Raw genomic sequence first — 144,179 nt, 5'->3', positions numbered from 1 at the left:
TTCCTTGGTTAGAATGAAACAAAAAAAAAGATAATTTGCTGTGTAATTCAGGTAAGTATATTACAATTTTCTGTTTTTTCAGAATTGTCATTACCTTTGAATTTAGAAATGGATAAGGGAAATTTAAAAATTAACAAACATTTATTCCTTCAATACAATAAAATTACATCAGATGCACATTATTTAAAAAGAGTTGCTGATCCGCTCCCACTCAGCTGTGTTTGGGTGTTTTTGTTTGTTTGTTTATGGGTGTCTTGTGCATTATTTTTGCTGTAGCTAAAGGTTTTTCTTCACATGATATAGACATATCTTAGCAGTATTTGGATACCCATCTGACAGAAAAGTATGTGTAATAGGAGGATTATGTATGTATTTATTTAAAATCATCATCAACAACAACAAATCTTCAGGGAAATGTAGTTTCCACAGGGCATTAACCTTGCTCATGGTGTCATATTGCATGGTACATTTTGTCCCTTTGCTGAACTGATTGCTATTGAGATACCATTTTCATGATTCTCAGTTTTTCAAATTTATGCAGGTGTTGTACTGCATGAGAAAACCTGCATTTAGTATGCGAACTGGAATTGCCAAAGGGGGATGACTGCTCTCCTGCTAACTTTAAATAAGTCATGTCACAAATCTCATGTAAGCCTTGTAAAATATTAACACTGGGAGACATTGAAAAAAATCAGGATTACTATGAACCTGGGAAAAGATCTTCCAAATATATATCCAAACTTAATAAAACAAAACCTGAAAAAAGTTTTAGTTTTAAAACCAGGTTTATGAAATATTTTCCTGAAGTTTGTATGATAATTAGGAAGGTGACTCAAACAGTAGAGAAAAGCAGGAAGCTTTTGTGTTTTCCAGGAACTTATGCTACACTTTACTTCCCTGTAACCAGAGACTGGCAAATGTTGACATGAAAATGCTCCTAAATTAAAAAAAGGAATGTTGTAGATCATAACACATAAACTTTTATTTCAGGCTTCCTTCTTCCTTTCTCTTTTTTTGAATATTAAAGCTTATTTTCAAACATATTAATTAATGGGACCTACACAAAAACTCTTGTATTTATGTTAGTGTAGCTGTCTTTTTGAAGAAGGTGCTGGCTATAGTTTAAGAAATATTAGTTTAGGGAAGAAAACATACAGTGGAAATAAGTTGTTTTTATTTTTGTTTGTTTATTTTCTATAATAAAAAAGATAAATTGCCAAGAAAATATGGATAGAACCATAACTCAGTAACTAGACCTCATCTGTTCCCTTTGTTAATTAGTAGAAAAAGGGGGAAAAGAGTGAAGATATAGGAAATTCTGTTCTATTGACTAAACATGATATGCAGGAGAGAGAGAGAAAGAGAGAGACTGTAAGTGTCAGCTTTATAATTTAAACTATATTTAAGCTAGCTTATTAACAGTCTAGGTTTTGTAAAAATAGGTACATAGATGATAGATAAGTAGATACATACATACACAGATAAACAGGTGTAGATAGATGGATAGAATGAGTGAGCAATAAAAACCCCTTTTATCTAAAATAGATTTAGTGATAACCTACTATATTATTATATATTATATATTACTATATATTACTATAATATACACTAGATAATATAATATAAAAGTAAGATATAGTCTCTGTCTTCAAGGAAAATATAGTCTTGTTGGGGACATAAGCCATATTTATAAATAGTAAATTGGGTAGACAGATTATGGGAGAATGTCAAAAGTTAGGCCTAGAATTTTGAACTTGATTCTAAGTGCAAAGGAGAGCCACCAACTCTTATGAACAGGATTTGGCTACTGAAATGATTTGTTTTCAAAAAAAGGAATCTATAAACATTTATTTCCAAATGTGAGGACCATTTTGCATTCATATTTTACTGAAATATTATAATACAATTGACATTGTCAGTCATTTTCTCTTTGAAATGCTCTTATCTCTTAATTTTGGTACCCAGGGTTCTACTTTCTCCTCAAATTTCTTTCACCAATATTTCTTATTTACCTTTATGGGCTCTTCTTTTTCTTTGCAATGTTGATATTTCATTGCAATATTTCTTTCCCATGTTAATATTTCATAGCATTCTTCCCTCAGTTAAAGGCTCCTGTTCATCCTGTTCTCCATGGGTGACCAAATAAAATTACCTGAACTCAAATACTAAGTTTTGATGCCTCTCAACTAAGTCTCTGACTTCTCTCATTCAAGCTTCAGATTCACTTATTAAACTGCATGCACATCTTCACTTGGATATCATAAAAATTTTACTATGCTCAATACTGAATTTCTCTTTTCTCAGACAGTGGACATTCATTGTATCTTGACTACCCAACATCAATTTTCCCTTCTTGACAGCATATCAGTTTTATTTTGGAGAAATACCTCATTCTCATTTGAGTGAGTTCTTGTCAGTCCAGGGATTCTGCTCTCTCACTACAGAAGTCAAAGGCATTTTTGGAGAATATAAAAGGTTCTCTGCTAGATCCTTTCTTTTACCATCCTGTGTGGTCTAAGGGTGAGCACACGGCTGAAATAATAGACAACTGGATTCTCTCTCTTTGATTTTGAAAGTTGTGATACTGGGACTGAAAACCCAGAGTCTGTTTACATAAATGGTGTCATCTTTCTTGCATGATTGAGTAGTTCTGTCAGCCCCAGTTCTTTCCCTGGTTTCTATCCAATTTGCACATCTCCTATTCCAAATAATACTCTTGGAGGTGGGGCGGTCATAGTCATCACCAGGCTCAACTAGGACAGGTAAATCCAGATCATGTACGTGGCGGTTGATGGACCTCAGAATGTCTGTTTCCAAGCTTGCTCCATAGGAGTCTCCACAGGGTTTTCTCATAACATAGCAATTAGTTTTCACCAGGGAGAAACTGATCATCATCCAAGAGGGAGCAAGATAGAGTATCTAGGGTGGAAGCCACAGTCTTTACAGCCTAACTGCTGAGATGACCTTTCACCATTTCTGCCTTATTCTATTTATTACAAGTGAATCAACAAATCCAGCCCACACTCAAGGGGAGGAGATTATGTAAAGATGTTAACCACAGGGGAGAGAGATCATCTCATGGGGGCAGCTTAGACGCTATCTACCACACCTTTCAATACATTTCCTTTCTGCTTAAGATAACCAGGATTGCCTTCTATTGCGTATAGCGCTGTGTCTCTAACTGGAAAACTACATCAGTATTACCCTTCTCCTGTATTGCTATACCTTCTGGTGCCTCTGTGAGCCACCAAGGGATCCAATGGGCAAATCTTGGGTTAATGTTTGCCACTTCACTCTCCCATATTCCTATATTCCTAGATCCCAGTTCATGTCCTTCCTTCAGTTTCCCAAACAACATTAGTTGAGAGGAATCTCCATGACCTGGACTTTTCCTCTTTTATTATCTTAATCTTCTGCCTCTAGAATTTATTCTTCTATTTCTACTTTTGATTCATTGAACACCCTACACTGTGCTAGCTTTCCTTTTTGTTCATGTGGTTTTCCCCATTTTCCCAGCTCAACACTAGATTATCCTCCCTGTTCCTGCATTTAGACCCCAGCTTGTTGGACACCCTACCTAGAAAACCACTTCTTATTTCCCAAGTCTGAGTAAAGTATTTTCATTGTGAACCCACAATGCTATATGAATATCTCTATTATTGTACTTTACACATGTTATTAAAAGGATCTGATAAGTGTTTGTCTTCCCCAGAAGACTGTGAATAGTAACTCTAGTTTTTATGTTAATTTTGGAATCTTCATGTCTTGCACATGTCTCTCTTATATGAGTCTCAAAAGATGATAAATTATATAAACAAATTCTACATCAACCTTCTAGATGATTCAATAAAGATAGTTACATTGAACCATAACTAAAATTAAGTAAAATGAGGATCCGAGGAGAATAAATCATTGAAAATGTCACCACTCTATGTTAGGTTTAGAGCACACATTGAACTGGCAATTTATGAATTCAGAAGTCCACTAGGAAATAAAAATGGAGAATTAGAGCAATTACAGATATTTTTGTCATAATTGGAAACTTTTCACATTATTACCTATGCAACTTATTAATGAAGTAGTTTTATATGACTTACCATAAGTGTTTAGAGCTAGTGAAGACCTAAATATTAGCAGAGGCTCACAAGTAGTTGTGAGTTTTGATGATTAGAGATTGTTGACATTCGATGTGTAAAGCCCAATAGGAATGTTTTATATCAACACAACACAGACACAAAACAGAGACATATAAGTTTGTGATATAAAAAGGGATATGTGATTATACTCCAATAAAAAATTTTAAAAAACTTTTCAAAAAGTGATATGTGTCATTACTAGGGATTATGTGATACGTAGAGTATGATTTCTGAGTGACGCAGTGGCCATGAGACTTGACTTTGCCTTTTCTTTTTCACTTAAAACACTGACCTTTCTCTATCCACTTTTGTTAATTTCTACCAAGAAACAATGTTCTTAATCTCAACTGAAGTATAAGACACTGGGAAATCATACTTCAGTGGTAACGTTTCTGTAAGAGCTAGCTTTCTGTCAACTTTTTGAGAATTGATTTTTATGTTTTGTAGTCGTTGCCTCTACATGTCTTCCTCCTAAGTAAAAAAGGTTTTTATATTAAAATCTGAAAATCAAAAGTATTTAATCATAGTAGGAGATTTTATCAATATACATATTTAGATTAATTCACCTTTCCTGAAATACTTATCTGCAAATTAAAATTTCTTACCTTTTACCTAACCCCTAATGAACCCTGATCATTTTCCTGCCAATAGACTGGTTTTAGCATCCTTTCTGGAAGTAACATTGAAGCCCACAAAATATTTTTTAGCTTAATATTTTAAATATTTATACATATATAATGTTTATTTAATTAAGAATGAAAGCAGCTTTCTAAAATGTCCACAAATGGCAATAAGCTTTTCTCATCTGAGAACATGTATCATTAAAATGAATCACATTTATGCTTAGTCTATTCAGATTTCAAAATTTGAGTCATTAAGGAGATTCCATTTCATGTTTATACATATTTCTCCATTTTCTTTGAATATGTATTCTTGGTTTTGAAAATGTAATATAGTTTATTTACGGAATAAAGTTGGACTTCCCAGCCTCTACTTATTGTCATCAGTTGAAACACTGGCTATTTTTACGGGAGTTTGCAGCATAAAAATGGACAACATTTTTATTCTTAGAATTTCCTATTTTACCTTTGAAACTGATAATTTTATTCAACCATGCATCCAGATTTTTATACTATTTGGCATATTCTTTCCAGAGCTATAAAAATCTGCTTTTTACATAATGAGACTTCCTTTAATATCCATTAAAAAACCCACGTAGATCATATTATTTTGATAGGTGAGTAACTCAGGGTAATTTATAGCTTCAGGAACACCCAGTACACTTACATATGTGTGTGTGTGTGTGTGTGTGTGTGTGTGTGTGTGTGTGTGTGTAACTGATTTCCAGCAGTGTAACATCAACTGCTGTTGTTAAGCCATTGTTAATATATTCCTGAGTAAGTATTTGTTTCACTGGTCTAGTTTTCAAGAGTTTCCCACAGAGCTGTAAAATAAACTGCATTCAACACCTTTATTCAGATTCTGGTGCTAACATTTAAAAAAAAAAAATATATATATATATATATCATGTTAAGAATGTTTTCTGTGTAAAGTAACATTTTCTAAAAAGTAAGAAAAAAATATTTTTACATATTTTATACCCTTTATGCATATGAAGCTCATTGGATCCTCTGGATAAAGACAAAGGACTTGATTTTGGTAGAATTTGTTTAAATAAAAATATTTTAAGATATTTATTGTGAAAATTTCTATATATCATCAGAGTATGTTTTAATCAAGCAAATTTAAAACATAGATATTCTTTAACATTTTCAATATTCATGTAAGACACTTCCTTATCTGTTTCCCAGTCCCCTTTCTCTCTTCATCTTCTTCCATCTTTCTTTACTCCTTACATTCCAAAATTCTGAGCATTTAGTGTTGTTCAACATGAAATGTCCATTAATGTCTCTGTATATTTTGCTATACTGATTCCTGTGACTCGAATGCTCTGTTTCCAGTTGGCCTCTCCTCTCTGATAATTCAACTTTTAATAACTATGAAATGTAATCTTGAAGGTACCTTTTACAGTTGCTTTAGATTTGGCAACTAGGATTCAAGGATAGAAAAAGAGACATTAAATACTCCATCTTCCAAGGAAAGGGTCATCAAATCATTATAACAATTAGTCATAAATATTTCTGAGAAGTTATTGAAAGATGATCATACTAGGTCTGTTACTCCAAAACCATCACCCCAGCTTCCCACTCATCTTTCTTTGTCTGCATAGACTGCAGGAAAGAAGAAATGGAGAATCATGTTACGTAAGGATTTCTGAGATAGTTCCTTTCCCACACCCCAGCCAAATCTTGAGATAACCATCCCTTCATACTGAGGTGTCTACAAACAGGGGAAATAAAACCTTGATCCCTGGCAAGAAGTTTGATAAACTGGGGAATTAGCAGTTTAACCAAGCCGGGGAGAGTATGGAGAGAGTGTCCTTAGGAGAGCTTGATATGTATCACCTGTTTCGGTCATGACTATGACCACAGAGCCTGGTGTCTGCTTTTTGCTGGAGTTATTCGTGCATGAAATGTTGGTTTAAGCAGCCCAAACCATCAGTATGAGAAGGGATCATCATCAAACTTTGAATTGTTAACAGTCTATAAGAGGAAGAAGTAGAGGATCTTGGGAAGTCTCTGCGAATTTTCTTATTTAAGAAAATACTCAAGAATACTTTCCTTGTGGATGTATTGTTGTTCATAAACATTTTCTTATAGAAAATATGCAAGAATATTTCAAAGTATTTTTGTGAATGTATTCTTCACATACATCTTTTTCTGAGCTTATTAAAAATTATTTGGTTAATATATTCTAAGTATATTGTCAACAAATACAGTCAAAATATATTCCTATATTCCAATAATGCATTTATTAAATATACTTCTTGAATTTTTATTGAATAATATATTTTTTGAGTTTTATACCTATGATGGATATATTATTTGTATATATTCTTTGTCTCTGGACGAAGAAGCAGAGATCTAAGATAGAGACTAATTAACAATACTTAAAATGCTATTATTAAAAAAGAGAGAAAACTGGATATTAGAAATTAAGAGAGGAGAGGTTTTCCTAGAATCAAATCCTGCCCCTATCTCCCATTCAAAGAGTTTGGAGTTACACGCCTGGTGAAAATCTGACTACATTTTCTTATCCACTCCACACTCCAAGTACAAGCATGCATAGCCCTGGGGGGAGGGCAGGAGATGGAATTTGAGTCAAGGTTGAGATTGGTATTTTCATGCAAGCTTTAATCACCACCTTGGGAAGAGGGACAAGGGGGAAACTTGGTCTCATCTAGTGAAGGGCCTGAGCTTCAGAAAGTGAAAAAACTCAATACTTATCTATCTCTTCCCTAATTTTGTGACTTAGTCATATTATTTTTCTTTCTTAGAGTTTTACTTATGTAAGAAAATTGTATCATTAATTCTGTACTAGCTAGACACATTTGACAGATGGTTGGTCCTCAAATTCTTTTTCTTAATCTCTTTTTTGGTACAGATTTTCTTGACATACTTCCTTTCTGGCAATTAATTTTTTGTCTTTATGAACCGCCATTTCTCTTTCCTTATTATCACAACTTGCATCATTATCGTATTGTAGTCTAATAATTACTAATTACAAAATTTTTGCTCTCACGATGTTATCTATTTGACTGAAGTTACAGCACCTTTGTTATCATGGTCTCCCCACTTCCCAGCACAGTTGCTGGCATATATTAATTCAATTCAAATCCCCAAATAATATTGTCTGCTTGCTGTGTTCTAGGCTTTTGGTGATACAGAAGTCAAAAGCGAAAGTGTCTCTTACAAAGCAGAGTGAAGAAGACAAGCAAATCTATAGAAAACTTTAATAGATAGACATATGCTAAAGGAATATGGTTGTTCAGAAGAAAGCCTTGCTCAGACTAGTGACAATAACCCAATTTCAACATACAGCATGCACATTTCTCATATTTCTTATAAAACTAATACACATCTGAATCTTGAATATAAGTAGGGATTAGACAGTTGAAAAAGTAAAGGGATATTTTAGGTCAAGGATTGGCCGAAATTTTCTATAAAGGAAGGGATGGATAGTAAATATCTTAGAATCTGAAGGTCATACAGCCTCTATTGCAGCCACTCAACTCTGCCATAGTAGTGCAAAAGCAGACATAGATGATGCATAGGGAATGTGTTTGGCTATGTTCCAATAAAACTGCAAAAACAGATAAAACTCTGAGTCCTGTTTTAGGCAAAGATACTAGTATATATGAGTAGATAAATATGGTTTGCAGAGGGATCTAAAAATAGTTGGCTATTAATGGTAATTATTGTGGAAGTTTAAGAAATAATGAGTTGAATTTCACAGAGAAGGAAGAACAGGATAAGTTTTATTTGTTGTGTTACTTCAAGCAGTTTGGACTTTTGCCAATCAATCAGAGTGAGGAAGGATAGGTAAAAAGTAAGTGACGATGTTTGAAGCACAATCACCTAGGAGAATTTTGAAATAAATAATTTTTAATACTATGCCATATAATAATGGGAAAAGGAATGGGGTAGACTGAGAGGGCAATTGTTAAAATTTTTCTCTTGCTAAGCTTTTCCATTTGAGAACCACCACAATGTGTGCCAGGCTGACAGTGAGGAGTTTAATTCAGGGTTATGGCATAGCCACACTTTCTTTCAGGTGTATCATTCTTGAGACCTTATGGAAATTTATTTAAGGGGGTCACATGGAGAAAGAAAAATTATGTGATGGTCCAAGAGAAAGATGATGAGAAATTTTATAGGATACTGATGGTGATGAAGGTGAGGACAAGCAAAAATTAATGCTTTGGAGACAAATTTTGCTGAATGGGTAATTCATAATCAGCAGGGAAGATTGAAACAATACTGCAAGGTCTCTGTATTTTAACTGGACCTAAGTATTAGATATTCAAGAGATAAAAATTCAGGAATAAAGAAATTGGGTATATATGTATGCAGGAAACTCACTTCATTGTTGAAAATGTTGATTATTTTCATTTTTAGACAAGTTAAAAATAAATATATAACCATAAAATTAAAGCCCCTCAATAGGAAAAAAGTGGGTTTTTCCACCATTTTCTGGAGGAATTGCATGCTTGATTTTTCTGTGAACTCTTGATCTTTGAAGTAAGAATTAAGGCTGGTGATATACTGTGCTTACATGAAATCTGTATTTTTTTGAAGAAATTATAGACTTCACTTGGGGCAATATCAGTGTTGAATTATCAGTCGCTTCCCATGCAAAGATAATTGTTGCATCGCGTCTAAATTCTGACATGTTTTTCTCTGCAGGAGAGAGAGTGTGAGAGAGAGAGGGGAGAGAGAGAGAGAGAAGAGAGAGAAGAGAAAGAGCACTATGGGGTAATGAGTCAAAGGGGTTTGAAGAATGACTTTAGCTATATTCGCATGTGACTAATTGTACGTTTTCAGGGGCAGAAACTTGACAGTAACTTAAATAAATCTTGTGATTTTGTACATAACTATTTTGACATATGCCTCTAGGTCGATGCCACTAAAACATTTGGTTTCTTCCTTCCTTGGCAGCACACAGCTCTTCAATGCTAGGTATGACAAGAGTGATTGGTAGGGGGTCTTTCAAAGGATTTAGAGCCATCACTGAGGGAAGAGTGAGAAGGAAATGCCATTTATAAGATCCAAAGAAGAACAACAAAATCCCCATTAGGAATTGAGAGTTGAACATCATTTTATCGGTGTCTCCTCTCTAGTCTCATATATCACTTGAAATTTATTGAGACTTCAAGCACAAGGTGGGAGAGGGTGAGATTAAGGGTCTAACAACCTTACGTATCCTTTCTAGGAAGCTTCCAGGGAGGATAACTAAGGTCCCGATTCATCTGGATTTTTCCCTGTAGTTATTATTCTGGGAGTATGCAAATCATACAAGTGTTTACACTGTACTTATTATTTACATTATAAATGTAAATTATATTTACATTTTACAAAGTTGCTTAAAAGCATGATCTATACTGGGAATGTCTCAAAAGTCACAGGATAGTGTCAGAGACAAGTATGGGTAAACTTTTCTATATCAGTCTATACATCACCAGTCATTGAAAGCAGAAGAAAAGTTGGGTACTCTCTGCACACTGTATTATCATTGTTTTTGCATTTTTCAGGATTTAGATAATAGGGCATTTATCACTTCCTTTTTTCCTTTAATGTGTTTATCTTGAAGATTTAAAAAAAAAGTTTTATCCATATCTACAGTAGTGAGGTCATTTGAATTATAAGTCTGTTTCTATCCATTTTACATATTTATTAACACTCTAATTTAGAAGTAACATAAAATTACACATGATTTTAAAAACTTCTCTTTTTGTAATTTAATATCATATTAACTGAAAATTCAGGGAATTAGTTTAATATAGATTTAAGTCTATAAATCTAGGGATACATGATCAGTTATAAGAAAAGTAAAGAAAGTATATAAAGGTAAAGCGTATGATTAATTTAGCTGGGATGTCAGGGTTCAAATGCCTGGCATTCCAAGCACAGAACTTGAGTAAGCTATAAACTCAAGTAAGTTATTTTACCTCTCTCTGCCCTGGGTTACTCATTTATATAATCAGCTACTTCTCGTTAATGTAATGTAGATTTAATGAGTTATTAAATATAAATCACTGAGAAAACTATACAGTACATATTAAGTAATGAATAAATGTTAGTTAGGTATTTTCAACTATTACCTATTAATATCCTTTTCTCATAAAAAGTAATTTTGAGAAAAACCCATTTTCTATATTTCTTCTATTGTTTTCCATGGCATAAAAATGTAATAGAGCTTATAAAAGTGACTAGGGTATGCACAGGTATTAATGCTCTAATATAGAAAACATTCTGTTTCAGAAAGAAATTAATCTAACTGTTTTCATGCAAACTTTCATACAATGATTAATGTTGCTATTCAAAATAAAGAGTTGACATATTTTCTTGGCTAACAGAGCCTCAAGTCTACACTGGATGTGAGATCTTTATATTGCTTCTAGTTTTTGTTCTTGCTAGAGGTTATCTAGATTTATAGTAATAATTATGTTTTAAAAAATAGAAACATCTATTAAATATCCAGCCAGATAAGTATTTAGGCACATAGATATCTGTACTTATGTGCATGCACATTCTCTCTGTCTCTCTCTCTACATATACATATATATGTATATATACACATATATACATATAAAACTAAGTATATATATAAAGCTAAGTACATATATATGTAAACCTAAGTGTATGTATCTCTATATACTTTATATATGTATATATACTCTATATGTATTCAATAGATCGCTATCCTAACTATGCCTCAGTATTCAGGGATAATACAACAGAAAATTGCTGAAAATATCTTTTATTTTTAAGACCAAGAAATAATCTATAAGTTCCCAAATTGAAATGAGAGTACCTGTTTGTTTATTTGTTGTTTTGTTTTAACAATGAGGTAACAATGGCTTCTGTGTTGTTCTTGCTACATTCCAAATTTTATAGATAAGGTGACATCAATGTAGTTTATTGCATTCTTTTCTATGTTGACTTTATTTCTTTGATTCTTTGCAGTGTGACTGGGAATATCTCCTGGAATATAAGTCAGCCTAAACAGAACTCTCAACAGCTAAGGCTTAATAATGATAGAGTTGGAGCCATAATTCTGTACAGATTGGGGAATCATCTCTATCTGTGGATGCGAATGAAGGGCATTACTTTGATATTAAATTATTTTTAAATCTCTCTCAGATTTACCAACCTTCCTAGAAGAAGCTCTCATCTTTCTCGCTCAACCAGAAGATTGACATATAACTGTTCTCTCAATGACTTTGCATTGCCGTCACTACCCAGGTAATATGAGGGGTAGGGACCCAGATATTGAAATGTACAGTGTGACCCTTCCTGTAGTTCATTTAAATAGGCTCCTCTCTGAAATATTTCCCATCTTATTAGAAATACTCAGAGAGAACGTTTTCCATCGTTTTTTTTTATTTTTATTTTTTTTAGGGATGAAAGGAACCTGGTCCAACAAGGACCTACACCAGGTGAAGTCTTCTGTACCAGTGTACAATTTAGGAAAGCTCCTGAGAAAGGGATTAGACTAGACATCTAGAAAGTTAGGATGACAGATTTATAATAGAATAAATGACAATATTTTTGGTTTCTCTTCAGTAAAGATCACAAAAAATATTGTTAAATCATTAAAACACCTTTGCAATAACTTGAGTGCTTATAGCTTTATACCAGTGTAGCTCAGTTACTACTCTGGTGTAAAAGCATTTCTCTCATGTAGAAAATTGGATGACTGTGGATTTATAGGAGATTTGAAATTATTAATATTTATGCCATAATAGTTTGATAATGCATCTATTAATATACATATGGAAAGAAAATGCATACAGACAGATGTGTAAAATTAGAAAATAAACATATAACAAAAGATACATATATTGAACAGACAGTACATACATGCACGTCAAACAAGCAACAGTTTTAGTGACCATAATATTTATTTCTCACTTTAAAATTGGCAACATTAGTGACAACTGAAAATGGTAATGAACAATGCAGCTAATAGGCAAACAGTTTCCATAAAAGTCTAAAAATAAAGACTATGTACAAAGTGTGTTTCTTTCTGCTTTTAATCTTAAATGGCAGAAATTAACACACTTAAGTAACCATCTGTTTTCCTCAAGTAGAAATCATTCTAATTTCTCACTTTTCTTATTCTGAGAACAGCTGTCAGCCCGGAGGGCAGAGCTGAAATTTATTGCTCACATCACATGATGCATGAAACAAACTCCACTACTCCATAAGACTCAAAACTTTGCCTCTTACAAAGTGGCCTTTGTTTCATCTGTTTCATCATCACCCCTTTCCTTTCTTCTCTGCTGTGCTTTTTCTTTTTTCATTTATTATATTTCTTTGCTGATAATAATCAAATCTGTGAATGACTATGTTCTGTCTTAGTTATGATAATTCTCTCAAGAAATATTTCAATGCTAAGTCATTGACTTTTAAAAAAATTCTTGCAGGCCATTTTTAATATTTTATTGATGTATTTATATAGATATGTTATACATATAATATGCACAGCTCAATTAACTTTCGTAAATTGAACATACCTACAGAACCAGAATCCATATCAAGAATACAAATATTCCCAGCATTCCAGAAGCTTCTATAATGTTCCATTTAGGTCACTATCTGCCTGTTTGAAATGTAACCATTATTTTGAATTTTAGAAGCATAGGTTTCATTTTCACGCTAGTGTTTTGCTGCATTTTTGGTTTTGCTGATTTTGGTTTTGGGGTTTCTTTGTTATCTGTGATTTAGCTTTTTTCTTATCCCTGGATAATATATTTTTTAAATTGAGTTCAAACCTACACACAGTTAAATGTACAAATGTGCAAATATTAAGTGTACAATTTGATAAGTTTTGACAAGTGTAATCAATAGAGATAGAATCATCTAAGGAAATTTTTTGTGCCCTCTTCCAGCCCACACACACCACAGACAAAAGCTGTTCTGATTTCTGTCACTTTAAATTGATTTTGCCTGGCGTTAGCATTTCCTATAAATGGGATGATACAGTATGCATGTAGTTTTTTTTGTCTGGCTTCTTTCTCAATCAACATATCATAATTAAAATTCATCTACATGGCTTCATAAGTCATAGGTGCCAACCAGTTAGCTGATTGAGTAAGATGGTTTGTAGAGCACCAGCCTTAGCAAAATAAGCCTGAATATAGAAAGCAAAGTATGAAGCAGAGACACAGTAGCTTAATTAATAGCACAGGAAAAGAGGTGACTATGAAGGCTGCTGTATTAATTGATAGTGCATGATCAAGAGTGGAGAGAATGGAAGAGAAAATCAAGTATGGATTAAACAAATACAAAGTAATTTATGATTTCAAAATAGTTAGACCCAGACCAGAAACTAGCTGAAAATAAATAAGTAAACAAGTGAATGAATGAAAGAAATGAGATAAAATAAAATACAAAATCAGCAGAGTGAAACCCTGAGATAATTGATACTAAGGTTTGGAAGTATTTCCACTAACTACAGGGATAATTGAACCTGATTGAGAAAGGTAATTATAGACTGACTTACACTTTACTCAAGAAATTGAGCTTACTCATGAATAGAAACATAGACACTTCATTTATTTCTAACTTTAAAATATGACCCAGAGACCCATGTCTCTACTAACTGGAAAACTGGCTAGTTACCATTATGCTTGACAGTTGATACATTCTGAAGTGGTTTTTGTACTCTTGCCCACAGTTTTATAGTCATTTGGGAATTGCAATTCTAGGAAATCAATGCAGCAGGGAGTCAGAAATATGGAAAGGGGTATAGAAGCATACAGCATGGCAACCTAGAAGCATTTTCATCTTAAATAAAGCACTTTCAGCAGGGTGGATATGAGAATATTCTTGGAAATAATGCATTCTCAGCATTCTGTTGTCCTTTATTTTAGATTATCAGAAAACCAAGCAATGGTCTTATTTGGAGCTCAGTATAGGAAACCTGTGTTCTATGAATGCAGTTGGCTTATAGGAATAGGACAGAACACTGCATTCTATAAACCAACTTTCAAGTCCAGATATGAAGAGGAGATATAGCCAATGCTTATGCAAAATGTGTGCCCAGGTAAGGGACATTCCCACACTTTGATTAATGAAAAATAATGAGTCTGAATAATTTTTTCTTGCTTAATCTGTAATAAAAAAAATTGAAGAAAAAAGCAAAAATTCTTATGAAATTTTATAGAAAGTGAAGTAAAGGCAGTATTACCACAAAAATGCACGAGGAAAGCAAATGTCTGAAAATTATCCACTGCAGAAACCCAAAGAAAATTATGAATATCTTTTTCATAGACAAAAGTAGCCTTTATGAAAAAAGAACATAACTGAGTAAGCAGATAGAGCTTACTGTACGATGGAGCCATGTATTCTTTATATTGGGACATGAAGCCATATAAAGGTCTTTGATTCAATATGTATACTGCCTCCTGGGGGATGGCATCCCATTTTCAAGGAATGTTACATCCAGACTGCTGACTCAGGTATGCATTAGCCATTGCTTCAGTGGTACATCAGGTCATCAGATCCTGAGTGACATACTGTGTGATCTGACCAGTGGATCCCATGGTCATGGGCCTACTTATATGCTGGAAAGTGGATCCCTTGGTCCCAGGTGACATTCAGTAGGATTCAGGCCATTGGAATAAACAATCTGCAAACATTCAAATAGTGGTGCTTGTTGAGGGTCTGAGGTCAAGAAAGACAAACTCATATCCAGAATATGCACCTGTTTTTGTGAGATCAAACTGCTGACCTTTCCAATATGGAAAGAGATTAATGCAGAAATTTTGCCAGTGAGTGGCTGGCAAAATTTTGCCAGTGAGTGGCTGGATTGTCTCCTAGAGGAATAGTGCCATACTGGGACCTCAGCATTGTTCTTTATTTCTAGCAGGCTGGACATTTCACAATAACAGTAGCCATGAGGGTCCATTCTGCTGGGTCCATGCATAGTCTCTACCATTTCCATAGTGAACAGTACTTTTCTGTGCCTATTGTACTGGTGCTGGGATGGTCAATGGCAGAGGCTGGTAGATGTCATCCTACCCAGTAATTTTGTTCTCTTGGCTGTGTAATTCAACATCTGTGATGGAATGTCCTTTGGTGTTTGCTAACATGTGATGGAAAGATCCTCCCTTTGTGCCACTCCAATATGTCCATCCTCCTGCCTCTCCCCCTGAATTCCTTGATTCTTCCACTAATTTTCTTTCCAGGCCAGGACCAACTGGCCAGGCCATTTGCAACTGCCTGTAAGACCATATATTTGATATCCCTGGGCTCCGTGTGTTCCACATAAGGTAGATAATTTTCCTGAAACTCTGCCCATTGAGAGCATTTTTACTAAGCTCTATCTTTCAAGATCACCCCTGAAAGAAGCATAATGCAGCCACTATCCATTTTTCACCTAGCAAGCCAGACCATCTATAAACCAAATGGGCATTTTTTTTCTTTTCTGTTTTCTTAAAGTGGTTCAATGAGAATGACCTGTTTCTGGGCATAAGTTGAAGAAAGAACACTAGTGCAACAACTTTGGAAACCATGGAATTGTGGTTTACCTGCTTGTACATCTTGCTTCTGCCTTATGGTCATGCTCAAGCTCAATCCCAAATGTACTATTTCCTTGTTTAAAAATGGATGGGGATTGATCCACCTGGCTTTATGACTTGGTGAATCTGATAGGATCTGTTTAAGAATGGGCTGCTCTGGTCTCATGATAACATGGTATTCCATGGTATTCTTTCTTTACCTGAGTCTAGTACAAGTCTAGGATTTGTTTTTCACAAGATTTATAATGTCTGCTTCTGTTAACATTATTTTTTTTCCAGAATTCCTAGAACCTGCATTATGATTTCCTCACTGAGTCTTAACACAAACTCCACATTTCCATGGATATCTCCTAAATTATAGAATCTGTTGGATCATACGGGCCACATGGCAGTACTGCTTCCTCTGAAGCCTAGATAACCTGCAGACCCTTTTCCCTCTCTGAACCCCACTTAAAGTTGGCAACCTTTCACATCAAAAGTATATGAACCACTGGGGCTTCCCTGGTGGCGCAGTGGTTGAGAGTCTGCCTGCTGATGCAGGGGACACGGGTTCGAGCCCTGGTCTGGGAGGATCCCACATGCCGCGGAGCGACTGGGCCCCTGAGCCACAACTACTGAGCCTGCGCGTCTGGAGCCTGTGCTCCGCAACAAGAGAGGCTGCGATAGTGAGAGGCCCGCGCACTGCGATGAAGAGTGGCCCCCACTTGCCGCAACTAGAGAAAGCCCTCGCACAGAAACGAAGACCCAACACAGCCAAAAATAAATACTAAAAAAAAAAATTAAAAAAAAAAAAAAAAGTATATGAACCATAAAAGTATTCACAGGTGTGGAATGTGTTGCCTCTAGTACCCAAAAGCCATAACAGTCATCATACTTCCTTCTTGATGGTAGGAATTACAAGACGTAATTATTTATCTTTTACACTGGAGGGGATGCCCTTGACCACTATACTTTTAAAAGTTTTACTGACATGGTAGGTCTCTGAATATTCACATATGTCCTACCAAGCCCACCAGTGTATTAGCTCACTCAGCCCAATAAGCATGATCTTATCAATATAATGGATCAATGTGATATTCTGCAAGACTTTCTAATGGTCTAGGTTTCCTCAGACAATAGTATGACAGAGGTGACAGGGGTGTGAAAGTTAATATAACCCTGGGGCCAAACTCTAAATGTATATTGTTTGTGTGGCAGGATGATTCTTCTGGATCACACACACTGATATACAACTCAGAGTGCAAGATATTCATTAGGGATCAATATTTTTGAAAGGAAAGGAGATGAAGCAGAATTGTGAAAAGGGATAAATTGAACAGAAATGCAGACTCACCAAAGCTCTGGCAAATTTGAGCAAATATTGTTCATGAAATTTGTCTGCCTTTGGGCTGATCTGGCCAGGCATTTACACTCCAGCTACACTCTGTCACCAGAGGTGGCTTGTCCCAGAAAAATCATGACCTGAAACAAGACAGCCGAGGTTGACCCTGGAGTTGACAGCTGGCGGCTGAATGATAACTCTCTTCCCTGAAAGTGAACAGTATGTTCTTCTTGCAGTATGATCTAATCGGTGTCTACCACAGAGGCCTATAATTTTAGGAAAGAAGGTATTTGAAAATTGGGCAGGTACCTAAAAATGTATTTGAAACAGGAGTAAAACAAAAATCAGACAAGATAAAAAGGAAGATGGGTAAAATAAGATAGAATGGCAAAAATTTTCTAAGTAAATCAATTTAAAAAGAGAATTGGCCAAGAACATTAAATTATAGGACACACTGATGCCCTCTGACCAAATTTAAGGGAAGTCAAAAGACATGAAGGAAAGATAGACATTCATAAATATTAAGTCAAAAAAAACCCGAGAGCCAAAGTAAGAATTATAGCTATTTTAGTTAGAAAAAAGAAAAATTAGAACAAAGTAATAATTCAAGAGATACTGTACTTAAATTCTAATATCCTATTTTTCTACATGTTAATGTTTTTAAAATAAGGAAGAGGCTTATAGCAAATCTCACAGTTTAATTGACAGGACTTTTACTTTCATAGTAAAATATAAAATAATGGTATGTTGCACCCCTGATGGGGATATCGAATTGATAAAACTGGTTAAGAGAAGAAAAAAAGTGTATAAAAAAAGAAGGAAGGAAAAAAAAAAAAAGAAGGAAAGAAGTAAAATCAAAAAGACTGTATTTTCAATCTGGAGACAGATTGAAAGGAATCCTCACAGTAAGAAAAGACCAGTGCCTAGAATTTAAGCTCCATGAAGCCAGTGACTTTGTTTACTGCAGTATTCACAGCTCCAAGAACATTGCCAGGCACTTAGTAGATACAAATAAAAATTTTCAATTAATTGAATAAATCCTGATACAGGTTAAATTATAAAAATAAATAAAAATTACACATGCTGCCAAGCAGTTTAACTTATGGGTTGAGAGTACTATGGAGCTAGACCGTCCGGGCTTGAAATGCTGTTCTGCCATTGTGGAAGCCACTTGTAAAGACGACTTACAACTAATGATAATTAATTATCATCCCTTCCAGATCACGTGACAGGATTATCTCCTATCACCATATTTGCAGTTAGACAGGGCCTTGTGACTGGTTCTGGCATATAGGTCTGGCCAGTGTATGTCACTTTGAGTCATTTAATTGCCAGTGAAGACTGTTCTGTGCTTTCTTCCTCGACAGTTTTGGGTATAGAAACACAAGTTGGGCCATCAGATCAAGCAGCTGAATTCTGAGCCAACACAAGGAGCACAGATGCCTTGAAAAGTTGCCTGATTCTGCACCAGACTTTTATTAAAAAATTACCTTTTGTGGACTCCTGGAGTTGTTAACTACAACATAATGTAGCCATCTTGAATAATAAGGCACTTAAATGCTGAGTGACATTATGTAAGAAAGTTATTCTGTTACAACGCAGTTTTTTTTAATCTTAAAAATGGCTAATGATTTCACACAGTTCTGGATTTTTGCAAGGATTAAATATGCTCATGTAAAGTAGTTCTGAAAGTTCCTGGCTGATAGAGTTTAAGATAAAAGAAAATTAAAAAGTAAAGGAAAGTTTACACATGGGAGAAAAATTATATTGACCATATAATTTTTCAGAATATGATGAAGTAATGTATTCAGAATTAAGAAGGAAATGATCTGCTCCATTGATAATTTTACAACTAGTGAAATTGTCTTTCATATGTGAAGGCTACAAAATTTTTCTCATATATAAGAATACAGAAATTACAGACACTGAAAAATTACTTGAAGGTAGATACTAGACAAAAGCAAAGAGATGATCAAGATTAGTAGTTCAAGATTGAGAGAATTACGATAAAAAATGTCTTATCTAGACTTCTCTTACCTGATTTGAATCCCAGTCTAATAAATCTGGTTAGATGGAATCTTGTAAGTATTGTAGCGGGACTCCACATCTGGGGTAAACCTAAGCCCTACCTGACTTTGCATACAATTTCTTGTTCTCCTTCTCTTCCTGTTCCTCCTCCTTCTTCTTCAAGAAATTAATAGTATGAAGAGAGTAAAGATATTTTTGAGTGGGTATCAGTACTAAGTGAAACCTTTTTTGACTAGAAAGAGCTTAGGAAGCTAAAAATGTTTTATATGTGTGGTAAGTTGAATAATGGCTTCCTGAGATGTCCAGGTCCTAATCCACAGAATCTGTCACTGTTACCTTAAGTAGGAAAAGAGACTTTGCAGATGTGATCAGGTTGAAGATTCTGAGATGGGAAAATTATCCTGGATTTTATAAGTGGTCCCACTGTAATCACAACGGTCCGTATAGAAGGGCCATGGGAGGAGTTCGAGTCTGATAGAAGGCAATACAACTACTGAAGCAGAGGGGCAGAAAATGAGATTTGCAGATGCTACACTTCCAGCTTTGAAATCGGGGGAAGAGGGCCATGAGCCAAAGACTGTAGGTGGCCTCTGGAAGCTGGAAAGGGCAAGGAAATGGAATCTCCCCTAGAGCTTCAGAGAACACAGTCCTGCTGACCCTCTTTAGACTTGTAACTTCCAGAATGAATATGTGTTGTTTAAAGCCACTAAATTTATGGTAATTTGTTACAGTGGCAATAAGACACAAACACATATTATTCTGAAATATGATTTTTTGCAGAGTCATTGAGTTTGTTTTAAACAATTGGTTTTTGAGCTTGTTGGTTGTTATCAATATCTTGTGTCATTGAAATATTTTTGAATATTCAATTGTCAGTAATATAAGTCGTGTGATATTTTTTGCCTTTTTTACTCTAGGCATAAAATGAAGAATAACCTAGTGATTTGCGTAAAAGAGGAATATATTATCCCTTTTGTTCTTAAATTTATTTGTTTTCTCATCTGCATGAGCAAAAGTAATTACACACAGTTAACATATTTATATTTCTTTAAATTATATATGCATGTGTGACTATATAACTTATATTCATGTAGTGCTAATAAGCAAACATAATTAAAAGATCCAAAATGCAAATAAAGTGAAAGAGATAGAATAAGTGTGAATGGAATGTCAAACACCTTCCTTGAGCACCTCACTGGACCAAATTGTAGACCCCCTCCAACCTTGCTCCCCACATTAGAAACTGCTGTATTAGATACACAAGACAGATCACCTCCCACTGTTAAATGATTCTCTTCTTTTTCTACTGTGGGCTGTTAATGCCAAATATAGTACAGATTTAGTTAGATGCTACGGAGTATGATACTGAATAAGCAATGTGACTAATCTTGATTGTGTATTCCCAAGCTGACTCTTAGTACTCTATTTTCACGTCTCTTGAGCACTATTGCTTATTAAAACTGTCTATTTTTGCAATGTTTCAGTGAAAGGTATTATGATACAATGTATTTTCTTTCTCAACTTGCAAAGGTGATGAACTAAAATTATATGATCATTTGGCTAATGACATTAATTTATCCGTGTGAATATATATATTTTTAAAAATCACATGCTGTTATGGCAGGAAATAAGATTATGCTTCTCACATTTTGAAAAATCAGATAATATACATGTCACAACTAAAAAAGACATTTTTTTGAATGAGTCTATTTTAATCTCAGTATGATGGTGCCAATCTCATATTTTTTCATATTAGAGTGAAATGGAGAGGAGAGCTTTTCCATTTTTAAAATATCCTGGGTTTCTTTCAAAGTTTCTGGCCTCCAGACACCTAAAGTGACCTAAACCATCATTACAATGGCCATAATTTACATGAAAGAGGGAAAACAACTCACAGATATGCCATTAGTGAGATGGCTCCAACTATCTGCCCACATTGAATAATTTAAGTGCAAAATGACTTAAAAAGCACTGTGGTGTTTTGAAATTTAAAACATCTGCTAGAACTTTTTTTTCACAAAGGACCCGAGGAGTAACCTCTCATAGAATGACCAAATTCCTGTCAGGAATGTTTAAGGTCAGTAAGATCAAAGACAGAAATAACAGGCAATCCCCATTAATGCATCTCTGTCTTCAACCTTAAACTTAATTTTTTTTTCTTAAAATGAGTTATTTTACTACTCTGGGATCAAATTACGTCTACAGAATATACAAGTTCCATCTTGCAATCAAACCAATACCCAGAAATCATTCCTCTTGCATAAGAATCAGACGGATGTTGATTATCACAAAGTACTATATCTGTTACAAAAAGTAGGATTTTCTGAAAAGGACCCTGAATCTTTACCATGGGCCACATGGGCAATGATCCAAGGGCATCTGGAGGAGAATGGCGCTACTGTGGTGCCCTGACAACGTTATACGTATCTCCATAGGCCATGGGGGCAAAGATTGAAACACTGTTGTTTGAGTCTTAGAAGACTGTTTCCTGATCCCCTCTGAACAAGAGATGACGGGAGGCTTATGAGACTCTACCTCAGGGTCATCTCTCACTCTCCTGTGGAACTGAGAGAGATTCAATTTCAAAGATGTCTCTATTTTAAGACAACTCTTGAAAGCAGCCAGAAGCCAATCCAGGCAGCATGGCACCCAAATCTGTAACTTGTGTGTGTTTCCCCAAGGATCAGATTGCTTACTCTAAGAAGGTCTCTTTACTGGATTGCAAACCCATCTTGTGTGCCCAAAACTGTCCCTCACATGTCCTCTGAGGGATGATAAATTGGGCAAAGCATACCTTTTCTTCCTTTGCTGAATCTTGGCTTCTAAAATTCTCCTTTTTCTGAGTCCATTACATGGAAGTTAGGGAAATTTTGCTGACAACTAACACATGAGAGGTAGTAACCCTGATGAGATGGACATTTTAGAACACTAATATTTAAGGAAACATGCTGTTATAGGTTGAATCACATCCTTCCAAAATTCAAAAGCCCTACCCTTAAGTACCCCAGGATATGACTGTATTTGGAGATAAGGGTTTCAAAGAGGTAATTAAGGTGAAATGAAGTCATGTAGGTGGGCCCTAATCCAATCTGACTAGGGTTCATCTAAGAAGAGGAAATTTGGACACACAAGGACACACCAAAGGGGCATGTGCACAGAGGACTAACATTTGAAGAGACAGCAAGAAGGCAGCCATCTGCAAACCAAGGAGAGAGGCCTCAGAAGAAATTAAACCTGGAGGCACCTTGATCTTGAATCTCTAGCCTTTAGAACTGTGGGAAAGTAAATTTCTGTTGTTTAAGCCATCCAGTCTGTGGTATTGTGTTACAGGGCCCTAGCAAATTAACATGCATGCTAAATAGGAAAAGAACATGATGGAGGCTGAAATTATGAATGTACTAGAATGAGAGAAGTCAAGTTCATGGGAGTTCTTTATGTAATAGCTGCCAGCCTCCATTTGCCTTTATACTTGGAAGACCCAACTCACATAGTGTAGGAGACCCCAGGAGCTAGAAATGTCATGTATTACTGCTGTTGACCCTTTTTTAGGTTAGAGGGCTGCTGCTCTAGTCCAATCTGCTGACTCTGCCATACCAACTCAGCCCTTGAAAATAATATGTGCCATGTTTTCAGTCTCTGGACCATTTGAAATCTGATAATGGTAAGCTTTTGTCACAAAAACCACTTAACAATAAATGAGTTTCAAGATATTCAATGGATCTTCCATACTCTTTACAATTTACAGACAACTGGTATGTTTGCATATTAGAAACATCTCTTCCAAAATTGATGTAAAACGTTTTCTGACTACCATGTTAGCTCCTTTTTGTTCACGTATCTTAGTAAGGAAGTTTTGTCACTGAATGAGACTGTAATCAGAATGGGATAATCTACTCTCAGTTGCTTCCTGGGTAACGATCAGTATGAACAAGTTGGGGATATATGCACCCATTTTCAGGTTCCTGTCCTTACCATTCTTGTGTGTGGTGTTTCATTCTTTCCCCTAAAGGCAACCTCAGGTCAGCCTCTGGTATATACTCTGAAGGACAGCCCAGACAAAAGGGAGCCTAGGGAATTCACACTTATTTCCAGGTAAATTACCTAGATTTTCATGTTAAGTCAGCATAGTCCTAGATCATAAAAGATAATGACCACTTGGTTGAATATACTACCATGGACCACTCAAAGTGGGGAACACTGTAGATCTTTGCAAGTTCAATAAAAATGTCCTTGTCTTTCATGTACTAACCCAATTATTCAGACTCAACTAGGGACTTCTAACTATAGTTCTTGAGTGGAAACCAGGTATTTACCTGCCTCCTTTTCAAAAACATTGTGACTTGCTCATTAGATATGGTTATAAGTGACCTTCAAGTGTTTAAGAAAATACTCCTCTGGCCCTGGAAGACTTTCAGGTCATCCTCAACTCACTGGTCTGTTTTGAATTTAGATATGCCCTAGAATTCTTTTTTGTATGCAAGGATGGAGTCTGTGTAATAGGTAATAAATCCTGGGGTACTGGAGCCATGTCTCAGGCCATGTGGAATGGCAAATTTAGAAACCTAAGAATAGCACATGGCTTTCTAACGTAGACACTGATGGTTTACGGGATTTGTTCAGCCAGTCGAGACCAGGATGCCAGGGCATCTTTGAAATCCACAGGCAGGCCTCGTCCTGCTGCTTGGAGTCATGTTGATAACAGCCTAAGTTAAATGGGGAAGGAGAAAAATGGAACAGATTTTGTCCCAGCCACTGACTGTCAAGTTAACCAAAAGAGTCAATGGAGAGGTGTTCTTATGAGAAAATTTCCCAGAAGTCAAGATTGTAAAAAATGAGGGGCAGGTATTTTTGGGAGACAATCCTCTATGGATCTCTTATTTTCCTGCATATCTTGGGCATGATTACTTTCAATGGTGTTCACACAACAAAGAGCCTTGAAAGATACAAATAATATCTCCCTTCAACACAAACAGCAGATGTGTTAATTGTCCAATACAGTAAAATAGTGTCTATGTCTAGAACAAAGAGAAATCATGCTTAATACCTATGATAAAAGATTAGGTTTCCTGAGCTCAGAGTTTCTCTCCTATTAAAAAATTCACTCATGTGCAGGCTTCACCTGGCCGTCTTTGCCATACCCTGTGGGAACTGCAGCTTGAGGAACTTGCTCAAGAAAAATGCTGATATTCTGGCCACTGGAATTGTGATTAATAAAATTATTTGACCCAGGAGTGTCATGCCTTCCGCTAGCATCCATAAAACAGCGGCAGCCTCACTTGTTAGCTTGCAAGTAGGATAAAATCTGACTCCTTACTACTTGACACTCTGAGACATGCTGTGAGTACAGATATCCCAGCTCTTATTCTTAAAAATGGAAGAAAAAGAAAAGAAGTTATTAAGCCAAAATAGATGATATCTAGTCTAATGATTAACCCAAGTAGAAAATTAAAAGAAACTTGCTTAAAACTCCCTATGAATAAGTCTGTCTTTGGGGGGGTTTTGTTATTATTCTTTCTTTGACACTTTTATATAAAAGAACCATTTAATTAATTTAGTGCAAGGCATGGAGAAAGGAATATCTCCTGTTCTTTGGGAAATAAGCCTGTGAGAAATTGAGTAAAAGCATTATTGAATAATACAATAGAAAGAGTAGAAATTCTATTCATATAAAGGACTTTGGTCACTAGTGCAAAGGGAAAAGGCTCCCGAACATCTGCCTCTAATACAGATTGTTCTCCTAATCTGCAAGTCCACATATCCGGGACTGATATTCATCCTGGTGCGCTGGTATGGCTGCAGACATGTGAAATACACTATATGAGCTACTTAAAGCTGCTGTCCCATACCCTTAATTATCATTTGTTTGGACTGGGGATACTTGATCCAACCTGGGTATGATAGACCTTCTTACCATCCACAGTTAAGCCCCTTTTCCCTTCCCCAGTGTCCAGCATGTCAGGGAGCCTCTAGGACCCTACTCCAGGGAATTCGCCAACATCTACCCTGATTAACCGTAGCCTTTGCTGTGTCGGTTATTAAATATTTTGAATACCACAACTGATTAATTATCAATTTATGGAACCATACTGAAATCTCAATTAATTTATCTAAAACCAGTATCCTTATCTTCCGTCCAAAATGTAGTCCTCCTCCTTTGTATTCTGTCTCAGAGAGATTCAGCTAAACCCAGTGAGCTTATCTGCACAAGAAATCTTTTATATTTCTCTTTCTTCTCCACATCCAAATCCTTTCTATTCTACTTGTTATCCCTATAATATACTTCTTACTTTCTCCTGATCCCCTTTATCACTGCCTCATTTCTCTCTACCTGTTGTTTCTCCCTCCTCGATTCATCCATGCTTACGACAGCTGCTGGAATAATTTTTCTAAAATACAATCTTGGGAATTCCTTGGCGGTCCAGTGGTTAAGGCTCTGTGCTTGCACTGCTGGGGGGCAACGGGTTCCCTCCCTGGTGGGGGACTAAGATCCTGCATGCCACGTGTTGCAGCCAAAAAACAAACAAAAAAACAAAAACAAAACACTCTTATTTGGTTACTCTCATTTAAATTATTCAATAGCTTCTGTATACAGCTTTTCACCTGGTATTTCGAGATCTGGTCTCAGATGACCTGGTTAACCCATATCCCAGCAATCCACCTCCCACACCCTTGCTCCAGCCATAGCAGTTGATTTGGTATTCTCTAAGGTTGCTCCATTCTCCTAATGCCTCTGTATCTTTATCTCCAGGAACAGTCCCTCCACCTCTTTCCCATGTTAATTTCTGCTCAACTGTAAAAAATGAGGTGAATGAATACTACTTCTTACCTGTATCACACCAATTGTATATTTAGTTTTTGTATTTGTTGTTTGATTACTTTTCTAGCTCTTCCAGTTCTTTTTACCGTTGTTCATGACACATTATAAGATCTCAATAAATGTTGGTTGAATGAATACATTTATTCCTACTAAAATGTCTTAAAAGTCAACTGTGGGCATGTGTAGATTTTCAAAGCTATACATGATAAAGCATTAAGTACCAAAAAATCTTGAAATGTTGATTAAAAGAGCAGCCATCAAATTTCATCATGTCAAGGGATAATAATGTTAGTATGATACAAATAGAATGTTGATTAAAGACTAGAAGGGAAGACACTATGGGAAACTCCAGAAAAATATTATAATAAGGCGTCCTTGCACTATTGTAGACATATTCCCCCAGGCTCCACATCCTTTTCCCAACATGTTCATATGTCAAAGGCCCAAAAAAAATTAATGAAAACTTCTCATATGAAAATGAAGTTGTATCCCAATAAATTATTTTCCTTAGAGTTAGGTTAGAGGAATACTTACTCATTTTGCAATTGCCTTTAGTATTTGTATTCCTTCAGTATTTGTCTTCCTGTTTTTAGATTTGTTTAACAATAACAAAACTAAAAACAGGAAGACCTAAAGAATAATTGTCCTAGAATGAGAATGTGCTTGAGTATGACAGTAGAAACTGTTTGATGAGTTCTCTTAAATGCTTAAAATTATGTCATTTGCCTTTATTTGGTATTAGTTTTAAAATTCTGTCTATATTGAATTTAATGGGCTCTAAATAAAGCTATAAAGTAGATCTTGGATAACTAGCCATCCTAGGCTTCAACCAGAACTATTTCTTTTTCTAGATGGGGGGGGATTCAAATTATATATTTAAGTTTCAAGGCCATCTGTGTATGCTTTCATAGTATTTCTTCACAGGGAATAATTTGGAAGTTCAAGGTAGGTGAAGAATAAGATGCAGGCATCTGTGGAAACCTTCAATAGTTCATCCAGAGAATCTTTGGGTGAGCAAATACAGTCCTGGTAAATCATAAAAACTTTTCCTATGTATATATATTGGTGAATTATATGAAATCAAGGTGGAAGAAACTATGTATTCCAGTGAATTTTTAAGCTACATGAGTACTGTTATCCAAAGATCACTATAGTGTTGTTCAAAAGTTGTGGTACTAGGCATTTTTTATTCTTTTCTTTCCTGGCAGATAAATTTAATCACATTGGTTTAGGAAAGATATTTACCCATAAGGACCAAAAAAAGAAACCCTCTTCTGTGTTTCAGCTTTCTGTCTAGTTATCTAAACTTTACACTCTTTTCAATTGTTTCTTTCCATCTTATATTTAAACCATGACTTGGTCTCTTAGTGGAAGAGAGAGCTGCTGGTATTTAAAATATTGCTACTCGATTTTGTTCAGACAAAGCACATCCCAGAATGTACATGGATTCAGAGAAATCAGGCAACTAATTTTCTTTCAGTTTTAGTATACATTCAAATTCAATTGTCCTAGATGTGTCTCTGTACCTAAAGAAACAAATAGCTTCCACAGTGAATTATTTCTCACCTTAAAAATGAATGTCAATAGCTATTTAATCTGCCATAGCTGCTGGGAAGCTTAACCCCTTCCTCTCTGAAAATACATCCCTATCTTAAACAATTGGATTAACAATATTTCCAGGCAGAATGATGTCATAACCTCTGATTTCACATGGCTTAGAAACTTATGATCAAGTCAGTTTTCCTTCAGGTTCCCTCTAAACCAATATTCTGATTCCAGAAAATGGCACTTTTTTTATGATTGTCATTATTCCAGAAACTACCATTAAGTTCTGTTAACATTAAATGGCGTTATGTGGCATAGACCCTGGATTTTGAGCACTGAACTTCCTGGTCACTGTGGGTAACTCACATAACATGTACATATATTGCTCATTGTGGGGAATTCTCTCTTGTTCCTCTGCTTCAAAGATCTGGAGATTGGAGACAAGAGGAAGACTCCTTAAAGGCAATAATTAGATCCCAGTCTCTCTGTCTAGGTTTGTTGTCTATCGCTACTACTATTTCTGATGCCATGTCACCACTACTAGGGTTGTGTTATTCATCTGTATTTAATATTCTTTTAATTAAAAACTCTCAGATACAACTTTAGCCTAATTAAAATTTCAGTAAACAACTTTGTTAGAATAACCTCCAAGCATCTGATTTTACAAATCTGATGCATATTCCTTTGCATGTTATTTGCCAATTGCTCTCCACAACTTCTATTATATTGGATTGGCTAAAAAGTTCATTCGGGTTTTCCCGTAAGATGTTATGAAAAATCCGAACGAACTTTTTGGCCAACCCCATAAATTGACTTACAATATTCACCACCCAGTCAGCACCCCCAAACACACTTCAGTTGACAAGATGTGGACTGAATGATGATTATTAGGATGCTTAAGATCACAGAATATTATTTATGGCAGGACTCACAAATATCCCTCTACATTTTCCAGGCAGGAAACTTAAGAGGGTGAAGCTACTAGGATAAAGACGCTTGTTCCAAAACTGGAGGCTGTAGGGTGCTGAGAAAATTATGGCATTGATTTTGTCAAATTTCTAAAATTTCAAAAGAATTAACATTACCATTTTTATATAACATCTCTCAATTTAAAAATATTGACGTTTAAAAAAATTCCATGGATCAAACAAAAAATGTCTAAGGGCTAAATTTTGCCCTTAGGCTACCAGATTCCCCTGTTTAATTTAGGGATTACATTTTTTAAAAGAATTTGTTCTCTCCTTTTTTGACGAGTTGCTAACCCCAAATATAATCTAAGAATATTTGGTTAGGAAAATAATTAAAAATAAGAAAATCATCCTGTGAGTCATAGGATAACTAGCAAGAAAGAATATTTAAAGGGTTTTTTCAAAATGTTGAAATATAAAGATAGATCTTATCAAAATATCATACTCCCTTACCACTTAAGCATATACAGCTACAAAATGCTATAGTGTTAGATTAAAAAATATTATTTATCTATGAAAGAAACGTGTTTTCACTTGATTGCATTTATTGGAAACACTTTATTATTTTTAAAAAAAAGGATTAATGGGGTATTCTGGAAAGCTGCCCAATATGTGTGTTTAGTATAAACTTATGCTATAAATGGATTACTGTCATCCATTCAAGGATTACTTCAATGACCAAAACATAGATCGCTCAACTGAATCCTCCCAAAGATGGATACAATTTAGAATAACGTGAAACAATATTAAAAATTCATTTAAATGATATCTATCTGGAATTTTTTGACTTCAATTATCTGGAGTATCTTTTCACAATTGATAGAAAATCATTCAAAAATAAGGAAAGACAAAAAAGTTTCTGAACCTCACAATTAACACATGAACTAACTGACATATATATGTAGAACCCTCACCCAACAACAATAGAATTTATTTTCTTCTCAAGTGCATAAGTAAGGTTCATCAAAATCAACCACGTGGTGAACTATAACAAAGCTTCAACAAAATTTAAAATACTGACATATGTTGAAATTTTAAAATATTTGAAATAATTCAAAGTATGTTCTCTAATTATGGGATTAAGATGGAAATCAGCAATAAAACTATACTAGAAAAAGGTGTACTACCTGAAAATTAACTAATACATTCCTAAACAACTCATGGATCAAGGAATGAATCAGCATAGAAATCAGAAAATTATTGAATTGAATTATAATAAAATGTAACAGATCAAAACTTGTGAGACATAAAATAATATTTAAAGAAAAACTTATAGCCTAACATGCATATCTGAGAAGGAAGAATGGGTGAAAATCAACAATTTAACTTTGTATCTCAAGAAGGAGGAGCATGGAAAAAAGAAAATAATAATAAAAATGAAAACAGAAATGAAGGAAATTCGAAAAATACTGTAGAATAGAAAAAATAAAGTGAAAAGTTAGAACTTTGAAAAGATTGAACATATTAACCAATTTGTTAATCCTTAACAAGATTGATCAAGGCAAAAAAGAGAAAAAAACCAGAATAACAAAAATAAAAATGGAAAAGATGGCATAAATATAGATCTATAGTATAAATAACAAAAGAACACTATGAACAACTTCTAGCAAAGGAATTTATTATTTAGTTAAAATGAATAAGTGCCTCCACAAATTACAATTTACTGAAGAGGTGAAATATAAAATCTTAGTAGTGAAGCACCTGCTAAAGAAATTAAATTTGTTATTTTAAAAAGTTCCCACAGGAAACTCTAGAACCAGATGGCTTTAATAGTAAATTTATCCAAATATTTAAAAATAAATAACTCTAATCTTGCACAAAGTCTCTGAAAAACAGAAAAACATTGAAGGTGACCTTTCCTATCTACTTTTATGAGGCTGACCAAACCATGAATTCTATATCCTGTCAATAACACTCGAGAAAGAAAAAATTATATATATATATATATCTCAACAGAAGTCAAAAAGAAGCATTTGACTAAAATTCAACACTCTTTCATGAAAAATCTTTTAGTAAACTGGGACAAAAAGAGAAATTTTTAAAACGACAAGAAATGTCTACAGAAAACATAGAGGGTATATATATTCAGTGATCTTTTTTAAAAAGTTGAAAACTTGTAGAGGGGGAAGAGGAAAAGAACACTCACTATTTCTACTTTTATATTTTAATAAGGAGTCTGAACATAAGCATGGAAAAAAGAGAGAGGCATACGATGATAAAACCTGAAAATAAAGAACTAAAACTTTTTTCTTGAAGATAACATGACAACTAAAAACTCTAAAATATTCTATGAATTGTTACACTAAATTAATGAATGTGCTATCGGATCCAAGATCAATATCAAAAAATTGTATTTCTACAGAAAAAGAACAACACAATTGGAAATTTAAGAAGTGATATCACTTACAAGACAACAAAAAAATCACATATCTAAGAATAAATCAAACAGAAGTTTGTAAGGACTTCATACTAAAATCTATAAAATATTTTAAAAATTACTGATGCCTAAAATAAACGTTTGTTTATGAAGTCTCAATATTGTAAATATGTCAAATTTATTTATATATTGGCAATACCAATCAAAATATTCATAGGCTTTTTCTCAGAAGTTAGTAAACATATTACAAATTCATACGGATATGCAAAGTGCCAAAAAAGACAAAGTAATCTTCTAGTAGAAGAACAACCTAGGGATATTATAGTAGCAAATGTAATTCTACAATAAGCTATAAAGCTATAGTTAACACATTGTGTTCAGATGAAAGAATAAAAGAAAAACCAATATGGATAGGATATAGGTTCTGGAAGTACAACAAATCATATGATGTCTCCTAATTTATAACAGTGGTGATACTTCAGTGAAGTGTGAAAATGACTGTGATCTGAATACATGTCAACAACTTTTTGATCTTGGAGCAGACAATAATTTTTTAAAAAGGATGTAAAACTTGCAAAAAAGACAAATCAAGCTACATTAAAATTAAGAACTCTGGTTTATCAAAAGGCACCAATAAGAGTGAAAATTAAACTACAAGGTAGAAAATGATATTCATAATTCATATAGCTAGTAAAGATCTCATTGCCAAAATAATAATTTCTGCAAATCACAGAAAACCAGGTAACCAAATTATTTTAATGGGCAAAAGACTTAAACACTTTGCAAAAGAGAAGATTCAAAAGGCCAATGAACATTAGAAGTATGGTTCAAACTTATTAGTCATCAGGGAAGTATACATTCAAGCCACAAGTTGATACTACTATTCAACTAAATGGCTAAATTGAAAACTATAGATAGTATCAAGTATCAGTGAGAATGTGGAGCAACAAGAACTCAAATACAATACTAAGAGGGGGTATATTTTAGATAACTTTATGGCAATATGATTATCATCTGTCTCTATCTATTCATCTATCTATCTACCTATCTATTTAACATATATGTTTTACATGTCCCACATGGTTATGATATATGTATGGAACCCAGACCCACAGGCTAAGGGCTCAGTCCTAAAAGACTGCCCCCACTTCAGACACCAGGTGTAAATGAGTGTCCCAGGCGACTCATACTACTATCTGACCAACCATAGATTTGAGGATTTCCATGACCTGTTCCTCAGGTTTGACAATTCTCTAGAACAACTTACAGAACTCAGGAAGGTGCTCTATTTACAATTATTGTTTAATATAAAGGATACAACTCAGGAACAGCCAAATGGAAGAGTTCCATAGGACAAAGTATGGAGTATGGGGGGTGCAGAGTTTCACCTAGTAATACACCTTCCCGGCACATTGATGTGTTCACCAACTCAGAAGCTCTCCAAATCTCATTGGTCAAAAGTTTTTATAATCCAGTATCTAGTCCCCCTACGCTCTGCAGAGGTCAGAGGGTGGGGCTGAAAGTTCCAACCCTCCAATCATGTGATTGGTCTTCCTGGTGACCAACCCAATTCCTGGAGTTATCTAAGGGTTCCACAATGAGTTAATCCATATGGCATAAACTCAGGTGTTGTAAAGGGCTCTTTATCAATAACATTAGATGCTCCTATCACTCAGGGAATTCTGAGGGTTTTAGGAGCTCTGTGTCAGGAAACAAGGAGAAAGACCAAATACGTAGGTTTTTATACCATGGTGCCCTAGAAAGAACATTCTCTAGGTATGAAAGGCTGTAAAACTCTCCTGAGATTTGCATTTTTTTTAAATGTCCTCTGCAGCTTATGTGTTCCCTAAATCAGATTTCAGTATTAATCCTTTGTTTGGAATGCATTAGAATAGAGAATCCAATACTAGAACACATCTTTTTTCTCCACTGTCCACAGTCTTCATTCACAGCCTTCATCATGAAATATCCATGAGGCTATAGTTCCCTGCCTTAGGGCATTGTACTAACTTAATGAATCTATTAATTCATGAAAATTATGCCATTCCAAGACCAGGGTGATCAGAATATAAAAGTTTATAAGGAATGGAATTTTTCTTGCCTGTCTTTTTTATGTTGCAACTTTCAACCTCCTCACTGTGTTCTGGGCCAATTTTCTACATGCATCTGTGATGATTGTAGAAGGTGAAGTTAGCAGTGTTCCAATTTCTACTTGCTTTAATGTGGTCACCAACATAACAATCTGCTTTGCTCTGTGGCTGTCTGCTTTACCCAGTTTAATGAGACACCATCTTAAACTCATGCTACAAACAGGTGTGTGTGTGTGTGTGTGTGTGTGTGTGTAGGTAGGTAGGTAGGGTAGGTGTTTGTGTGTTAAGACTTTCTCCTTTTCCACCTGAATTATTCTAACAATGATGGAGAATCTTGGTTGGAGGGAAGCTGTCAGGCTCCTTGAAAGTCCTGGGTTGAGGCTAAAATAGCCCAGATTTATTCACCAAGTAAGGTGAGTCCCAACTACATGTCCTTGTTTATTGCCTGGCTTTCTGAGTCTCCTTCCTTGGTCTCCCTCTGCACTGACTTTTGAAAATAATATTTTCATATTATTACAAAACTAAAATTCTTTTCAACTTCTTATGCCAGATGGTCTCACACTCCACATATGTCTCACTGGCAATTTCTCTCCTGTCAAACTCTTCATCGAATGCCAGTTACCAGTCAAGTTCCAGTAATGTTGCAGTCTTGGCTTTCACTGCAGGCATCTTCTCAAGGGTAGCCCCCAAAAATCTACATTAACTGTCAGTGTTCCTCAAGCTCTCAGAAATTTGATGCTGCAATGTTTCTTTCATATATTCAGTGCCCCATTCAAAGCTTCATCTTTCAACATTTACTTTTCTTCCTCTGTAGAATTCCTTAGTTTTCTCTACCTGGTGCAACCCAGATTGGGCTACATGCAGAAAAGAGTTAACATAGCAGGCTTGAGACTGCTATTCTTCAAAATACCCATTTGCTAGATCAGCTCTTGGCTGGCATCTGAGATTTAGGGCGGGTTCCTACCATTCTCAAAACTAAATAGAATGGCTTAGTATGACTAGACTATTTGTACAGACAATATGGTTTATACTGAACACCTGCTTTTCTTCTGGGAATCTGGAATTTTGGAACATGCAAGGCAGAGCGTGCCTACAGGACCAGCTTCCATAAAATCCTGGATACTGAGACCCTAATGAGTTTCTCTAGTAGGTAGCATTTTACACATGTTGTCACAGTTCGTTGCTGGAGGAAATAAGCACATACTATGTGACTCAATTGGAAGAGGACTCTTTGAAGCTTGTACCTAGTTTCCTCTGAAAAGGCACTTCATTGGTTAGCTTGTGCTGCCATGACAAAGTACCATAGACAGAGTAGCTTAAACAACAGAAAATTACTACAGTTCTGGAGGTTGGAAGTCTCAGAGATGGGTGCCAGCATCGTTGGGTGCCGGTGAGAACTCTCTTCCTGACTTGTAGTTGGCCACCTTCTCATTATACCCTCACATGGGGGAGAGATATATAAATATAGAGAGAGATAGAGATGGAGAGAGGTATATAGATATATAGATATAGATATAGATAGATATAGATACAGATAGATAGAGACATAGAGAGCTGTCTGGTATTTCTTCTTATAAGGGCGCTAATTCCATCAGACCAGGATTCTACTCTCATGACCTCATCTAATCTTAATCACCTCCCGAAACCCCTAATTCCAGACACCATCACATTGGGAGTTAGGGCATCAACATATAATTTGGGGAGAATACAAATATTCAGTCTATAGCATGTCCCATACACTTTTTCCTTTGCTAATTTTGCTTTATCCTTTCACTATAATAAATTATAGCCTTGAGTAGGACTATATGCTGAGTCTTTCTAGTAAATAACAACCAAACTTGGGGTGTATATATATGTATATAAAAACTATACATGACTGATACCAAAACACTATATATATATTCGACCCTTGAACAACCTGGGTTTGAACTGCACAGGTCCACTTATACATTATTTTTTTCAATAAATACACAGTTGGCCTTCCGTATCAATGAGTTCCACATCCGCAAATTCAACCAACTATGGATCATGTACTATTTTTAGGATCTGTGGTTGGTTGAATCTGTGGATGTGGAGTCTGTACATATGAAAAGCCTACTATGGGACTTGAGCATCTTTTGATTTTAGTATTGGTCCTGGAAAACCAATCCTTCCCACACACGGATGCACTGATGACTCTCTCTCTCTCTCTCTCTCTCTCTCTCTCTATATATATATATACACCTATCATATATGTATATATATATGTACCTAACAGGTATATTATAGGTATATTTATAATATAAAACATCCCATATGTATGAATGTTATGAGGTAAATGAGTTGAGTCTTATCTGTAGACTCTGTACTCACTTCAGTCATGATCCTTACTTTAGGGGTTCAATAAGAATTTTGTGCATAAATCAATGAAAAGATTGGTTTGTTTCCTTTGACTTATGGTGCCTGCCTTCCTCTGTTAGTTTTCAATTATAATGTCTTTGATGGAAAAGATTGTACCTAACCTCTCTGTTTTTCCTGAATTGTGAGTTATAAATCTTTCTGAATAGGTTCATTTGCAAACCTCCTCGTACGTTTTCTAAAACGAATTCCTTTTTAAAGAGATTTAGTCCTTCTCTAAAGCAAAACAAAATGCCAAACTTTTTAATAACAGTGCAAAATATTGGCTGAAGCCCCAAAGTGAGGGAGTGTCCGTGACATTCTAAAGGGAGGTTCTAAAAGCATATTAGCAGGACTTGCTCAGCAATGATCGACAACAGGTTCTCTGATTCTTATCCAGCAACCACATTTAGCCAATATACGCGAGCAGAAAAGAGATTTGTGAGAGGGGGATGATTTCTTTAAAGATAGTACTAGCCATTGCTGTGCATTTATCCTTTCTGTAACTTCAAGCCACAAGTGTATAGTGGGACTGAATTATGAGACTTGTGAAGTATTAATGTATCTCAGGAAAAAGGATGCCGGATATTCATTGACAAGGGTAGGTCTAGTGTTTCTATGAAACAAGAGCAGACCATAATAAGAATTTGGGGAGGGGACAACTTGAACTCTTGGAACGGAGCCAGACTCCTGGATAAATCTAAAGATGAGAGGCAGCTTGGAGCTGTCTGTGATGATAGTAAAATCTCTTTTCTAGGCTGCAGTGAGAGCCACCCTTCTTTCCAAAGTTTGATTCAGCCAAAATGAGCACTTTTCTGAGTGAAGTGGCCATGGTAGAACTCATCTAGACATATTTTGACCTTTTCCAAGTAGACAAGTTGTCAAAGTGAGGGGACCTCAACAGGAAAAAAAAAAAAAAAAAAAAAACTTGTATATAGTTAACTTTTGTTATGGGAAATCTCAAGATGGTCTGGTGTGTGTATTACACTGAAGTCTAGGATGATCCTTTGGGCAGGAGGGAGAGGCATGAGAAGAACACACGAGAGACAGAGACTTCTGACTCAGAGGGACACCAATGGTGTTATCAGTGGTTTCAGTGAAGCAAGATCTTTTGTTCAATACCAGTACCTTTCCCCATCCAAATTTGTCTAGTATATTTAAAATTGCTAGATGTTAAGTGCACTGAAATTTAGTCTAATCCCTTTTGCTTTTCCCATGGAATCTAACACGGTCAACGTGGGTACTTTCTTCCTTATACTCACGAATATTTTTGTTCCAGTTAATATATTCTATCCTGATTCTAGACAAGCCCACTGCCACAGTAAATATGAATAAATTCTGTTCTATGAAAATAATTAGTTGTGAGAAAAGGTTTATTTTTTCAAACAATGATTAACTCTCATTTTACTGATATGGCTGTTTGTATTATTTCTATAATGACTTAAATGAAAAAAATACTTTGAATATAAAAAAAAGGAATACACAAGAGCTATTAAAATCCCTTAGAATTAATTAATGTCATTAAATTCTTAGTCCAATGTGATTCCATTATGTATAACACATCAGGATAAAAAGATAGCAATGTTTAGAATATCTTCTTTGGAGGTAAAATTCTTGGACTGAAACACAGTAGTTCAGGAAAGAGTAAGAGTAGTATTAAGCTGCTGTATATGCTTTTTTCCCCCGGTTTTCATCTCGTGTAATTGCCTGAAACAATTGTTTGTTTTTTCTGTAAAAATAAGCACAAGGCAGTTAGTGTTTTTACCTGAGGCTTTATTTGAAAGCAAATTATGCCATTTATTTTTCTTTTCCTCCCTCGTTTTCACCACCGCTGTATCTCTTGGTGTTGTCTGAAGGAGCAACTAGACTCTCGTTTAGGCCAATAGGAGAATCGCCTGAGGAGATTAAACAAGGGCAGCTTCTCTCCAGAACAAGGGAGGTCACTCAGCTGTTACAGGAGTGTTGAGAAATCTCAGTTTATCAAACAGAAAGCAAATTTCCCTTGGGCCAGGATGTACAGCCCCACCATCATGGTGAATTACCAGTGATGATTTGAAGTCAGGGAAGTTAGCCTCTCACATAACAAAGTCAGCAAAGGTGAGGCAACCTTAATATCCATCAGTGGCTGGCAAAATATGAATGTTAGAACTTTCATTGATTGTGGCTCTTCTCAAATAAAATTGTATAAAAATGAATCCACAGACAAGTCAACTTTCTCATTTTTATGTTATTTTTCTGACTTAGAGTGATGAGGGCTTCCCTGGTGGCGCAGTGGTTGACAGTCTGCCTGCCAATGCAGGGGACACGGGTTCGAGCCCTGGTCTGGGAAGATCCCACATGCCGCGGAGCAACTAGGCCTGTGAGCCACAACTACTGAGCCTGCGCGTCTGGAGCCCGTGCTCCGCAACAAGAGAGGCCACGATAGTGAGAGGCCCGCGCACCACGATGAAGAGTGGCCCCCGCTTGCCGCAAGTAGAGAAAGCCCTCGCACAGAAACGAAGACGCAACACAGCCAAAAATAAATAAATAAATAAAATTAAAAAAAAAAAAATTTAACTCGGGAGTAGGATTTAAAAAAAAAAAGAAGAGTAATGACAGTGCAATCTTACATTAGTAGCTTCCTCTCTCATACCACGATAAAGCAGCTGTCTGTTCATTTATGAATTCTCAGAGGGAAGACATAGTGTGATCACTTGTAGACTTAGCTGATTCTCCAAGGCCAAACCATTCACCACATTTGGTTGTCAGGAATTGGGAGACAGCCTGGTATATAAAGAAGGAATTGACAGCAGCTCTACAGCCAGAGCAGAGACCTGTGGTGTATGATGGAATGTAAGTGCCTTTCCTTTTGACTACCAAGGTGCTCCCTGGACCTGGGCAAGGCAGTGACCCTGGAAAAAGAATGGGATCTAAACTTTGATTCTGTTGCTAACTTGTAGGTGACCCTGGGAATTCTTGCAATGACACCTGTCTTAATTTGTTTTACTTTAAAACTGGGCTAATTAAATTTAACTTTTGTTGCACTTGCGACCAATAGAAATACTGTTCCCAGCACATAGAAAACAATGAGTCGTAGTCATACATATGCTAGTTTACAAAGGCTTAATTGTCATGATGGGTATCAAAAAGGTAATCTTACCAAGTGAAAAGGCCAAGGTAATAATAGAATTATGATATTAGAAAGTGATAAAGTTAGTGAATGTACTTGGTGAGTACCTAAATGTGGAAATTAAGACCCTGGAAGATGACTGATTCCTCTCATTAAGATTTTTTTAAAAGTATAAGCAATCTGGTATGTCTTTCTTCTTAAACATTCTATATACTTCTCCCAGAGACTCTGAGTTGGACAATATTTTTCCTATAAATAGTTAATAGTACCTAGTGAAAAAGCCTTTTCAAAACTATTCAGATGTCACCTTTGAATTTCTAAGACTTTTTAATGTTCTTAAATAATATAGTTATATAATATATAAAATAGTTATATATATACAGTTATAGTAATATAATAGTTATATAGTTATATATATAGTTATATATAACTATATATATAACTATATAACTATATAACTATAGTTATATATATTGTTTAATATATAATATATAATATAATATATAGTTATCTAAAATAATTAGAAACTGTAGACCATCGATAAAATTGAAAGTCACCTGTAATCCCTCTACTCAGAGATAACCAGTTATATTTTCCTTTTTTTGTAATTAGACATACAAAATGCATATAAGGATCAATTACATATTAAAATAACAATGAAAACTTTATGGTGAACTTAAGAATACAAAAATATGGTATCATTAATATATTTATATATATTTATATAAAGATAAAGTTTTATCTTTATATTCAGTTATAGTTCTCTGTTCTTTCTACTTCAGGTAATATTCTTTGTTTCAGAAATTAGGATATAATATAGAAAATATGATGTCTATAACAGAAAAACACCAAGGCAGTAAAATGTATACTTTTACACAATCAAGTTATTATTATAGTAATGGTAATAATGATACAACTTTGAATTTATATATGTATTTTTAAATAAAGGAAGCATCTTTTTGGGTGGAAATGGTGGCATAAATTTTTATAAACAGAATTAGTAAAAAATATTTATCAATGAGTCCTTAAATAGCCCAATGAAAAATAAGAGAATGCTATAAGATTTGAAGTAGAAATTTTTCAAAAACAGCTGGAAGTTCTGCTTAAGTTAAAATAATTATTTCAGGTTAATTAAGCCTGTGTTATAGAAGATCTAGGGAAACAAAAGAAATTGGTAGCTTAAAGAGAAATGAGGAGTTATGCTAGTTTTTATAATACTGGTTAGAAGGTGAGAGACATAATGCTTAGTGCAAATTGCTTCTGAGTCACTCATTCTGTGCCTGGATGTTTATCTGATTAGTTAGTTAGGGCTCAGAAGAGTTTGCAAAGTATTGTGCTGTGCAAAGTGGGCTTCTTCTGGGTCTCTAACCTTTCCTCTATGGAGATTCTGCTGCAAAGTCCTATTTGCAAGGCCAGGTCAGCAAGCGAAGAGAAAGCTGAGGTTCCCCCGCAGAGAGAATTTTATCAGGGCCTGGGTGCTTGGGCATACAGGGTGTTTATGTTCTAGTGGAGGGACACTGACTTCCCTTATTCTTCATTAATTGGAGCAAGTGTGAGAAAGTAGCTTGTGAATTGGAAGAACAAAGGGAGCTTGGTCTCATGCAGTCTGGAATTTTGATGCCAGCTACTGACAGAAGTGGTCTGGGAATACCAGCTGCACAGCACCTGGAGAGCTTGGTGCCCATGGGATGTTACATCCTCTCTTGTCAAGGAACAGCAACAACTTGTGCCACAGGGAGCTGCAATTGGGCATAACCCCATCTGGCGAGAGAAGGTGGGGCTGGGATGGCGGAACTCCCAACTATCTCAACCGGTTCATTGACCAGGAAATTCAGAGTGAACTTCCATGGATATTTTTGGACAATTCTATTCATATCACCACAAAATGACTGGAAGAAGGCATTTAAACCAAGCCAACTTTTTCAGTGAAAAAATTCACAATAGGATAGCCTCCTTCCTTGGAAGTTTATTCAGAACAACTAGAGTAAGCCGGTCCTTTAAAGACATGACTCTTTCCTTGGGAAGTTAAGGACCGAGATGATATTTTAAGCTCTTATGTTGCTTCTATGGTTTGAAAACTCAGAGGCAATGAATATCCAATAAATAAACAGAAGGATTAGGGTGAATATTTTGAATATTCAAAATATTTGAATTGAAGCAAATGTGAAACAATGTCAGAGATAAATAGTCAAAAGGCTGTTAAAAGTAGACAAAAACAGCAAGGGCTTAGTTCTGGCCAAGTCTGGCAAGCCATGGCTGCACACTGCAGATTACTTCAAATAGACCACAATGAGAGAGGGAACATATAATGCAGTTTATTTACATCTGGGTGAGTGAAATATGTGAAACGGCTTTGGCCATCTTTGGTTTGAGGAATCAGATTAATAGGGATACATGTAGCCTTCTTACACCACAGCTGGCTACCAGAAGTAAGTAAATGACCTCACTTATGACTTGTTTTCTTAAAGGTAATGATGGAAATGATGTAAAGGAAGACCACAAAGTTGAATTCTTGAACTTGTCAGTTATGGTTTAACTTGAGTCCTGGTTTCTTATTTGTAAAACCATTATAACTTTTGTCCTAACTTAAAGAATCAAGTGAAAATCTACGGTGGGATAACATATGTTAATGTACACTGAAAAGCATACATTTCTCTTGTTTTAATTATTGTTAGACAGAATTTTTATCTGTTGTCAGACCTTGAAAAAAATAATTGTACAGTCTTATAATACCTCTAGAAAAACTTTTGCTTTTTTTTTTTTTTTTTTTGGTAAAACTTTTAGGAGTGTTAATTGATTTGGGTAAGACCAATATATTGGGAATCACCATTTTTCTGCAGTTCATCTACATGATCTGTTATATGATCTACAATATCCTTGAATGACATACTCTTTTATGTCTTTAGAAATCTTTTTTTGCTCTCATTTCTACTAGGTAGTCATTCACACTTCACCATCATTTTCATCCTCTCCAATCTACTAAGCCCTTTCTGTCCTATGAGAAAATATTCTTTAGTAAAAATAAAAGTGACAGTTGATTTCCAATTTTACTCTGGTGTAACTGGATCAGCAGGAATTATTCATTGAAAAGCATACACTTTCAATATACTTTCAGTATGACTTCTCAGGAGGGGTTGTTCCATCAAGAATAAAAATTTCATATTTTATTCAAGATAAGTGAACATAAAATCCATTCACTTATTCATACATTCCATAAGTATTGTGCACCTGCAATGTATAATTCTTTGTTCTGGCTTTTAGGATGAAATAATCTTGGAAACCATGGCTTGAAGATTTCTTCCATCAACTTGTGACCCCTGAAGACTTACCTAAACTCTCAATTAAAATTAGTATATACAACTCTTTTTGAAACAATTTTATTTTGGGGGCTTATTTGTTACAGTAGCAATCAATATCCTAACTAATACATTTGTGCACAAAGAAAGAATTTGTGGACTGAAGAATAGATGAGTAGTTTGACACAGCTGGAATAGTTAGGTGCTGTATAGCTAAAGGTAATAGGATAGCAGTTTTAGAGAAGTACATCAGAAATTAATCTGGGAAATTAAGTAGATTACAGCAATTTTATTTGAAATTTCTATTTTCCATCCATAATATTTAATATGCAAATACATATGTGAAATAGGTCTAATTAAAAGTCTTTAACAGTGTATGTTCTTGTGTCTAAAGGCCTTTATTTGAATCCTGGCTTGACCATTTACTAGCTGTGTATCTTTGGGCATGGTATGCGTTTGCACTCAGTTTAACATCTTTGCTGTCACTATGCATCTTATAATTGACATTGTCTTAAAATTGATGTCAACTGGAGAATAGTCATGGTCTAATTGTCACTGCCTGTAAAAAAATATCCAACTTGAAAATTTGTAGAATGGATGGCAGCGGCACGGATGATAATCTGAATGACACCCTTGGGACGTTCTTTTTATCCTCAGGATTGACTTAGTCTGGGGCAGGTTTCAGGGAGTTGGCAAATCAAACATGTAGAGCAATAATCTCAGAGTGGTGTTTTTTATAAAGTTAGCTTAACAGCACACTGGCAGTGGCTTCTGGATAGTTTATAAAATTTTCAAAGAAATGTTGCAAACTCTTACTGACACAAAGGATAATGTTATCAATGATAAATCTGGGTGAAGAAGTGATTAATAATTGGATTCTCAATGTTAATACATTTTAGGAATACCTGAACTAATTAATTTATATTTTTACTTACATATGTACAGTGGTAATGGCTGATTAATAAAATCTGTGTCTAATTTGTCTAAACAGCTCTAAGTGATAAGAAGGAATTGTGTCAGATGAATCAGCATTTTCTCTTTTTTTCTTAATTTTTCTTAGTATCTTATTTTTTCATGAAAAATAGTAATACTACTTACTCAAGAAAAAGATTAAATTAATTAATCCATGAAAAATGGCCTAACAGAGTTTCCTAAAATATGTTATTATTTAGTGTCAATAGAAAACTATGGACATAGACCATACATAATAATGTGATGCAATACATTATTTTAAAGTATTCCTTGTTTTATCCAGTGCTTAGGCTTAAAGAAACTTTAGGATTTCTTGCTGTGTCATGCAGCATTCGGTATCATAGGTCCCTGACCAGGGATCGAACCCATGCCCCCTGCGGTGGAAGCGCAGAGTCTTAACCACTGGACCGCCAGGGAAGTCCCAACTTTAGGGTTTTTAAAAATCTGTCAATGACCCAAATTGCAAGTGCTCTACTCTGAGGGAGCATTTGGAAAAATTAAATGTATGACTAAAGCAATGTGAAGGAAGAAAATGATGCAGTCTTGATTATCTGAAGGAAAAGAAAGATCAACATGGTCTAGAGTAAGTTTATTTATTCTACCTGCTGAAAAAGTTCTGATTTTTTTTTTTTAAACATATCTCCTGGACTAGGCATGAGTGGTAATAACCTCCAGCTGCAACGTTCTTCCCCTGAGATCCTATTAGTTCTTTTGTGCTTGACCTTCCCTGATCTTTCAGTTTTGTTGCCCAGTTCTTCTGGGAAACTTGGTGTATTTTTGAAGCAAAAGGTATCCTCAAGTCCCACAACTATTTTGTTCAAAGACAGTGCTTTGCAGACATGGTACTACCCATTAGCCATTAGCCATCATGGGTTTGTGAGAACAAGTCATACGCAGCTCCAGTTCAATTTATAAGTGCAGGCTGATCTCTATCGAAATGGGATGAGGAAGGAGAGGCAGGGAAGGCTTGTCACATCCCTATAGGACTCCTATTTAAATTTTATTTTTGAATGACCAAGATAAGTCTCACAAACACCACTATTTTCAGTTTACTACATTTTTCTTCCCATTAGGTAAGAGTGCCTATTGTTTTAAGACCAATCAATTTTATTCTATTTACAGGCTTACATAATAAATCAAATAAGCTTACAGATTGAGGAAATATGGATACTACTAAATATTCATCGGGAGTGAATGCAGCAGTCTGTCTCTGTTAATGTGGTCTTCTGGGTTTAGTTTTGTGACTTATTTAGCTAAATTCAATTGAACCTAATTGATTTAGCAAAGTGAGGCATAAAATATAGAGAAATGGAGTGCCTATGAGAGAACAAGGCAGTTATGAATTTATAAGTAGAGGCAGATATAAGAAGTATAAATAAGACCCAGGATGTAGAACATAAAACTTAAGGAGATAAACATGGAAGAGTTTATGACAGTTTTGCCTCAATCAATCTATTCTCATTTCTCTAAAGATATTTAACTTGTGCATCTCAGCAGCAGATTAATTTTGACCCCTTCTCCCATACTCTGCCCTTAATTGCATTGTTTTGCTTCTAAAAGCAGAGCTAATGTTTCATGTTGCTTATCTGGAGGCACAGGCTTCCTTAGTATCATTCAAATATTGATTTTATTCCCAGGAGCAGAATTCTTTAATTTATTCATTCATTCAAAAATATATTTTGCATTTCTACTATCTGCTAGATACAGATTGCATCTGGCCAAATGTAGCGAAAGGGAGAAAAAGGAAATAAGCATAGTGTCAGGAATTCTGGCTTGAATAATTGACCCTACTACCTGAGATAAGAAACAAAAAATGAAAAGCAAGTTTGAGGCAGAGATGACAGAGATTATGACTTGTTTTAAATATGATGAGTTTGAATCACTTGAACATATCAGTGAAAATAACAATTATGTAATTGAATACGTGGGTGAGAGTCTCAAAAACACCATCTGACCTGGAGATAAATTTTGAAAGCCTTCCAATTTGAAAAAGCATATCTTACCTGTACAGAATGTGAGCACAAAACAAAGACCTATTGTTTTTTGCAGGTGATATTAATTATTCATTGGTACTTATTTTTAGTCAGCTTTATTGAGGCACAATTTATATACAATAAGATTTACTCCGTTTAGGTATATAGTTCTGTTAATTTTGAAAAATGTATATAGTTGTGTAACTACCACTGTAGTCAATGTATAGAGGATTTCCATCATTTCAAAAAGATTCTTTGTGTTTCTTTGTGGTCAGTTTTCTCCCCCCAACTCCATTCTCTGACAACCTCTAAACTTTTTCCTGTCTCTTGAATTTTATATTTTACAGATGTTACATAAATAGAATCATGAACTATACAACACATTGAATGCTTTCTTTTACTCAGTGTACTGCATTGATTCATTAATGTGTGTATCAATCATTCACTCCTTCTTAGTGCTGAGTAAGATTGTGTAGATGAACAATATTTTGTTTACTCATTCAAAATTTGGCGGACATTTGTGCTGTTTTCAGTGTTGGGTGATCATGAATACAACTGCTCTGAACATTCAACTATAGATTTTTGTGTGGATATGTGTATTTAGTTCTCTTGAATGAATACCTAAGAATGGGACTGTTGGGTCATATAGTTAGTATATGTTTTAACCATTTAAGAAACTGCCAATGTTTTCCAAACTGGATGTGCCATTTTGCATTCCTATCAGTAATGTATGAGCATTCTAGTTGTTCTGAATTCTTGTCAGCACTTGATGCTGTCAGTATTTTTTAAATTAATTGTAATAGTTCTGTAGTGGTATCCTATTGGGACTTTAATTTGCATCTCACTAATTACATTGTACATTTAATCATGTGTTTACTTGCCATTAGGATATTTCTTTACTAAAATATATTCTATAGCTCTCAGTGTATAAGTCTTACAATTTTGATTAAATTTACTCTTAAGTATTTTATGTTCTTTGATGGCATTGTAAATGGAATTGTTCTCTCAATTTCATTTTCACATTGTTCATTGCTAGGGTATAGAAATACAACTGATTCTGTATGTTGACCCTGTATTCTTCAACTTTGCTGAAATAATTTATTAGCTCTAATAGTTCTGTGTGTGTGTGTCATGTCAACTGCAAAGAGAAATAGTTTTGCTTCTTCCGATTCCAATCTCTTTTTAATTTCATTTTCTTGCCTAATTGCCCTGGCTAGAATCTCTAGTACAATACTGAACAGAAGTGGCAAATGCAGACATCTTTATCTTGTTCCTGATCTTAAGTGGAAAGCCTTCAATATTTCACCATTAGCTAAAATGTCAGCCATGTGTTTTTTGCTGATGCCCTTCCTCAGATTGAAGAAGTTTTCTTCTAATCCTTGTTTGTTGAGTGTTTTTATCATGAATACATGTTGAATTTTGTCAAATGCTTTTTCTACATCTATCAAAATGATTATTTTCTCTTTATTCTATTAATATGGTGTATTACATGGATTGATTTTCATATATTGAAATACCTTGCATTCCTGCCATAAATCCAATATGGCTACAGTATGTAATCCCTCTGTGTGCTCCCTGTTTTGGTTTGCCAGATGAATGAGCAATATTAATATTATCAATCAAACTTAGGAAGTTTTTGACCATTTCTTCAAATATTCCTTCAGAATTCCCTTTTTGCTGTCTCCTTTCCTTCTGGGACTCTCATTATGCATATGTTGATATGCTCCATAGTGTCTCACAGGTCTCAGGTTCTATTCATTTTTCTTCATTATATTTTCTGTCTAAGACTGGATAATCTCATATCTTCAGTTGCTGATTCTTTCTGCTCAAATCTACTATTGAACCCCTTACTGAATTTTTCATTTCAATTATTATACTTGTCAACTTCAAAATTTCAATTTGGTTCCATTTATAATTTCTGTATCTTTATTGATATTCTGTACTTGGTGAAATACTATTCTCATACTCTAGCTTTTTAGACATGGTATTCATTCATTGTTGAAAATATTTAGAATAGCTGGTTTTAAAGTATCTCTCTAGAAATTCAAATGTTTGTGCTTCTTCAAGTACAGTTTTTATTAATGGCATTTTTTCTGTGTATGGGTCATACCTTTTTGTTACTTTGTACTCCTCAATTTTTTTTTTTTGTTGAAAACTGGACATTTTACATATTATATTGTGACAGCTTTGGAAACTGGATACACTTCTTTGTCATGTTGTTTTGTTGCTGTTCTCAATGTAATTTTGGGTTTTTTTGTGGTTTTTTTTTTTTGGTTTATTTAAAGACTCGTAAACTAATTCTGTAAAGTCTGTATTTTTTGTTGTGTTTGGCTATTGGCATCTCTGTTCCATTAGCTTAGTAGTCAGCTAATGATTGGAGACAATTTCCTTAAATATCTGGAACCAAAAAACCCTTCCAGTGTTTGCTGAATGGCTCTGTGTATATTTGGGTGCCCTTTCAGCACTCAGTCAGGTAGTTTACAACTTTGCCTTGGCCTTCACTTCCTGCTTCCACATGGGCTCAAGGTTAGACAGTTGAGCACTGAGGACCTGTTCAGGTCATTCCTGAGCACGTGCACAGCTCTGGGCATGAGTGTGGACTTCTGGCTTCCCAGGAATATGTTGGAGCTTTTCAAAGCCCTTATGAACATCTCATTGACCATTCAGTTCTCCCATGTCTTTTAGCTAGTTGTTTGTTTGCCCCAGTTGTTATCTATCACCACTGGCAGCTGTGTCTAAAACATTGTGCTGTAAATGTTTTTGACAAACGACCCGTGCAAGCAGATTTAGCACTGGGTCAGTTCTGAGTCAGGTGAAATAAAGGCAAAACTTTTGAGCTGGTCTTCCAGGGAATGACTGGGCAGATTTTAAAAAGTAATGAGTACAATAATTTGCAAATGAGGTCTGTAGTGTCCACTTCAGTACTGGGAATGCAAGCTGTTATTTTCAGGGACTATGACTAAACTAGAGAAGGAGGATCAAACTGGCCTAAGTTAAAATACCACACAGCTCACTGTGCTTACTGGCAGTGTAGCTGCTTTTCTTGAATAAGCACTCTCTGCTTTGCTGCAAGTCTTTAGTTAATATTTGTACTTCAAAAAAATTGATTCTGATCCCTTTTGTTCAGTTTTTTCATTGCTTTTATGGAGGGGTGGAGTTTTGAGTTTATTTTTCTATTTTGGGGCATGTCGCCCCCTGTACTCTAATGTGGGGTTTTTTAATTATGTGGCATATATTTGGGGTATGCTTTTTAATCCAGTGTGGCTAATACTGCTTTTTAAATAGAAGGTTAAACCATTACATTTAATGTGATTGTTAATACTATAGTATTTAAATTTATTGTATTTTATTTGTTTACTTATAGTCTTATTTGTTCTTTGTTCCCTTTCTCTTCTTTTTAGCAGTGCTGTCAGAACTTCTGTATCTTCACTAATTTTCTGTCCAATTGTTCTATCAATAATTCTCTTCTCCTTTTCGGGCTCTAATTATATTATGTTAGACTGTTTGATATTGTCCCATAGATTTTTAAAATAATTTTTCCAATATTTTTTCGCTTTGTGTTTCAGTTTAGATAATTTCCACTGACATATTTTCCAGCCTACTTTAGAGATGGTTGAAGAAATTCTTCACTGCTGCTATCAAGATTTTACTTCTAAAATTTCAATTTGATCCTTTCTTATAAATTTCGCTTTTTGCTTAAATATTCATCTCTTATATATGTTATCTACCTTTTCTAGTGAGTCTTTTAACATATTAATCATGGTAAGTTAATCTCCCAGACAGGTTTTCCTTGACCATGTGACTTTATTGAATCATCTAGTTGGTTATTTCAGAGTCTTTATTTATTTTGTTTATTTATCTAATTTTGTTTATTATACTAACTAGACAATTTCCTTCAGGGTAATGCCTCTATTTTACTCAAAACACTGTTTACACTATACCTTTCACCTTGCTGGCACAAAATATAATTCATTAACGAAAAAATACATATATATATTTAACTAATGACTAAATCTATTAACAATGACTTTTCTATACTCCCTCAAAATGTGTTCAGTTGCTTTCAAAGGTGTGACAACCTTCTTTGATCAGATCTTTGTGAGACTCCATGGTATAAGGAAGTTTCACATAATGAAGGCCTCACAAAACACAGCTCATTCTTTTGAAATGGTTTGGTGGGTTGAAGGGGGCAGTGTTAAGACTGAGATATCTATATTTACCTCAAGATTTCTCTTTAAGCAGAGCATGGTTTGGTATTTCAACCTTCTCTTTGATATTCTTTCACAATTCCAGGAAGATCCTAAAGATTCCTGCCATTATGTAGCTTAGAAGTACATAACAACAATTTAGAAGTTTTGAGAAGTTTTTCTCTTCTGTCTGGAAGAAATTTTCTGCCTATTTAGTGGGAGACAGAATAGCACATAGACAAGGGCATCTTATGACTGCTCAACTAATGGCTTCACAAACTATATGACGTTGAGAAGATTATTTAATCTCGCTAATATATCACTTATAAAATGAAAGAAAAACTAATAATACATACCTCACTGAATTCAATAACAGATGATCTACATTATGCACAGTACATGAAACATTCTTAAAATGTTTGCAATTGTTGCTGTGGCTAACATTAGTGTAAATACTATCTTTCTTAGAATTTTGGTTTACTTGCTAAAAATCCTCCCCAAGGGTTAATTACAGGACCTCTTCAAATCTGCATCAAAAAAGTATCTTTTTTTTTTTTTTTTGCAAAGGAAATTTGGCCATGAATTAGTTCTGTTAATTGGTCTTTTCCTGTAGAATTTATTGGTCTGTGACCTTTCCATAAGTATTCTTGTAATACTTATTCAATCCTTGTTTATGTTTATACAGCAGTTTTTTATATATATAGGAAGCTCTATTAAATATGTCTTGAATAACTAGAAATTGGATTTTCCAATAAGGTACTTGTTTCGAAATGTAATTTGGAAAGAGAAAAATAGATATTTTTTTTCCTCCTATTCCTTAGAGCTCTCAAATTGTAGTATGCATAACAGTCACTGAGGAGTTTTCAAAAAGGAGATTCCTGGGCTCCATCTGAAACCAGCCGAGCCTGAACCTCTTGAATGGATCCTGATCCACAGAGCAAGTGGCTCCAAATCTGCTCTTTTATGAATACTGCACTAGATTGCCATCTTGCTATTTTTCAATCAAACACAAGGAGGAGAATGAAGCACATTCTAACTTAAGAGAAAGCACAGACAGTCATTTCATTAATCTCTTTTCATAAGCTTAACAACAGCATGAGTAGCAAGCCATGTAATGACTGAATCTGGAAGAAAAACATATGTACCTAACGACACAATGGTAATTGAAATACGTGCTTACATGTTTTTAGTTAAAGATGCAGCCTTAAATTTACTTATGAGGAAGTCTAAAGAATGATCTATAAAGATCCTCAAAGGTTAGAAAAATCTATTCTTAGTGGAAGTAGCAGATAATTTGCATCTGAAAATATGTTTACAAGTACCCTGTGTCTTTTTTGAGTATTTTAGATGCATTAATTCAGAACTTTAAAAAGTAATTTTAACCACACACTGAAATGGACAAAAAGAGGAGACATTTATACTTAACTTGTGATCTGCATATGTATTGATCTTGATGCAAATTATAAACATGTATAAGTCAGTCTTATAATTGAGTATTGTTCCTTTTTATACTGAATCTCAACTATTATTTTTAGGACAAATAAATGATTTAAAAGCAGATAATACGGGCTTCCCTGGTGGCGCAGTGGTTGAGAATCTGCCTGCCAATGTGGGCGACACGGGTTCGAGCCCTGGTCTGGGAAGATCCCACATGCCGCGGAGCAACTGGGCCCGTGAGCCATAATTACTGAGCCTGCGCGTCTGGAGCCTGTGCTCCTCAACAAGAGAGGCTGCAATAGTGAGAGGCCCGCGCACCGCGATGAAGAGTGGCCCCCGATTGCCACAACTGGAGAAAGCCATCGCACAGAGACGAAGACCCAACACAGCCATAAATAAATTAATTAAAAAAAATAAATAAATAAATAAAAAAAAATAAAAGCAGATAATACAATTCAATTAATAATAAAGAAAAATATAACTGTTCACACTACCAAAGTAGTTTTCTAGTAACAAATAATAGGCTTTTATTTCTTTACATTTCTAGTAATTACAGTTTTGATAACACATTTCAACATATTTAAAATTTTTTCAAAGCCCCATATTGTTAAAACTATTACTTCTTCATTCACTGCTCAAATTGGAAAATTATCTCTCTCTTTCATACACACACACACACACACACACATTTCAAAACAACCAGCCCTGGTAACAAAAGCACTGTCTTTGTACTCCTTTGAAAAGAAGAATTTACTATTTATGTTTCAGTAAACTAATCTTGCTGCTCCCAAGCTATAAACATTCCATTAGTCAAATAAAATTGCAATAAACAATAACATAGCTAGATCAAGAAACAGACTATTTATATAACTAATCATGTCTTATAGTTTGAAAAATTGAAGGCTGAAGAATTTTTGATGAAAGTCCTAAAGTCACACTCATCTAATTGGTGGAAGAAAGGCTCAAATCCATGGCTCCTTCTTAGTTCAGTGTTTGTTTTGAGAGAATCTTTTGCCTCTATCAAGGAATCTGGCAGCTAAAGAAGTGATTGATGGGGCCCTGGAAACATATTTGTCCTTCTGTGTTTTTTTTTTTTTTTTTGGCCTTTAATTAATGGACTTTGTTTCTTAAAGCAGTTTAAGTTTACAGAAAAATGGAACAGCAAGTTCAGAGGGCTCCCATGTACTCCCTCTCCCCAAGCCTACAGTTTCTTCAATTATTAAGATCTTTCATTGGTGTGGTACATTTGTTACAACTGATGAACCAATATTGATACATTATTATTAACTAAAGTCCATAGTTTACATAAGGGTTCCCTGTTTTATATAGTTCTATGGTTTTTAACAAATGCATGTCATGTGTTCACCATAACAGTATCATACATAATTTCACTTCCCTAAAAATCCCCTCTGCTCCACCTTTTCATCCTTCCCCCACCTCTAAACCCTGGTAACCACTGATCTTTTCTCTGTCTTCATAGTTTTGCCAGAATTTCAGTTTATGACCATAGATTAGCTTATATAAATAAAATCACACGTTAAGGTCCCTTTTCTTACTGGCTTTTTCACTCATTATGTTTGTGAAGGAACAATGTGTTCCTTCATTGTCTATAGTTTGTTCATTTCGTTGTTGTAATGCAATCCATTGTGTAATACTATTTATACCACTGCTTATACATTTTGCTATTGATGGAAATGAATCTGCACAATTTGGCTATTATGAGTTATGCTGCTATTAGTATTTAAGCTCATGATTTTGTACACATTTCTGTTGGGCATACTCCTAGGAATAATATTACTATATGATCTGGTGTATCTATGTTCAGGTTTCGCAGTTAATGCCAAGGAGGTTTCCAAAGTGTTTGTACTAATGTGTGATCCTGCTGGCAGGTATGAGAGTTTCAACTGCTGTTCATCTTCAGCAACATTCAGTATTAATCAGGTTTTTAAATTTTCAGATGTGCAGGTAGGTGTGTAGTGCTATCTCATAGTTTTAATTTGATTTTCTCAAGAAACTAGTAAGATTTTGGACTTGTTCATCCATTTATGGGATACATAAATATCCTCTTTGGTGAAATGCCTGTTCAAGGGCTTTTGTCCCTTTTTAAGTTTGACTCGTATATTTTTATTATTTATGGAATAATTCTATATATTCCAAGATTAGATTTTTGATGATTAAATAGGCAGACAATGTATCCTAACTCCGTGTTCTGCACTTCACATGTTAATGCGAGCTACTGATTAATACGATTTCCTAATTTAAATATTGTTTAATTTCTTCACGGTTAGAACTTTTTACCATGTTCAAGAAACCATACTTTATCCCAAGGTCGTAAAAATTTTCCATTAAATTATCCGCTAGGAGCTTTATGGTTTTCTCTTGTGGAGTTACATCCTCCACTTCCTTCCTCCACATGGGTTGATTTTAAGGTAAGAGCACAGCTCTTCCCAGTTGGAAATGTGCTGGATAAAGCTACACAGCAGGATTATATGCACTGGGAATTTATTAGATGAGTCATTAATACTGTTGGTCAATCTATCTGTTTCTTTTAAAATTTGCTTGCTTTCTTTTCAAGGCAGTTTTTAAACTATTTTCACCTTCCTAAAGTATACTACTAACATGCCCCTTGTAGTTTATAAATAACTTAATATCTACTAATCTAGTAATTGGAAATCAACAGATAATATCTCGTATTCTTAAATAGAAGTTTACCACTAAGACCTTCTTCTTGTTCATTTGTTTACTTTATTTTATTTTATTTTTTTGGATTAACTTCTTAGCTTTTCCTCTTAATCTTATGACTCAACTCTTCCCCTCTCCCTCTCTGGGGGACATTGTTCTATCTTTACTATCTTTATATCTTATACCTTTAAAATTAGGTATTGCCTTTTTCTTTCCTTCACTACCAAACTTCAGCCAAAAGCATTCTCCTCTTGTCTCTAGCTGTTTTTGTTAAAATCCACATATAACTCATTGAAACCGGTTACTTATTTCTTATGCTATCCCATCTGAACACTTGAACATTTGATATTGAATAAAAATATTTTTGAGTTCCACATTCACATTTTGAAATATTTACCTGATATCTCTCTATGGATGGTCAAAAGTCACACTGAATTGGTAAAATATAAAACTGAACTTATTTTCTCTCATCCAGAAATTATTCATCATTTTACTGTCCCTATATTTCCAACTGGTGTAGTCACTCAAATATCAAAACTAAAAAGCTTAAAGTTGAGATTGCTACTCCTTATCTATCATTCTCCATAACACTTTCTGTGATTCTGCACCTGAACTACTGTTGAGAGCAACTGTCTATTTTCTATTCCCAAAGCAACTAGTCTCTTCAGATTATACATATCTCTCAGTTTTTAAAGTAATTATTATTAATATTAAATCTCAAATTTTATTTCATATGCTTCAAGGTATCAGTCTGTTGTGTACTTGGTTTCAATTATTTGGCCTTAAAACATTGGAAGATTTTTATTTTATCGACAGACACCTAACATATTCTTCTTTACTACTTCCTTTCCTCTAAGAAAACCAAAAACAGAATCATAGTAATATCTCTATGAAGTCACTTGAAAGAAGCAATCATATACCATTTTGTAATTAAATTATCTAATATAATTTTAGAAATGAGCCATAAAAATGGGATATTCCTGGAAACATAGTTTTTAATCACAAGAAAGATAATAAAATGCAAGCTAAGAATTACATGTCACCATAAATGTTTCATGTTTATGATTCTCCAAAAGAAATGGAAAAGAAAGCTCATAAGAATATAAAAATCACTCTGCCATTTAAAGACATTAAAATACTAAAAAAATGGGTAGCATATTTAGTTACACATTTCTCTTAGAAAAAGAAAAGCTCTAAAGAACCATTGTTTTATTGCTTCTAAGTGCACTGATAAGTTTAAGCAACATAGTTTATATTTATAGAGTCAAATTTCAGTAACTGGTGCCTTCTATACCTTGACTACATCAAATATGTAAAAATTCCTCCTATAAAATCCAAACAATGTTCAATTAAAGTACATATGGAGAAAAAACTCTTGGTTTTAATATATTGTACTAATATGCCTGATTGAATTGTCATAGAAATCATTGCATTGTTTTCTATAATAAATGACTAGAAAATTTTGTTCAAGAAGTATAAACTTGCTTTAGTACATCATATTGCAACTGTAAACAGGTAGAATTTCTTATGAGATATACAAGGTATATAAGGCTTTTGAAGTTAAACTTGTTCTTTTAGCTACCTGTAATTAATCGTATCCTGTGCTAGTGAAGTCACAGAAGTTTTTGCTAATTAAATAATAATATTGCCTTTTGAAATTTAGTGCATAGTTACTTTACTCAAATATTCTTGATAAGGAAATTTCAAAGTAAGAAGAGTCAGAAAGTAGGAGTAATGAGTATAAAAGCTGAAATATTTTAGACAGGGGTATTTCTTTCTCATTCTCTTTGAATTACATTACTTAGAATATAGTATTGTGATTATGAGCAGAAAAACTGGAATAAGGCATCAGTTCGTCCTTGCTCATTTACTTATTGTCTGATGTATTATTAAATTCTCTAAAGCTCAGCTTTTTTTCCAGCTGTAAAATGAGGAAAAGTGGTAGAGCCAACCTCATGGTGGTGTTGTGAATATTAAAATAAATAATAAATATAAATTACCTATCATTAAAAAAGGGCTCAATAAATGTTAGTCATCATACTATTATTAGATGTTATCATTACATATACTATGGTATCTCCATCCCAGATATTTTCAAGATTGAATATCTCAAAGAGCTAGAGGCATACCTTAATCAAAGTATTATGAATATTTAAAGTACCACAATCTTATTTTAGATGTTCAATTCAGTCTTTCTTAGAGGAGGTATCAAGAAAGACCTAAATTCACTTCCATTGTCCTTCCTTCCCACCTTTGAGTTATATTCTTTTCCCGAATACAGATGCAGGGACATGCATTCATCTGCATGACATGTATTCATTTCATCATCCTAAGAGGATGGAAGGAAAACATGTGCAGCCTTAGTGTCTAAGGGCCAGACAAAGGCCTAGATGGTGACACTGAAGTCCCCAGGATAAGGCCTAGATATTGGTAGGTCCAGCCAGCAGAGAGTTTGATCATAAGAGATATTTGAAGGTAGGGAAGTTGTATTAGAGTAATCCAATGAAACAGAACCAATAGGATATAAGAATATATTAACAAACAAACAAACATATACACATAAGTATACTTATTATGCTTATACGTGATATGCTTATTATAAGGAATTAACTCACATAATTGATTATGGATGCTTAGAAATCCCGAGATCTGTTGTTGAAAGCTGGAGAATGGCATAAGTTCAGTTTGAGCCTGAACACAGGAGAAGACAAGTGTCCCATCTAAAAGATAATTAGGCAGAGAAAACAAATTCTCCCTTATTCTACCTTTTGTTCTACTCAAGCTGTCAAGTGATTGCATGAAGTCCACCCTAATTGGAGAGGGCTATTTGCTTTACTCAGCCTGCTGATTTGAATGTTAATCTTATTCAGAAACACCCTCACAGCCACAGCCAGAATAATGTTTAATCAGATGTCTGGGCAACTCACTGACCAGTCAAAGTGATATAAACTTAACTATCACAGTGTTATTTCCTCTACTGTAAAAGTTGCTGAAGACTTGGCCATGTTCTACTTGCACAGGAAGATCTGGAAATAGAAACATGGTGAGTAAGGCTCCTTCTTTTATATTCCTCTTCAAGGAGCAGAATGACCTGGTTTCCTGTTCTACCATGGTTATGGAGTTGAAAACATGACCACCACCTAGCTGTGTGTGAAGTTGAAGGCAATTCATTGACAAGACATGAACCTAGTGGCCATGTATATATATATATATATATATGTGTGTGTGTATATATATATATATATATATATATATAAATTGACTACCCATCTCAGAGGACCTTGTATTAGACACAGTTCAACCTGCAGAAACAAATAATATACACAGCAAAATGGAGCTTCTTAGAAAAAGTGGATCATGACATGAACAAAATAGCAATGCAGTTACTTAATTGCAACATTAAATGACTTGATGAAATAATAACTTGCCTATACAGAAAAACTTATCAAAAAGGAGAAAAAAAGTTCAGGGAACAGAATTCACATTTACTTCATTGGAAGCTAGAAATCAGTGGGAATAGCTTCTAAAGAGTACTGAGTGAAAAGGACTATACTCCAAGGTCTGTATGTCCACCAAAATAGCAGTTAACTATCAGAGCTAACTCATGAGTTAAGTCAAGATATTTGAAGTTAAGCGAGGATTTAAACAGCATAGCTTCTGTAATCTATGTCAAAAAACACATGAAAAATTATTCAAATACTCCAGCAAAGAACAAGAACACTCAAAATTAAGAAAAATGAAGAATCAGTGGTGAGAAGTGTACTAAATGAATATTAACTTAAGTGTTAAATTTCTAGAGTCTTGAAACCAAAAGGACATTCTTTGGGTAATTATAATAATAATTACAAATAAAAACATTAAATGACTTCAACAAAACCCAGAAAATAGGGGTTGAGTTGGAGATAGGGAGTGAGAGTAAATAAAGCTTTTTTTTTCTTAACATCTTTATTGGAGTATAATTGCTTTACAATGTTGTTTTAGTTTCTGCTGTATAACAGTGAATCAGCTATATGTATACATATATCCCCATATGCCCTCCCTCCTGCGCCTCCCTCCCACCCTCCCTATCCCACCCCTCTAGGTGGTCCCAAAGCACCAAGCAGATCTCCCTGTGCTATGCAGCTGCTTCCCACTAGCTATCTAGTTTACATTTGGTAGTGTATATATGTCAATGCTACTCTCTCACTTCGTCCCAGCTTACCCTTCCCTGTCTCCATGTCCTCAAGTCCTTTCTCTACATCTGCGTCTTTATTCCTGTCCAAGTTCTCATAGTGGTATGAGGGAAGAGCAATGGATGAAAATATAAGGAAGAGTAAGGCAAACCATGCATTTTAAATTTTGGATTGAAGTTTATGTAAGGAGGAATTAGGGGAATTGGGTTGGGAAAATTTTTATTGGGTTATCTTATTTACTTTACTTTTTATTTTCTTTTCATACAAAAAAAAGAAATCTCTGAAGAGGAGAGCAGGGTAAGGAAAAATAGTAACTATTAATAAAATAAAAACAACACATTTTCTTAATGATCAAAGGGAAATAACAAAGTTTTTTTCTTAAACCAGAAAACACATGCGCTAAACGAAAAAAGAAGAGGAGCAATGTGAAATAACTCCTAGCTTATGACAAGAATCAGGTATATTAATTAATTACAAATGATTGAAAATGGAATAAATTATCTTTTTAAAAGACAGAGGTTTAATATACAAGTTCAAAAATAAAAATGTTACATTTTTTCAATAAATACACTTAAAATATCTAAAAAAATGATAGAATAGATATAGTAAAAGAGATATTAGGTTAATGCAAGTTAAAAAGAAAAAACAATGGCAGTATTAATATGTCAAATTGGAATTTAAAGTAAGACTTACTAATTAAAATAAAATGAAACATTTTATATAAAAAAGGCACACTGTGGAAAAATATGATCATCATAAATGCATAAAATAATAAGAAATCAGCTAAATACTTAATGTAATTATTAAAAATCCAAGAAGAACTTGACAAAATCAATCTGATTATGAGATTTTTATAAACCACTCTGAAAATTAAGCAATGCTACCATTAAAAAAAGAAGTTAATTAATCTTAATCATGATTTAATGAATATCTATAAAAAGTACATCTTTCAAATATCTCTCTATGTCCTTGAAACTTGTATTTACCACACAAAAAGCTTCATAAATTCAGAAAGGTAAAAGTTTTATAGGTAATAATCTTTGAATATAATCCAATAAAGTTAAAAATAAATTTTAAAAGGTCACAAAACTATCTTAACCACTTGGAAATTAAGACTGAGGTAAGAGTGAATTAAAGATAAGACCTGAAATTAATGAAATGGAAAAAATTTTTGAATAAAGATAAAAAATAAAATCTAGTTCTGGGGAAAAAGTAAATTCAAAAAGTCTTTCATAAGCTTAATGAAAAACATGTGTGTGCATGTATGGTGGGGGAATAGGAAATACACAAGGTAATAAATGAGACAGGAGATATTATCATAAACAGAGGGAATATTGCACATATTTGCGTATCCCAAATAGCACATGCATCTCTGCTGCAATGGATTTGAAAACCAATAAAAAATGGAAAGCTTTCTAACAAATTATAAAGTTTACATCTTGATAATTAGAATAAATAAATCAAAACAACAGAGTAGGATGGATTGACATATTTTTTCTACTTTTCATATAACCTATTATTTCAAGTTCATTTATATTATTTTTATGCCATGGGATAAAATAGCAAGAATTCCCATTTTTTTTGCAAAACCCAAAACTTTTAAAACCAAAGTCTGAAAAACCTTAGTTTAAAACTGTAATTCTAAGTCAATATGATATATGAATACAGTTGCAAGTATTTAACATGCATTTCCTATTTCAGACACAGTTCTCAGTGAATGTCCTGTGTTTTGATAAACTATCTATTTAGGTTTTGTGCCTTCAGGGTTTCATACATGCCTAATGTGCTCTTTGCTCAGCTAGAGGGTCAGCTAACTACTGCCCATCGGCCAACAGTGCGCCATTTTACTGGAAAGCAGGTGTGCTCATTTGGTTATTGTGTATTGTCTGTGGCTGCATTCCTTCTGCAAAGGCAGACTTAAGCAATTGCAAGGGGGGCCATATGGCCTGCAAAGCTGAAAATATTTACTATATGGCTCTTTACAGAAAAGTGTGCCCTTGGCCTAGATTGGTCTACCTCCAATTTTCTTAGCAAACTCTTATATTCTTTAGGCATCACCTTTTATGTCACTTCCTCAGTCAGACTTTATATTGCTAACTAATTATGGTCTCTTTCCATATCAAATGTGTAGTTCTTTATGGAGTTGTGTAATGTGTTCTCTTCTAATTTACTGTATACTTTATAAGGGTTAGGAATATTGTTCATTGCAATATTTAGTTTCTGACATAGCCCTTAAAATATAATAGTCATTCAATAAACATTTATTGAATTAATCATTGAGTAAAAGAATGTGTGAATTAGTAAACTAAAGTAGAAAATTCTCTATATTTTCTTTGATAGTTTAATCCAATTATTTGTTTTTAATAAATACAAATACAGACAAACTGAAAACAAGCAAATAAACTCATTCATGGCCCTTTAATCAGAATTAATCAGTTACCATATGTATAGATATAGAGATATCAAAAACAAAGATGATATCATACTCTACAATATTGTAGTGAATTTTGCTATTTTCTTACTGCCTTTAAACTCACTTTCTACTGTAGCAGTATTTCCTGTATGAGTCTCCTTGAGAGTATGGGTCTTGCCTTTCTACTATAGAATCCCAAAGGGCCAGACCGTGCCCAGATGACTTGGGAGTGTGGCCAATAGTCTATATATTGGATGCTTATATCAGAGATGGGCGCACCATGAGGTCATTGATGGTAAAACCAGCTGATCTACAGCTACATCACATAACATCTCAGCCAGTTGTTTCCATGATGTGTCCTTAGATTTGCTTCTTACTGCTGAGTGCTGAGTCACTCTCCCCATTAGCTTTCATCTCTTAGTTTCACTAAGATTTCCAACCATCCTGTGATCTTTCTATTATCTTTCCAATGATTTTGTTTTCCACTTAAGTTAGCTGGAGTCCATTAATCTTATTTGCAGCAAAATATTTTGACTGATATAGCGTTTATTCATTCATTTATTTATCTATCCATTCATATATCCATTATTTTTAAAGGGCATGAGCTGTGTGCCACACACCGTAGCACATCCCTGACAACTGTTCTATGTAATTATATAAAACACTAATGAATTTGATTTTGCTCCATTTGCTTGGGGAAGATTTCAGTTTGTGAATGTGTTTCCACCAGTCAGAAGAACTATTTCTGAGAGTGTCACAGAAAATTTCATTGTAGATTTCTGGATGCTTGACATTTCTGTGACACTACCTGATTTCATTATTGCTAATTTTACAAAATAACTAGGTTTTTAAGCCAACTTTTCACTCATTATCTGAGCTTCTGACTTTCATCTTTGGCATATTTAAAGAAAGCAAGAGTAACATGTTTTAAGGGAGGAGGTTTGCTCCTGTCATGGTTGGTATTTTTGAGGAAAAATGTGCTTGGATTGAAAGCTAATGGTTCCTGAAAGTAATTAGGGGACAAAGTTAATAATCAAGATTTCTTGGCAATAATAAAAAGTACCAAATGGCTTCATTGCTACATGTCACCTGCATTACCACTCATTAAAAACATCAAGTTATCAACCACTTGGTCTAGAAGGTTTATACCGTAGGAATAGATTGTATCAAAAGAGAACACCAATATGAGGAGATAAAGAATTATCTTCTAAGGCCTTAAAATATTGTTTTTTAACAGAGAACTTTTTGATTTGCTGAACATGTTTAGCTGTCAATGATTAGTACACTGCTTTAAAATTGAGATGGTTAGAAATACAGCCTAAATTGCTCAAATTAAAAGAGCAATGTCAAAATGCACACTTCTTAGCATTCCTAGTGGTACCCTTACATGTATTCACGTTAGAATTCTGACCTTGCTAAAAGACACTATTCCAGTACCTCTTTCATTGGGAATCTTCCATCTCTTACTGGGCATCTTCTTTGGACAACAGGCCAAGCATGTGTCCAACCTGCATCTGGTATTATCCGCTAAACAGCATGGTCTCCACCACTGTTCTGCTGCTGTCTGCTGCCGTATCACTCTTAGAGCTACAGAATTCCAGCGTATCCTGTTTTTCTGGAAAGAGGTGAATGAATGCTCAAGCCCTGCCAATCTGGGTCTTGGCAGTTTGTGCTGAAACTAATATCTCTGTAGGGTCTATCACTCACACTTTGGGCTTGGTGTTGGGTAGATTCAACAAATCTTCCCCATTTTCATGCCTCTGTACTGCCCCTTCACCTGCTAAAACCAAAATTAAACAGCCACTTGCAAATCAGCTTCCCTTCATGCTACCCTACCAGGATTTCAAATGTACCCAGGTATAATAAAACCCTATCAGGGACAGAGTCCAGCAGGGCACTGTTGTTACCTGCCTTAATGTAAGTGAAGCACAGAAAGATACAGTGACTTGTTGAAAGTCACAGGGATAATATAAATTGTAGCTGGATTTCAAACAATTATATCCAATCCAAAGGCTAAGCTCTACATATCCCCAGATGGTTATCTTGACTTTTATTAGTAGAAGCATTTTTTTATAGGTAAGTTGGGTCTTAAGAACTCTGTTTTGGAGGAGAGGTATGTGCTTTGGTTTAGGGATAGACTAATGTGATTCAGCATAGGGGGAAATAAAAGTAATTTTTATCTGTTCATTCCAAGAGGGAAATATAGTCCTTTCCTTGTGTTCCAAGAAATGTGTTCTTGCAAACTACAAAATGCAGACAGAACGTGAACTATGGGTGTATTTCCACTTTCCTAGTCTCTTTATTGGCACCAGAGTCTCATAGAGGAAGGAATTAGGGACTAGTTGGGAGTAGAGGTCAGGGATATCTGCTGAAATTGTGTTTGCATGACTATTCCACTGCCTTTATGCTTTTGTGGCATTTATATTTTTTTCCTCAGTTGCACAGAACTGAATTAATCGTAAATTAGTTTCATAGTATTCTCAATCACTTGTCCATGTTTTATCTACTTTAGCTTTTAGTTTTTTTAAAAAATTAGTTATTAAAAAAGCAGTGTATAAGTTAAATCTGAATCAACCATCCCAACAAAATTGACATCACAGTATATGGTCCCCATTTCCCCTCTCCACGAATTCTCTCCTTGCCTCCTTCTCAGACCACGGAAACTCTTTTTTCAATTATGGTGAATGTAACCATAAAAATGGCAAGTTTTTCAGTATTTTTCACTTAAATCTAATTGTATTAGTTTTTAATAGCCTCTAAAATCTTTCCAAAATTTAAACCAGTTTTGAAACTGTAGTATCTTTCAAAATGTTCCTATAAAATAGTTGGCATATATATATATATATATATATATATATATATATATATATATATTTAAAATTAGAGGTGGTTTTACTGGCAGAGTTAAAGACTGTGGGAGACAAATGTCACCACACATGACTAAGCTACCCCTTGGTAGCAACACCGTACCCTCAGTGCTTAAACAGCATTTATACTGCCCACCACTACCACCTAGTGCTGCTATAAAACTTACCCACTTCTCTTTCTAAGACTGCTTTCTGATTTAAAGTTCCCACTTGTTGGGATAAAGGGTTTGGACATAGCAGAATCTCACTTGTGGATTTCTGTGTTTGAAGTAGTGTTTTTACAAAATTGAATTAGTCATCTAATTTTAAAATAGGGAGAATTCACATTGAAATTGGAATTTCTAGCTTTGGAAGAAATTCAGAAGATCTTGAAATCCCATTAGGGTATCAGCCCAGCATTTGATCTTGGGAGCAGCTGACCCCTTTAGAAGGGCAAGCACCCTTCAACTCCTCACTCACTCAACCCAACACAAGCTTCTGCTGGTGACACTTGTTTGACCCCTGTTGGAAGCGGCATTTTCAAACCGTGAAGCCCATAATATTAACAAATATCTCTATAATCAGACTGCCTGGCTATCCAGCCTGAGACTGGTGGTTTTAGCATTGCTACTCTATTATTTTTAAGACGAGTAGGATTGGAAATGACTTTGCAGAGGAGATATGTGACTTTGTACCTTCCTCTTAATACTATTTTTTACATTATGATTATTTAATAAAGATATTTGCCCCTTCTTTTTATAGGGAATTACTGAGACAATATCTTGGAAAAAAATGTTTTGTAAACATCAAAAGACAACACGAAGTTGTTATAAGAATAAAAATGTAGCATGGCTTCAGTTTCCTCTCTTCCATCACTTATAACTTAAGGCATTTGTAAGCTTGGACTCGAGTCCTGAAGCCAGCTTGTGTCCAGATGTCAGGAATGACACAGCTGAGTAATGGTGTTCTGTGGGGCCATCCTCACATCCCCAGGATCTCCCCTCCATTGTCTGGGCTGCCCATTGGTTGGAACTTTGCCTGCTTCATACCAATAATGCTGTCAAGCACAGGTCAAATCTAAATCAAGATCCTTTGAGTGTTTCTGGGGGTTAGACCTCCTTGACTTTGCAATCATGTGGTGCTGCATTATCTTCTAGGAGCATTGCTTTTGTGGCCAGCATCGCTCCAGGAAGTGCAGAGCACCTGGCTGAAAGTGAGTCCTGGAGTGTTTCCATTTCTTCTAAAAGGGCAGTTGATGCTTTAGTCATAGCTGGCGTTTCAAGCTTTGCAATGCAAGGCAAAAAAATCAATCTTTTGAAAACAGGGGTCATAATAAGAGCAAACACTTCTAAGCACATTCTATGTGCTGAACACCATCATAAAGTATTTCTATGTCATACCTATTTAGTTAATTTATACTGCAACCCTTTGAGGTAGGTACTTTTAATTGTTGCAACTCTAGAAATTCACTTACCCTCTTTGAATCTTGGTATACTAATCTGAAAAACGACAATGTTGAAATGTTATTGTTGAGGACATAGAAATGCCAGCATTCAAGATGAAAAAATTCCACTTTGTGTGTTTGTGGATTTGCAAGTTTTAAGCACTTGACATTGACTTTATGAACTACAACAATAATTTAATGCTATGGATCTGATAAATGTACTTAGGCTTAACCTCTAAGGGTTTGGATTTCATTCTTTCATTGTTCCAACCCACAAAGCAGATTATAAACAAGCCTACTATGGACACCTTAAGTGGTGACGGATGGGTAGGTATCCGTTGTCTATACAAGTGTCAACTTTAATAATATAATAGCCCGTTATTTTACCAGTAAAAGTGAGTTTATGCAGGAATAGCCAAAGGAATTGCAATTTGGGAGACGCAAGCTATGGCAGACCAAAGGCAAATCCAGAGATCAAGAAGGGGGAACCTGCTTTTATAGGGTAAAGAGGGGAGTTGAGAGGGGCTGTGATAAACAGAGTTCATTGGAGGAAGCTGGGAGTCCAAAAATATGGAGACTTCTCATTGGTTGGGCTGCTAGTCTCTAACTGGGCCGTCATGGGGTGGAAAGAAGTTTCTTTCTTTCTGCTTGGTAGTAGAGTAGAGGCACCTTCCTGTCAGAGATGCAGGCTTAAGTCTCTTCCTATTTGGAGCAACTGACGATGCGTGGTGGGGTGTGAGAGCTCCCCCTACAGGCCTGTTGCCACTCCACTTTCAGCTGAGACTTCTTTAGTTCATTTTAGGCACGTGGTAGAGAAAAATGACGTTGGGGAAACTAATTCTCGTGCATTTTCTTTTACTTTTTTTTTTAATGCCCTCAACCCCTAATTGGTAGACCAGGTAGAAAATGACACAATAGCCAAAACAACAGATATCAAGGGCTGTAGATCACAAGTTTGTTGCTTTGCCATATACAATGTTAACAGAGATTTTTGTCTGTTGGATTTTATGGCTTTTGTCCAGGGTTAAATACAGGATAAGCTGAGGTTCCACAGTGGATACTGTGTTAAAATGTTTGCCCACATGATTGGGTTGATTTTTCGCTGCGTGTTGGCAACTACTGCTGATTCTTTCCTTAGCAGCAGCTGCTTCACTTTGTTCTTAGAGCCCTCAGATAATTGAGCACAGCTCTTGAATAGTCCCATTTTCTCTTGCTGTTATTGCCCAATTTAATTTTTAACAGACTCATATCATTGTTGCCAAAAAAGATGTGCTATACTCTAGTAGTGAAATCTCCCTGACAGAAACATACATACAAGGAAAAAGTAAACCATCAAAACTTTCTTGTTAATTGGTCTTAAAGGATTATATGTTCGCCCCATTGCTCCCTGACACTCTTATTAAACAGTGTAATAATATTATCAAGGATGCTCATAAAGACAAAAAATTCCCCAGCATTGAATCATAGCACCTCTTACACAATTATTAGTCTCAAAGATTCCTCAAGATTTTTCTTCCAGGCTCAGTTACAGAAAAATTCAACATTTTCCAGATAATGCTACAGAAAGAGATCATGCATAGTACATATAACGATATATTAAAATTACATGGCAGAAAAAAAGGTAAGTAAATGCGACATTTAAAGTCCTTGTTATTATGGCTTTTAGAAACTCAGTTATTTATGAACATTCATTTTCAGTTCTCAGAGGAATAATGACTCAGTTATTATTATGTTAGTCGAAGAAACTCTAGGGGTATGACAAGAAAATGATTTGCTTTTAAAACTGCATGTATCTGTCATATTTTTTAGTTCTAACAGAACAAATATTTCATAAAGTTTAAAAAATATGAGGATGGAATGCCTTTGGATTTTATTCTAAGAAAAAAATTATAAGAGTAAGGAACAGAGTTGAGTAGGTGAGTAGATTCAGAATTGTAGCATATTTTCTTGATCAACTGCCAGTTCTTATTTAGGTATCATGTATTGACTATTCATATTACTAGAATTCATTCATAAAGGAATTTATTAATTCAAAAATTCTCCCTTTTTTTTTTTTGCTCTTTTGTTTTACTGGGACTTTAATCCACATGCAATGAATGGACTTTACATTCCCATTCTCATTTAATTTAGTGAGCACTGGTGTAATCAATTTACAGATGTAGAAAATAAGGCACAAAGGACTTAATAACTTACCAAGGTGACAAAACTATTGATTCTGTAACAAACTGGAGAATCAGCATTGGAAGGCTGGCCACACTCAAAATATATAGCTTGGAGCTTTGGAAATTTTGTTATAGAATAATATTCTATAGTCTACATAATATTCTATATTCTACAGTTATTTTAAGAGTTATAGTCTATATGTAACTTTGGAGTAATTATCTACTCATTTGCTACATTTTGAGTGAGAAAATAGAAGCCCTGGCTGCTTATTCTAGGTTTTTCTGTGTTGACAAAACTCATATCATATGTAATCCATAAAAACACTACCAGTTTTAGATATAGAATTATTACAGTTTTCAGGTGTTTAAATACTAACAGATGCCATTCTTATTTTGTTGTATGTATAAATATGCCACTTAGAACAAACAATAAATGTAACAGCCAGATTCAGGCTTTTATTCAAAGAAGAACCTCTAAATATTGACTTCTAACCTCACAGGATGACTATAAGTGATTTTATAGAATTGTGCTTTGAAATTTCAAGACATAGTTTGAGCATCTCTGGTGCCTATCTAAAATGTTCTTTATGATGATAATATTGAATTTTACCTGAGCCCTGTGTTTCTGAAAAACAGCAAAGGTTAAGAAACCCCCCACCCTTTTGTGTTCCACGAAAAGGTCTACTCTGATCACCCGCCCTTCCTAACATGACTTAGATAAGAATCATGGATGTTCCCCTCGTTTTCCTATAACAAAACCAGATCCATACCTTCCAAATTCTCATTCTTTGCTTCATAAATTAGAAGCCGAACTGCTTGTCCCCACTGATCAATCAGAACAAAATGCTTGTTAAAACAAAACAAAACAAAACAACTTTGGTTAAGCTTCTCACCTTCCCCAGGTCCCTACCTTTGGGCAGCATGCAACTTTTCTTTAACAGCCCTTCCTGAGAATAGGCTGGCCTCAGAGTAAAACATTCTCTGATCTCCTATCCGATCAGGCCACCTTTTCATCTCACTCCCTGTCAGGCATTTCCTTTTAACCTTGTTCATTTCTCTCTATAAAAGAAAACTCTTTTTGCCTAACCCTTGAGATGCTCGAAAACCTTATGATCAGAGTGTTCTTCCTATTATAATACTTCCCGTCCCCTATTACAATAGTCCTTTTCACCCTTGCAATAATCCTTCCAAATACAATTTCTCCTTAGTAAATCCAGATTTGTTTTGGTTTGACAATGATGAAGAAAAAAATGAAAATGCACCACCTTCTTTCCATTTAGTATGTAACCTCTATGATAAAGTGTATGAAGAGAGGTATTATGTTAGTGCTAAAAAAGAAAATGAATGAAATGAGATGATTTTATTCAGATCAAAATTAGCAGATGTTATCTAAGCCTGGCTGTAACGGTGGGTGCCAGAACCAGGCAGGATGCTTCTTTCTTCTGTGAATATAGCTAACAATCTTTACAAACCTAAAGAGAGGACAAAGCTGGTAATAAAAGGTCATTTTAGTAAGATTTTCTTTACCTGCTCAAAGACAGAATTGTGGTTCCTGCCCCACAATAACAATATAGCTAGCTTGTGTCATTGGTGATGAGCACTTGACAAGTGGTACTTATTTTTCTGAATAACCACTTTGAAGGAACATGCATACCTTTCCTAGTAAAATGGATTAGTTTTGATAGCACCCTTTTCAAGGGACTTTACATCCAGATGTAGAAATAAAAGGTATGGAACAATGGATCTTGTGGTAACGGGCAACATGGATGTTGTTAGGAAAACATTATTAAAATTAACTCAGATCACTCCACCAAACTACTCAGAAAAAAATCTTTAACTGGATAAAGATTCCATCAAAAAAGTTAGAAAAAGTTTCCAGACAAGTGATCTGCCATCAGTCTACTTTGTACACTCATAGGAGAGAGAATTCCAGACAATGGAAGAACTTATACATGCCAGGATATATAGGCTTTTATATCCTAAAATTTTCTGGTCACTCAGACATGGAGAGCATCCCAGTACTCATGGCCTCAAGGAAATGTTGAAGAAGAGACTTCTGTCCTGGACTGGACCATCTTTGATACAAGATATTGCACATTGCATAAGTAAGGGACATTTCCTAGAACTGTCAGAGACTATGATTTCAGGGGCATCTCAGCAGTTCAACTATTTTTTTTGCTTTTACAAATAGCAAAACATTGCTTGGTGAAGCATAAATGTTTTGGGTTTTTCTTTTAAACACCTTTATTGGAGTATAATTGCTTTACAATGTTGTGCTAGTTTCTGCTGTATAACAAAGTGAATCGGCTATATGTATACATATATCCCCATATCCCCTCCCTCTTGCATCTCCCTCCCACACTCCCTATCCCACCTTCTAGGTGGTCACAAACCACTGACCTGATCTCCCTGTGCTATGCAGCTGCTTCCCACGAACTATCTGTTTTACATTTGGTAGTGTATATATGTCCATGCCACTCTCTCACTTCGTCCCAGCTTACCCTTCCCTGTCCACATGTCCTCAAGTCCATTCTCTATGTCTGCGTCTTTATTCCTGTCCTGCTGCTAGGTTCATCAAAACCTTTTTTTTTTTTTCAGATTCCATATATATGTGTTATCATATGGCATTTGTTTTTCTCTTTCTGACTTACTTCATTCTGTATGACAGGCTCTAGGTCCATCCACCTCACTACAAATAACTGAATTTCTTTTCTTTCTATGGCTGAGTAATATTCCATTGTATATATGTGCCACATCTTCTTTATCCATTCATCTATCGTTGGACATTTAGGTTGGTTCCATGTCCTGGCTACTGTAAATAGTGCTGCAATGAACACTGTGGTACATGATCCTTTTTAAATTATGGTTTGCTCAGGGTATATGCCCAGTAGGGGGTTTCCTGGGTTGTATGGTAGTTCTATTTGTAGTTTTTTAAGGAACCTCCATAGTGGCTGTATCAATTTACATTCCCACCAACAGTGCAAGAGGGTTCCCTTTTCTCCACACTCTCTCCAGAATTTATTGTTTGTAGATTTTTTGATGATGACTATTCTGACCGGTTTGAGTTGATACCTCACTGTGGTTTTGATTTGCATTTCTCTAATGATTAGTGATGTTGAGCATCCTTTCATGTGTTTATTGGCAATCTGTATATCTTCTTTGGAGAAAAGTCTATTTAGATTTTTGGCCTATTTTTGGATTAGATTGTTTTGTTGATATTTAGCTGCATGAGTTGCTTGTATAGTTTGGAGATTAATCCTTTGTCAGTTGCTTTGTTTGCAAATATTTTCTCCCATTCAGAGGGTTGTCCTTTTGTCTTGTTTATGGTTTCCTTTGCTGTGCAAAAGTTTTTGTTTCATTAGGTCCCATTTGTTTATTTTTGTTTTTATTTCAATTTCTCTAGGAGGTGGGACAAAAAGGATCTTGCTGTGATTTATGTCATAGAGTGTTCTGCCTACATTTTCCTCTCTGAGATTTATAGTGTCTGGCCTTACATTTAGGTCTTTAATCCATTTTGAGTTTATTTTTGTGTATGGTGTTAGGAAGTGTTCTAATTTCATTCTTTTATATGTAGCTGTCCAGTTTTCCCAGCACCACTTATTGAAGAGGCTGTCTTTTCTCCATTGTATATTCTTGCCTCCTTTATAAAAGATAAGGTGACCATATGTGCGTGGGTTGATCTCTGGGCTTTCTATCCTGTTCCATTGATCTATATTACTGTTTTTGTGCCAGTACCATAGTGTCTTCATTACTGTAGCTTTGCAGTATAGACTGAAGTCAGGGAGCCTGATTCGTCCAGCTCTGTTTTTTTTCCCCAAGATTGCTTTGGCTATTTGGGGTCTTTTGTTTTTCCATACAAATTGTGAAATTTTTTGTTCTGTTTCTGTGAAAAATGCCAGTGGTAGTTTGATAGGGATTGCATTGAATCTGTAGATTGCTTTGGGTAGTATAGTCATTTTCACAATGTTGATTCTTCCAATCCAAGAACATGGTGTATCTCTCCAATTGTTTGTATCATCTTTAATTTCTTTCATCAGTGTCTTGTAGTTTTCTGCATACAGGTCCTTTGTCTCCTTAGGTAGGTTTATTCCTAGGTATTTTATTCTTTATCTTGCAATGGTAAACAAGAGTGTTTCCTTAATTTCTTTTTCAGATTTTTCATCGTTGTTGTATCGGAATGCAAGAGATTTCTGTGCATTCATTTTGTATCCTGCTACTTTACCAAATTAATTGATTAGCTCTAGTAGTTTTCTGGTAGCATCTTTAGGATTCTCTATGTATAGTATCATGTCATCTGCAAACAGTGACAGTTTTACTTCTTCTTTTCTGATTTAGATTCCTTTTATTTGTTTTTCTTCTCTGATTGCTATGGCTAAAACTTCCAAAACTATACTGAATAATAGTGATGAGAGTGGGCAAGCTTGTCTTATTCCTGATCTTAGAGGAAATGGTTTCAGTTTTTCACCATTGAGACCTGTGGCGGTGGGTTTGTCATATATGGTCTTTATTATGTTGAGGTAGGTTCCCTCTATGCCTACTTTCTGGAAAGATTTTATCATAAATGGGTGTTGAATTTTGTCTGAAGCTTTTTCTGCATCTGAGATTATCATAGGGTTTTTATCCTTTAATTTGTTAATATGGTGTATCACATTGATTGATTTGCATATATTGAAGAATCCTTGCATTCCTGGAATAAACCCCACTTGATCATGGTGTATGATCCAACCTTAAGTGCTGTTGGATTCTATTTGCTAATATTTTGTTGAGGATTTTTGCATCTATATTCATCAGTGATATTGGCCTGTAGTTTTCTTTTTTTGTGACATCTTTGGCTGGTTTTGGTATCAGGGTGATGGTGGCCTTGTAGAATGAGTTTGGGAGCATTCCTCCCTATGCTATATTTTGGAAGACTTTGAGAAGGGAAGGTGTTAGCTCTTCTCTAAATGTTTGATAGAATTCTCCTTTGAAGCCATCTGGTCCTGGCTTTTGTTTGTTGGAAGATTTTTAATCACAGTTTCAGTTTCAGTGCTTGTGATTGTTCTGTTTATATTTTGTATTTCTTCCTGGTTCAGTCTCAGAAGGTTGTGCTTTTCTAAGAATTTGTTCGTTTCTTCTAGGTTGTCTATTTTATTGGCATATAGTTGCTTGTAGTAATCTCTCATGATCCCTTGTATTTCTGCAGTGTCAGTTGTTATTTCTTTTTCATTTCTAATTCTGTTGATTTGAGTTTTCTCCCTTTTTTTTTGATGACTCTGGCTAATGGTTTATCAATTTTGTTTATCTTCTCAAAGAACCAGCTTTTGATTTTATGGATGTTTGTTATTATTTCCTTCATTTCGTTTTCATTTATTTCTGATCTGATCTTTATGATTTCTTTTCTTCTGCTAACTTTGGGGGTTTTTTGTTCTTCTTTCTCTAATTGCTTTAGGTGTAAGGTTAGGTTGTTTATTTGAGATGTTTCTTGTTTCTTGAGGTAGGATTGTATTGCTATATACTTCCCTCTTAGAACTGCTTTTGCTGCATCCCATAGGTTTTGGGTCGCCGTGTTTTCATTGTCATTTTTTTCTAGGTATTTTTTAATTTCCTCATTGATTTCTTCAGTGATCTCTTGGTTATTTAGTAGTTTATTGTTTAGCCTCAATGTGTTTGCATTTTTTACAGTTTTTTCCTGTAATTGATATCTAGTCTCATAGCATTGTGGTCAGAAAAGATACTTGATATGATTTCAATTTTCATAAATTTACCAAGGCTTGATTTGTGACACAAGATATAATCTATCCTGGAGAATGTTACATGAGCACTTGAGAAGAAAGTTTATTCTGCTGTTTTTGGATGGAATGTCCTATAATTATCAATTAAGTCCATCTTGTTTAATGTATTATTTAAAGCTTGTGTTTCCTTATTTATTTTCATTTTGGATGATCTGTCCATTGGTGAAAGTGGGGTGTTAAAGTCCCCTACTCTGACTGTGTTACTGTTGATTTCCCCTTTTATGGCTGTTAGCATTTGCCTTATGGATTGAGGTGCCCCCTGCTGGGTGCATAAATATTTACAATTGTTATATCTTCTTCTTGGATTGATCCCTTGATCATTATGAAGTGTCCTTCTTTGTCTCTTGTCATAGTCTTTATTTTAAAGCCTATTTTGTCTGATATGAGAATTGCTACTCCAGCTTTCTTTTGATTTCCATTTGCATGGAATATCTTTTTCCATCCCCTCACTTTCAGTCTGTATGTGTCCCTAGGTCTGAAGTGGGTCTGTTGTAGATAAAATATGTATGGGTCTTGTTTTTGCATCCATTCAGCCAGTCTATGTCTTTTGGATGGAACATTTTTTACATTTAAGGTAATTATTGATGTGTATGTTCTATTACCATTTTCTTAATTATTTTGAGTTTGTTATTGTAGGTCTTTTCTTTGTCTTGTATTTCCTGCCTAGAGAAGTTCCTTTAGCATTTGTTGTAAAGCTGGTTTGGTGGTGCTGAATTCTCTTAGCTTTTGTCTAAGCCTTTTTGTCTGTAAAGGTTTTACTTTCTCCGTCAAATCTGAATGAGATCCTTGCTGGGTAGAGTAATCTTGGTTTTAGGTTTTTCCCTTTCATCACTTTGAATATGTCTTGCCAGTCCCTTCTGTCTTGCAGAGTTTCTGCTGAAAGATCAGCTGTTAACCTTATGGGGATTCCCTTGTATGTTATTTTTTCTTTTCCCTTGCTGCTTTTAATATTTTTTCTTTGTATTTAATTTTTGAAAGTTTGATTAATATGTGTCTTGGCATGTTTCTCCTTGAATTTATCCTGTATGGGACTCTCTGTGCTTCCTGGACTTTATTGATTGTTTCCTTTCCCACGTTAGGGATGTTTTCAAGTATAATCTCTTGAAATATTTTCTCAGACCCTTTCTTTTTCTCTTCTTCTTCTGGGACCCCTATAATTTGAATGTTGGTGCATTTAATGTTGTCCCAGAGGTCTCTGAGACCATCCTCAATCCTTTTCATTCTTTTTTCTTTATTCTACTCTGCAGTAGTTATTTCCAATATTTTATCTTCCAGGTCACGTATCCATTCTTCTGCCTCAATTATTCTGCTATTGATTAATTCTAGAGAATTTTTTATTTTATTTATTGTGTTGTTCATCATTGTTTGTTTGCTCTTTAAGTCTTCTTGGTCCTTGTTAAACGTTTCTTGTGTTTTCTCCATTCTAGTTCCAAGATTTTGGATCATTTTTGCTATCATTACTTTAAATTCTTTTTCAGGTAGACTGCTTATTTCCCCTTCATTTGTTTGGTCTGGTGGGTTTTTAGCTTGCTCCTTCATCTGCTGCATATTTCTCGGTCTTCTTATTTTGTTTAACTTACTGTGTTTTGGGTCTCCTTTTTGCAGGCTACATGTTCGTAGTGCCTGTTGTTTTTGGTGTCTGCCCCCAGTGTTTGATGTTGGTTCAGTAGCTTGTGTAGGCTTCCTGGTGGAGGGGACTGGTGCCTGTGTTTTGGTAGGTGGGGCTGGGTCTTGTCTTTCTGGTTGGCAGGGCCACATCTGGTGGTGTGTTTTGGGGTGTCTGTGAACTTATTATGATTTTAAGCAGCCTCTTTGCTAATGGGTAGGGTTGTGTTCCTGTCTTGCTAGTTGTTTGGCTTGGGGCATCCAGCACTGGAGCTTGCTGACCGTTGAGTGGAGCTGGGTCTTAACATTGAGGCGGAGGTCTCTGGGAGAGCTCTCACTGATTGATATTACCCAGTCCCTGGAGGTCTTTGGTAGTCCAATGTCCTGAACTTTGCTCTCCCACCTCAGAGGCTCAGGCCTGACACCAGGCCGAAGCACTAAGACCCTGTCAGCCCCACAGCTCAGAAGAGAAGGGAGAAAAAAAAGAAAGGAAAAAGATTTTTTAAGTAAAATAAAATTATTAAAAAATAATTTAAAAAAAGGAAGAGAGCAATCAAACCAATAAACAAATCCACCAATGATAACAAATGCTAAAAACTAAACTAAGATAAACATGAAAATCACAAACAAATCAGTCGCAGACAGCAAACCCCAAGTCTACTGTTGCTCCCAAAGTCCACCACCTGAATTTTGGGGTGACTCGTTGTCTATTCAATATTCCACAGGTGCAGGGTACTTCAAGTTGATTGTGGGGATTTAATCTGCTGCTCCTGAGGCTGCATGGTGAAATTTCTCTTTCTCTTCTTTGTTCGCACAGCTCTTGGGGTTCAGCTTTGGTTTTGGTCCCACCCCTGTGTGTAGGTCACCCTCAAGCGTCTGTTCCCTGCTCAGACAGGTGGGGGTTAAAGCAGAAGCTGGTTAGGGCACTCTTGCTCACTCAGGCCAGGGTGAGGGAAGGGTACAGTAGTCAAAATTGGGATGGGGCAAGCCTGCAGCGGCAGAGGCCACCGTGATGTTGCAACAGGCTGAGGCGTGCAGTGTGTTCTCCTGGTAAGTTGTCCCTGGATCTTGGGACCCTGGCAGTGGCAGGCTGCACAGGCTCTCTGGTAAGGTGTGGATAGTGACCTGTGCTTGCACACAGGATTCTTGGTGGTGGCAGCAGCAGCATTAGCATTTCATGCCCGTCTCTGTGGTTCGAGCTGATAGCAGTGCCTTGCACCCATCTCTGGAGTTGGCTTAGGCGGTGTTCTGCCATCTGTGGGCAGACAAGGAAGGAATCCCGTCCCCTCACACACCCTGAAACAATGGTTTCCTGCCTCTTAGGCAGGTCCAGACATTATCCCAGACTCCCTCCTGGCTAGCTGTGGTGCACTAGCCCCCTCAGCCTTTCTTCACACAGCCAACCCCAGTCCTCTCCCTGGGATCTGACTCCAAAGCCCAAGCCTCAGCTCCCAGCCTCCACCCGTCCTGGTGGGTGAGCAGACAAGCATCTCAGGCTGGTGAGTCCTGGTCAGCATGGATCCTCTGTGTGGGAATCTCTCCACCTTGCCCTCTGCAACCCTGTTGCTGCGCTCTCCTCCATGGCTGTGAAGCTTCCCCCGACCCACCCCCAGTCTCTGCCAGTGAAGGAGCTTCCTAGTATGTGGAAACTTTTCCTCCTTCACAGCTCCTTCCCAGAGGTGCAGGTCCCATCCCTACTCTTTTGTCTCTGTTTTTTCTTTTTTCTTTTGCCCTACCCAGGTACATGGGGAGTTTCTTGCCTTTTGGGAAGTCTGAGTTCTTCTGCCAGCGTTCAATAGTTGTTCTGTAGAAGTTGTTCCACATGTAGATGTATTTTTAGTGTATTTATGTGAAGGAAGGTGATCTCCACGTCTTACTCTTCCACCATCTTGAAGGTCCCCCCCATAAATGTTTTTTATTCGAGGTTAAAAACAAAATAGTTGGTTAGGATAAAAATGCATAATTAAGTCTGTTTTAAAACATCCTCAGGTGAACCCCATTTTAAAATTTTTATTTGTATTTTATTTGAAATATGTAGACGTATAGCATTGTATACAATTAAGGTGTACAATAGTTTGATTTGACACATCTGTATGTTGTAATATGATAGCCATTGTAACAATACTTAACATCCCTTTCACATCACATAATCTTCATTTCTTTTTTGAGGAGTGCATAATTAAGATCTAGTCTTATCAAGTTTGATGATTTTAATACAATATCGTTGTCTATATTCACCATACTGAGCATTAGAAACTGATTTTTGAATCATTGATTCCTCAGTATTCTCTTGGTTTTCTTTTTCTGGCATTCCAGCTTTTTGGATGTTGGAACTTAATATGATTTTCCCAAGTCTCTTACATCTTTTTTCATACTTCACAATCCCTTTTCCCTTTGGAAGCAATCCTCACTTAAATACACCTACTTGTTAGTTTACTTTTCAGCCATATCCATCTTGCTATTTAGCCTACATACTGAAGTTTCTTTTAATTTCAAAAAAAACGCTATTTTTATTCTCTGGTGTTACTCTATTTGTATGTGTATGTTTAAAGCCATACTTCCTTTAAGATCCAATCATATCATTTTGTTTTTCTTTGTGCTTAAATGTTGCTCTTCATTGAGTCTGCTATTTCTCTGCTCTGGAGTCTGCTTTCCTGTCTTGCTTCATCAGTCTTGATATTGTTCTGTGGAAATTCCCTGCTGAGAGCTGAGACTCCATCGCACAGTTTACTGTCTACATTAACATGCCTTTACTCCTCCACTGACTTCATCAACTTCACATTAGTATTACAGACAACTCTTGCCCAACTCTTGCCCAACTCTTGCCTTTACTCCTCCACTGACGTCATCAACTTCACATTAGTATCACAGACAACTCTTGCCTGAGATGATAAAATTACAAATAATTTTATTTTTCATTCCAGTAACTTACTGAAAGGTACCTGTCAAGACCCTTTGTCCTACTTGCCTCAAAATTCTCTCCTTACTGTGTCCACAATCCTAAACAATTTTATTATGTTTCTTACCCAATCCTAACCAAGTCTTCACATTAAAGGACCCACCTTAAACCAGGCTTTAAAATCTCAATGAATATCTCTTCCCCCTCTCCTGAGGTAGTGTTCTCTGTTACCATGGCAAGAAATGAATTCAGGTTTATCTCATCAACTTGTTTTGGTAATACATAGCAAATCAACATTCAGTATTGCTTATGATTGAACAAAATCTTGGGGAACAAGGAAATATTGAATACATTCTGCTATTTTCATTGAAAGTATAGTCAAGTGAGCCCAGCTGCTGGGTGAGATGTCCGGTCATTGGGAAATCTCCATTCTTCGAGATACCAGCCCAAGGGCTTGGCTTCCTCTCTCCTCTATGATACCCCATTCTCACTGCTTTCCAATGGAAGTAAGGTAGCATTGTAAAGGCTCACTCTCTAATTAGAAGACCACTCATAAACCAGAAATATTAAAGCTATGTTAGTTTATACCTAATTGTGACTCAATTCTGAGCTTAGACTATTTTTTTAAAGTGCAAATAATTGAATATCAGATCATTCTTTGACTTATAGACTGGGGACTGTGAGGAAGTAGAAAAGCCCCAGACAATAATTGCTAACAGAAAAGTAAATGATTCTGTCAGAAGATAAGCCTCAAGGAAGTTATAACCTTGATTAAGATGGTCCCAATTTATTTTAACCTCTTTGGGGGAAAAGGTTCTGGAGCCTTTCCATAAAAAATTACTCATATTGCTGTTTTCATTATGAAGCTTCTTTCTATGCTTGAATAAAATAATTTGGTTTTAAAAGGATCTGTTCTTTGAGGATTCATCGTATTTTATACATTGATTTTTTTTCTGACCGAAACATTTTCTATAAATACTATATACTATATTATATAAAATACTTGAGGTTTCACTTTGGAATATGCATTGTAAAAAAGCAAAACAAAACCAAAAACATGTTTTTTCTTTCCCTTTTCCATTCTAAAATTTCGAGTTTGCAATTATTTATTTCATTTATTGATTTACTGATAACTGCCATGTCCTGAAGATTTAAGGTGACTTATACAACTATCTTTAACAGAGCAGGAAGATTTGTGTTTAGCCTTAATTTTCCAAATCATCATTCTTTCTTAAAATAAAACCATTAGTATATGCTTAGCTTAATACAGGTAATATTCTGCATGTCTACCTCCATATAACTGAGTTAAATCTTGAAAAGTGACAATTTTATATGGTGTCTCCAAAGCTGAAAGACTTCTTTGTTTAGATCTAATTCTAAGAAGGTCAGAACAACCTGAAACCATCAGTCTTCATCATAGGTAATTCTTATACTTGAAAGCAGTATTTGATCTTGAACTTGTACTCTATTACAGAATTTTATTCCATATAATAGCATCATTTAAATACATTTAGAATGCTTTAATGGAAATGAGGAGACTTTTTAAAAAACTGTCATTCACCCACTTTTACAACTTCCTTCCCAACACATTCCAATAATTTTCTTATTCTATTTTTTCATATCGATGGTCATTTTAATATTTGAAACAATGATTAAATGGATGAAAGATATAGAATGGCGCCTTAAGTTTTCAAATCACTGATGGAGCTAACAAGTAGCTCATATTCCTCTACAGTTTCTTAAGTAACTTTAAAATAGTATGGCTTCTTTTTTGTTGAGTAGAATCAATGGTGTTATTGATTTACTTTTCAGATGAGTAAATTAAGGTTGAAAAGATTATGTGATTTTTTTTAAGGTCAAATGGATAGTTGTTAAAGTTGTAAAGTTGTAAATGAATTTAGATGTTACCATTTATCTTAAAATTGTTCAATTATTACCATAATACACACACACACACACACACACACACACACACAGAGACATATATATGTATGGATATATATGTATGTGTGTGTGAGTGTAAAAAGTATGTCTTTACTCTTGATGTTCTGAAAGTGAAGATTGCTTTACTTTTCCTACTCAGATTTCACTGTACTATTTCAATGTGAGAACACATTTTCTATATTTCTAGATAAAAATTTCTATATTTCTAGATAAAAATGAAATCACATTCTACTTAAATATAGATTCTCTTCCCTATCACTTTTCTTCACCCTCTGGTGTTCCTTTAGACATATATCCAGGTTCTTATTCTGTCTGCTTGGCTCAATCATCATCTTTTTCTTCTTTTTCTTTCAATCATCATCTTTAAACTCACTGTGATGTGTCCTTAGTGTTTTCCTAAGATCTGTTGGCCAAATAATTAACTAATAACAATAATGAGTAACTAATTATCTCTCTATCACTTTTAAATTTAAATGCAGCTATGATTTATTTCTGGGATTTATATATTAAAAATGTTCTAGGCCCATTATGAACTCTATTTCATCTTTTATCTCTTTGAATAATTTAACTATGTTTATTGTAAAATAAATTTTCAGATCATTTTGAATCTCTAGATTCTGGATCTGAATTTTCACTTTAATTCTGCAAATTCAATTTCAGAGAAAAAGATTCATGTACATGCTTTTCAGTTTTCTGTGTGAGCCTTTCTCCAAAGGAATTGTCTTCAGAAGGAGTGTCAGGTGTTCTCTGGGCTGTAGAAGTCTTCATGGGGGATGGGAGTGCATTCATCTCTGTGGGGCCTGTGCTGGCTTGTCCAATGTCAATTTAGCATCCACCTCATTCCCCTTTTCTGGTTTTCTCTGCATGGCAGAGGAGAAGAAGGGAACTTCCTTTACAGAACCCCATTTCCTCTAAAACTCTGGGCTACAGTTTACCAGTAAGAGAACTCATGTAATATCTAAAAGGTATTTTCTTCCTTACTCGTGGTCAGGCTGAAGAATCACTGTAGCTTCTCAGCCAGCAAGTGCAAAGAACTATTTCCCTGCTGCTGACTGAGGCATTTGATAGGAGCTTCCAATCATTCAGTCCAGTCCATGAGAACCACCCAATCTAATGCTTAAGATGAGGACTTGGAGGTTTGTTTCTCTTACCTCCCAGCAGCAATGGTTTTATATTTGGTGACAATTCCTTGAACTGTAGCTGCTCCAGCTCTCCCACAATCATCTAATCTCAATGCATTTATTAAACCAATTATTTAATTAAAATGACTTTGTTTTCATGATGGAATCAAGACTGATATGTCGCTATAGAAACCTTTTATGTCTGAATGATTTTTATGTTAGTTCTTTAAATAGAGGATTTATCACCAGAAATTTTGGGGTTCAGACTTAGACTTCTGTTTAGCCACAGGTGACACTCTTTTTAACTCATCATCTTTCACTTCAGTTGGCGTCCTGGTCAGAGTTGGCAGTGTCTTTGCCCACTCATGGTTAGGATCATTTTGGTTTCATCATGGTCCATGGCCTTGTATCCATCATCACTTTATGGGTATTGAAACAAACCCAGCATGTTTGTATTCCACAACCCTATATGTGTAGTGACAATGTAACTTTGCACCCAAACCAGAAAACATCTGAGAGTATAAGAGGGTGATATTATTTAATCCAGATAATAAGGATATACTGGAATATCCCAGGCAAACTAGGTTACCTTAAACACAAGCCAAACAGCTGCCACATCACCTGTTGCTAAGGCATCTGAACATTTCCTTTTGTTAACTTCAAGCTTGATTCTCTCCCTCTCTCTCTTATAAATTGTATATATATATATATATACATATATATACATATATATATACACACACATATATATTGCAAATTATATATTTATAAGTACATATTGATATATATTTACACTTTATACATATTTTTACATATTATATTCAGCATTTGTATATCTCAGTAGCAGAAACATAACATTCTATAGTCTTAGCCAGATATCTGCACCATGCTTTCTTTATTAATGTATATTGCTTTTTTCAGTGTAATTCTGGTAATCAACAAAAGAGATTTCCTTATACAATTGCTAATAAAATGAAGATTTTAAATAGTCTGCCACATGATTTATACTGATGGCTTATTTTAGTAGAAAACCCTGATGTATAATAACCATAAAGAAAGCTCTAAACTGGAGACCCAGAAGCCTAGGTCTCAACTCTTACTCTGCTTCTAATGAGCTGTGTAGCTGAAACAAGCTCCTACAAGGCTCAGTATTTTCCTCATTTGCAAAGTATAGGTTTAATAATCACTAGTATTGAATATCTCTTCTGCTTTAAAGATTTGAGTCTATAATTCAAATAAGTATATTATTTTTTGTATGTACTGGAGAAATATATTTCAGAGATGGTCTTGAGACTAGAGGAAATAATATTTGCCCTTTGATTATTAAAATATGATCTCCAAAGGGCTCTTGTTTTTTGCAGCATCAAATTCTTTCATGAGGCTGGAATATTTGCCTTTGACAGCTCTGTCAGTTTGTGAGCTAGACTACAAAGCCTAATCAGGGTTCAAAAACTGCAAGAATGATAACTCAGACTTAGCTAAACTCTCTGTCACTTCAGTTTACCGCTGTCCTGGTAAATAAGGAATATAATACAAATGATGCACAAGATGAGGATGCACGTGGGGCAAATAGCTCCTGGTGCCTCATAAGTGCCCTCCTGAAGGAGACTGAGGTAAAGTTCATTGTTGAATAAATCCCATGTAGAATGAAAAATTGAACAGGTTAGAAAAAAACAAACAATGGACTTGCTGTCCTTTGTTACTTTCAGCTAACATAGGGATTCTATCTCTACTAAAAAAGCAAGTCTTTGCTTTCATACTTCAGTGGAATGTTTCCTTCTGGCCCATTTGGTACTAATGTGGCCTTGATTATGGCCTACCACAGTATTTTTGAGAGTCAGACATCAGTTTGAAAATTTATTATGTTCAATTTTATAAACAACTTAAGGAAACATACACTTTAAATTTTACAAGCAATGGCATGATTAGCTTTGAGTCTTGCTGAGTGACAGCTACACAGTAATTGTATTTTAAATTGGATTTCCTTTTGATTTTATTAAAGCAAAAGGGATATATTAAGTATGTATTAAAGTATTAAGTAAGTATTAAAGCTGACTACAAATTCTTTGATATTTTTCCACCCAGAGGTGGAGTTGATATGCTTTCTACCTGAATATGGGAGACTTCTATGACTACTTTGACAGACAGAAAATGTCAGAAATAATGCTGTGACAGGTTCTAAGCTCAGGCCTTAGAAAAGTGGCAATTCCCACTTCTTGTCTTTTGCAATAATCTTTCTTAAAACCCAGCCATATCCTAGGAAGAGCCCCAGATAGCTTCAAGGAGATGCCCATTAGGAAAGAAGACAAGATCCATGGCTGGCAGCTATGGCTCAGCTCACAGTCATATGACCAAATCATCCTGGAAATAGATTCTCCAGCCACAGTTTAGCCACTTCAGTGACACTCTGTGGCGTAAAGAGGAGCCACCCCACTCCAGCACTGCCAGAATTGCAGGTCTGTGATCAAAGTAAATAATGATTTTTTTAAGCCACTAAATTTTGAGGTAGTTGTATAAACAGCAATAGATAACCAGAACACTAACGTTTACAACGTTTGACATTACTTTATGCATGATTAGCGCAATTCAGTGGCATACAGCATTCCTTTCGTTAACTAATTAATTAATCTAATTCCTTAGATTTTTTTCAGTCTCTGCTTGTGACTGAGGTCTAGCCCAGAATTTTTTAAACAAATTTTTAAATATATAATGTATGTACATTTAGTGTTTGTCTATTATTTAATATAAGGATGCTGAACATTTGCAAGGGTATGTAAGATTCTTCACTCTGAAATGTAGGCAATTTGAATATAGTTAAGATTTCTCTAGGAAGGAATTGGCAATATATATCACATGATATCAAATATCCACTTTATGTACAGTGAATTACATAGGAGAGTCAAGAGAACAGACAACAAAGTTCATACCTTTTTTTGTTAATTTTGCCTAATTCTTATTATGTATTATTATGGTAAAGGTAGGAGGCTGAACTTGGGAGAAATATGAACTTTTAAAAAATTTATTTTCAAATGAAATGTATTCATTTCATCAAAGTTTCATTATTATATGCTGTTGAAATATCTTGAGGAAGATAAAATTTCCTAAAGGACTACAGACCAGACACTTTGCAACTACACAAATTACTTTGGGAGACCGACTCAAGAGGTTTCAACTAAGTGATAGGGATAGAAATGACAGAGTTATAAACGTAAAGACAGAGACAGAGCTAGAGATAGACAGGCTGTGCCAGTGATAGAACTGATTTCCTAGCTACAGAAAAGACTTTATCTAAAAAATGATTGTGAACAATGGAGTTTTTGTGTACATTATCTTCTAAAATTCACATCTGTATTCAGGCACATCTCTCTGTCTCTGGCTGTTTTGTACGCACACATATCTATGGTGAATCCTTCCAGATTGGCTTTTAGCCTAAAGAATCTGTATAACTGGTTTTCTACTGAGAAACATATAGGAATTTGGAACCAAAGAAAATTCTGACCAGAAACTCCTCATAAAAACACCTGAAGACTTAAGTTACTGTAAAGAGTTAGTTTTATTTTAAACCCACCTCTTTTAGAAATTAATATTAAAGCTGATAATTACCTATGGCTTTAATCAAATACTAATTCCTATATATTTGAGGTACTACAAATTCCCTACCTTGCTTTCAGATTTTTATACTCTTTGGAAGTAAACAGAGCACAGTATTATCCCTTAGAACACATTATCCTCCATAGAATTTTGGAGGAAATTGGGGCTTCTGAATATTGCTTTTGGAGGACATTTCTTTTGAAGAACATACATTTTAAGAAGCTTGCAAATATTGTGAGTTCTACCATTTTCATCATTCTTTTCATTTAAATGTATCTGTGTTTTTCCTTTTTGTTTCCAGCCCTTTCTATCTTTCATCACTTAATTGTAGAATGAGCCAATACACTGGTTCTGTTTTTTGTTTTTCATTTGCTTCTTAAGCTTATTTTCAAAAAAACTAAAAACAATAGAAAATAAATGAAAGCACCGTTTTCATTTACAGCTGGGATTTTGCACAGAATGTAATACTAACTGCATCTGTGCAGAAAGTCCACCATATGGGTGGGAGGGGAATCATTTAATTTAGTTCACATGCATGAAGCAAGTGAAAAGTTGACTATATTTTAGATCTTGCCAAAGTCAAGCAACAGCAGAGCTAGGAACAGAATCCAAAAAGTTTCATAATCAGTCTTATGTTCTTCTTGGTAAACTACTCCATCTTTTAAGGCTGTTCACTTGTACATTCAAGTGATCTATTCTCTTACTCTGAAAATGTATTTTTAAATCTATTTTTATGCATATTAAACTGTATAAAAAGTAGATTTTATTAACAATTTTTTATTTTTGAAGTTATATATTTGAATTTCTTTATAAAGTGTCTTAAATATGCAATTTAGAGGAAATTAAAAATGTAAATAATACCTGAAAATGACTTAATCATTTCTGTAAAACAATCAGTTTGGATTGGATGAATAAAGACACAATTTTAATCTAACCCTAGCACATGTAATTTAGCTAATGTTAATGCTGCAGAGATTAAAGGAAGCTCAGGAGAGCTGGTGCTGACAAATGGCACATTATAAGGACATTTGCCATTCAGAGATAAAGGGCAGAGAGGATTGAATGTGGGAAAGAACATCTGAAGAGTAGAGGCCATGGACCTAAAAAGGAAATTTAATGTCATTATTTTCAACAGAGTTACTCAAAATATTTGCTCAGTTTATAAGAATAATCTTTCTGCAAGTTATTTCAGAGATTTTTTGAGTAAATAAGCCTTCAAGTTTCTCATCTATTTATAGAGATAGTGGCTACTAGGTGGCATATTAAATGAAAGTATAAATAAATGTTCTATATCTTCTTGAAGAAAAAACTTTCAGGCAAGTTTTTCATTATTTTTAAAACATTTTTTTTACTACTATAGGAAAATGTCTCCTCTCTGATGCCTTATTTTATTATGGGAGAACCATCACAACCATGAACTCAGAGTTCATTATATAAAAATAAAGCTGTGTGACTCACATCTATTAAAAATATAAAAGGAAAGGAAACTACTTCTTGTGTAGAGATAAGTATTATATTAATACATTTCCAATGTAGGTGTTATACATGGTAATATCTATTTGCTGTCAAAGCTTCTCAACCAGGCTACATTAAAGTAACTATTAGGATTAATTAACAATTTCCATTGCTATATTGTTGTAATTGATAATTTAATTCAAATGAATAATTCAATAAAATAATAAAGAGTGCTTCTGAAGAGTCATTTATTCTATTTAAATTAAAATAAGTGGTTATGGCTGGACTCCTATGGCCCACGTCCTGATAACCCCCAAGAAACCCATGTGTGCCCTGCCTACCCTGCAGTGTGGCTCCACAAGACAAGGTCAGCAGAGGGTGGGAGGACTCATCAATTGGCTATGAAGCACAAGGAGACTTGGACTCAAAGGGGGCTGCCATGGCTGGTGCTCACATAGGTGGTATATCAGAGGCAGCCTGGACCACTGTCTGTGGCCAGCTCGCCACAGCCTGTGTCATGTCATGAGCTGATACCCTACATAGGACCCACTTGTTCCAGTGCCATTCCCCTCTGGGGTGGGATTCCTGGTGCTGAGAGAAGATAAGCACACACTTGAAGGGAAAAGAGCCAGTTCAAACCCAACACTCAGGGCTTCTGCTCCATCAACTTGGGATCTGTACTAGCACTCCATAGGGCAGTGATGGTAACTAAGCACAGGGGAAGCCCTGCCTCACACCTGGCTCCTGTCCTAGCCCTACCATCTCCAGCCCCACCTCCTACAGAGGTGATAGCTGCCAGCATAAGCTGAGTAAAGATGTGACTTCTGCTCACATCAAATCCAGGTCTCCCACCAAAGGCACTGACCACACACAGACTATATAGGGATGACCCCATACAAGGACACCCCCTCAAGACATCAGTAAGTAACTGTTTCACCTAAATTCATGTAGACAGAGAAGGTTAAGCAAAATGAAAAGACAGAGAAGCTGGTCTCAATTGAAAGATCAAGAGAAAAACCCTGAAAAAATAAATAATAAAACAGCAATAAACAATTTACCAGATAAAGAATTCAAACCATTAATAGTAAGAATGCTGACTGAATTAGGGAACAGAATAAATGAACAATGAGAATTTTAACAAGGAACTAGAAAATATTAAAAAAAAAAAAAAGAAAAAGAATATCAGTCAGAACAAAAGAATACAATAACTGAAAAAAAACACACTAGAAGTAATGAACAGCTGACCATGTGATAGAGAAGAACACATAGTGATCTGGAAGACAGAATAATAGAAATCACTTAATCAGAACAGTAAAAAGAAAAACAAATTTTAAAAATGAGAACAGTTAAAGAGATCTCTGGGATGACATCAAACATACCAACACTTGTATTATAGGGCTACAAGAAGGAGAAGAGAAAGAGAATGGGGTCAAAAATGTATTTGATGAAATTATGGCTGAAAACATCTTAAATCTGAAGAAAGAAAGAAATACCCAAATACAGGAAGCTCAGAAGGTCCTAAGCAAGATGAACCCCCCAAAACTCATACCATATCATAATTAAAATGGCAAAAGTTAAAGAGAGGATTCTAAAGGCACCAAGAGAAAAACAGGCATACAAAAGGGAACCCCCATAAGACTATAAGCTGGTTTTTCTGCACAAACTTTGCAGGCCAGATGGAGTGGCATGGTCTATTCAAAGTGCTAAAAGGGAAAAACCTGCAACCTAGGATATTCTACCCAGCAAGATAATAATTTAGAATAGAAGGAGAGATAAAGAATTTCTACTACAAGCAAAAATTAAGGGTTCATCAATACTAACCTTATCCTAAAAGAAATGTTAAACATTCTTTTCTAAGTGGAAAAGAAAAGGCTATCACAAGAATTAAGAATCTATAGGAAAGGAAAAAAATCACACTAGGAAAGGCAAATATATAGTAAGAGCTGACACTCAATCAACTTAAATAAGATAGTACTCAGAACAAAAGACAAAAAATTGTAAAAATACTATAACTATAATAAGCAGTGAAGGAATAAACATGAAAATGTGAAATGTGACATCAAAAAGACAAAATGTAGGAGAGAGGAGTAAAAAAGTGTTTCTTTCTTTTAGAAAGTGTTTTAACTTAAATGACTACCAGTTTAAAACAGCTATAGTTATAGGTCAACATATGAGCCCTATGGTAACCACAAATCAAAAACCTACAATAGACACACAAAAACTAGAAAGAACGGAACACAAGCATACTACTAAGGAAAATCATCAAACCACCAGTGAAGAAACAAAGAGAAGAAGAAATGAACGGGAAGAATTACAAAAACAACCAGAAAACAATTAATAAAATGGCAGTAAGTGAATAACTATCAATAATCACTTTATATGTCAATGGACTAAATGCCCCAATTAAAAGATCAACAGACATAGGGTGGCTGATTGGATTAAAAAACAAACAAACAAACAAAAAATACAAACAAGACCCATCTATGTCCTGCTTACAAATGACTCACTTCAGAGCTAAAGACTCACACAGATGGAAAATGAGCAAATGGAAAAAGATATTTCATGCAAATGGAAATGACAAGAAAATGGGGGTAGCAACACTCATATCAGACAAAATAGGCTTTAAAACAAAGTCTATAATAGAAAGACAAAAAGAACATATATAATGATAAAGGAATGAATATATAATGCTCATTTACATATATGAACCCAACAGAGAAGCACCTAAATAATTAAAGCAAATATTAGCAGAGCTTACAGGAAAAACTGACAATGATACAATAATACAAGGGGTTTTTAACACCCCACTTACATCAATGGATATATCATTCAGACAGAAAATCAATGAGGCAACAGTGGTCTTAATTGACATAATAAACCAGTGGGATTTAACATATATCTCTAGGACATTTCTTCCCAAAATAGCAGAATGCACATTCTTTTCAAGTGCACATGGAACATTCTCCAGGATAGATCATATGCTAGGCCACAAAACAAGTCTTAACAAAATTAAGAGGATAGAAATTATATCAAGAATGTTTTCTGACCACAATGGTGTGAAACTAGAAATCAATTACAGAAAGAAAAATGGGAAAAGTAAAAACATGTGGAGATTAAAAACGAGCTACTGAAAAAACAGTGGGTCAATGAAGAAATCAGAAAATGACTCAAGAAAAATGAATATGGATACACAACTCTCCAAAATCTATGGGAATCAGCAAAATCAGTTCTAAGAGGGAATAGCAATACAGGTCTAGCTCAAGAAATGAGAAAAATATCAAAGAAACAACCTAACCTACCATCTAAAGGAATTAGAAAAAGAACAAATAAAGCCCAAAGTCAGCAGAGGGAGGAAATAATAAAGATCAGAGAGGAAATAAAGAAAATAGAGACCAAAAAGACAATAGAAAAGATCAATGAAACCAAGAGCTGGCCTTTTGAAAAGATAAACAAAATTGAGCCAGGCTCATCCAGAAGATAAGAGTGAGGACCCAAATATACAAAATAAAAAATGAAAGGGAAGAAATAACAACTGATATCACAGAGACACAAAAATCATAAGAATACTCTGAGCAGTTATATGCCAACAAATTGGACATCCTAGAAGAAATGGACAAATTTCTAGAAACATGCAACCTGTCAATATTGAATCAGGAAAAAACTGACAATCTGAACAAACAAATCACTAGTACTAAAATTGAATGTAATAAAAAAAACTCCCAGTAAACAAAAGTCCAGGACCAGATGGCTCACAGGGGAATTCTACCAAATATATAAAGAAAAGATAACACCTATCCTTCTCAAACTATTCCAGAAAATTGAAGAGGATGGAAAACTCCCAAATTCATTCTAGGAGGCCACTATTCCCCTGATACCAAAACCAGAGACACCACAAAAAAAAAGAAAATTAGAGGTCAATACCTTTGATGAATATAGATGTGAAAATCCTCAACAAAATATTAGCAAAGCAAATCCAACAATATGTAAAAAGGATCATACACCATGATCAAGTGGGGTTTATTCCAGGGATGCAAGTATGGTTCAATATTTGTAAGTCAGTCAATGTGATAAACCATATTAATGGAAGGAAAGATAAAAATCACATGATCATCTCAATAGACACAGAAAAGGCATTTGACAAAATTCAACATCCATCTTTCATAAAACTCTCATCAAAGTAGGCATACAGGGAACATATCTCAACATAATAAAGGCCATTTATGTTAAACCCATAGCTAACATACTCAGTGGTGAAAAGCTTTCAGCTTTTCCTCTAATTTCAGGAGTATGAAAAGGATGCCTACTCTCGCCACTTCAATTTAACATAGTATTTGATGTTCTAGCCACAGCAATCAGACAAAGAAAAGGACATCCAAACTGAAAGGGAAGAAGTAAAACTGTCACTATTTGAAGATGACATAATACTGCATATAGAAAACCGTAAAGTCTCCCCCCAAAAGATATTAGAACTAATAAGTGAATTCTGTAAAGTTTCAGGATATAGATTAATATACAGAAATCTGTTGCCTTTCTATATAATAATGAACAATCAAAAAGAAAAAGCAAAAAATCAATCCCATTCAAAATAACATCGAAGAGAATAAAATACCTAGGAATAAACTTAACCAAGAAGGTGAAAGGCCTATACTCTGAAAACTATAAAACTTTGATAAAGGAAATTGAATATGATACAAAGAAATGGAAACTATCCTGTGTTCATGAATTGGAAAAATAAATATTGCTAAAAGGACCATACTACCCAAAGCAATCTATAGATTTAATGTAATCACTATCAAAATACCCATGATATTTTTTGCAGAACTAGAACAAATAATCCTAGAATTTATGTGTAACCACAAAAGACCCTGAATTGCCACAGCAGTCTTGAGAGAAAAGAAGGAAAAAGGCTGGAGGTATCACCCTCTCAGACTTCAGACTATACTACAAAGCTACAGTATCAAAAAGTATGGTACTGGCACTAATGCAGACACAAATCAATGGAACAGAATAGACAGCCCAGAAATAAACACACACACCTACGGCCAATTAATATATGACAGAGGAGTCAATAATTTACAGTGGAGAAAAGACAGCCTCTTCAATAAGTGGTGCTAGAAATACTGGACAGCTACTTGTAAAAGAATGAGATTAGAACATTTCCTTACATCACATACAAAATTAAACTCAAAATGGATAAAGACCTAAATGTGAGATCTGAAACCATAAAACTCCTAGAAGCCCTTGTTTCACAAAGTATTTAGATCACTACTGGGAGATATGTTCTGGATTTTTTTGGTTAAGTTGTATATATTAGGAGGTAAAGCCATATTGTATCATTATGCATTTCATTATACTCATCTTAATAAATAGTTGAGAACAAAGAGAGAAGAAGATAACATGGAAGTGTCTCAAAGAAGGAGGCAACATAAATCTAGATTTTTAAAAATAAGAGTCCCTGTTACTATTGTACAATTGGTTTTCCCTAATCCAGTATGTAGAATATCTGTAATTCAATATTTGTTTACTTCATGGATTTGGGAAGGGTAGTAAATAAAATCATTAGTAAGGTTCCTAGTAACAGTACTGTAGTATTCAAGCATACAGATGAAATGTACTAAAGTATTGCATTATTAAGATCCTTGAACCCATTGTCTCATTAACTTCTCAAATTCCTATGAAGTCAGTCTTATTATGATAATTTTAGAGATGCATCATTATTGACAGGCAATACAAAAAGTGCAGAGTGAGAAAATAAGACATTTTTAAAACAATCATTTCTGAATTAGTGTGTAACTGTATAGTGGCAGGCTTATTAATCATTTTGTTGGGAGGGAGTTAAAAATGAGTAGAGGTTGTGAAATAGTGCATTGAGAGAAGTGCTTTTTATTTTATAAGTTTTGATCAGAAAATCTCAGTTTGAGCTGTGTGGGAGAAGTCCGTGTCCTAGATCACATGATGTGACAAACATTATAGCATTAATAAATTGCCTAAGATTCTGAGAGCCAGAATAAACTTACATAGGAGAGACTATCTAGAATCCAAGATTCTATTGCTAAAATGATCTTGGTAGCTATATCACCTCCTAGTGATTTGAAGGAAACTCACCGCAAGATGCAGTTTTTTTATTCATTGTTTTTGATGAGAAGAGAAATAACTGCCAGGGCATACTGTGTGCTAGGTACCATGTTAGGGCTTGCATGTGTAATTTCACTTGCTCTTCAAAACCACTTTGTGAGACAGAGATTACTAAACCCACTGTAAAGATAAATTTCCTGAGATTCAGAAAGTTTTCATGGGGTCACACTGTTGGGAAGCAGTAGAGGCAGAATATGTGCATGAACATGCAGTGACCCTATGCTCTCATTGGTTTAAAATGTTTATAATTCTTTTGTGATTGGAGTAAGGAAAGGGAGTGGTCCTCCATCTTCTCCCTCTCCAACTACGAACTAAGGACATTTAAGGAACTCAGCTGAGAGCAATTTGAAAGCCACATATTTGATTATAGGATATACCCAACTCACTCATAACCAATTTACCATTACTCATCTTTTTAGTCTATTATATGTGTCAGTCACTTGGAATGTGCTGGGGATAGAGAGCCCATGTAGCCATTGCTTTCAAGATCCTATAGTCTAGCAGAGGGAAATAGATATTAAAGCAATGAAATACAATGCATCTCAGGTGTCCTGCAAGAAATAGACACATGTACCCTGGATGGACAAAGGAAAAAAACTGTCAATTTATTCAGGAAGCTTGAAAGAGTCATCGTAATGTGGGTGATACTTCCCAGATACTTTAAAAGAAGAAGTCTTGTGGGATTTTCAACACTTTTGCATAGAGGGAAATAATATTTTCTGTGGCTTTCTTATAACTAAATTCCACTCTGTTCCTATGACCTAAATTTAATCAGAAGAAAATAGTTCATTTATACACTAAGTTCTTTGACAAAAATGTCAAAATTGCTTCAGGTAGAGTTGGGGAATTTGGGGAGAAGCTTTATTTTCTGAAATATAGCAGAAGTGTTAATAATCAGTTGGTTTAATGTCATATCTTGTGTACAATTCATCTCAATCATTTATTGAGTAACAATCCATTTCTCTAGTTGCTGGAACATTCTGGTATAATTAACAAAGGCTACCAGAACAGAGAAGGTAGAATACCAAATGTTTCAAAGTTAAAAAAAAAAAAAGATGTACTCTGATTACCTATATAATGGGCATTTCACCAAGAAAGAAACTGGAGCTTAATGAGGTAAATGACTTGCCCAAGATCAAGCAATTAAACAAATGATAGATTTGAAATTGACTTCTGGTCTTCTCTTTCTGGTCTCAATGTTTCTACCACTGAAGAGGACCAGAGATTTTTCTCAGATTTTTATAACCTGAGAGCTTGGATTGGATTCATAAACTGGAGCTTGGATTGCTATTTTTTCCAAGATTAACCTTCTTCTGAAAACACTGCATATCAATAATGGTTAAATGCTTCTCTTTTTTTAACTTTTAGGAAACATATTCTTTGATCTATGAGCCTTGATTTTACAAGTTGGGTCTTCCAGAGGCCGATTTTGAGATGGAGCTTGCCTAATATTTAACCAGGATCCACACTTGTGAAAAGGAGTCAGAATCCGGATTTGGCAGGAGAAGGAATCAAGTTGCATTCACAGGCCTGAAAAGTCTGAGCCAATCCCACAGGAAGCTCTGGGGTGAAGACTACTGGTCAGAAAGCCCACATGGAGCTGATATTTCCAATCATTTATACTGCCTACTTTAAAAACCACTGAATGCAGGCTTCTTGGAAGGATGTGGCCCTTGGAAAGGTAACTGAGGTGGAGACAAGGTCCTAAAGGAGCTGACAGCTGGAGTCTGTCTAGTGACTGACTTCCTAGAGTTGACAGCAAGTCATTCCTTAAAGAGGCATCTGAGCCCTGCATCTCTGTGTCTACGTCATCTTGTATCCTGGGCAATAACCTTGATTCTCCTCTATTTCTTTGGAATCTTATAAGTTTAAAACATCTGAGTTTTGTTAGAGTTATTTCTTCCATCATATTCTGTAACCACTCAGTCTCTCTAATGACTCCGTAAAGATCAAGAGGTGCTCCTTTTCCTCAAACCCTTCCCCAGCAGAAGGCTTAAGATGTGTTCACAGTGCAGATCCTTAATGAGGGCCTCCGAGCAGGAAGGTCAACGTGACCTACAGATGGCAGGTCCTGGAACAGTGTCTTTGCTTTCTGTAACTTCACAACCCCAAAGTGACCTGACAGTACTTTTCCCAACACATTATTTAAAGTTCTGCTTGTCCATTAACTCTATGAATCCAAGTTCTTAGTCACACAGGTTCTCAGAGGAATTGAGCGTTTAAGCTCCCCTGATGGTGCCCCATATTGTCCTTTATAACCTCAACTGAACTCCCATGCCCTGGCGCTTACTCAGCCACTATTTAGCCAAGACTAAATATTCAACAAACCCAGATACCTTTGGCTGGCATTCTAAAATCTCTTAGTTTATATTGCACATTTTTTCTCTGAAAACTGAATTCAGTTTCGCAGAAAAAAAAAAAATGCTACTTCATCAAATACATAATCTACAATGTGCTTTGCATCCTTTATCCAGCAGGGGGGCTGCAGAGAGTCAGTGAATAAGCAAGCACTTGGTATTAGTTATATTACAAGTTATATACCTTTTGCAAATTACTTAATTTCTTTTAATTTTTTGCTGCTGTTGTTCATTTGAAAAGGGAGTTAATAATACCTGTACTAGAATACAATGTGAATATTAAATATGATACCATATTTAAAGTTTTTGACATGTGTAGACTCTCACTTTGATTATTTGCTTAACATTCAATTTCATTTTATTTTATTTTACTTTCCTCTAATTCAAGTATTCCCACTGTCACATATCCTTATATACAGTCTTACTGTAATTTTAAAAGGTACTATTAATCTTAGGGAAACACTGGTTGAAAAAGTAGAAAATAGATTAAAATATCCCACTTCATTCTACTCTTTTTAAATTTGGTCCTTTAATGCACACCTTTGTCATATATCTTTAGAGAATGTTCCCTAGAAAAAAAGCCATCATAATTTTCCTTTTTTTTTACCTCTCCAAAGCAGATTTCTCTCTGTGAATCTTAGCCCTCCTACAGTACACAGTATATCCACTTATGATTTTGACATTTATCATTAATTGGACTTTACAAGCATTACAATAATGATGACTATTACAGTGAAAATGTCATTTTCTAGATACAAACTTCTGCCTACTTTTTAAATTTAACTTACAATCTTTAAGCAACATGGACACCTAGAAAGATAAGAAGACTGCTGTAATTCAATTTTATTTGGAGGCAGAAAGGATTACTTTCCATTTTTAAAAAGATTGATCTCTTCAGCTTTTATCTGCATTTTATTCAGATATATAAATAGTAGGTAAAAAAATAGCATGTCTCTTTCATGCTATTTGATAGAGTTAAAGATAACTTTGGATTAAATTTTGGAGAAACACACATACACACACACATGCCTAACCTCACACATAAATACATACAGACACAAAAAATAGTGCTTATAAATTATAATGTACTTTTGGAGTGTGTCACATTTAATATATTGTCAAACATCTCCCCTGTTTAATTCAATGCTTTCATGAGATAGAAAAAACAAAACTAAATATCATTTACTACTCTTATTTATAATTGATTTGATAAGTTCTTAGTTTAATTTTGTTCACATCAAACTAATCCTTTAATAGATACATAACCTGTGGCTCTGTTTTGAAAAATTCTACTTGGAGTTATGTCTGGCTATACTGCATGGTTGAAATCTAATTCTGGTCAGAGAAACATATGAGCGTTTAGAAGTAAAACTTGTATGAGTGGTAGAACATGAGAAAAATTCCAAAGAGCTAATTTATTACTTTTACACTTAGGTGTGAATCATCTAAACTCTTACTGGAAAATGCTTTAAAATTAACTTTGCAGAATTATTTGAATATGCTAATTATTTACTTTTAGAAATAAACAAACAAGTTAGATGGTAGTGCTGCTTTTTTTTCCTTTTCAAGTAACTGTAGTTAAAAAAAAAAAAAAAAGACAATGCAGTTCCAGCCCCACAAAGGTCTTTTTGAAAGGTTTATTTTGGGTGAAAGCTCTGAGAAGGATGAACTTACAATGTTTGCAACAAAAGCTACAAACTAATGATTTCAGAGCCTTCACATAATACTAATGTGCTAGAAAGTCCATTTATTGCTTCATCTAATAAGATTTTTTAAATTAGTTAACTAATTAATTTTTGTGGTAAAATATGCATAACATAAAATTTGCCATTTTAGCCATGATTAAGTGTACAGTTCAGTGGTATTAAGTACATTCACATTTTGTGCTACCATCACCACCATCAACCTCCAGAAATTTTTTTCATCTTCCCAGGTTGAAACTGTGTGCCCTTTAAATAAAAATTCTTTATTCCTTACTTCTCCCAGCTCCTGGAAACCACCATTTTACTTCTGTCTCCATGAATTTGACAAGTCTACGTACCTCACATGAATAGAGTCATACAGTGTTTGTCCTTTTGTGACTTGCTTATTTCACTTAGCATAATGTCTTAAAGATTCATCCATGCTGTAGCATATGTCAAAATTTCCTTCCTTTTAAAGGCTGAATAATAGTCTATTGTGTGTATATAACACATTTTGTTTATCCATTTATCCACTGATGGATACTTAGGTTGCTTCCACCTTTTGGCTAATGTGAATAATGCTGCTCTGAACACGGTTGTAAAAAAATAGATTTATGTCCCTATGTCCCCGCTTTCAGTTCTGTTGGGTATATACCCAGAAGTGGAATTGCTGGATCAAAATGTAATTTAAATATTGTGTTGCTCGAAAACTGATGTTAAAACATTAACTTAAAAGCTACAATATTCGGTGTGATTATGACTTACAATGCTACTGCTTTAGGTACAGAAAGGTTAGGTACTGCTTTAGTTAGAGTAACAATACTTTCAGCTTCCTGATATAGCGGAACTAGAGCCAAGGAGGTTATCCTTCAGGGAGAGAAGTAAATAAGGAGTAAATAAGAAGAAGTAAATAAGAGGAGAGAAGTCATGAATCATAGTGACAAGAATACTTCCACATGAAAACCTGAAGACATGGAAATGGAGATCCCTCTTTTTAACTCCAATATTTTCCTCTTTTAATACACTGGGTTTAACCAACAAGTCCATGACCCATCCATCAGGATGTGATAATCTCCCACTTGTGGGCAGTTTAGTACTTCCCCTAAAAAGGCCCTAAAAAAGCTAGAGGACCACATTAATTAAACTGACTTCAGGGCTCACAGTTACCCTAGCTCCATGGAGAGGGAGCTTCAATACCTTTGCATGGGTCCTTTCCTAAAGCCTCGTCACTCCTGGTTTTTGGATTTTTGAATCACTGAGTATATATTCTCCTATGACAGCAATGTCTATCTGAAGTTAAGGGACATGCTCTTATCTCCCTTCTCTTCTTACTCTCCTAATCATTCTAACAGGGTTTGATTAAGATTTTAGATTCTTAACTGCTTCTCAGTTATCTCTCTATGAAAAACTGGCACAATTTACTGGACATTGGTATTCTTTCCTTCTACTTTATCTTTGTTTTCTGACAAGAATTTTTGTTTTCATAACACAATCTAGCAGTTGTTGTCTTGTGATGGTGGACTGGTGAAGTGCACAAACTCTCCCACCTCCTAGTTATGTGAACTTTCTATGCCCATGCTTCCTTCAGTAAAATGGGGGTAGGGGTGTGGAGTTGCTGTAATGCGTATAAGTTAATATGCATGTAACCATGTAGCACAGTATCTGATACACAGAAATTGTGTTAAGTGTTTCCCTTTATTTTGTAATCAAATATTGTTCTCTCTATCTGGAACACTGCTCATTTATTATTTAATCTTCAAACTTCTGTCTGGTTAATTTGAACTTTTTCCTTTTTTTTTTTTTTTTTGTTTCTTTTGTTTATATGTTTGCCCAACCCCTTTTGTCTTTTGCATAAAACTGGACTGATCAAAATCTTTATTATATATTAACTTCATTGCTACAGACAATGGACCTTTACTATTAATTATTTTCTAAAAAATGACTCTTTGTTTTGGGGGGTTATTTGTTTTTTTTTTGGTAACATCTTTATTGGAGTATAATTTCTTAACAATGGTGTGTTAGTTTCTGCTCTATAACAAAGTGAATCAGCTATATGTATACATATATCCCCATATCCCCTCCCTCTTGCATCTCCCTCCCACCCTCCCTACCCCACCCCTCTAGGTGGACACAAAGCACAGACCTGATCTCCCTGTGCTATGCAGCTGCTTCCCACTAGCTATCTGTTTTACATTTGGTAGTGTATATATGTCCATGCCACTATCTCACTTCGTCCCAGCTTACCCTTCCCCCTCCCCGTATCCTCAAGTCCATTCTCTACATCTGCTTCTTTATTCTTGCCCTACCCCTAGGTTCTTCAGAACAAAATTTTTTTTTTTTAGATTCCATATATATGTATTATCATATGGCATTTATCATATGGCATTTGTTTTTCTCATATGGCATTTGTTTTTCTCTTTCTGACTTACTTCACTCTGTATGACAGACTCTAGCTCCATCCACCTCACTACAAACAACTCAATTTCATTTCTTTTTATGGCTGAGTAATATTCCATTGTATATATGTGCCACATCTTCTTTATCCATTCAATCTGTCAATAGACACTTAGGTTAATTCCATATCCTGGCTATTGTAAATAGTGCTGCAATGAACATTGTGGTACATGACTCTTTTTGAGTTATGGTTTTCTCAGGGTATATGCCCAGTAGTGGGATTGCTGGGTCTTATGGTAGTTCTATTTTTAGTTTTTTAAGGAACCTCCATATTGTTCTCCATAGTGGCTGTATCAGTTTACATTCTCACCAACAGTGCAAGAGGGTTCCATTTTCTCCACACCCTCTTCAGCATTTATTGTTTGTAGGTTTTTTGATGATGGCCATTCTGACAGGTGTGAGGTGATACCTCATTGTAGTTTTGATTTGCATTTCTCTAATGATTAGTGATGTTGAGCATTCTTTCATGTGTTTGTTGGCAATCTGTGTATCTTCTTTGGAGAAATGTCTATTTAGGTCTTCTGCCCATTTTTGGATTGGGTTGTTTGTTTTTTTGATATTGAGCTGCATGAGCTGCTTGTATATTTTGGAGTTTAATCCTTTGTCAGTTGCTTCATTTGCAAATATTTTCTCCCATTCTGAGGGTAGTCTTTTCCTCTTGTTTCTGGTTTCCTTTGCTGTGCAAAAGCTTTTGAGTTTCATTAGATCCCATTTGTTTATTTTTGTTTTTATTTCCCTTTCTCTAGGAGGTGGGTCAAAAAGGATCTTGCTGTGATATATGTCACAGAGGGTTCTGCTTATGTTTTCCTTTAAGAGTTTTATAGTGTCTGGCCTTACATTTAGGTCTTTAATCCATTATGAGTTTACTTTTGTGTATGGTGTTAGGGAGTGTTCTAATCTCATTCTTTTACATGTAGCCATCCAGTTTCCCCAGCACCAGTTATTGAAGAGGCTGTCTTTTCTCCATTGTATATTCCTGACTCCTTTATCAAAAATAAGGTGACCATATGTGTGTGGGTTTATCTCTGGGCTTTCTATCCTTTTCCATTGATCTATATTTCTGTTTTTGTGCCAGTACAAAACTGTCTTGATTACCGTAGCTTTGTAGTATAGTCTGAAGTCAGGGAGCCTGATTCCTCCAGCTCCGTTTTTCTTTCTCAAGAATGCTTTGGCTATTCACGGTCCTTTGTGGTTCCATACATATTGTGAAATTTTTTGTTCTAGTTCTGTGAAAAATGCTATTGGTAGTTTGATAGGGATTGCACTGAATCTGTAGATTGCTTTGGGTAGTATAGTCATTTTCACAATGTTGATTCTTCCAATCCAAGAACGTGTATATCTCTCCATCTGTTTCTATCATCTTTAATTTCTTTCATCAGTGTCTTACAGTTTTCTGCATACAGATCTTTTGTCTCCTTTGGTAGGTTTATTCTTAGGTATTTTATTATTTTTGTTGTAATGGTAAATGGGAGTGTTTCTTTAAATTCTCTTTCAGAATTTTCATCATGAGTGTATAAGAATGCAAGAGATTTATGTGCATTAACTTGTATCCTTCTACTTTACCAAATTAATTGATTAGCTCTAGTAGTTTTCTGGTAGCATCTTTAGGATTCTCTATGTATAGTATCAGGTCATCTGCAAACAGTGACAGTTTTACTTCTCTTCCGCTTTGGATTCCTTTTACTTCTTTTTCTTTTATGACTGTGGCTAAAACTTCCAAAACTATGTTGAAAAATAGTGGTGAGAGTGGGCAACCTTGTCTTGTTCCTGATCTTAGTGGAAATGGTTTCAGTTTTTTGGCATTGAGAACAATGTTGGCTGTGGGTTTGTCATATATGGCCTTTATTATGTTGAGGTAAGTTCCTCTATGCCTACTTTCTGGAGGGTTTTTATTGTAAATCGGTGTTGAATTTTGTCAAAAGCTTTTTCTGCATCTATTGAGATGATCATATGGTTTTTATCCTTCAGTTTGTTAATGTGGTTTATCACATTGATTGATTTGTGTATCTGGAAGAATCCTTGCATTCCTGGGATAAACCCCACTTGATCATGGTGTATGATCCTTTTAATGTGCTGTTGGATTCTGTTTGCTAGTATTTTGTTGAGGATTTTTTCATCTACGTTCAGCAGTGATATTAGCCTATAGTTTTCTTTTTTTGTGACATCTTTGTCTGGTTTTGGTATCAGGGTGATGGTGGCCTCAGAGAATGAGTTTGGGAGTGTTCCTCCCTGTGCTATATTTTGGAAGACTTTGAGAAGAATAGGTGTTAGCTCTTCTCTAAATGTTTGATAGAATTCACCTATGAAGCCATCTGGTCCTGGGCTTCTGTTTGTTGGAAGATTTTTAATCACAGTTTCAATTTCAGTGCTTGTGATTGGTCTGTTCATATTTTCTATTTCTTCTTGGTTCAGTCTTGGAAGGTTGTGCTTTCTAAGAATTTGTCCATTTCTCCCAGTTGTCCATTTTTTTGGCATATAGTTGCTTACAGTAATCTCTCATGATCCTTTGTATTTCTGCAGTGTCAGTTGTTACTTCTCCTCTTTCATTTCTAATTCTATTGATTTGAGTTTTCTCCCTTTTTTATTTGATGAGTCTGGCTAATGGTTTATCAATTTTGTTTATCTTCTCAAAGAACCAGCTTTTACTTTTATTGATCTTTGCTATCGTTTCCTTCATTTCTTTTTCATTTATTTCTGAGCTGATCTTTATGATTCCTTTCCTTCTGCTAACTTTGGGGGGTTTTTTTGTTCTTCTTTCTCTAACTGCTTTAGATGTAAGGTTAGGTTGTTTATTTGAGATTTTTCTTGTTTCTTGAAGTAGGAATGTACTGTTATAAACTTTCCTCTTAGAACTCCTTTTGCTGCATCCCATAGGTTTTGGGTTGTTGTGTTTTCACTGTCATTTGTTCTAAGTATTTTTTGATTCCCTCTTTGATTTCTTCAGTGATCTCTTGGATATTTAGTAGTGTATTGTTTAGTCTCTATGTGTATGTAATTTTTACAGTTTTTTTCTTGTAATTGATATCTAGTCTCATAGAGTTGTGGTCAGAAAAGATACCTGATACCATTTCAATTTTCTTAAATTTATCAAGGCTTGATTTGTGAACCAAGATATGATCTATCCTGTAGAATGTTCCATGAGCACTTGAGAAGAACGTGTGTTCTGTTGTTTTTGGTTGGAATGTCTTATAAATATCAAGTCCATCTTATTTAATGTGTCATTTAAATCTTTTGTTTCCTTATTTATTTTCATTTTGTATGGTCTGTCCATTGGTGAAAGTGGGGTGTTAAAGTCCCCTACTATGATTGTGTTACTGTCGATTTCCCCTTTTATGGCTGTTAGCATTTGCCTTAATGTATTGATGTGCTCCTTTTTTGGGTGCATAAATATTTACCATTATTATATCTTCTTCTTGGATTGATCCTTTGATCATTATGTAGTGTTCTTCTTTGTCTCTTGTAATAGTCTTTATTTTAAAGTCTGTTTTGTCTGATATGAGAATTGCTTATCCAGCTTTCTTTTGATTTCCATTTGCATGGAATATCTTTTGCCATCCCCTCACTTTCAGTCTGTATGTGTCCCTAGGTCTGAAGTGGGTCTCTTGTAGACAGCATATGTATTGGTCTTGTTTTTGTAACCATTCAACCAGTCTATGTCTTTTGGTTGGAGCATTTAATCCATTTACATTTAAGGTAATTATCAATATGTATGTTCCTATTACCATTTTCTTAATTGATTTGGGTTTGCTATTGTAGGTCTTTTCCTTTTCTTGTGTTTCCTGCCTAGAGAAATTCCTTTAGCATTTGTTGTAAAGCTGGTTTGGTGGTGCTGAATTCTCTTAGCTTTTGCTTGTCTGTAAAGGTTTTAATTTCTCCATCGAATCTGAATGGGGTCCTTGCTGGGTAGAGTAATCTTGGTTGTAGGTTTTTCCCTTTCATTACTTTAAATATATCCTGCCGCTCCCTTCTGGCTTGCAGAGTTTCTGCTGAAAGATCAGCTGTTAACCTTATGGAGATTCCCTTGTATAGTATTTGTTGCTTTCGCTTGCTGCTTTTAATATTTTTCTTTGTATTTAATTTTTAATAGTTTGATAAATATATATCTTGGTGGGTTTCTCCTTGGATTTTTCCTGTATGGGACTCTCTGCACTTCATGGACTTTATTGACTAGTTCCTTTTCCACTTTAGGGAAGTTTTCAACTATAATCTCTTCAAATATTTTCTCAGTCCCTTTCTTTTTTTCTTTTCTTCTGGGACCCCTTTAATTCCAATGTTGGTGCGTTTAATGTTGCCCTAGAAGTCTCTGAGACTCTCTTCAATTCTTTTCCTTTTTTCTTTATTCTGCTTTGCGGTAGTTATTTCCACTCTTTTATCTTCAGGGTCACTTATCTGCTCTTCTGCCTTAGTTATTCTGCTATTGATTACTTCTAGAGAATTTTTAATTTCATTTATTGTGTTCTTCATCATTGTTTGCTCTTTAGTTCTTCTAGGTCCTTGTTAATCATTTCTTGTATTTTCTCCATTCTATTTCCAAGATTTAGTATCATCTTTACTATCATTACTCGGAATTCTTTTTCAGGTAGACTACCTATTTCCTATTCATTTGTTTGTTCTGGTGGGTTTTTAGCTTACTCCTTCATCTGCTGTGTATTTCTCTGTCTTCTCATTTTGCTTAACTTACTGTGGTTGGGGTCTCCTTTTCTCAGCCTGCAGGTTTGTGGTTCCTGTTGTTTTTGGTGTCTGCCCCTGGTGGGTAGGGTTGATTCAGTGGTTTGTGTAGGCTTCCTGGTGGAGGGGACTGGTGCCTCTGTTCTGGTGAATGAGGCTGGATCTTGTGTTTCTGGTGGGCAGGATTGCATCCAGTGGTGTGTTTTGGCGTGTCTGTGAACTTATTATGATTTTATGCAGCCTCTCTGCTAATGGGTGGGGTTGTGTTCCTGTGTTGTTCGTTGTTTGGCATGGGGTGTTCAGCACTGGAGCTTGCTGGTTGTTGAGTGGAGCTAGGTCTTAGCGTTGAGACAGAGATCTTTGGGAGAGCTCTCACCGATTTATATTACACGGGACTGGGAGGTCTCTGCTGGACCAATGTCCTGAACTCGGCTCTCCCACCTCAGAGGCTCAGACCTGACACCCGGCCAGAGCACCAAGACCCTGTCAGCCACATGGCTCTATAACTCTATCTAGTGCAGTTTTTGCTTTGATAATTCCTATCCATGTGGAAAATGAATTATGTCCTACAGGATTCCACTGGAGGTGCCACTAGCATAAGTCACAGGTCCCAAGTGATGCACTTTGGCAGGAATATCACGCAAGTGATGCTGTGTTCTTCCTACTGCATCCTATCGGGGGGTGCACAATTTCAATTTGTTGCATTCCTTGTGATGTTAACTTTGTTTACTTGAGTCATTTGATGAAGATGGTCTCTGCCAGATTTCTTGGCACTCAGAATCTAAGATCCGGTTGCTAAGTGGGCTCCTTGCTTTGGGATGTTTCCACCCTCAGTCCCTCTCAACGGATAAGCCTGAGATGATGGTGGCTTGGACGAGGGTGTCAGAGGTGGTAAGAAGTTGGGTATTCTGGGGAATTCCCTGACAGTCCAATGGTTAAGACTCTGAGCTTTCAGTCCCGAGGGCGCCGGTTTGATCCCCAGTCGGGGAACTGGAAGCTCTTGAGAAGAACCTGCTTCTAAACTCATTCAGTTTGTTGGCAGAATCCAGTTTCTTGTGGCTATGGCTCCGAGGTCCTGTTTCCGGCTGGCTGGGAGCTGGGAACTGCTCTCTCCACAATGTTTTATGTCAATTATATCCCAATAAAGATGATTATGGAGGCTGAGAAGTCTCAAGGTCTGCAGTCAACAAGCTGAATGGGGACCCAGCAGAGCAGGTGGTACAGTTGTAGTTTAAGTCTGAAGCCTGTGAGAACCAGAAGAGCTGATGGTGTAAGTTCTACTCCAAAAGCTGGCAGGCTCAAGACCCAAGAAGAGCCAATCTGTCACTTCCGATCTCTCCAGCTTCCTACCCCAACTATACTGAATTCCCTGCAGTTTCCTTGAATCATTTGCCAAACATGACATTTTTATGATGGGATGAACAGCCACAGACACATTGCCAAAGATGAGCATTAATTACTGTCAACAGTGCTTGTCTATTTGCCAGTCCCTCTTCTATTCTATCATTCCTAAAAGTAATCCTTATTTTGAATTTGAGATTTATCATAGCCTGCTTTATTTTTTAATCAATATATATGTAAAATATACTATTTTACTTATATTTGAACTTTATATAAAATTGTCTTCTATTAATAGTCTTTGGGGACTTGCTTTCTCAACACAATATTTATCACTAATATTCACTTAGGTGACCCCTTCATTTTCACTGCTGTGTAATTATTTAACTGTGTGAATTTTCTATAATATGGTTACCCACTGGATCAGAGTCTGGGTTGGTTCCAGTACATCACTCGAATACAATGTTATTCAGTGATCCTATATTTTAGATGTCTCCAGGCACACAGATATTAAATCTTTTCTTGGGTATATATAAGGATGAAACTACAATATCATAATGTGTATATAACTGTTCAACTTAATGATATAAATCCAAGGGGTTTTTTTCAGAGTAGTTTATACATTCAACGTCAAGAAAACTCTTTTATCCACAGTCACTCCAACTCTTGTATTCTCAGATTTTTAAATTTAAAACAAGTAAATAAGTATAAAACAGTATTTTTTTTAGTATTTTATTTTTATTTTATTCTCTCTTCATTTTCATTCTGATACTAGTAATGACATTTTAAATTCAAATCACTCCCATTCTTTCTTGATTTCTGGAGCAAAATGATTTCAAGATTATTATAGATATGTATTAAAATTTTCCTTTTAAGTATTTGATTTGTAATAATTTCAACAAGTTGTTTATCAATTTCCATCAAAGAATATCACATATTCTAGATGGGCCTCACTGCTTAACATTGTTTTTTCTGTTTATAAAAGGTACTACTTTTCCTTTCTGTGGATGATGAAAGTTTTGATGTCTACTACCTAAAGCCATATTCAGAGTTTATGCAGCTAGTTAACTAGAGGCCATGTGAGTGCTGGAAATTTTTGCCTATTAAAAAAAGCCACATGGATCCAAGAGGTTAGCTTATTCACAGTTCCTTCGTTCGGCCCTGTGAACAGTCAAAGACAACATAGCAATTAAGTAAGTTTGAGGCTGCTTGTCTGACAGCACTGGCCAGTATTGTAAAACTCCAAACTGAACATGGCTTTTTGCACTCAGCTAAGAAACCAAGTCCATAGATATCTAAGGGGTCTAGATATATAAAAATTCTCTCTTCCTTATAATTGAATCCCTATTTCAATAGTACCTGGCTAGGGCTTGTCAAAATCAGATTCACAAATTCTTGCCAAAACAGTTGGTCCTTGCTCACTTAGATATTGTTTGCTCAGCAATTAAAACTAGTCAAGCACTCATGTAAAAAAAGTAGTCAGTAGAAACTAACCATAAACCACTAAGCTCAAATTCATTTGGTACACGTTTAGAACCAGCTCTTGTGATAAATAAGGATCCTTAATCTTAATATGTAACACTGTTCCCCTAAAGTTATTCCTTATCTATTTCTCACGGTGCCTGGCTAATTCACCAAAATGTGGAGGTCTCAGCAAATCAATTAAATAAGGCCTTTTCCTTCACTTCCACACATCAGGAGGAATTGAGAGTAAAGACTCTCCTCAGGGAGATGCAAAGTCAGGGAAACAGTAACTAGCAGACTAAGTGAATCTATTTGTCTTAAATATCAATAGCCTCTGAGTTAAGCATGTGGTCTTGATATAAGAATAGAAAAAAAGAAGTATCTTTAAATCCTGAATTTCTCTGGCATCCAGGATTCCTTCATACAAAATAAAACCAAACTCTTGGGACTGAATGAGTCTTAGAAGAGAAACTAAACAATTTGTGGCAAAGTACAAGGAATCATGTATCACATTGTGAACCAGCACAAAATGAGGTCATCTTAGATATCTCGCTAAGAAGATACATACAGTACTTATTTCTGGAGTAAGATTCTCTGACCTGGAAGTTTCCTAAAATATAGAATAAAAAACTTTAGCTCTCCAGGCCAAATTGATATATCAAATCCTCTTAGCTCTGGGGAAAGCAGAACCTTCGCCCTTGGAAAATCTGTGTTAAGAAAAAGAAAAAAAAGTGTATTAAAAAGCATTTTTGTATTGCATTCACTTCTTATAACCACTTTTCTTATCAATTTCTGTTTTTCATAACTTGAATTTATCAAATTCATTTCCTTTTTAAGGCATTTAAAAATAAAAGTTATTTTCCAAATTAAAGTTATTCAAATACAAATATCACATTTTTACAAAAATGCTTTGCAACATTAAGTACCACTTATCTTATAAGTCATGTTTTCTTTTTAAGAATTCCACAAGTAGTAAGGTAAAAATAGGTTGCTGCCTTGTACCTCCTGTGCTATTTTGGGGCAAAGAGAAACAGGGGGAGAAGAGGACAAATGGAATACCCTTGATTTTAAAAAGTAGACTTTTTTTAATAAGCAGCAAATTCCCTGCATTTCCTAAGGTGCTTTCCTGAGATATTTGTTTTGGAAATTGATATTTTATTTTTCTTTTCAAGTAAACATGGTAAATGCTTTTATCTCAGTTCATATATGGAAACCATTCTAACAAATCATTTTCTTGCCTGATTTTGAAGATGACATCAGTTATGTATGAAATGCCCACTAAATGACTCATCTGTTTTAGTTGATTTTTGGCAATAGCTCTCAGCGATAGCTGTGCATTTGAATTACCAGGAGTGCTTTAAAAAATATACTGATTGTGGATCTCATTGCATTTTAAAATCTCCCTTGGTTATTGAAATAAGCAGCCATATTTGAAAAACACTACTTCAGGGAAACCCTAGAAGAAATATAACACTATATTTGAAAATGTGGTATAGAAAAAAACATACTTTTAACAACCCTTGTGAGCATTTGTATTTATTTATTTTCTTTAGAACACTGAAGTATGTATTGTGGCTAGAATTTGGGCTGGGCTTCACTGGAAAAAAAGAAAAACAGACAGAGGAAGACAAATCTACATGTGGTAGTAAATAGTGAGTCAGGAGGTAGAAGGGGCAGAGGGGAGTGAGAACAACCACATAATTCCAGGCAAAAATGTCAAATAGTGGCTGCTTGTTTTTTGTGGTCTCCTATGTCTCCTTTACAGACTTACATTTCGTCTAGTTACTTTCTGTCTTCAAATTTCTTTTTGACTTAATAAAATAGCGCTACACTCATTGGAACTTCCTTGGTGGTGCAGTGGTTAAGAATCTGCCTGCCAATGTAGGGGACACTGGTTCGATCCTTGGTCTGGAGAGATCCCACATGCCACGGAGCAACTAAGCCTGTGCGCCGCAACTCCTGAGCCCACGTGTCGCAACTCCTGAAGCCCACATGACTAGATCCTGTGCTCCTCAACAAAAGAAGCCACCACAATGAGAAGCCCATGCACTGCAACGAAGATTAGCCCCTGCTCACCGCAACTAGAGAAAAGCCCACGCACAGCAACAAAGACCCAGTGCAGTCAAAAATAAATTAAATAATTAAATAATTTTAAAAATCCACCCATTGCCCAAATTCACACATGCTTGAAAACTTCACTTTTCTTTTTTTCCATTATCATACACTTTATTAAGATGCCCGTTTTCTTCTATTTAACTCAAGATGTTAGAAGGAAAACAGATAACTAAACTAAGCTGTATAAAAACTGACAGACCTTTAAATTCCCATATTATTTATGTTAAAAATTAGACACATGGATTGGACATACAACTCAACATCAAAAAAACAAACAACCCGATTAAAACATACGTGGAAGAACTGAATAGATATTTTTCCAAAGAGGAAATGCAGATGGCCAACAGGCACATGAAAAGATGCTCAACATTACTAATCACCAGGGAAATGCAAATCAAAACCACAATGAAATATCACCTCACACTGGTCAGAATGGCTATCATCAAAAAGAACACAAATAACAAATGTTGGCCAGGATGTGGAGAAAAGGGAACCTTTGTACACTGTTGGGGGGAATGTAAATTGGTGCAGCCACTGTGGAAAACAATATGGAAGTGTCTCAAAAAACTAAAACTAGAACTACCATATGATCCAGCAATTCCACTCCTGGATATATATATCTGAGAAAACAAAACAAAAACAAAAACAGTAATTCGAAAAGATACATGAACCCCAATGTTCATAGCAGCATTACTTACATTTGCCAAGATATGGAAGCAACCTAAGTGTCTATCAACAGAGGAATGGATAAAGAAGATGTGGTGTACATATATATACAATGGAATACTACTCAGACATAAAAAAAAATAATGAAATTTTGCCGTTTGCAGCAACATGGATGGACTTGGAGAGCATTATGTTAAATGACATAAGTCAGACAGAAAAAGACAAATACTGTATGATATCACTTATATGTGGAATCTAAAAAATACAAGCTAGTGAATAAAACAAAAAGAGAGCAGACTCACAGATAAAGAGAACAAACTAGTGGTTACCAGTGGGGAGAGGGAAGAGGGGAGAGGCAATATAGGGTTAGGAGAAAACAAAGGGGGTTATTATCGACTTATATGAAATCATCTGTGTGAAACTTTTGAAAATTGTAAAGCACTATAGAATTTAAAGAATCTTTCATTCAATAAAATTTTTTTTTTAATTGGAAATCTTGTTAACTTAAATCAAAATATAATTGACAGGGGCTTCCCTGGTGGCGCAGTGGTTAAGAATCCGCCTGCCAATGCAGGGGACACGGGTTCATGCCCCGGTCCGGGAAGATCCCACATGCTGCGGAGCAACTAGGCCCGTGAGCCACAACTACTGAGCCTGCGCGTCTAGAACCTGTGCTCCGCAAAGGGAGAGACCGCGACAGTGAGAGGCCCACGTACTGTGATGAAGAGTGGACCCCGCTCGCCGCAACTGGAGAAAGCCCTCGCACAGAAACGAAGACCCAACACAGCCAAAAATAAAAATAAACAAATAAATTAATTAATTAAAAAAAAGACATCGATCCTATTAAAAAAAATATATATATATATACATATATATATATTTATATATAATTGACAATATTTGAGCTAAGATAATCAAAGTAAAAAAAATAGAATTTGATGGTTAGAAAACAGTTTGGGTAAGAAATATTTCTTAGTTAAAAATATTTATTGACTATTAACTATATCCCACATATCAAAATAGGTAATAGTGATACATAAATGAATAATAAAAGTTTGTAATTTAAGAGTGCTCCCTGAATTTAGGTCCTGGATTTAGGAAATTTGTGATTTAGTAGGAAAAGTATGCAAGTAAACAGTTGAGTTGAATACAGTGTAATGACTGATCTGTTAAATATGTTACGTATCACGTAGGATCACCTCTCTGTGGACGAATTTCAAAGAAGATGAACGATTCGTTTCTCACACCAGTTGGTAAATGGTTAAGTTTACTTCTACATATGGGTAAATTAAATGTTATACTTGTTTAAAGGAGAATGATTAAGAAAGCAAGAACAAATTTTCTGGATTACATTTTTTTGATAATCTGAGAACATGTTTATTTTTACTCTTTTAAAATGAGAAGGTAAAATTGAAATATCATATATTTAATAAAGTGCATTATTAAACACTGTGAACTTGCCATCGTTAAATTTATTTTATGTTTCCTTCTGTAATCCTACATCGTGTTTCTACATTTAATCTTCATACAGACTTATTGTTTGCAGCTGAAAGAAAAACAGAGAAAAATGTGGAAATACTGAGGTGAGGGGAGGAAGATAAACTTGATGACAGTGGAGGAAATGTAGACTTTAAAAAGTGTTATTTATGTGGGAAGAATATGTACTTTTCAATAAGTGTATGCATAGTTATCAAATTAAAAGGCAAGCTGTCATATGAGAAAGAGTATACAAGTTACAGGTAGAAAAATCTAAGAATTCAATTTAGTAATAATAATAATAATAACAATAATAATAATAATAAATGGATCCCTTTTCTGTTTTCTCAAGTCATTTCAAAATATTGTGTTTCAGTCAAACACGAGACTTTTTTGTTGATAGATACATAAATATCATACATATAAAAACATGTTTCTGTAGATACTTCTACTATAATCTTGCATTTGATTATGTTTTTGGAGTTATTTCCCATTTTAAAAAGAATATTACTTAATAATTATAAAAAGATACAGATTAATACTACATAGAAAATTCTGCTTATCAAAATAAAATAATTTTCAAGTTATAGTCTTATACTTCTTTGAATTTAATCACAGGGCTCTCTCAAATGCTTTCCTATCCTATTTACAGATTCAGACCTGTAATATGCAATAAGGCAAAATGTCCAATGGGTCAGATTTTATTTATAGACAATAAAATCCAAATAATAAAATGAATTAACAAAATATTTATTAGCGAATTTTATCTATGACAGCTTTTGTTAGCTTTAATGAGGTGTTATTTATTAACTGAGATGGTGTTCCCATATTATCTCCTGATAGGCTCTGGAGTATCACTGAAGTTCAAAGAAGCATTTTTTCATTTAGTTTAGAAGAGAAAGTTTTGATTCATCATTATTCTTTTATGACTTATATCAAAACTTTCTCTTTCACTTTAGGAAGTTCAGGGTCCTGTTACCCAATGCATGTCCAATGTAAAGAAAAACCAGAGCATCTTTCAGAAACTATAGTTTTGTATCAGTATGTCACTTTTTTTTGTTAATTGAGGTAAAATTTATATATGGCATACAGTGTGATGAGTTTTTATATTTGCACACACCTGAATAACTTACCCTGGTACAAAGATATAGGCAATTTACATCATCTTAGATGAAAAAATCTATCATGTCCCTTCCCAGTCAGCCCTCACCTTCACAATTCCTCAACTAACTATTATTTGAACTATCATCCTGTCTGCACTTCATGTAGATGAAATCATGCAGCGAGTATTCTGTTCTCTCTGCTTCTTCTGCTCAGCATGTTGTTAGGATCACCTATGTTGTTGCAAATATGGTTTTGTTTTTCCCCTTTTGATGATTCAGTAGGGTTCCATGGTATTGTTATATCACAATCCATTTATCGCTTATCCCTTCTCCTTGCTGAATGTTTGGATTGTTTCCAGCTTGGGCTATTATGAAAAATATTCTTTTCTATAAATCTTTCTGTATAAGACTATATTTATTTTATACACATATTCATTTCTCTTGGGGATGTCATTATTTCCAATTTAGACCACTTTCATAGGGGTTAAGAGCTCTCCCGGGACTTCCCTGTTGGCACAGTGGTTAAGAATCTGCCTGCCTGTGCAGGGGACTCAGGTTCGAGCCCTGGTCCAGGAAGATGCCACATGCCGCGGAGCAAGTAGGCCTGTGCGCCACAACTACTGAGCCTGCGCTCTAGATCTTGTGTGCCACAACTAATGAGCCCACGTGCTGCATCTACTGAAGCCCGTGCACCTAGAGCCCATGCTCCACAACAAAAGAAGCCACCGCAGTGAGAAGCCCGTGCACCACAACAGAGTACCCCCTGCTCACCACAACTAGAGAAAGCCCACGTGCAGCAACAAAGACCCCATGCAGCCAAAAATGAATAAAATAAATTAATTAATTTTAAAAAAAGAGCTCTCTCAATGTGATTATAATTTGCAGTTCCCTGATAACTAATTTAATATTTTAGAGCAATAAGTTAAATGATACGTGTTTGGTGGTGTATGACAGATGAAGCCAGGCTAAGTTATGGTCATTAAGCACAACTTTTGGTGTCTCATCAATGTCCTTATGGTACATGTCCCGAATTTTTTTAATTCGGTTGCTGGTATTATAAGATTAGATAATATTTGGAACTGTAACATCCAACCTGTGTATAAACGGGAAGGACCAGAACAGTAAATTAAAGTCATCCACAGTACTGACATTTTCATTCTGATGAATTAATTATAGGACCAATTACTCCTACACTTCTTATTTTATTTTATTTTTTATTCTATTCTATTCTATTCTTTTTTTTACGTAGACATTTCTTCAAAGAAGACATACAGATGACCAAGAGGCACATGAAAAAATGCTCAACATCGTTAATTATTAGAGAAATGAAAATCTTATTACATTTTAAAATCAAAACCTTATTATTTAACTTGCTTTTCAACAGGTATTCTGTTACCTGACACTGAAAGACCTTTAACCTGGGGATAAAGATGAGAAAAGAGTGGGGCTTGGAGAGGCTTCATAGTTTGAGGGAGGAAAGTTGTAGCAAATAGAAGAAAAACAGAAATAGAGTTACAGATATAGAAGACAAACTTATGGTTACCAGGGGGTAAGGGGTGGGGAAAGATAAATTGGAAGATTGGGATTGACATATACATACTACTATACATAAAATAGATAACAAATAAAGACCCTACAGTATGTATAGCACAGGGAACTCTACTCAATACTCTGTAATGACCTATACGGGAAAAGAATCTTAAAAAGAGTGGATCTATGTATATAACTGATTCACTTTGCTGTACACCTGAAACTAACACAACATTGTAAATCAATTATACTCCAATAAAAATTAATACATATGTGTATGTGTATGTATATATATATATATATGTGTATATATATGTATGTGTGTGTATATATATATATATATATATATATATATATATATATATAAGATAACAGCAGATCAAGGACATCTCAGCTAATACAATGCATTGAGAAAACAATGTTAGAACCAGATGACATGATGTCCCAACCATATATGTCTCTTTGGATGAACGTAAGGAAATATATTGAACAAATATCAGCAGCTCCTCTGTCAATGTGCTGACCATGTGTCCACTTTTTCATAATTTTTATCTACCCTGTGAAGAAAGGGAAGAGGGAAAGCTAGGTTAACTGAGAAAACTCTTATTAGATTGTTCTTACATTGAATTAACATACTGGTTACAGTTGACGCTCATGTTAGCATTAAGTTCAGGAGAAGAAATTTAGAGTTGTATTTTTGTACACATTTGCATTCTTAAGTTTGTACTTGCTGTGTATGTTCTCCTGTAGTTTCTTTAAGGCCAACTCAAACAAGCACTTAGATTTACCTCCTATCTCTAGATCCATCTATAATGAGTTTGATTGAAATTAAATGCATTAGGTGTTGTAACTCAGATGCTATTACATTTTTGATAGCATCATAAAAAATGCAAACTGCCAAACTTTAGCTCTCATTTGGAATTCAAAGGCCAAAAGATTCAGGTTTTACATAAAAATCATTAATGTAAATCCCCATATTGTCTTTAATATTGTGGAAAAAGAATATCCTCTTTCAACTCACCTTTTCACACGTGAATTTCTGTACTTAAAATATTAAAACAGGCTCCCTTTTTCAAATCTGAAATGGTGATTGCTAAGGATAGATACTGACACATTCCCAGTAGTTCGCAGTTGGCTTACATTAGGCTGGCATTCTGCCCCTCGACTGCTTGTTACTAAGAAAGAAAGAGAAGGATGTCTGGAGTTAGACTACTTTTCTTTTTTTTAACTAAACAGAACTTTACTTTGATGGCACCTTGGATTGTAAGTAGTTGTCAGCTGACTCGAGTCATACCTGGTACAGATTCACTGTCAATCAGCAGAGGATACAGACAAACTTCTGAACAAAGAACTTTGAGAAAATCTGGTTGAAACGAACAATCATTATCAAAGATCGGTTTAAAATGGAGTGATGTAAATTTGGAGTTGTACTTGGAGGAATATGTAAAAGAGATCACTTATTAGCAGCAACATCAAGGGCCCTAAAGGTTTTACAAAAATATATAATTTCTCTGATTTCATCTTTCTTCCTTCCCCTTTGTGAAGATTTCCTCTTTGCTTGTTTCTTACACACGTATCTTCCTTTTCTCTCCTTTCTTCTTCTGATTTCTTTGGCAACCCTTTGTGTTTTGTATACTTTCCCTAATATTTTCATTTATTCTCCTTTATTTAGTTTTCCTTCTGTAGGTTCCCTTTGCTCCTTAGTGAGTCATACTCAAACAGAGCTGGAATCCAAAAGAGATGTATGTCAGTAAACTAACATGTGTAGTCCTCTGAAATAAATAAGGAATTATTTGGTCACTGCAATTATATAGTAGGAAATGTACAAATAGAAAAACCAATTGATTGCATGATGTAACAATAATATACCTATACCCTATGAATAGAAGTCCTGAGATATTTTGGAAATTAGCCTGAGAGAGGAAAAAAAGGAAGAGATGGGTTAATAGTATTTTCACTATTAAATTTACAGTGTTTGACTATTTATATAATGGAAACTAGATTGTGTCCAAGAACAGGATCAAAATTTGACTCAGAACCTAAAATAAAATGCAACTATCTTAAAAATAAAGCAGTGTTAACAAAAGTATTTACCTCAATCCTTTTGTACACAATATATGTTTCATTTAACTTTATTTAGAGATAAGTATTGACGTTATATCAATAATTGCCAAATGTCATTATCAGCCCTTTGGAAGGTGATGGGGCAGTGTCATAAAGAAATTATGTAATAGGTTGAAATGCAAAAGGAATAGCAATTTATACACAGAAAGTGAAGAAACTTAGAGGTATTTCAAATTCCCTATCATTCAACTCTTGATATCCTCAGTTCAAGCAGAGGCTACACTATTCCACTAGTTAGTTATAAAACAAAAAAATATTTAGAACTCAAATTACCAAATATTTATTAATTATCTATTATTCTCAAGGTACTATTATATGGGTCATAAAATTTTTTTAATTTGGGAATATGAAACAAGTAGATAATAAAGTCATAATAATTTCATAGTATAAAACTTTCATTATTCAGTATATGAGTATTTGTGGCAGTGGTCATGCAGAAAAGATGAGTTTTGATTTAAAGGCTAGAGAAATCACTGTGAACTGGCTGATGCGATATTTCAGAACTGACCAAGCTTATCTTTTTGATTATTATTAATATTATCTTAATGAAATGAAAATGAGATTGTTTATTGTAGTTTGGAGTTTCTCAGTTCAAGTAGAAGCTAATTTATATTTGCCAGTTATATAATCTGATCTTCTATACATGGAGTATGTTATTGACAAAATAGGAAGATAAAACTTACATCACCTTCTAAATATGCTAACCAGGAGGATTTACAGTTGTCACTCTTTGGCATTCCAAAAGGAAAGTTAGACTTTAGGTGTTGTATATTTTGGAATGAATTTTGAAAAACCAAAAAAAAAAAAAACACACCTAAAAGTGAATTGGATGATCCTTTTCTCAAGTATTCTGTTATCTATGAGAAAGGATTTTGTTATATCCTCCTGGCTGCTTCTACCACCCACCACTCTTAGTATTTCTTTAGGAGTAGGATATGTTAACCGGTATGGGTCAGAGTCTTCATCCGGATTTCTCAACTAGCTGAAGTTAGGGACACTCCCACTCCACCACCCCGCCACACACACACACAAACACACACACACACATGTACACACCCCAAAGTAGTAGAGAGTATAAACATGGGTAAATAATGTCTATTCTACAATTGTAAACATTCCTTTGCATGGGCTATTTCAAGAATAATAAGTATGAAAACCATTTTTTTTTAATCTCATATAAGCTAGATCTTTATCAGTTAAACAAAACAAAAGCATATGATAGTTCTACGTCTGCTAATTCTTTCTTTGTTGCTTCTCAGCTGACTCCAAACTTGATGGGAAAGAGTGATTCTCCACATTCATATTGTGATTCAAAATTATAAAATATTAATCCACAGATTTAATTTCTCACAACTTTCATTGCATTGTCAAAAAAATCTTCATTTTATGACTATCTCTTTTAATTACTTTTTCGTTCAGAAATCAAATACATGAAATAAATAAATGAAAGTGATATGGCTAAGTTTTTAATGTGCTTATGATACCACAGTGGTGGCATAAATCACAGTAAATAATCTATAACATTATTTTGTTTTCCTTTCTTTAACATTGAGTGCATAATACTCTACAGAAATCTTACCAGGAAGTCAGTATTCAAACAAAGCATTGTACTTTAATTTTTATTTGAGTTGATGCAAAAGATGGTAGGCACATAAATGTGACATTAACTCTAACAGCATTTAAAAGATTTTTTTTACAAAGTTAAATATATGAAGTTGTGAACTATCGAATTATTTTGCACACATCAGTAGTGTCTAATGAACTCAGTCGTTATTCATAAACCTAGACAGAATTAGGGTAGACAGAGGAAGGCTTAGGATCCCACATGTATTTTAGAGAAATATGTATTTTTCATATTACCATTTAATGTAATGAAATGGTGAAACTAAACCAAGTAATACAATAAAAAATACTCCAAACTATTTAACACTCCTGAAATGAAACTTCAAATCATTTTCTGCTTCACTCTTTTTTTTTCCTCCATTTGCTTCAAAATCAACTGTACCCTTCTAGATAAGTTTGAAGTTGGTATTATTATTATTCCTATATCACAAACTGAAAAATTGAGGTGGATATACCTTTTATTTCCCAAAGACACACAGCAAGTTAATGAAATATAAAAAATGAAGAAAAAATATTGGAGAATTTATATTGCTCTAGTTCTATCCTTTTGCTCATACTGAATCATTTCATAGTATTAACCACTTAACATAACTGAGTGAATTAAAGAAACTCGTAAACATCCCTCAGGACTCAGCACAGAAAAGACTTAATGAAAAGAAATTAAATTATAGTTAGGCATTATTATTATTAATTTTAATGTTGAAATACATTATACACACAAAAGAGTTAGATTTACTTCAATGACATTTTATGTATCAAGCATTTCATATGTAATGAAATTATTTTAGTCAAAAAATTAGAGATAACTTGTCAACATAATATTTTTACAAATTAATTTAAGAATTATGCATAACATGTGTTTTTTTGAATTCGTGCTTTTGTTTTTTTCCAATATATACCCAGGATTGGAATGGCCAGGTCATATGATAGTCTTATTTTTAGTTTTCTGAGAACCTCCATACAGTTTTCCACAGTGGCTGCACCAACTTACATTCCCACAGTCAGTGTACAAGGGTTCCTTTTTTCTACATCCTCGTCAACATTTGTTATTTGTAGTCTTTTTGATAATAGCCATTCTGACAGGTGTGAGATGATATCTCACTGTGGTTTTGATTGGCATTTCCCTGATGATTAACGGTGTTGATCATCTTTTCATGTGTTTGTTGACCATCTTCATTTCCTCGTTGGAAAAATATCTATTCAGGTCTTCTGCCTATTTTTTACTCAAGTTGTTTTTTTTATATTGAGCTGTATGAGCTGTTTATATATTTTGGGTAGTAATCCTTTATTGGTCATATCATTTGCAAATGTTTTTCTTCCATTCAGTAGAATGTCTTTTCATTTTGTAGATGGTTTTCTTTGCTGTGCAAAAGCTTTTAAGTTTAATTAGGTCCCATTTGTTCATCTTTGCTTTTATTTCCTTTGCTTTAAGAGACAGATCCAAAAAAATATTGCTGCAATTTATGTCAAAGAGAATTCTGCCTGCATTTTCCTCTAGTTTTATGGTTTCTGGTCTTAAGATACATGCATCCCAATGTTCAAGCAGCATTATCTACAATTGCCAAGATATGGAAGCAACCTAAGTGTCCATCAACAGATGAATGAGTAAAGAAGAAGTGGTACATATATACAATGGAGTACCACTCAGCCATAAAAAAGAATAAAAATTTGCCATTTACAACAACATGGATGGACTTGTAGGGTATTATGTTAAGTGAAATAAGTCAGACAGAGAAAGTCAAATGCTGTATGATATCACTTATATGTGTAATCTAAAAAATACAACAAACTAGTGAATAAACAAAAAAGAAGCAGACTCACAGATATAGAGAACAAACTAGTGGTTACCAATAAGGAGTGGGAGGGGGAGGGGCAATATAGGGATAGCAGGTTAAGAGATATGAACTATTATGTACAAAACAAGCTACAAGGATATAGTGTACAATACAGGGAATAGAGCCAGTATTTTATAATAACTATAAATGGAGTATAACCTTTAAAAATTGTGAATCACTATACTGTTTACCTGTAACATATAATATTGTACATCAACTATACTTCAATAAAAATAACAATTATACATAACATTACAAAAATTGTTTTAAAACTATCTTGTTTTTAATCTCTATGAATTCTATGGCCTCTACCCTTACAAAATTGAAGGTCATCTATAATTTCTTCTCTAGTTTTGATATTCTTTGGTCACTCTGTACAACACAGTTGCTCCCTCCTTGTTGATACTCTTGTCTGTGTTGGTATTTAGGGCGCTGTGCTACCTTGAATCCCCTCATCCTTCTTCTGTTTCTCTTTCTCCAATTCTATTTCTCTTTTGGATTACTTTTGACAACGCTCTGAAAATGCAGGTGATTCAGCATTAGGTTTTTGGCCATCTGTTCTTTCAGTTTTGTAACCATCCTTGAGAGCTTATCTATTCTCACAGCTTTAGAAATCAATTCTCTAGGGATGATCCTAAACCTTATCTGGCATTCAAATTTCTTTCTAAATTCTAGGGCCAGACTTTTCACTGTTTCATGAACCTTTTCACTTGGAAGTCTTACTATCATCCCACACTCAAGGTTCCTAAAACAAAAGTTAAGTCTCCTCTTGATATCTTGCCCTCTCTCATTTATGTTATCAATTTGCAGATTAATAATTTTCAATACCACAGTTTTAACTTCAAGGCTTTTCATCATTTTTCATGATTCTGTCAAATTCAGTATCACAATTATTTGTCTAATTTTATATTAACCCTTTTTTACAACTGTAGTTAGACCACTTTCCATGAAACACAAGTGATTACATAACTTTGTCTATATCTTCACTGTGATTACTAATTTTAAGATATAAGCCACTAAGGAGTTCCTAGTTGCCTATAAAATATGCGGTAATCTATTAATTTTAGGCTCTAGTCCCACCACACTTACCCCTGTCCTCTGTTAAATATCTTTCAGTATACGACCATCACAACATTTTCACAGGGCACTACTTTATGTAAAATTTACCCTCACTTCTTTAAAATTTTAAATAAAATTTTATTTTAGAGAAATTCTATTTACATGCTCTATATCTTATTTATTTTAGTTATTATTTTTAAAATTTTGAATCCCTAGAATTTAAAATTTTGCATCCTTAGAATACAAGCTCTGATAGAGCAGAAATTATGGTCTATTTTATTTGCTTATGTTCCCCAAGGCCTAAAAAATGTCAAGAACATAGTAGGTGTCAAGAACTGTGAAGGGACTGAGATTTTATTCTCCTTTTAAGTTACGGAAGACCCCTGCATTAAAGATAAAGGTTTGTTTTTTTTGGTTTTTGGTTTTTTTTTTACGCATAACAAAACAGACATCGTGAGCTCCATGTTTGCTCTGGTTCCCTGTGCGTCCCAGGTCTCACAGCAGTGATTCAGAGGGGCCTAGCTCGGTGTAACACATGCAGTGTTTTTGCTCACATCCAAAGAACTCCAATTTCAGAAAATGCCAATCTTTACCAGTGATGCAATCAAACCTGCCCAACCTTTGACCCAGAGAGAGACATTAACTTTATTATTGTGGCCAGCAGACAAATCTCTCTGCTCTAGAGAAAGACACCATCTCTATCTTTTAGGGTGGTTCACTCTACAGGCTGCTTTGAAAATACAGTCTGGAACAAAAGCTGTCAGTGCTTTTGCTTGCAAGATGTTCAGAAACATAAGGGACCCACAGAAAATTGTCTCCCAAAAGGTGGTGCTCTAAAAATATTTTTAGTCTGAATGAATAACATAAACTCTTGATTTTACTTCAGTGGCCACCTTTACCTTGTTTCCCTCCCTTGAATTTACTACTGCCTCCTGTATCTTTGATTTCATTTTCAGCAGTCTCTTCCTTCTCTTCTAATACTGAATATTCTCTTCATTTTTTAAGGCTGATTTCAAGTTCAGGTCTAACCAGACATAGCCTATTTTCTTTGTCCTCTGAATTTAATAGTGACTAATACACAGTTCAACCCATTCCACTCCTACAAATATATATGTTATTGTGATTAGGGAAAACTGGAAGGAAAGCAATGCATTATGCTTCAAAATAAATCAGTTGCTTAAAATTAAACTTCTTCCTGCACAATGTTCTTCTAATACCAAATTATTCTTTAAATTTTACTTCAGTGGGAAAATTGCTTCTATATTCAAATGCATTTCATCATATTCAAAGGTAAGTATCTGCAACACTACATTAACTAATGTGGAAAGGAACCTCCCGATAACAAGTATTACTCCTAATAAATAAATCAGTCGATATTTATAGCTTCAGAGAAGACAATCCGTCACAAATAAGCCACCGCTCTCTCCTCCATCTAGAAAGGAAGTCAAGAGGTGGGGCTCACCATAAGGTTGGGTGAAGATCATCCTTTTAACTCAGAGGATGCTTCTCCAGGGGCTTAAAATCTAGCTAAAGAATGTAATCTAAGAAAACTGAAATAATTATAATCCTGTAAAATGAAGGAGCAGAAGAATTCTAAAGGAGGTTACAGAGATTACCAGCAAAAGAATTCAGAGAAGGGAGTCACTGATGTTGGAAGAATAGACTAGGAGTTGACGTTATTACAATGTGAACTGAAAAGAAAAGGAGATGCTAATCTTATTTGAATCTTTCTCTGTCGATGATGCATTACTCTTTGGATTCTATAAAGAGGTTTTCTGGTGAAATGCCACTTTTTAAGCCTCTATTCTAAGAAAAATAGTATGAAATCCAGTTCATTTTTATGACATTCAAGTATTAAAGGAAAAAAAATCTTAAACTTCAAGGGGCATTAAGTACCTGTTCTAATCTTCCTTCAGGTAAAGAAGAAAGTATCTCTCTGATTAATCTTTTAAAATATATTTCTCCTTGTTTCTTTATAAATTAGTTTGGGCTTATATTATAGGCTACTTGATAAATTTCTATTAACACTCTTATTTGATTAATTTTTAAATGAGTTTTTGTATAACCAATGTTATCTTTGTTAGAGCTTAATATTACTCATTTTTCATATTGCTACCTGAACTATTGTGTACTCTTAGAATTATTAAATGAATAATAAAACTCAATATTTCCATTATGATCATATAAAAATATTAACTAGTGGTACCTGAAGAAAATTAGGCTATTACTTTTTCAGTGCCAATAAATATAAATATAAGAAAATACAATTAACAATAATTTACTTCAACCCATTTCATCTCTAAAATTACATATATATTTTGTGAGTAGGGAATGATGGACAAGCATCAATGAATTATGCCCCAATAGAAATCCTTTTCTTAATCTTAGAATTTTTGTTGTTATAGTGATCTATTAATATGTAGCAGTCATACCAGATTTGCCTTTAATTTTACTTCAGTAGAAAAATTGTCACTATATCTAGTGCATATCATCATATTTTTGGTAAATATGTGTTAGAATATTTTCACTGAAATGTGGTAGTAAACTCTAGATAAGCCTGTATTTATAATGTATTTCTAATAAATAAATTAACCAATAACTTTTGTAGATGAAGAAAGGGCAGTCTGTCACAAATGAGCCTCTGTATTCTCCTCCATCTTGGAATGAAGTCAACGGGAGGGGCCCACCATGAGGATGGTAAACTGAGATTGTCCTCCTAATTGAGAGGGTACTTCTTTATTGACTTGTTGCAAAAAAAGAATGATTCACAGTAACTAGGGCTTCTATTTTTTCCCTTTCTTTTGTATATTAATGTAGGATACTGAGTTTTTCTTTTAGTTCTTAGACATAATTAGGACAATAATCATGTGAAACTGTGAACATATACCTCAAGTACTCATTTCAGAAATAAAAATTTGCTTCACTGGAATCAAGTCATCAAAATAATAATATTTTCCACATAAAATAATTTAGATTTCCTCCTTTTATCCATTATCTGAAACTAAAAAATTCTATTTGATCTTTTCATTTGTTTAGCTTTAAAAACAGTTGCTGCTCCAGTTTTCATGGTATTTTAATTTCTATTTGCTTTCATGCACGCCAAAAACTTAATGTAATGTATAACTGCAAAATCTGAAGAAAGAAATGCCTGTGTCCTGACCAAATTCCTCAAGAAAGGAAGAAATAAGTGAGTCTTGATTCACATTTGTGCTCTGTTTTCCTTTTAGTAGAATCTACTGTTCTGAATTTTGTGTTATTTAATGCCTTGCTTAACATTACTCATTTGTCTCATAGGTAAATATGCCCAATAATATATTGTTTAATTTTGCATTGTATGACTACACGTAAGTCAATATCGGTTTTACAGATATTCAGTTTGTGTGTGTGTGTTGTTGTTGTTGTATTATGAACAGTACATACTGTGCATGGCTTCTGGTATACAAGACTATATATCCTGGAAGCACAATTGCTAAATAATAAGGAACGTATGTACAAGTTCCGCTTTATAAGGTAATGAAATGCCAAACTGTTTTCTAAATGGCAGTACCAATTTGTCCTCAGCAGCGTGTGCATACGTCCATTGTTCCATACCTCATCAACAATTAGATTATGACACTATTTTTTTTTTTCCAATCTGGTAGTTAAACTTATTTTCTGAGTCCACTTAATGAATTATATTTGATTTCCTCAGGGATATGAAATGTTATTTTCACCATACATCAGAAATTCATACATAGCAGCCTTTTTGACCACTTTCTTTTCTGTTTTTTTGGTCTCTTTGTTCATCCCTGTGCACACTGTCTTGGTTACCATGGCTGTACAATGCCTTGATATTACGTATAGCAAGTGTCTTTCAAAACTTTTGTTTGTTCCATCTTCTTGAGTGATTAACCCAAAGGTTACTGTGAATTAATATTTGGTAAAACAGATGGAAACCTGAAATTTAAGTCAATAGGGCAAATTTTAAAACATATTTCTGTATACCTTAATTTGTAGATTTGTAGATTTTGACATATATCTGCCTTCCTTACAATATGAAACCAATAGCCGAATTTTCTAATATAATAAACTATGACTGAAAAAACTAAATCCTAATTTTAACATAACTTCTTATTCCATTTCAATATTCCATTTTTCCACCAAGATAATCTTTCAATTAAAAACTATTCATTTATTGGTGGTCATTACATACTTAGGCAGGCATCAATGATGAGAATAAAGGGTGAAAACTAGAAAGACTATGATTATTAAAATAAAACCATGCAATTTACTCTGTAATCAAGCTCAGGGCTGTAAATATCTACTAATGCTAGAGACTTTTATGATTGGTGATCTGGGTTGAAATCCTATGAAATTATCCTATTTTGAGTTTACCCACAGAAAGTCAGTGGCTATAATGTAGTAATACTTCACATTGTTTCACTGTTTGTCTCTCCATTTAATAAAGAGAAACTGCCCACAGCTTACATAGTTTGAACAGACCAAGGTAGAAAAGGTATCATTTTGCATATAGTTTCTGTTATGGAAATAATGGCTTAACACAACATTTGAGATTTGAAAATACAAGTAAGATGGAAAAAAGGAAACAAAGCTGTCTCTGTTTCCCCATTTAAAGTAAATATAAAATATAAACTCAGATTGTTCCTCTAGTTCATGGTTTATTACTTTGCAGTATGTAAAAACCTTGATTATAGAAATTAATATAACTTTGCATGGTCCCAAATTAAACACAGATATTTATGAGAAAAGATGACTGTTCTTAATATTTTAACTCAAGATAGATTTTGAGCTGTCAACTACTGTACTTTTTAGGCTAATTTAGATTTATATATAATCCTTAATGAATGTGCAAGGGCTGAAAGAAGAACTCAGTAATTACTTTCTCTAATTATCTATTTTAATTATATTCTAGCTATATGCAAAAAGGAAGCAATCTAGCAGATCTGTATTTAAGAAAACTACAATCAAGTCTTCCTCTATATGGGTGCTTTCCTTAAAGATAGTTGGGTAGCTACTGCCAAAGCTTATTAATCCCTCACCCCCAAAATTGAGATTTAACATGTTAATAAGCAAAAATCTCATTTTAAAAATAGGTTATTTAGGGGCTTCCCTGGTGGCGCAGTGGTTGAGAATCTGCCTGCCAATGCAGGGAACACGGGTTTGAGCCCTGGTCTGGGAAGATCCCACATGCCGCGGAGCAGCTGGGACCGTGAGCCACAACTACTGAGCCTGTGCGTCTGGAGCCTGTGCTCCGCAACGAGAGAGTCCGCGATAGTGAGAGGCCCGCGCACCGCGATGAAGAGTGGTCCCCGCTTGCTGCAACTAGAGAAAGCCCTCGCACAGAAACAAAGACCCAACACAGCCAAAAATAAATAATAAATAAATAAATAAATAATAAAAATAAAGGAACTCCTTAAAAAAAAAATAGGTTATTTAACGGAAATATGGTGTGGCGCAGCCCTGCCATTTTCTCAATTATTAAACATTATTTCTCAAGAATGGCACAAAATATCAGCCTTATTCTGTAACGTATAAGCCTCCTATTTCCAATATGTGTATCTTATTTAATCGGTTTCCAAAGGAAATCCATAACTGTACACTTTCCCATCAAACTGATTACATTGTATTATAATTACCTTTGAATTTATTCTAAATAATAAAATAGTTTAAATGTATGAATTATTGCTCATAAATTGTTAGGCAAACATAAGAATTTTGAATAAATGCTAAAAACATAGTTTTTAAATATATTTACCGATGTATATATTTAGCATAGCAACAATTATATAAAATTATAACATTTATAGATAAGGCAACTTTTTAAAACGTAGTGTTCCTGTCTCTAAAATTGTTCTAGCAGAGCCTAGTTAATCTCGGTAAAAGGGACGTGTGCACAATCATTGGGTTAAAAGACTTCAAATATCCCTTTAATAAATATATGAAAATAATAATTATAATAACAATAGAAAACAGACAATAAAGCTACCATCATTGAACACTTAATTTGTAACATTGTCTTGAGTACTTCAGAACTATTGCCTTATTTAATACCCATGGTTACACAAGTGTAGTCTTCACTAAGCTGATTTTTCTTGTGATTGAATTGAAAATGAGGGAAATCAATTACATGCTGAAAATCACACAGATGGTAGAGGTCAGAGGTGGGATTCAAATTGAGACAAGTGTTTCTATAAGTCATGCCCTTTCTCTAACACTACTCATTATTCTTCTCATTTGCTCATATTTCTAGTAAATATGATTGTTGTAAATATACATATATAGAGACACAAATAATATATATGCAGGCATGCTATGAAATATTATGCATTTTAAAATACTTCTGGGTTTTGGCTTTTTAACATCTGAAAAAAGATATAAAAATAACATTTATTTCCATTAGAATTTTTTAAACGTTCTAAATTGTCTGTTTCTTACAATTACTTTTCAGAAATCTCTCCTTCTGCATTCTTTCAAGTTTATTGGCAGTAGTGTAAAAAATAAAGCTGTTTTAAATCACTACCAACACCTAAAAATTTAAATATATATTTATTATTATAACCACTGCTATACCACGTTATTGTTCACAAGTGAATACATCTGTATGATTTTCCTCTACATGAAATTTTTTAAGTGGAATCACTTTATCAAGGCATTCTCTGCAATATCAAATATTGATACATGTCAATTTAAATGCACTCGATTTGTATAAAGGTATACTTCCACTGATAACCTATTTATAACCTTTACCAATCACATAGAAAAGAAAGTGGCTCTCATCGTGTTAGATTATAGACCCTAGCGAAGGAAATCACAGCCTTACGGCTGAGTTTAACACTAATCTGACACGTCATGTTCCTGGATAATTTTACGGAGCAGAGAAACTCTGCCAACGTTTTAACATTCACCTCTGGACTATTACGTGAGGGAGAAATAAAGTTACCACGGTTGAGCAGTTGAGTTTTGTCCCTTATCGAATCGTGAGTTAATGAGGGTCTCTCAGGTTTACTTCCAACACTTTGGAGTATTACACAGGCTCAAAGACCTGCATTACACAACAGCATTAGCATTTGCTCCCCAAACTCCATCAATGATGAGTTTGTATAACCTGAGAGCTCCCTGCTCAGTTTCAACTGTTTATGTATTGGTTTTTTAATCCCTGAACGATGTTCTCTAAATTATTTTCAGCATAAGAGTGAATTCAAAAGAGAGTTTGCTGTAATTCATCTAATAGCCACTTGAAATATAGTAAAAACACTTTAGCACATTTGCTTTGCCGTACTGTCCCTTGCATATTTTTTCTCTTTGTGATTTATTTTTAAATCATATATTGTAGTTAATACTATATAGTTTTTGAAGATAAAATAAGTTATTTTACTTCATGGGACTTCAAGCAATAAAATATTACATAACTAGTGAAAAGAAAAAGACTGAGCTTCATATTCTCATATGGAGTAATCATCTTACATAACTCTGTCTCTAACACATATGTGTATACATTCATATATACACATTCACACACACACAAATATACACAAACACCTCAGAGATACTTAGGTATACAGGACATAACTTTTCTTACAAATATCTATGTTTAACTTAAGGCAGTAAATGTCATAAACAAAGATAAGTATAGGGAAGGTTAAAATTAGGGAATCTGTTACTTTTCACTTTATGTATTCTAGGCATTTTATTTTCTTAATGAACATTTATTACTCTCTTTTGGTTTAGATAAACACAAATGTTAATGTTTTGAAAGAAGGTCTTGCTTCAAAACTCAGTTTAATTCCCAAATATGCAATCTTTTAGACATGTTATTTAACATAGTCATGTTCTATTTAAGTGTAATAATTATATTTAAAATATTTAAGATTACTGTTGACTTCCATATGCAATCAGTGTAATATATAAGTAGTATTATATAACTTAAAAATGTACTTTTGGGAAAATCTATTATTTTTTAGTTTCCACAAATGTTTGAAGGACTGATGCCTACACAAAGGTAATTTGCTTCATTTCTTCTTTTTAAAATAGAATTCTGTTTATTTTATCTTCAAAGTAAAAAGCAATATTTAACCATATAATAGTTTATAAAGTTTATAAAGAGTATGTAATAACATGGATTATAAATTAGTTTAAAATATAAGTTAGTAAAGATTAATGACATTTACCCTAAGGAATATAATGACATTTTTATCACTTAGAAAATAAATTTGCAAAAAGGTTATAGAGGCTATAATTAGAACTTATATAATGCATTATGATATAAATTGATTATCATATACTATTCAGTAGTTTCAAACACACACACACACACCCCACCTCACTTGTATTAATAGGCCTGTGAGTGGTTGCTAATTTGCTTTCACCTTTAAATAATAACATTTAATTTACAAGTATTTATTATTAACTATTATTTGTAATTATTAATGTATCTATTTACTACCTTTAATTTTTGACAGGATTTTTTATACTACTAGTCAGATACACAGATTTATGGATTATGTATAAATTTTCTCCAAAATCTAATGTGTCAAAGATGACAATCTTCTGTCAGAATAAATTTATGACAATATATTCATGGCGTGTTTTTGACCATTTTGTTTCGACAATTTAACATTCTGCTACGGTGGTAAAATATTTTATTAAGTTAGTTGTCAGGTTAAAGAGCCCCCCAAAACTGTTCCATAAATAACAGGGTTATTTTTGGATATAATGTCAGCCTGTTCATGGGCTCTTTAGGTCACTCAACTTTCAATAATACCGTTAAGTTTACAGAGTTTACTTTTGTGGATATGGTCAAGAAGTTTGAGGATAAAATGGCATTTGAAAGTACAAAGAGTTAGGGAGATGAATGTGCTTTATTCTAGAAATATACGAAGCATGCAACCAGAATGAGCTCCTGATCACTAAATGGAAATAAACATCAAAGAAAGTTAGATCATGCCACTCGTTCTCCTTCATTTTTTTGACAGACGCCTGCTGTGGATCAGGACTAATTTTACCACAACAGAAAAATAAATTATATGCACTTTAGAGTTCCAGTTAGGTCAATAATTCTCCAATTATCATTTTGGAGTTTATGTCTGAAAACAAATTTAATCTGGGGAAGAAGAATTTGTAGACTCTGCAAAGATGAGGTTTGGGAAAATAAAATTCCCAGGAAATGGAAAAATATTTTCTATTCTGATCCTTTGATATAATTGGCTATTTTTTGGACTTTCAGTTAGATATAAAATAATTCATGTACAATAATAAAGACTTCATATGCACAATACTGACTTAGAGAAAATATAGGCACAGTATTCCTAACAGAGATCTGGCATAGTTCTATGTCAGAAAATGTTTGTGTTCAAAAGAACAATGCACAATTTTCTACTCATTACAAGAATTGTTAATGTTTTTGATCTTTTCCAAACAATCAGAATATTTATTCAAGGAAATTGTCTCTGTTTATTTTTTGACATTAAACACACATTGAAAACAATAGTGCCAGTTAGAAATCTGTTCAGAACACAAGGGCAAATTTCAAGGTTTTGTGCTGAAACAAACTGAAGAAATAAATGCCACATGCTGTGCAGTTTGCAGACTTCACAGTGAATTTCATGTGTCCCTCAACTTTGATCTAAACAATTGCAATTGATAAATGGAATACGATCTTGTAGGCAAGAGAGTAGACATTTCCCCAATTTCTAAACAATTTAGTTGTTACAGGCTTTCTTTGGAAGAGACATTTTAATTTACACACTAGTTCTTACTCAGGAGAGTTGGGTGAAGGCAGAAATATTTTAAAAGACTAGAATTCAAGATTATTGATAGAGGTGTGAAGCAGATAATTCAGAACAAAATATAAGAGAGTGGCCTAGCTGTAGAGTGCAAGGAAAAGGCATAAAACCTGGTTTCAAATTTACCTCTCTTTTTTTTTTTTTTTAAATTTCAGCTTTATTGAGGTATACCTGACAAATAAAATTGTAAGATATTTAAAGTGAACATCATGGTAATTTTACGTATATATACATTGTGGAAGGATTTCCCTCATCTGTCAATTACATATCCATCACCCCACATATTTATCTTTTTTTCTTTCTTGGTGGGCACATTTAAGTTCTACTCTCTTAGCAAATTTCAATTATACAATACAGTGTTATCAACTACAGTCACCATGTCATACAGACCTTATTTATCTTATAGCTGAAAGTTTGTACCCTTTCACTACCCCCTCCCTATTTCTCTGGAAACCCCAGGCCCCAGCAAGCACTTTTCTTTTTTTTTTTTTTTTAGATTCCACTTCCACATATAAGTGATACTGTGCAGTATTTGTCTTTCTCTGTCTGCTTTATTTCACTTAGCATAATGCCCTCAGGGTCCATCCATGTTGTTGCAAATGACAAGATTACTTTCTTTCTAATGGCTAAATAATATTCCATTGTATATATATATATATATATATATATATATATATATATATATACCACATCTTTTTCATCCATTCATCCATTGATGGACACTTAGGTTGTTTCCATATCTTGGCCATTGTGCATAATGCTGCTTTTACCTCTGACTCTTAATTCTGTCCAATTATTTCAAAATGTTCAGCCTCTTTGATCCTCAGTTTCTCCCTCTTAACATACAATAACAGAATCTTAGCAGGTTGTGAAAGTTAAAAGAAATCAGATTTGTGAGAAATAAAATTTAAACTAAAAAGTACTATATATTTTTAAAATAAATTTTATTTGATCTAACTATGATAATTAGAAAGTATTCTGAAATTGTTCTAAAGAAATATTGTAAATAAAGGAACATTTATTCAAGGTCATATAATAAATCCCTTCAAAGAATGGCAGGAGTCTGTGCCTTTGAACCGTGATCTCATCCCTTACCACGACTCTCTAGCAACAAGTTACAGAAGCTCTACACAGAACACCCTACTGCAAGCAGGTAATACCAAGAGGATGGGCTCCTCCCAGTTTTCATTCTGGGGTTGTGGTTTCATCCTGGAAGGGGCAGCCTGCTTGAGTTTCTCACTTACTGCCCCAGCACCATGTTGCGGAGGCTCTAATCCATGCAGGTGTATATCTGATACAACAAGGTCTCCATTCCCCCACCCAGTCCCCACTTATATGGTGGAAATTCTTACCCAGGCATGTCAAACCAAGAATACTGGGACCCCACTCACTCGTTCTTAGGGCAGAAGTTCCATGCTGGCGAGAGAGGAGGCAAGCTGAGAAAGTGGTTGCCACAACTACCCAATGTCAACTCATAGAGAGACGGTGTCATTCCAGAAAAAAATCTGTCTGAGGGGGCTGACTTTATTTGCATCTGAGAATAGAGACTTCCATGCCTAAGGGTGTTGTCAAAAAAAATAAAGATCTTGGAGAGAAAATAAGAGGAAGCTGGTAGGTCTATGACACAAGCAAAGTGGTAGAACAGCCAGAAGTTTAATAGAGAATGAAGGGAAAAGAAAGTTAAGAACTGGCCTTCAGGGATCACAGTCAACCCTGGAAAATGGGAAACTTGTGTACATGCACTTGGTTGAACTCTCTCAGGAAGAGAGCAGGATGTTGTGCAGACTTGAAAGCATCTTCAAGTCACAAATAGACTTAACAACACATAGTGGAAGAGCCACTGACACAAGGGGTTTAAAGAAAACCTCTGGCTAAACACTGACTGAATTATAAACTGCTCCTATAGCTGAATTCAAAAATTCAGAATTAAAAACAAAATCACTCTCATTCCTGGCAGTTTGGAAGACTGAATGCATACCCAAGGCTAAACCCTCTTAGGAATGATCTGAGAGGGTACCTCCAAGCTAACGGTCTTTGAAACTGGGGACAAAATAAGCCACACATCTAACAGCAAATGGTAAAATCGAAAAGGCCAAGTGATGAAAGTAAAAAATAAAACAAAAAACTGTCAATCAAGATTCTGTTATCTATCTTATACTAATTATAACTAATTTACCAAAATTATGTTAAAGACATTTCCAGGTAAATGAAAGTAGAGAGAATTCATTGCTTAAAGACACATGTAACAAGAAATTCTAAAGGAAGTTCTTCAAGGTGAAAGCAAGTGACATCAGAATGAAATTCAAAATAATGAGTTCTGTTAAAGATAATTATATAGGTAACTACAAAAGACTATAATTGCACATTGCTTCTCCTTTCTTCTCATGACTAATTTAAAAAGCAGTTGTCTAAAACAATTATTATGTAATTGTACTGCTGGACCCATAACATATAGAAATGTAATATATTTGACAATAACAAAATAACACAGAACAGGTGGGTGGGGAAAAAGCTGTATTGGTATAAACAAATGACACCCATTAGCCAAAAAAGCCACAAGAAATGAACAGAGCAAAAAATGGTAAATAAAAATGTTATTTTAAAACAAATTTTATATATGCTTTCCTTTCTTCTCTCAGTTTCTTTAAAATACATAAGATAATATAAAGTAATAATTATAACAATGGATTTATTTCAAATATAGACATGTGTACAAGTAATAGCATTAAAAGTGGAGGAGAAAATGGGCAATATAGGAGTACAGTTTCCACATTTTGAAACAGAGCAGGACTTTGTGGGCCTTCCCAGGGACAGACTCCCCAGCCCTGTGCCCTTTGACTATTTTTTTTTTTAATTGGGATATATTTGCTTTACAATGTTGGTTAGTTTCTGCTGTACAATGAAGTGAATCAGCTATATGTATACATATATCCCCTCCCTCTTGGTCTTCCCTCCCACCCACCCCCATCCCACCCATCTAGGTCACCCCAGAGCACCGAGCTGAGCTCCCTGCGCTATACAGCAGGTTCCCACTAGCTATCTGTTTTACACATGGTAGTGTATTTACGTCAATCCCAATCTCCCAGTTTGTCCCACCCTCTCCTCCCCACCCCCATGTCCACATGTCTGTTCTCTACGTCTGCATCTCTATTCTTGCCTTGCAAGTAGGTTCATCTGTACCATTTTTCTAGATTCCACATATATGCGTTAATGTATGATATTTGTTTTTCTCTTTCTGACTTACTTTACTCTCTATGACAGACTCTAGGTCCATCCACATCTCTACAAATGACACAATTTCGTTCCTTTTTATGGCTGAGTAATATCCCATTGTATATGTATGTACCACATCTTCTTTATCCATTCATCTGTCAATGGACATTTAGGCCACTTCCATGTCCTGCTTATTGTAAATAGTGCTGCAATGAACATTGGGGTGCATGTGTCTTTTTGAATTACGGTTTTCTCAGGGTATATGCCCAGTAGTGGGATTGCTGGGTCATATGGTAGTTCTATTTTTAGTCTTTATTACTGTAACTCTGTAGTATAGTCTGAGGTCAGGGAGCCTAATTCCTCCAGCTCTGTTTTTCTTTCTCAAGATTGCTTTAGCTATTCGGGATCCTTTGTGTTTCCATACAAATTGTAAACTTTTTTGTTCTAATTCTGTGAAAAATGCCACTGGTAATTTGGTAGGGATTGCATTGAATCTGTAGATTGTTTTGGGTAGTACAGTCACTTTCACAACATTGATTCTTCCAATCCAAGAACATGATATATCTCTCCAACTGTTTGTGTCATCTTTGACTTCTTTCAGCAGTGTCTTATAGTTTTCAGAGTACAGGTCTTTTACCTCAGGTGTGTTTATTCCTAGGTTTTGTATTCTTTTTGTTGCAATGGTGAATGGGAACGTTTCCTTAATTTCTCTTTCTCATCTTTCGTTATTGGTGTATAGGAATGCAAGAGATTTCTGTGCATTAGTTTTGTATCCTGCAACTTTACCAAATTCATTGATTAGCTCTAGTGGTTTTCTAGTGGCATCTTTAGAATTTTCTATGTATAATATCATGTCATCTGCAAACAGTGACAGTTTTACTTCTTTTCCAATTTGTATTCATTTTATTTCTTTTTCTTCTCTGATTGCTGTGGCTAGGACTTCCAAAACTATGCTGAATAATAGTGGTGAGAGTGGACATTCTTTTCTTGTTCTTGATCTTAGAGGAAATGCTTTCAGTTTTTCACCATTGAGAATGATGTTTGCTGTAGGTTTGTCATATATGGCCTGTACTATGTTGAGGTAGATTCCCTCTGTGCCCACTTTCTGGGGAGTTTTTATAATAAATCGGTGTTGAATTTTGTCAAAAGCTTTTTCTGCATCTATTGAGATGATCATAGGTTTTAGTGTAGAAGTCTTGCTAAATACACAATAATTATGTCTTTTTTAGAATCCATATAGTTGGAAGCACACAGTGTGTAGTCTTTTCAGATTGGCTTCTTTCACTTAATAATATGCATTTAAGGTTACTCTATGTCTTTTCATGGTCTGCTGGCTCATTTGTTTTCAGCACTGAATAATATTCCATTGTCTGGATGTCCTGCAGTTTATTTCTTCATTCACTCACTGAGGAATCTTGGTTTCTTTCAAGTTTTGACAATTATGAGTAGAGTTGCTATAAACATCTGTGTTCAGGCTCTGTGTGGATATAAATTTTCAACTCTTTTCAGTAATACCAAGAAACATGATTGATGATTGTATGGTAAGAGTATGTTTAGCTTTGTAAGAAACCACCAAAATGTCTTGCAAAGTGTCTGTACTATTTTGCATTCCCACCAGCAATGAATGAGAGTTCCTGTTGTTCTACATTCTTACCAGCATTTGGGGTTGTCAGTGTTCTGAATTTTGGCTATTCTAATAGGTGTGCAGTGGTATCTCATTGTTTTTATTTGTATTTCCCTGATGACATGTGATGTGGAGCAACTTTTCATATGCTTATCTGGCATCTGTATATTTTCTTCGGTGAAGTGTCAGTTAAGGTCTTTGGCCCATTTTTTTTTTAATTGGAGTGTTTGTTTCCTTATTTTTTAGTTTTAAGAGTTCACTGTAAATTTTGAATAACAGTACTTTATCAGATGTGTCTTTTGAAAATATTTTCTCCTAGTCGGTGGGTTTTCTGTCATTCTCTTGACACTATCTTTCACACAGCAGAAGTTTTGTGTTGTTTTTTTAATTTTAACGATGCTCAGCTTATCAATGATTTCTTCTATGGATCATGTCTTCATGTTGTATATAAAAAGTCAGGACCTATTTGCAGCAACATGGATGGGCCTAGAGATTATCATACTAAATGACATTAAGTCAGAGAAAGACAAATATAATATGATATCACTCATATATGGAATGTAATTTTTAAAAAATGATACAAATAAACTTATTTACAAAACAGAAACAGACTCACAGATTTCGAAAACAAACCTATGGTTACATGGGGAAACATGGCAGTGGAGGGATAAATTAGAAGCTTGGGATTAACATACACACACTACTATATATAAAATAGCTAACAAACAAAAACCTACCATATAGCACAGCGAATTCTAGTCAATGTTCTGTAATAACCTATAGGGGTAAAGAGTCTGAAAAAGAACAAATATATGTATATGTATAACTGAATCACTTTGCTGTACACCTGAAATTAATGCAACATTGTAAATCAACTACACTCAAATAAAATTTTTTAAAAAATGGAAAGGAAAAACAAGTCAAGGTTATACCCAATGTTATCTAAGTTTTCTTCAGTGTTATCTTATAGGAATATATTTTATAGATTTGCATTTTACACTTAGGTCTGTGGTCCATATTGAGTTAATTTTTGTGAAGGGTTTAAGTTCTGTGTCTAGATCCATTATTTTGTATGTAGATGTCCATTGTCCCAGGACCTTTCATTGAAGACTATTTGCTCCATTGTATTGTCTTTGATCCTTTGTCAAGTGTCTATTCTTTCATGGATACCACTCTGTCTTGATTACTGTAGCTTTATGGTAAGTGTTGAAGTCAGGTAGTAGTATCAGTACTCCACCTTTCTTCTTTTCCTTCAATATTGAATTAGAATGCACTAATTGTCATGTTTATCTCTATTGATTTCATTCTATTCAAACTCTGCTAATTTCATATAATCATAGCTTATCATAGCCTGAGGGAACCTCAGAGATCAATTTGTGATTCCTAGGCCCCCATTACAGATCAGCATACAAAGTCTCAGAGAAGTTAAATGATGTCCCAGGTCTCACAGCTTTTTAACAGAAGCAGTACTGAAACTAGGTTGTACATAATTTTAAGTGGTAAGATAACATTCTTTTTTCTTAATGAAATATCATATGTGAAATTACAGGTGTTTTCTTTGGCCTTTTTATAGAGGCATTGAAAAATAATACACATTTTAAATTAGATAAATTAATTTTTATTGAAGTATAGTTGATTTACAGTATTGTGTTAGTTTCAGGTGTACAGCACAGTGATTCAGTATTTTTGAGGATTATATTCCATTATAGGTTATTATAAGATATTGGACATAATTCCCTGTGTTATACAGTAAATTCTTATTGCTTTTCTATTTTATGTATAGTAGTTTGCATCTGTTAATCCCATACCCCTAATTTGTCTCCTCCCCCTCCTCTCCCCTTGGTAAGCACAAGTTTGTTTTCTATGTCTGTGAGTCTGTTTCTGTCCTGTATATATTCATTTGTATTATTTTTTAGATTCTAGATAAGTATTTGTCTTTCTCTGTCTGACTTATTTCACTGCACATAATACTCTCTAGGTACATCCACATTGTTGCAAATGGCAGAATCTCATTCTTTTTATGACTGCATAATATTCTATTGTGTATATATACCACATCTTCTCAAGACAATTGTCTGTTGATGGGTATTTGTGTTGCTTCCATATCTTGGCTATTGTAGATAGTGCTGCTATAAACATTGGGGTGCATGTATCTTTTTGGATTAGTGTTTTCTTTTTTCCAGATGTATACCCAGGAGTGGGATTGCTGGATCATATGGTAGTTTTATTTTTAGTTTTTTTGAGGAACCTGCATACTGTTTTCCACAGTGGCTGCATTAATTTACATTCGAGGGTTCCCTTTTCTCCACATCTTATCCAACATTTGTTATTTTTGTAGACCTTTTGATGATAGCCATTCTGACAGGTGTGAGGTGATACCTCATTGTGGCTTTGATTTGCATTTCTCTAGTAATTAGTGATGTTGAGCATCTTTTCATGTGCCTATTAGCCATCTGTATGCCTTCCTTGGAAAAATGTCTATTTAAATCTTTTGCCCATATTTTGATTGGATTGTTTGGTTTTTTTGATACTGAGTTGTATGACCTTTTTGTACATTTTGGATATTAAGCTCTTGTCAGTCACATCATTTGCAAATATTTTCTCCCATTCTGTAGGTTGTCTTTTCATTTTGTTGACGGTTTCCTTTGCTGAATAATACACTTTTTATTTCTCCAATAAGAATAATGGCTTTAGATATTTTTTAAAGGATAATAATCTGTTTTTAAAACTTTTTCACATATTTCATTATACTTTTAATAACTGCATCTACCACACTAATACTAGTGTGGTTATATGAAAGTTATTTTCTTCTTTTTTGCTTGTTCATCTGTATAATCATATTATAGCCTGAAAATCCTGCAACATCTCTTTGGAAGGATCATTATAATGGTCCCTAGTTAAAATAATTTTATTCTACAATGTAATACTGGCTACCTATAAGTAAGGTCCTGTGCTTGGAACATTGATTTAATCGAACCAGTGTGAATATGTGTTGTCTGGTCTAAGAGCCCTAGTGAAAAATTTAAAATATAATATCATAGTGTACTTATTAACTTGTAGTTTAGGACAACTTGTTCCTAAACTTAGCGTGAATCTTGTTTTTCCCATTAATTGTCACAGAACCTTTGGGAAGTTTTTCTCTTTGTACTCAGTTTCCTTACTTGTAAAATAGGAATGATAGCAGATCCAACCTCAAAGCATTTTGTGAGTGTTTGGTCAGTTCTTACATGTAATGATTTCAGAAAATTGCCTTGCACACAAAAAAGTGTTCAACAAATGTAAACTTTTAAAATTTATCATTAGGTATGACAGTTGAAAACATTACTTTTGGCTAATAAGTACAGAAGACCATATTAATGGCAGAGCAGCTTTGGTGCAGTAAAAATGAGTATTATATTCATGGGAAAAACCTTCATTCACATCAACTTTTTCTTTTTCACTTTACTTAAAAACTTATATTTAAATGGTATGTTCCTAATCTAATAACTTCTAAAACCTGAGGACAACTGGAGTAATAAAGGAATTTGTCAAATACAGCAAAATCATGATGATACAAATGTTTCCTGATTCCTGTTCTGCTATAATTTTTATCTTGAAACATAGTATCAAACTATAGGTGTGTGCATGTGTGTGTGTGTGTTTGTGTGTGTATTAATTTAAAGTTCTTTTCTTTTTCCAATATTGCAAAGGTTGTATTGTTAGTATTTTCTTAAAGCTCCTATAGGACTTTCTCTGCCATAGCATTTATCCCTTTCCATTGTAATTGCCTATTCACTTTGCTGTTTGCCTTACATAACTATGTGTTTTAAGGAATATAACTGTGTCATTTTTCATATCATATGTTTCTAGTACAAGATCAATAAATGTTCAATAAGTATTCAGTTCCAATTAATTGACCCCACTGCATTAAAAAAATCTTCCTGTACTTACTTCTATATATACCTGACAATTTTATATCCACAGTCTTCTAACTATAAAGGGAAGGTGAGGTAATTTGACTGTTTCCCCTGCAGGTCGTTCAAATGTTTGCATTTCTTTTCTTTTTGACTTATCACCATGTGTCTTATAAAAATGAATCAAACGTATGTCATATAAAAAATACCCCATGGTCCCATGGTGTCCACCTACCATACATAATAATTAATTTATAAATAAGTCTATAGGTATAGAAATAGATGCCATTTGTTCTACATATATTTGAAAGTAAATCTTTGAAAATAAATTTGTCAGTAAATAAAATACTTAATTACAACCATGTATTATATGTACATTTTCCTAGTATATCATTACACCTACTTACTGAAAGTGAATAGATAAATGATTTTACCTAAGGGGAAACCCACTGTTAATTCACCTTGTTAGTTATAACACAATATTCCTTCTACTCTGTTTCAAAGTCAAAAGCAAGAGAGCAAGACAATTTTTTCAGATTTTTTTTTCTAGAAAAATGATTATGACTGTCAATATGATCTCTGGGCAATATCAATCATACTCTCAAGGATTAGTGGTTATTTCATGACATAAAAATAATGTTATTCACATAACATAGAATTAATGAATGGGTTTTTTTACACACAAAACTCTCTCCAACTCACCCTTAGAGAGAACGGCTTAGAACAAATCCTCAGTGAACAGATAACCCTGATTATTTATCATATGGTACCTTTCATTGATATGACATGTGTACATGCTCACAGCAATGCTCCAGTATAGTTCTTTCATATTGAACTGTAATTCATTCACAGTGATCAACTCTGGATGTACTCTAGATTTAGTTCAATTACAGTTCCATCATATATCACCAAGGAGTCCCAATTCTGATGGTATTTTATTTTTGACAAAATAGAGATGGTCTTCATGATATTCCCTACTTGCCTAATATCTTTTTCTTAAAATGTGCTCTTCTTCTGCTTTCTGGGTATAATTGTTCTCAAAGGAATGGTGGATTAAATAATTTTGTTATTTATCAGTTATTTTCCATGGTGTATTAAATAATTTTGATGAGTTCTTTGCAGGATTACAATAAATCAACTTGTAAATTCCAACTGACAAGTTTGATTGTTTATCATTCTTATTACAAAATACTTTCATCTTAAACATCTATTAACATCTTACTTTAACCTTTCTTTAAAACTCATTTAAAATTAACTTTGCATCTGATATTAATTGTTTTAATAACAGGGATATAATTGTTAGCTTAATGTATCCCTAATCACAATAAAAATTTGTCATGATACATTTACTATTAACATTGCCACTTTTTCTGAAACTTCGTTTTCAATAATTAATAATTGACTGTGAACAGTTCACACTCCTCTGACAAGATTCAGGACACAGTAGCCCAAATATTTTACTGGCATACTGAATATTTTAAGCTGAAGGAGCTTGAAAACACAGCAGAGGCAGGAAGGTCATGCTGACCTTCCCCTGACCTTTCTCCATTGAAAAAAGTCAGAAAACTCTCAGGTAAGAGGTGCCTTCCCTGTAACTGAAGAGAAGGAACACCCTTACTTCCCAAGACAAAGCAAGGTGTGAAGAATCCTAAGAAACAGGCCTTGCTGAGTTTCCCCAGTTTACCTCACACTCTTTGACTTACAATATTTCTACATGACTGTCCACTCTTCATTAGATCTAGCATAAAAATACTCAGATTTAACTGTTTCTTGGGGTTTCATTACCTTATGAAGGCTCCCATGTCACATGAAACTTATATTAAAAAACATTATGCATTTCTTTTGTTAATTTGTCTTTGTCAGTTTAATTTTCAGACCCAGCCAGGGACTCTAAGAGACCCAAGGAACATTTTTCTTTCCTACACCTCCAAGTTTATTTTCACTAACAGTACACAGGCTATTCCATCTTTGAGCAAATATTTTATTTTAATGACAGGAAAAACTCTAATACAAAAAGTAAGTCCAGTTATAGCTTTGAATAAAATACAGTTTAAGAAAGAAAATCACACCTATCTATATAATTGATAAAGCAATGTTTTTCTGAAAATAGGAGTTAATCACATATTTGGGGGGATATAAAAACTTAAAATATGTAAACATTTCGGATAGTGAAAGCTGTGTTAAATATAAAAGGTCATATTTATTAGTATAGAAACAAAAATGTAGTACTGTCAAGAAGTGAATAGCAAGACTCCATACTCTAAGAAGATTAGTAAGTAAATAATATCTCATAGTTGAGAAAAATATTGAAGGGAACCAGTGATGAAGGGAACTCAAGTAAATATTTTCGAATTCTAAGGATATTTTATATCCCTCCACTCTCAAATATAACTTATGGTCAAGAATTTTTTCAAATTTGCTGTTAGTCTTATGAAAGTATAGACTCATAGCTCCATAAGGCTCAGAAATGTGGTATTGGGAATTACATTTCCATACTTTTCTCACTGGGATGTACTTCACTTGTAGGATGAAATATTGGTCTATTTCTAATATGCTCTCAAATGATATATATCACTTAGTGAGGTATTATTGTGTGCTAGACACTGTGCTAATTACTTTGTATTATCTCAAGCTTCATAATAATTCTATCAGTTTCATATTATTATCTCTATTTTACAGATTATGTAACTGAGGTTTACACATCTGACTAATTTGCACATGATTCTGAGACAAATACATGGCGGAGCTATAATTTGAAACAAAACAGTCTGAATCAAAAGCTCCCAAATATTTGTTAAAAATTGAGAATATAATTAAAATAAAGACAGAGTAGCTTTAAATATAGATATATCTGATATATTTTCTTGTATGTTTCACAAGGAATGTTGTTATATTCTAGAAATACTAAATATTAATATTTAAACTTTAGCACTTTAAGTCAAAATCTGTTCATAGATTAAAACACCAAGTAAGTAGAGATTTATCAGGAAAAATATATCCTCTCCCTTTCTGTATTCATGTTTGTTTACTTCTTTGAGATCACATGCTAAAATAATTATTTCACTTTGAATGCATTGTCAGATTTACACCTTAATTGCAAGTAAACCAGCTGCCAGGACAATTGTCAACATTTTAAGCTATCCCTGCTTTTAAAACTATTAGTGTATATTAAAGCTATACATTTAAGTTAAAAAAATTCAAAACCATCAATTTTATAAATCTGAATTAGATTATGCTCATAGTTAAAGTGCTTATGACAATGCCTATCATAGAGCAAACATTATACACATGTTGACAATTACGTGCAGAAATGTAATTGTGTGTGTGTTTGTATGTGTTAATAGTATTATAACATTTTCAGATTAAAATACTGACCATTCTTAAAATTATTGTGTGTGTGTGTGTGTGTGCATGTACAAGAGAGAGTGAGAGAGAGAGAGAGACAGAGAGGAAGACACATGCATTTTAGTTTACACTGCAGTCAAATTAAAATAAGAGTACGAATGTTTGGGAAAGAAATGGTTGATGCACGTACTTTGAAACTCTTTTTTGAGATGATGCACTCGTCACTGTATGTTCAGCTCTCAGCACATATAGATGCATGATAAACAGTTGTTTGATGAAAAGAATAATAAATAAGTGAAAATTGAGCTTTTATATTTTCTATGGTTTTAGCATTAAGCCGCTATATAAAAGGGGTGACTTTAGGGACCAGATTTTGAGACAGTTCTATAGTGGAGAACACTGGGAAACTGAATGGTTCTGTCTCAAGATTCGGGGCAAAGGGTTAAAATCATGTTTGTGGAATAAAGAAAAGAGAAGGTCATAAACATTGTGTCTGGGAAGGCGAAGTATATGCGAACACAAAACTAATTTTGTAGCTTTTAATTCACAGAAGATCTTGATTTCTTTTTCTTTCAGGTATAAAAAAATATATTTCAACCAAGGAAAGAAATCACAAGTTATGAATTTTAACAGCTGACCAACATCACAAAATCTGTAACTGCCTGACACACTTCTGTAATAACTTTTTTTTTAATTTTTGAATTTTATTTAATTTATTATTTTATACAGCAGGTTCTTATAAGTTATCTATTTTATACATATTAGTGTATATGTGTCAATCCCAATCTCCCAAATCATCACAGCACCACCACCACCTCTGCCGCTTTCCCCCCTTGGTGTCCATACGTTTGTTCTCTGCATCTGTGTCTCTATTTCTGCCCTGCAAACCGGTTCATCTGTACCATTTTTCTAGGTTCCACATATATGCGTTAATATACAATATTTGTTTTTCTCTTTCTGACTTACTTCACTCTGTATGACAGTCTCTAGATCCATCCACGTCTCTACAAATGACCCAATTTCGTTCCTTTTTATGGCTGAGTAATATTCCATTGTATATATGTACTACATATATACAATGGATACGTACCATGTCATTCTTTATCCATTCATCTGTTGATGGGCATTTAGGTTGCTGCCATGACCTGGTTATTGTAAATGGTGTTGCAATGAATATTGGGGTGCATGTGTCATTTTGAATTATGGTTTTCTCTGGGTATATGCTCAGTAGTGGAATTGCTGGGTCATATGGTAATTCTATTTTTAGTTTTTTAAGGCGCCTCCATACTGTTCTCCATAGTGGCTGTATCAATTTACTTTCCTACCAACAGTGCAAGAGGGTTCCCTTTTCTCCACACCCTCTCCAGCATTTGTTGTCTGTAGATTCTCTGATGATGCCCATTCTAACTGGTGTGAGGTGATACCTCATTGTAGTTTTGATTTGCATTTCTCTAGTAATTAGTGATGTTGAGCAGCTTTTCATGTGCTTCTTGACCATCTGTATGTCTTCTTTGGAGAAATGTCTATTTAGGTCTTCTGCCCATTTTTGGATTGGGTTGTTTGTTTTTTTACTATTGAGCTGCATGTGCTGTTTATATATTTTGGAGATTAATCTTTTGTCTGTTGATTCATTTGCAAATATTTTCTCCCATTCTGAGGGTTGTCTTTTGCTTTGCAAAAGCTTTTGAGTTTCATTAGGTCCCATTTATTTATTTTTGTTTTTATTTCCATTACTCTAGGAGGTGGATCAAAAAAGATCTTGCTGTGATTTATGTCAAAGAGTGTTCATATGCTTTCCACTAAGAGTTTTATAGTGTCTGGTCTTACATTTAGATCTCTACTCCATTTTGAGTTTATTTTTGTGTACGATGTTAGGGAGTGTTCTAATTTCATTCTTTTACATGTAGCTGTTTTCCCAGCATCACTTATCAGAATAACTGGGGCAGAAGAATGGATAAGTGACCTTGATTTCTTCTACTAGGTTTATGTTTCTCTTAGTATTCATCATGTAATAAGAATAAATGAACAGCATACTGGCACTGAAAAAATAAACACCAGAGTATATGTGTTTTCTCATTGAGACTAGCTGCTGCAGATAATATAACTTCTAATAATGATCACTTGTTTTGAAAAATTGGGCTTATAAAATTCAGACTTGAGAATTATGTAAGATTTTTTTTGGTGGGCCTTGGTATATTAGATTTAAAATCAGTTATTCCTAGAGAGAAAAAAAATTATGTAAAGCTATAAAATTAACTACTTGCTGTCTGGGACATTAATATATTCCCAGGTATCAATTAACAATCTCTTGGATGTAGTTTAAATGAAAACACACTAACAGTGACTAAAATAATTTCCATTGAGGAATGCTGGTTGGCTCTGTATATTGCTGGGCATTTATTTCATTCAACGCGGGACCCACTAGGGATAAATTTATTTTCAAACAGTGGATCCATACTGCTGCCAACACTATTCCAATGATTTATTCTAGAATTCAAGTCTTTACAGAGCATCATGCTTCACTCCCATGAGAGGATAATTGTTCCTGTGTCCTTAGGCTCTGTCTCTCACTTAACACTAGTCAATGAAACAACAATTGTGTTAAGAGGAGACTCACCTCCTTGTTTCTTAGTCAATGTAGTAATTGCCCAGATAAATCTTTTTCACTCAGAAGCAGTTTCTACTCATGTGATAGGTTCAGTGGCCTCTTCAGTGACAGAATCAATAAGAATCTGAAAATATTTCACAAGTACAAAATTCATATGGTTGTAATGACCTATAACTCAGAGGATTTTTTTCTTGTTTGTTCACACACACACACAGACATACACAACCCAAACATATCAATACATGCAAAGAACTCTGTATTTTATTTGATACATATAAAAACAGTGAATTAGACTAAGGCCATAGGAATTTCATTTTTAGTTAGTTGACTGCTATATATTCAAAGTTCTAATGGTGGCTTAATTTCCTTTTTTTCTTTTTCTGTTTCAGTCTTTTACTATCCCTTCTTATCTCTCACTCCTCAGTTTCGCAGACATATTTTAAAAAAGAAAAGAAAAATGTGTAAATGGCTACAGAAGTTTGTTCATTCTTCCTTGGGCCAGTATTCTCATACTTTTTATATTAAATGTATTAAAGATTTAGAAAGATATATTCAACCCAAGTGTAACTGACACTACCCTGTTAAATAAAGTGCCTTAGTTTTAAAATTTTTTCTCTATTTCTCTGAAAATGTAGGCTTATAGAAAATAAGATCAGTAAGATTACAAATGGTTATTCATTTAAACATAAGCATTTATTTATACAAACATTTTTTAAATAAAATATCTCTTACAAAAATGTTTTTTGAAATGTTAAAAATGTTATTGAACATTTCACATACATCTCTTTCCCACTGATCTATTAGCCTACACTTTTGGTTTTCAATCTTACACAAATTCTTCGTTTATATCCTTCTATTTTTTCTGTATGATTTTATTTACTAGAACCTTAACTAGCAATGACTGTTTGTTATATAAATTGAAATAAGCTTAGTTTTGGTATACATTCAAGTGAAAAAAGTTCAAAGCTACCAACTTTATAAATTTTAATTAGATTATGCTTCTATTAAAGTGGTTATCGCAATTACATAACAATTATATGTATAAATATAATCCTGTGTGATAATAGTATATAACATCTACAGTTACACAGACCTTATTTCTTGGCAGATATTGTTATTTTCACTTTATATACTGAGTTACTTAGTCTTTATAAGAACTTTCTGAATTGAAAGGTTAGAAAGTGAGGCACAGGAAGGTTA

The sequence above is a fragment of the Balaenoptera physalus genome (assembly GCF_965194825.1).
Source record: "Balaenoptera physalus genome assembly, chromosome: 4".
NCBI lineage: Eukaryota > Metazoa > Chordata > Mammalia > Artiodactyla > Balaenopteridae > Balaenoptera > Balaenoptera physalus.
This window is presented reverse-complemented; position numbering follows the sequence as displayed.